Source organism: Aethalodelphis obliquidens, unplaced genomic scaffold (genome assembly GCF_003676395.1).
Source record: "Aethalodelphis obliquidens isolate GAN/ISIS:26980383/991018 unplaced genomic scaffold, ASM367639v1 scaffold17, whole genome shotgun sequence".
Classification (NCBI taxonomy): domain Eukaryota; kingdom Metazoa; phylum Chordata; class Mammalia; order Artiodactyla; family Delphinidae; genus Aethalodelphis; species Aethalodelphis obliquidens.
In genome coordinates, this window is record NW_020837961.1 from 22,594,057 (window position 1) to 22,738,235 (window position 144,179).

The 144,179-nt window shown below is 38.2% G+C and overlaps 1 protein-coding gene and 1 pseudogene across 2 annotated transcripts; both read left to right on the forward strand.

Moving 5' to 3' along the window:
- The first annotated feature begins 43,775 nt into the window (after positions 1-43,775).
- Positions 43,776-45,879, forward strand: LOC113626033 (uncharacterized; annotated as a pseudogene).
- Positions 45,880-55,009: 9,130 nt separating this feature from the next.
- USP38 (ubiquitin specific peptidase 38) lies at positions 55,010-88,859 on the forward strand. 2 transcript variants are annotated; one of them, XM_027117069.1, is made up of 10 exons: positions 55,010-56,217; positions 57,745-57,880; positions 63,754-63,883; positions 65,653-65,754; positions 69,808-69,966; positions 72,087-72,280; positions 74,842-74,935; positions 77,529-77,635; positions 78,818-80,177; positions 87,627-88,859. In XM_027117069.1, the coding sequence occupies exons 1-10, from the start codon at positions 55,536-55,538 to the stop codon at positions 87,786-87,788; spliced, it is 3,126 nt and encodes a 1,041-aa protein (XP_026972870.1). In that variant the 5' UTR covers positions 55,010-55,535; the 3' UTR covers positions 87,789-88,859. The 2 variants fall into 2 exon arrangements, with proteins under 2 accessions (XP_026972870.1, XP_026972871.1); XM_027117070.1 differs by lacking the exons at positions 55,010-56,217; positions 57,745-57,880 and adding an exon at positions 58,475-58,492.
- Positions 88,860-144,179: the final 55,320 nt, after the last annotated feature.

Below are 144,179 nucleotides of genomic sequence, written 5' to 3' on the forward strand. Positions count from 1 at the left end.
GCCCTCTATCTAAATTCTTTAGGCAACTAAGGAGGAAGTAAAAAGCAAGACTTCCCGAGTCTTCTGTTTCTTAAAAATAATCAGCCTAAATTTATCTTCATGCCAAAGAGACACATTTTGGAGTAGGAAAATTGTTTCCCTATGTCGCAAATGATAAGAATCTTCTGGTCACTTCAGTCCGAAGAATAGTCTAAGTGTCATACTTAAAAGAGTTGGCCCCATGTAATAGTCAAAACTCTGAAATTCATGAAAGGTTAAAACATATCCCCACTTCTCATTCAGGCCTGCTTCAGCAGGGGAATCTGCTGTGCAAAAGAGAGTTTTGGTCTATGCTGCTTTTCTGTTCCCCACCCTCTCACCCTTTCCTCACTGAAGATTATCCCCCTCAGCCCACTAGCAATGGCAGCCAGGAATTCTCAGTGTTCGGAACAGGAAGGTCTTTCTGTAACAGGATCTAAGGGTTCGGTGGAGGTCCAAAGCTACCCTTCTACTCATTATATTAGTTAGGACTCTCTAAAGACCCAAATTAAGGGACATTTTACAAAATAACTGGCCAGTACTCTTTAAGAATGCTGTGGTTATGAAGACAAAAGATTGTTCCTGATGAAAGGCGACTGAGTAGACATGACAACTAAACGCAATGTGTGATCCCAGATTTGGATGTTGGATGCAAAAAAGGATACAAGTTGGACAACTGACAAACTTTGGATAACGTTTGTCATTAGATAGTGCTGTATGAATGGTAATTCCCTGGTTTTCATAATTGTACTGTGGCCAGGTAAGATTTTAACATTTAGGAAACCTGGATGTATAACAGGATTTTTCAGTACTATTTTCGAACTTTCTTGTATGTCTGAAACTATTCTAAAATAAAACATGAAAAAAAAAAAGAGTATGAGCCTTTGATCTCATGTTTAAATCTCTAGTCCAGATCTCTCCTCTGGACTCCAGACTAGTTTATCTAGTTTGTTCACTTTCCTGTTTGATATCTCCACTGGGATGTACCACAAACATTTCAAGCTTAAAATTTCTCACATTGAACTCTTACCTTATCTTCAAAATCTCTTCCACCAAAAGTCTTTTTCCTGATCCCTAAATGCCACCACTACCTATCTAGCCTCTCAAAGCAGATTTCTTGCCATCATTCACCGTATTCAACCCATCACTAAAACCTGTTGATCCTATTTGCAAATATATATCTCAAATCCATGTGATTCTCTCCATTTCTATTGCCATGACTCTAGTCTAAGAGTCATGACCTTGACCTCCTGTGTAGTCTACTGTAATAGCTTCCTAACTAGTCTGTCTGCTTTGACTAGGGCCACCCTCCAAGCCATTCTCCAAACAGGTTCCATGTGATCCCTTTAAAATGTACATTAGATCATGACTCTCCCACTTTGAAAATACTTCAATAGTATCTCATTGTACCTAGAATAAAATTTAAAATTGTTAACCTGGTTTAAGGCAAACTGAGCCTGTACAATTTGTCTGCCCTCCCTAACTCTCCTCCAAACACACATACACTGTTACTACACTCTACATCACCCACCAGGCTCCAGAACACAGCATGCATGACAGTCCTCAAGAACTGCAATCGATTCGTTGCCTCAGGATCTATGCAATTGTTATTTCTTCTTCATTGGATGCTCCTCCTACTGCCTAGGATCCTCTTCCTAATAGTTTCCCCTTTACTAGTTCCTTTCCATCCATCACATTCAGAGCTCAGATTAAATGTCACCTTTTAGAAGTTTTTCTTTTATAGCACTTAGGGTAATTTTTAATTATAACTCTATTTGTCACTTACTTGGTTTCTATGTCTCCCACTGGACTTCAAGCTCATTGAGAGCTGGAATTAGATCTGTTTTGTCCACCTTTACGTACCAGTACCTAGCTTATGCCCTACAAGTACGTGATAATAACTACTTTCTGAGCAGCATGCTAATTTTGTTTTGTGATGATGGTCTCTGTAGGCTAGAGATGAAGAGTTATTTCCATACCTAAACAGGTGCAGAAGAGGTATCTTCTTCCATAATGTAGTTCAGCACCTCCAGTTGGCAGTCATTCTGTGATTTAACGTGAAGTGAGTAGCTTGGCCTCATATGCTGGCTGGACATTCCTCTCCCCACCAATTCTCTTCTGGAACTGTAGTCTGCAATGCATTGGGAAGTGCACAATGGGCCTCTCCTTGTATGTCAAAAACATGCACAAAAATGTAATGATTTCCAAGTCTCAGAAATATGCTGTTGAGAAGATCCAAATTATGAAGCAAAATTGGCACTTCTTGTATTTGGGTCAGAAAATTCTGGGTATGGAGTTGCAATGGAAATGTTCTTATATAACATTCTGAAGTTTGGAAAAATGAGATTCATGAAAGCTGGCTTTAGCATAACTGGCCTTTGAAGGTTTTGTTGGGAATGTATAAGTTCCAGAAGTAAAATAAGAAGAAATGAGAAGGAAGATTTCACTTAAAGGATTTTAATTTCACCGTGGAAACTTGATAATAGAAACAGAAAGTATTTAGATTTCAAGCTTTTCGTCTTACTGCCATTGTATTAATAGGATTACTGGCATCTGTACATAATCCTCTTTAATTAACTGAGTTGCATGATCCAAGAAGAACTGAAACAAGGGGTGAATGTTTTCAGAAAGTGTGACCTAAGAACTAACAAAATCAATATGATGTGGACTCATTTCAGAATCTCTTGTGATCATTTCTTGATCTTTTTTCTTCCCCCATGGGAGACATCCTTGACCTTAGATTTGGCTTTTAAACCCAATGGATCAACAAGATAAGTAGTTTGGACAGTAGAAGAGAACACAGGCAAAATATTCCGTGACATAAATTGTACCAATGTTTTCTTAGGTCAATCTCCCAAGGCAATAGAAATAAAAGCAAAAATAAACAAATGGGACCGAATCAAACTTATAAGCTTTTACATGGCAGAGGAAACTATAAACAAAACAAAAAGACAACCTATGGACTGGGAGAAAATATTTACAAATGATGCAACTGACAAGGACTTAATTTCCAAAATATACAAACAGCTCACACAACTCAATAACAAAAAAACAACCCAATTGAAAATTGGGCAGAAGACTTAAATAGACGTTTCTCCAAAGAGGACATACAGATGGCCAATAGGCACATGAATAGATGCACATCATTGCTGACTATTAGAGAAATGCAAATCAAAACTGCAATGACATACCACTTCACACTGGTCAGAATGGCCATCATTAAAAAGTCTACAAATAACAAATGTTGGGGAGGGTGTGGAGAAAAGGGAACCCTCCTACACTGTTGGCGGTAATGTAAGTTAGTGTAGCCACTATGGAAACAGTATGGAGGTTCCCCAAAACACTACAAATAGAGTTGCCATATGATTCAGCAATCCCACTCCTGGGCATATACCCAGACAAAGCTATAATTCGAAAAGGTACATGCACCTCTATGCTCATAGCAGCACTATTTACAATAGCCAAGACATGGAAGCAACCTAAATGTCCATTGACAGATAAATGGATAAAGAAGGTATGGTATATATATACAATGGAATATTACTCAGCCATAAAAAAGAATGAAATAATGCCATTTGCAGTGACATGGATGGACCTAAAGGTTATGAGTAAGTGAAGTAAGTCAGAAAGAGAAAGACAAATACCATATGATATCACATATAAATTCAGAATCCAAACTACGACACAAATGAACATATCTTCCAAACAGAAACAGACTCACAGACATAGAGAACAGAATTGTGATTGCCAAGGGGGAGTGGGGGTGGGGAGAGGGAAGGATTGAGAGTTTGGGATTAGCAGATGCAAACCAGTGTATGTAGGATGGATAAACAACAAGATCTCACTGTATAGCACAGGAAACTATATTCAGCATCCTGTGATAAACCATAATGGAAAGAATATGAAAAAGAATACATATATGTAAAACTGAGGCACTTTGCTGTACAGCAGAAATTAACACAACATTGTAAATCAACTATACCTTAAGAAAAAAAAAAGTAGGAGTTAGCAATGCCCACTCCCCAGAAAAAAACAAACAGTGAGGTCAGGGGACAAAGGCATTATGGGAGGGAAAATAACATATTTTAATTGGGACTCTTTTAGTTGTAAGAAACAAACTAGATTAAGCAAAAGGGAGATTTATTGGAAACAAACGTGGGTAACTCATAGAATCAAAGAGGAACCAAAGCAGCTTTGAAGACCTCAAAGAATAAAATCAAGGACTAACTTACCAGAATCATCTCTTTCTGTCCTCATCAGTCTATTGGTTTCTCCAAGGGGTGAAAGGCATAGAACCAGCAGCTCTGAATCATATACTTTTAGCTTTCTTGCAGCAAGGAAAGAAAGAGTAATGTCCCCCCATGGAGCCACTTTTAAAAAAAATCTCAAGGCAGTATTCTGATTGGCCCAGTTTGGGTTAAATGCCTGCTACTGAACCAATCACAATGTCCAGCTGGATAAGATAATCAAATTGGATAGGGGGGCCCTGAGGCAAAGAGGTAGAGGAGTACTATGATTGGAAACCCTACCAAAACATCAGGATTAGAGTGGACGAAAAGAACACTCACTTCCCCTACCAAAGGCTTGTGACAAGAGAAGAGAAGCTGAGTAGACAAAAGTACAGTATTCATCTCACTTTCTTTCCATAACTGTCCCCAAAAGAAGAAAACTGGAGGGGAGGGAAAGAAAGAGGTAAGAAGAGGAGAGGACAGGAGAGGAGAGTTTTAACTGAAAACAGCAGGATTTCTATACAGGGAATTTATAGGAGTTACATGTATATGTTTCCCAGTGCTTTTTTTTTTTTTTTTTTAAGAAAAGGGTGTGGTAGCAAAATAATGGCCCCGAAGATGTCTGCATCTTCATCCACAGAACCTCAGAATACGTTACCATACATGGCAAAAGGGACTTTGATAATGTGGTTATGGGTATGGCCTCTGAGAAGGGCAGATTTCCTGGATTATCTAGGCAGACCCCATCTAATCACATGAGCAGTTAAAAGCAGAGAAACTTTTCTAATTATGGTTAGAGAGGGACCAGATGATGAAAGAAAAGTCAGAGATATGTGAAGTGATTGGCCTTGGAGTTGGAGGAAAGGGACCAAGAGGTAGGCAGCGCAGGTAGCTTCTAGAAGCTGGAAAGGGCCAGGAAACATGCTCCTCTAGAGCCTCTAGAAAGGAACCTAGCCCTGCCGACACCTGGACTTTAGCCCAGTGAGACCCATTCCAGACTTCTGGCCTACAGAACCGTCTGATAATAACTGTATCTTGTTTTACACCACTAAGTTTGTAGTAATTTGCGATTGTAAATAGAAGTTTTCAAATAGAAAACTTATTATAAGGTGCTATAAAACCCAATATAAGGTGCTATGAAGCTTAAGAATGGCCATATACATAGTCTGTTATCTCATTTGCTTTCAATGACAAAGAAAAATTGTAAAGAACTGTGCTTGGTGGGGGAGGGGGAGCAGGTGGTGGTTTCAGGTTCTATCTAGAGGATTTTTCCTATGAATTAGTGGATGTGAGGGCAGAAATGACACCATGTTCACAAGTGATATTGCCCCTTGTGTCAAAAGGTCAGTGTGTGAATGTAGTTTGTTTTTTCTTTTCTGAATTTTTCTTCTATGTAGCCTAAATTATGGAAAAATTTCAGAAAAAGCTATTGAGTCTATAACAATTAGACTCCACTGGGTTTTAGATTTCAGTCATTGAGGGATAAGTTTCTGCATCTCCTATTATAGACTTAAGGGACACGAATCATGAAGAAATAACCTGACCTGATGGATGGAAGCTAGGTAGGGGGTAAGGGGGTACCATGTAAGTCTAGGTCTGCATTAGAGACCAGGATGGTACAAATAAGCCATTATAACTATCGGGTTTCTGATGTCAGCAGTAATGCTCTGAATCTTTGTAGGCAGGAATAATTGCATCACATCTATCCTCAGGAAAATTCCCACTGTTGAAGGAGCCCAACTGGGATTGGGACAGGAAAATGGATATCCTGACAATCAGTGCCATTTCCTTTTTTGTTCAACTACCCAATAAATGAAAGAGTTCTAAACTTAATCAAGCACTGGCTGGACTAAAGAGAATTGAAGTAAACCATGTGTGGTTACATAAGCCATGATGTCATCAAATACAAGCTCCTTGAGGGAAGGGACTTTTGTTCTGTTCACCGCATTATACTCTATGCCCAGCAGTAGATACTTAACGTATACATATTGACTACATGAAAAGCATTCCAATCCCATTGTGGCTTCAGCGGGTGCCAGGAGGTCCTGTTTGGCTTGGAGTCATCCTAATAGAATATAACCCTGACCTTCCTTAGCTAAAGAACAGTTAATTCCAGAGGAGTTCTTCCTTTTTCCTGGCAGTGAGTGCCAGTCCCTTAAAATAAGCAACAATCCCTTGGTTGTTGCAAAGATACACACCAGTGTCTGCTTATCTTCAAGGGAAGCCAGGACAGTAGATGTCTAACATCAACTGTGTCAAGGGCATAAGAGTGATACTGGACGAATCTTTTAGTGCCACACAGCTTGTCTTCTTTCCAGACTGAGATCAATCACCTCCCTAGCTCAGGCTTTGTACTGGCTGTTCTTTCTGTTCTTTTGGAAAACTTTTCCCCAGAATTACAAAAACCTGGCTCCTTCTTATCGTCCCTGGCTTAGCATCAATGTCACCCTCTCAAAGAGGCCATCCAACCTACAGGAGAACCTCAGTCACTCTATGGAATCACCATGCTTTGTCATGCAAGCTCCAATTCTCTTGTTTCTCTGATATTGCTTTTGCTTTTGTTTTTGTTTGATTTGTATCTGTCTTTCTTCTAAAATGTACCTCTAGTTATTAGCTGGGTGACTTTGGCCAGCCTCAGACTCTCAGAGCCTCAGTTTCCTCATCTAGTTCATAAGTATCAAATGAGATAAGGATGGAGACTGTCCTGGCATACCGTCAATGTTCTAATTTGTACTAATGTTCAAATTTGTACAATGTTCTAATTTGTTCTAATTTGTAAAAAAAGGGCTACTCAATTTAGTAAGCTTAATCTTTTGAATGAAAAAAGAAGTGAAAAACACCTTTTTGAATTCTAAGAAGAAATGTAATTTATTGTTCCATAAATAGGAAGACATTTCAATTTTATAGAGAGGAATATATGGAAAGAGTGATAAAGATAAAACCTTTTTTTCAAACCCACAAGAGGGAATGATAATTAAATAACACTACAACTTCCCTTTAATAAAATTCTTTAGATGAATAAAGAAATGACTAAATGTTGCCAGGATTTGCCACTAAAAGCATTTTAATTCCTCTTTAAGATTCAAAAACATGTATGAAATCTTCCTAACTTTTTGCAGAAAATTGTTAATTTCATGATTCAGGAGTGTTTTACAAACTTCTACAGTGTAATGAGGCCATCTTGTGGCCTTTTATAATATTGCCACTTTTAAAGTGAAACATTTTTTAAATCATAGGTTTAAATGGTGTCGTTTATTCAACAAATAACTTTTGAGCACTCACTGTGTGCCAGGTGTTACGCTCACTGACTGCTGGAGAGGTAGTGATAGGAGATGTAAGAAAAACAAGGTCCTTGCTCGAATTCATACAGATCTAAAGGAGAGAGAGACTTTTAGTCAGAGATAATTACAGTAGGAAAGTTAAGTGCTATTATACAGAAGTATAAATTTACTATACCAGCGTTAAGGGAAGTGTCTGCAGAACTCAGAATGATAATGGTATAGCTCCATTTCCAGGAATTACTCTGATCACTAAAGAAATCATGTATCATTAGAGGTTGGGTTAAATATTAATTTCCAGTCTTCCATTCCACAAAGAAGTACTGCAGATTTTTTTAACCTAGTGAACCCACAGAAAGCTCAGTGTATCTGGCTCTAATCTAAACCACCCATTCTCAGAGTGCAGCAAGTATAATATTTTTAAAATATCTTCTTATGTATGTTGCCTATTGGTAAGCAGGTTTTCTATCTCCCTACACCCACTCACAATCACAGTTTTAAAGAAATGGAGACACAAAGATCTTTGGGGAAGTGAAGGATATGACACAAGAGTATTTTAATCAGCCAGGAAGAGAAGGGGAAAGTCTGTCCTTTCCAATATGATGGTTTGGGAGAGAAAATGTGAACAGAAGTAGGGGAGATAAGCAATTAGATGTGTGCCCAACCTCCCGGCTTCAAGGCTCTACAGGAGGTGATAGACCGGGAGGAGAATCCCATATTCAGGACTCTGGGAGAAGATCGTTATACAGAGTGGCCCTTGACCAACAAATGGCCACGCCCTGTGTGGGCGAGACAATGGATAGGCTGGTCAGCCAGAGACAGGATCAACCTCTGTTCCTATGTAACAGGGCTCCTGGGATGAGAATGCACAGGCCATAGTTGGTGTGGGGGGAGCTGAGCAACAGCCTCTGCTGCAGGGTGGACATCCTTGGATAAGGTCAGATGGAGAATACAGCAGAGACCCAACAGGCCTCTGCAGTACCAAGAGCTAAAGAGAGGCCATGTCAGCAGGAACGGGCAATCACAATCAGTACTGGACCAAGCTGAGAGAAAGTAAAGCACAAGTTTACCAGGGAGAGAAGTCGGCAGTGCACGCAGGCGGAACACAAGGATTAAAACAACAAACATTATAAAAGCCTCAACCCATACCCAGGAAGGAAGACTTTCAACCCAAAAGCCAGGATGTCATGTGGGCAACATCCATATACCCTGATGTCTGGGTTTCTCCAGCCCTCTGTTCAGAATACAGTCTTCACTTGCTTCTACATCTTACACCCACATATCATCTCATTTAGCAAAACAAAGGTTCTTCCTAAGAGTCCATCCTCCTTAAAAAGCATAAAAGACAGAATTGGAAAAAGCTAATTATTTTAATATATATTCTTTCCTAATACTTACATGATCGTAAGATTGGACATGGGGTTTCATGGCAAAAGCACATTAAAAATTAATATTGAAGGGAATAGGGAATAGAAGATGTTAAGCTTGATAGCGCTTCTCTGGAAAGATCTCTGACAGAAGTGTGCAAGGGAGCTGAAATTTTCTTTCCCTTCTTTCCTCTTTGGTCATTCAGTTTCTTCAACAAATATTTTTGAGCACCCACTTTACACCAGATGCTATGCAGATAATTAGTACAAATATGATTTAAGAGAGGGGGGATTTTTTCCTTCCTCCAAAGTTTTCAGATATGGAGATGAGATGAATTCTTCAACAATCCATTCAACAAATTTTTTTTAAGTATTTTCTAAGCTGGCTCTAGACAGTAAAAGTTGTATTAGAAACTAAGAATATAAGAAATGAAACAGCTTGTAAAAGGATTAGATCAAGTAAGCTGTCACAGTTTATCAAGATGACTGACAGTCCATGGATTCTGGAGCCATGTGGATTTTCCAAGGATCTAAGGTTTTTATGGACTTTTTTTCAGATCACTTGCTTGTAGATTTGCTTTCCTGAAATTAAAGTAAGATTAATTTTCCAGTTAAGTGCTTTATGTCAAGTGTCAACATGACTGTTTCCTTCAAATATCCTTTTAAATAAATAAAAACTCAATTTCCTCCCTGTTCTCCCATTCTTCATTCATTCAATTTATTCAACAAATATTTATTATCTGCTTCCATGTGCCAGAAAACTGTATTAGATATTTGGGATACAATCATAAACAAGACTTTCTTTCAGTTCTATAACATGTTTTTCTCCACTGACCCTCTCTACCTAAAGGGATCTGAAATTCTAAACTAGTCTAGACTTTAGACTATTCCAGACCTCCTAGTCTACCGTTCTGGATCCCTTTAGGTAGGGAGGGTCAACCCTTCCCTGTATCAAGCCATTCACTGGGTCACCTGTATCAGCATTGCTATCAACCTGTGTGCCAGGTTGCTCCGGCGCCATGCTACACTCAGGGCCTCTTCTCTAAGAGGCTCTCACCTTCCCTGAGTCATGGAAAGGGAAGCAGGGCACAAGTGTTCCTCTGGATTTCTCAACCCCATCTTGGGGCTTCTGTTGCCCCCAAAAGACCTACACTCTAGGGGAAAGAGACAGGAAAGTGTGAAGTCTTCTCACTTGGAACTTATACTCCTTTCCCTCATTCCAGGCTTCTCTGCCCAGCCCCAAAAGAGCTTTTATCTTCCCCCTGTGTGACATATCCTGTAGCCTTTCTACTCTGGAGCTTATAGTAAAATTCTTCCTTAGCCCCCCAATCTTTTGTTCTTATTAAAGGATAGCTTTTGGAATTTGGGAAACACTTTTCTCTTTGGAGGTGACTAGTTTTTGCAGTTGAAAGTCTGGCCTTCAAAACTATTGTCTCCCTATGGACTATGAACTTCAAAACTGATCGTGACGTCATTCATCTAGCCTGACTTTGCCTTCTTCCTAAATCAATGAATGGGTGAAGATCCATAAGAAAACAAGAATAATTTCAGTAAAGACGGTCAGGGAACCTCAGTTTAAAAATGCAGCAGTAGGGCTTCCCTGGTGGCGCAGTGGTTGGGAGTCCGCCTGCCGATGCGGGGGACACGGGTTCGTGCCCCGGTCCGGGAGGATCCCACGTGGCACGGAGCGGCTGGGCCCGTGAGCCATGGCCGCTGAGCCTGCGCGTCCGGAGCCTGTGCTCCACAACGGGAGAGGCCACAGCAGTGAGAGGCCCGCGTACCGCAAAAAAAAAAAAAAAAATGCAGCAGTAGTAGTAGGATACTGCTACTTATATTTCAGTAATACATGATAAGTATCTGTTTCTCTCACTATGCTGCAGTGTCTGTACAACAGAGACTATGTCTGTTTTCCCCTCTAGTGCCTCCCCAGTTAATAAAGACATGGTTCTTACCCTCCGCATTACGGTGTTCACACAGACAATTAAACAAACAATTACAATGCAATGTGTTCTGCTCTATAACAAGAAACTGTAAAGTGCCTTAGGAGAACATTTGAGGATGACTTACACCAGACTTGGGTACCAGAGAAGGATCCCAGAGGAAGTGATAGATAAGCTGGGGCTTGGAGGGTAAAGAGAAGTTCGTCAAATAAAGGCCACTTGTGAAGGACTCAAAAATTATGCTTTTGTGTTTGGATTTATTTCTAAAAGCAATAGAATACCAATTGAATGGTATAAACAGGGACGGATGCCTTTTAAAAGGTCATTGTGTAGGACAGAGATTGAATATAAAAGAATGTCTGGGGGTGGGAGAGGCTGTTAGGAGATGCTTGCCTACTCCAGGCAAGTTTGCAGAATTCCAGGTGGCCTGGCCCAGGGTGACAGTATGAATGGAGAGAAGGACTGAGTTGGTGATGAAGCAGAGAAGGAATGAAGAGGACACTGGCTAGATTTCTGCCTTGAGTAACTGGGAGGTGCTGATATAAAAAACAGGAGTATAAATGGTTTTGTGAGCAATCTACAAAGCCATTTGGAATGTTTGTGCATAAACATCCCCATACTCATTTGTTCTTAATAGATATTTTAATTGCCAGAGGTTCATTTTTACAAATTTTTCCTCACTAGCAATAATCATGTTACCTTTCTAAGATTTAGGGAAAGTTAGAGACCTTCTTCTCTAGGTCTGTCATACATCTCACATAAGCAGGAGTAACAAACTTTTTCTGTAAAGAGCCAGATAACTACTTAACTATGCTATTGTAGAAAGAAAAAAAAAGCCATTAGAAAACAAGTAAATGGATAGGTTTGACTGTCTTCCAATAGAACTTTACTCACAAAAATAGGCAGTGGGCAGAATTTGGTTCATTGGTTGAACTTTGCCAAACCCCCAATCTAGAGCTGTGTTTCCCAACATACTCCAGCAATGTGTAATCTTTAAACACTTCTGGACATACTACCACTTAGAGATTTTTAAAAAATCACTTCATTTTTAGGAAGTATCTTAGCTTGGGCTGATATAACAAATTACCATAGACTGGGTGGCTCAAACAATAGACATTTATTTCTCACAGTTCTGGAGGCTGGGAAGCCCAAGATCAAAGTGCCAGCATATTCATTTTTTGGTGAGGGTTCTCTGTCTGGTTTGCAGACAGCTGTCTTCTTGTACCTCACATGGCAGAGAGCAGAGAGAAAGGAAGCAAGCTCTCTTGTGTCTTTTCTTATAAGGGCACTAATCCCATCATGAGGGCTCCACCCTCATGACCTAATAACCTCCCAAAAGTCCCATCTCCAAATACCATCACACTGGGGATTAGGGTTTCAACATATGAGTTTTGGGGGGACACAACCATTCAGTCCATAACAGGTAGTATATGGCAAAGAAGTAATTTTAGATCATCATATTGTTAAAGAACATTATGTTAACTTTATAACCACAGCATCATTATTTAAAATATTCATAATGTATGAAACTAGATATTTACTTTCTCCCCATGAACAAGTAACATATATTTTATTTTTTATCCTTTGGGCCAAGCATTATTTTCTAAATGACAAGATAATAGAAAAAGCTTCAATTTCCTACTTGCAAGTTGGATAATACTTATTGCTACTAAATAAAAATGTAATTTGGATAGAACCATCACTATATATTTTTCCTTTTCAAATACCTAGGTATTTAAAATACTATAGATCGCTTAACATATAATATGACAAAGTTAAACAATGCAACATTCTTATCTGTTGAAAATCAAATTGAGATAAAATTGGAAAATTATTGTCATCTCCCACTTATCAGCTCAAAACTCCCCACCCCCCAACTAGATCACATTCTCTTGCTACATATTCTCATGATCATCTAAACTTTTTATTTGGGAGGATGACATAGGAGCTGACAGCTGAAATCAGGTCTGAGCTGAGATTTTGCATAAGTCAGATCACGCCAATCCTCTGCTCACAACCCTCCATGGCTTGCCATCTCAGTTGAAGCAAAAAATCAAAGTCCTTCCACTGGCTTGCTTACAAGTCCCTGACCTCCATTTACACCTTCCTCCCCCTTGTTCATTCCATTTCAGCTTCCTTGCTGTTCTCAAACATGCCAATCCCTTTTCTATTTCAAGGCCTTTGTCCTTAACCTGCCCTCTGTCTGGAGCACATTTCCCCCAGATTGGTATATGGCTTATCTTCTTATCTGTTTCTTTCAGGTCTCTGCAGAAATGTTACCTCCTCAGTGATGTTGACTCTGAAGGGCATCCCATGTAAAATACTACCAACTCCATCCTGTTCCCTTTCTCTCTTTTTATTTGCCTCCATAATTCTTATCATCTTATTTATTATATGTATTTGTTTATTTACTCTCTGATATTGTATGAGGGCAGGAACTTTGTTTATTTCATTGCTCTATACCCACCTCTTAGAGCAATAACTGGCAGGATATATGTGCTCAGTAACTATTTGTTAAATATGAATGAATAGCATGTACTTCAGCTTGTACTTGTGTGATAATTTGATTGATCTTTGTATTACTGTAAACTCCATTAAGACAAAGTCTTTATCTGCTTCACTCATTCTATTTATTCAGCATATTTGTTGAGTGCCTACCTTATGTCAGCAATGTTCTAAGTACTGGACGATGTTTTGTTTTCATAGAGCCTACATTCTAAAAGTCACCAATTTATCACCTATACATAAGCCAGTGACTGCTAGTTAGTACAATGTGGAAGATTATATTTTCCAAAGAAGATACATTTGTCATCTGTCACAGGTTGAATTGTGTCCCCAGAAAGATATGTTGAAGTCCCAATTACCAGTACCTCAGAATATGCCCTTATTTGGAAATTGGGTTGTTGTAGATGTAATTAGTTAAAACAAGACCATACTAGAGTAGGGTGGGCCCCTAATTCAATATGACTGGTGTTCTTATAAGAAAAGGAGAGAGACAGACAGACAGGGAGGGAATGATCACATGTGATGACAGAGGCAGAGATTGGAGTTATGCATCTGCAAGCCAAGGAACGCCAAGGATTAACAGCCATACCAGAAGCTGAGAGAGTGGCATGGAAGAGTTTCTCCCATAGAGCCTCTGAGAGGACATGACCCTGGCGAAAACTTGCTTTAGGATTTCCAGCCTCCAGAACCATGACTTCTACAGAATTTTTATTCTTTCAAGCCACCCAGTGCATGGTACTTTGTTACAGAAGCCTTGATACAACATAGATACCCCCTCCCCTTGAACCTGAGTGAGCCTTTATGGCTACCTCAGCCAATATAGAGGAAATGACACCATGTGACTTCAGAAGCTAGTTCATAAAAATGTCATAATTTCTGCCTTTTCTCTTGGGATCTCGCTCTTGAAATCCACCCACTATGCCTTGTGGAAGCCCAAGCAGTCCATGGAGGAGCCATGTGGAGAGGTACCAAAGTCCCTGGCACAGAGGCTGGCTGAGCTCCCAGGTATGTGGGTGAGCATCTTGAAAGCGGATTCTCCAGCTCCCAACAAAGCCACCCCAGATAGAAACATGTGGAACAAAGATGAGCTATCCTTACTGAGCCCTGATTCATGAGCCATGTAAGTCACTGTTTTTGTTTTAAGCCACTAAATTTGGAAGTGGTTTGTTACACAGCAATAGAAAATTGATACACACATGCTTATTAAATATTTATTGTGTGAATAAATAAATGCACTGATACTTCATACTGCTACTGTGGCCTAGTGACTAGGTTGATCCTTCAACATGGTCTAGTTTAAATCTGGAAGGTATTTCTTTTTTATTGTCTGAACAGTCAGATACCATACCAAAAGTACACACTAGTATAAACAACAGACTGAGGTTCTGGAAGAAGTGTGAAGGGATGGAATCCAGTGAAAATGTAAAGGCTTACTCTGGAGAAACTGAGACAATTCCTTTTCTGAGATGGAGTGATGAAGGTAAGAATTTTCCCACAGACTAGTTTCTGGCCCCAAACATTTTAATCTTTGCTTCTCATCCACTAACCACTTACTTTTGCTCCTGGCCCCACAGGACACATTCATATCACAATAAGACTTTTAGTCCCATACCTTCATACCATAACAATAGGTTAATTGACACAACAAGTGGTAGTGAGGCAGAAGATAGATGGGCCCCAGGCTGAGCAGCTGGAGTTTGTCCCCTGTGGACAGATACTCCAAGATGGAGAATATGGCAGGAGCGAAGAGGAGCTTAGCCCTGTCCAGATAAAAAGATAAAGAGACCACATATTTCTCATTCTTGAGGTCAAGGAGACCTTCCCAACTATGCATGCTCAGAATGGTTCCTGGGGAGCCAAAAAGAGAGGGGATGCCACCCCATAGTAGGTGATGTCAACCTACCCATAGGCCTCTTCACTAGAATCCATCTTGGCTAAGAGATGCGTGCGCACACAGGGGAGGACCCTGACATAAACCAAATATGGACTCAGAGCCAGGCAAAGTAAGACGATTGGCCAGAGGAAACCCAGAAGGAATGCCGCATATAAGTGATTCAAACTACCACGAGGGTGCGACTCTTTCTCTGAGTCTGCCAGTGTGAGTCACACACTCTTCCTCCTAATAAACACTTCACTTGTTTCACTACTTTCCATCTCTTTGTGGAAATTCATTTCCACAAAGCCTTTGGGCCAGGGCCTTGTCACCGGCACTGGCCTTTGTGGTCTAGTGGCTAGGATACAGTGCTCTCACTGCCACGGCCTGACTTCAGTCTCTGGCCAGGGAACCAAAATGCTGCTTCAAGTTACTGCAGGCCGAGGCCACCCTAGATTAGTAGGCATATTCTTAGAATCCATTCCTACAATGTGATAGCTAGTAGTATAGAAATGACTACAAACCATGCAAATACTATGCACTAAAAGCCAAACTAATTATATTTCCTATTCTACTCTCAATTAGCTTCATGTCATATCATCTGGAGACCAGAGGAGGCCAACGATGGCACTTGAAGATGCCAGCACTTCCCCACCTTGATAAGGATGTTTTAGCCCCACCCATCCTCCTCCCCATCATCATCCCTTTCCCCATAGACACTGACACTGTCTTAGGAAGAAGGCAGGGAAGAGGAGAAAGTTGTATGAAAGGCTCCACATTTTTATCCAAGAGGTAATAAACACTGCTTAAATAGCCAGTTTTAAATTATTGAGCCGGATAAGCTTTACATTGGATATTAAGTTGGTTTTTCTCCCTTCCAGTTAGTTGATGGAGGTTATATGGAAAGGCCGAATTAGTTGTAGACTACATTCAGTAACTATAATTTTTCTGCACACCCAAGTTATAATGTAGGTTGAATTTTTTTACCTCACTAAATGAATATCTATCGAATTGCAACAATGTGTCTGATATTGTGTCCCTCCTCCCTACAACGAAACTTAGAGATAGAATCATGGGATTTTGAAATATTAGCATCTGAATAGAAATGCAGAAGAAATCTAGTCCTTCCCAAAACGGTAAATGACCTGTCCAAAGTTATTAATGGGTCAGTGGCAGAGCCAGGACTTAACCTTGGCTTCCTACCTCTGGGCCTGTGCCATTTTCCCTAGAACAACTAAGAAGGGGGGAAATAGAATTTAAAGACTCTAGTAGGCAGAATTCTAAGCTGGCCCTTAAAATTTCCATCCCCTGATGCAGAAGTACAGCCTTGTATAAGCCCCTCCTCTTGAGCGTGGACAGGATCTGTGGATATGATGGGATTTCACTCCCATGACTAGGTAACATTAGATGACAAAAGCAAAAACGAGAAGGGTTGTTATCCAGGTGAGTTTAAGTTAATCAAGTGAAAGCCTTTAAAAGAGGGAATGGGCCCTTCCTAAAGAGAGAATCTTTCCCCTCCTGGCTTTGAGACAGGAGGGAAGGGGAAAGGGCATAACCATTAAAAGAATGATACAGCTGTTGAGGATACAACAAAAACTGGTTAGAACCAATTAGGCCCAAGATGGTGGAAGATTTGACTTCCAGCAGACCTTGAGCCTCATTATATGCTCATTGTAACACATTAGCATATGCTAAACGACACACCCACAGGTGCCATGACAGTTCCAAGGCCCACCATAAAAGGCCAAAAATTGGTTAGTGGCCCCATTCCTGGAAATCCCCACCCCTTCCCCAAAATAGTTGGAATAATCCTCCCACTCATTAGCATATGAAATTACCCAGTCCATAAAAACTAACTACCCCATATTCCAGAGCCATTACCCTAACTTGGAGTAGCTTTGAGGAGTCATCCTACCTTTAGAAGTCTCTGTAGGGAGAGGGGAGTCTTCCGTTAAGACTGCATCACAGCTTGAGTTCTCCCCTGGCCCAGTCCTACCCTTATCTTCCCTTTAACAAGTATTGATCCAAAGAATACTACCCAGTTAACCTCCTGCACACTAATATCCATCAAGGAGTGCATTTCCTAAGAAAGTCAACTTAATGGCAGACAGGACAAAATCTGAGAATGCTACTGGGCTGCAAACACCAGTCATTTATTATGGACAGTATTCCACTTCAACTAACTGCATGTACTTCAATACAATACAGGCACAAACCATCCCAAGTTAGCGCAGACCCCACAAGTTAAGGGCTCAGTCCTCTACTAGATTGCCCTGACCTCAGATGCCAGCTGCAAGTTCAAGGGGTCCCCAGGACACCCACAATTCTGACCAACTGGTTGCAAATCCAACAGTTCTCATGACCCCCTCAGGTTCTATAACTCACTAGCATGACTCACAGAACTCAGGAAAGCATTATACTTACAATTATAGTTTTATAATGAAGGATACAACTCTGACTCCTCCCAAACTTGTAAAATAGAGAGTCAAAACCACGTATCACTCATCATTTTATATTCTAAAATGTCATTGTGCTTCCTAATATTCTGTTACATTGCGTTTCCCTTTCAGTTCCAGAAAATAATTTGGCAAGTATAGACTTCTTAGAAATTAATTTCAACTTTCATAATAAAATCTAAAGGTCATGTTTCCATTTGTTTATACACTCCCAGACTAAATAAGTTGTCCTTCCCAGTCTCACATTAGGCATGATCATATCTTTTTGAAACATTAAAATTTTTTGATGTTAGATTCTACATCTGTCTTTCAAAGTTATTGACATCAATGGAAATGAGTATAAAAACTTCTCAACCTTTCCTGATTTGTGTTTTTAAATATTCTTGGTGAGGTCACCTATGATACTTCCTTCAGGAAGTATCCTTCACATTCATTTATGCCTTCAATGACATTTTCAATTATTCATTTAACATGCACTTATTGGACATACATAATATATACTAAGTATTTGATGGGCACTGTGAATGAAGAGATCTTAAATTTTCTCTACTTTGGAAAACCTACAATTATAAAGTTCTAAGAGCCCCACGATGACTTCTTGCATTTAAAGAAATAAAGGTTTAGCATTATATACAACTTATTCATTCTAACTATTAAATTTCAAACCAATGCCTTTTTCCTTTTCATTACCTAGGGTAATGTCCCCCTAACATTATAATAACAATTTCCATCTAACAAGCTGAGCTTCTTTTGGTATCAGTTAGGATTGTGTTTACCCCTAAATAACTAAAAATTTGACTAACAGTTATTTAAAACATGGGAATTTATATCATGCAACAAGAAGTCTAAGTGTTGGCAGTTGAAAGCCTCAGTAATGTTATCAAGCAAACAGACTCCTTCCGTCTCCTGTGCCAGCAGCCTTGGCAGGGAGTCCATGTGTGCAAGATGGTGCTGCACCTGCAGGAACCTGCTAGGAACCATCTCATCCAGAAAGAAAGGGGAAAAGAAACACTTCTGTTTCATTTAACACATCTCTATCACATGGCTCATCCTAGCTTCAAGAAAGTCCAAGGAACATGAATCTTTAAGATTTTCAGTGATTGTAGTAGAAGAACAGAAAGGGAGGGGATTACAAAAGAATCTGGGGCAGCCAATCTATAATATCAGCCACACTCTTCTGAAGCAGCTATTTTCAATATTTTTCATCCCTCCACAAGTCCTCTCACTCCAAAGCCAGAAGGGAGTGGCAGGACATATTTCAAGTGATGAAAGGGAAAAAACTACAACCAATATTACCCTACCCAGCAAGGATCTCATTCAGATTCGATGGAGAAATTAAAACCTTTACAGACAAGCAAAAGCTAACAGAATTCAGCACCACCAAACTAGCTTTACAACAAATGCTAAAGGAACTTCTCTAGGCAGGAAACACAAGAGTAGGAAAAGACCTACAATAACAAACCCAAAACAATTAAGAAAATGGTAATGGGAACATACATATTGATAACTACCTTAAATGTAAATGGATTAAATGCTTCAACCAAAAGACATAGACTGGCAGAATGGATACAAAAACAAGACCCGTATATATGCTGTCTACAAGAAACCCACTTCAGACCTAGGCACACATACAGACTGAAAGTGAGGGAATGGAAAAAGATATTCCATGCAAATGGAAATCAAAAGAAAGCTGGAGTAGCAATTCTCATATCAGACAAAATAGATTTTAAAATAAAGAATATTACAAGAGACAAAGAAGGTCATACATAATGATCAAGGGATAAATCCAAGAAGAAGATATAACAATTGTAAATATTTATGCACCCAACATAGGAGCACCTCAATATATAAGGCAAATGCTAACAGCCATAAAGGGGGAAATCGACAGTAACACAATCATAGTGGGGGACTTTAACACCTCACTTTCACCAATGGACAGATCATCCACAATGAAAATAAATAAGGAAACACATTAGACAAGACACATTAGACAAGATGGACTTAATTGATATTTATGAGACATTCCATCCAAAAACAACAGAATACACTTTCTTCTCAAGTGCTCATGGAACATTCTTCATGATAGATCACACCTTGGGTCACAAATCAAGCCTTGGTAAATTTAAGAAAATTGAAATCATATCAAGCATCTTTTCCAACAACAACACTAGGAGACTAGATATCAATTACAGGGGAAAAAAACTGTAAAAAATACAAACACATGGAGGCTAAACAATACACTACTAAATGAGCAAGAGAGCATTAAAGAAATCAAAGAGGAAATCAAAAAATACCTAGAAACAAATGACAATGAAAACACAATGACCCAAAACCTATGGGATGCAGCAAAAAACAGTTATAAGAGGGAAATTTATAGCAATACAATCCTGCCTCAAAAAATAAGAAAAATCTCAAATGAACAACCTAACTTTACACCTAAAGCAATTAGAGAAATAAGAACAAAAATACCCCAAAGTTAGCAGAAGGAAAGAAATCATAAAGATCAGATCAGAAATAAATGAAAAAGAAATTAAGGAAACTATAGCAAAGATCAATGAAACTAAAAGCTTGTTCTTTGAGAAGATAAACAAAATTCATAAACCATTAGCCAGACTCATCAGGAAAAAAAGGGAGAAGACTCAAATCAATAGAATTGGAATGAAAAAGGAGAAGTAACAACTGACACTGAAGAAATACAAAGGATCATGAGAGATTACTACAAGCAACTCTATGCCAATAAAATGGACAACCTGGAAGAAATGGACAAACTCTAAGAAACGCACACTCTTGCAAGACTGAACCAGGAAGAAATAGAAAATATGAACAGACCAATTACAAGCACTGAAATTGAAACTGTGATTAAAAATCTTCCAGCAAACAAAAGCCCAGGACCACATGGCTTCACAGGTGAATTTTATCTAACATTTAGAGAAGAGCTAAACCCTATCCTTCTCAAACTCTTCCAAAATATAGCAGAGGGAGGACCACTCCCAAACTCATTCTATGAGGCCACCATCACCCTGATACCAAAACCAGACAAAGATGTCACAAAGAAAGAAAACTACAGGCCAATATCACTGATGAACATAGATGCAAAAATCCTCAAGAAAATACTAGCAAACAGAATCCAACAGCACATTAAAAGGATCATACACCATGATCAAGTGGGGTTCATCCCAGAAATGCAAGGATTCTTCAACATATGCAAATCAATCAATGTGATACACCATATTAACAAACTGAAGGATAAAAACCATATGATCATCTCAACAGATGCAGAAAAAGCTTTTGACAAAATTTAACACCTGTTTATGATAAAAAAAACTCTCCAGAAAGTGGTCATAGAGGGAACCTACCTCAACATAATAAAAGCCATATATGACAAACTCACAGCCGACATCATTTTCAATGGTGAAAAACTGAAACCATTTCCTCTAAGATCAGGAATAAGACGAAGTTGCCCACTCTCACCACTATTCTTCAACATAGTTTTGGAAGTTTTAGCCACAGCCATCAGAGAAGAAAAAGAAATAAAAGGAATCCAAATCAGAAAAGAAGAAGCAAAACTGTCACTGTTTGCAGATGACATGATACTATACATAGAGAATCCTAAAGATGCTACCACAAAACTATTAGAGCTAATCAATGAATTTGGTAAAGTAGAAGGATACAAAATTAATGCACAGAAATCTCTTGCATTCCTATACACTAATAATGAAAAATCTTAAAGAGAAATTAAGGAAACACTCCCATTTACCATTGCAACAAAAAGAATAAAATACCTAGGAATAAACCTTCCTAAGGAGACAAAAGACCTGTAAGCAGAAAACTATAAGAAACTGATGAAAGAAATTAAAGTTGATAAAAACAGATGCAGAGATATACCATGTTCTTGGATTGGAAGAATCAACATTGTGAAAATGACTATACTACCCAAAGCAATCTACAGATTCAGTGCAATCCCTATCAAACTACCAAAAGCATTTTTCACAGAACTAGAACAAAAAATTTCACAATTGGTATGGAAACACAAAAGACCCTGAATAGCCAAAGCCATCTTGAGAAAGAAAAATGGGGCCAGAGGAATCAGGCTCCCTGACTTCAGACTATACTACTAAGCTACAGTAATCAAAACAGTATGGTACTGGCACAAAAACAGAAATATAGATCAATGGAACAGGACAGAAAGCCCAGAGATAAACCCATGCACATATGGTCACCTTATCTTTGATAAAGGAGGTAAGAATATACAATGGAGAAAAGACAGCCTCTTCAATAAGTGGTGCTGGGAAAACTGGACAGCTACATGTGAACGAATGAAATTGGAACACTCCCTAACACCATACACAAAAATAAACTCAAAATGGATTAAAGACCTAAATGTAAGGGCAGACACTATAAAACTCTTAGAGGAAAACACAGGCAGAACACTCTATGACATAAATCACATCAAGATCCTTCTTGACCCACCTCTTAGAGAAATGGAAATAAAAACAAAAATAAACAAATGGGACCTAATGAAACTTCAAAGCTTTTGCACAGCAAAGGAAACCATAAACAAGATGAAAAGACAACCCTCAGAATGGGAGAAAATATTTGCAAATGAAGCAACTGACAAAGGTTTAATCTCCAAAATATACAAGCAGCTCATGCAGTTCAATATCAAAACAACAAACAACCCAATCCAAAAATGGGCAGAAGACCTACATAGACATTTCTCCAAAGAAGATATACAGATTGCCGACAAACACCTCAAAGGATGCTTAACATCACTAATCATTAGAGAAATGCAAATCGAAACTACAATGAGGTAGAATTGCCATCATCAGAAAATCTCCAAATAATAAATGCTGGAGAGGGTATGGAGAAAAGGGAATCCTCTTGAACTGTTGGTGGGAATGTAAGTTGGTGCAGCCACTGTGGAGAATATTATGAAGGTTCCTTAAGAAACTAAAAATAGAAGTACCATACGACCCAGCAATGCCACTAATGGGCATATATCCTGAGAAAACCATAATTCAAAAAGAGTCATGTACCACAATGTTCATTGCAGCTCTATTTACAATGCCAGGACATGGAAGCAACCTACGTGTCCATCGACAGATGAATGGATAAAGAAGATGTGGACATATATACAATGGAATATTACTCAGCCATAAAAGGAAATGAAATTAAGTTATTTGTAGTGAGGTGGATGGACCTAGAGACTGTCATACACAGTGCAGTAAGTCAGAAGGAGGAAAACAAATATCGTATGCTAACATATATATATATGGAACCTAAAAAAAAATGTTTCTGGTGAATCTAGAAGCAGGACAGGAATAAAGATGCAGACGTAGAGAATGGACTTGAGGACACAGGGAGGGGGAAGGGTAAGCTGGGACAAAGTGAGAGAGTAGCACTGACATATATACACTACCAAATGTAAAATAGCTAGCTAGTGGGAAGCAGCTGCATCACATGGGGACATCAGCTCGGTGCTTTGTGACCACCTAGAAGGGTGTGATGGGAGGGTGGGAGGGAGGCACAAGAGGGAGGCAATATGGGGATATATGTATATGCATAGCTAATTCACTTTGTTATACAGCAGAAACTAACACAGCATTGTAAAGCAATTATACTCCAATAAAGATGTTAAAAAAGTGAAGATATTTTATGACATGCAAGTTCTCAACAATTTTACTCCAATTCACCATTTCTTAGGCATCTACTGGAGAATGTGCTGCACTAAAATAAGGGGATAAACCAAGTAGGAGGAAGACATGGAAAGCAGGACACAGATGAAGGCAGAGGCAGAGAGGATTCCCAGCATGATGCTGAAGGGGTGTCACAACAAGTCTACAGAGCAGTTGACCCCAACTGCAGATCAACAAGCGCTCTGAGAGGGGTGTCAGCAGGGAAAATATAAATCTGACAAATTATCAATGTATTTGACTATTCTAAGAAGAATTTCACACTTCTATGGGAAATTTGGGGGCTAAATTAATAAAAGGAGTGCAGAAAACAAAGTAAAACTTTTTAAATAAAGCAAGTGATTCCATGAAAGATAAAAATTGTCCAAGAAAAGTAATATAAACATGGTTTAGTTATGAACAATATTGACATGTTTATAACTATGTATACAGTTACTGTTCATTTACACAAAAATTATGATATGGGTGTATGGGAAGGAGAGAGGGGGAATGTGTGTATCTGTGGCTGGGATTGCAGTGGGTAACAGAGGGGGACATCTGAGAGCTATATCCTCATCTCCCATAGTAGGAAGTCATATTACTCAATTTAGTTAAACAGGCCTTATTCATCAATGCATCTAAGTCTTTCCTTTGTATCATTCACCAACACTCATTCTTTAGCATAAACTTTGCTTTTCTTCACATTCTGTGCAATAGGTGCTTGAGAACAAACATCCAATTATCAACACCATCATTATTGTCTCTACCTTACAATATCCTACAAGGGCAGTGTGGTGTAGTGGAAATTACATGAAGTTTGAAATAAGGCAGATCTTGGTTAGAATCCCAAGATCACTTACTAGACGTATGTCCTTGGGAAATTTTCTCACCCTGAATCTGTTTCATCATCTGGAAAATAGGAAGAATAATACTTCATTTGCAAAGTTGTAAAAATTAAATGTAGTATATATACAAAGTACCCCTCCCCACCAAATGATAGATATGAAGGCTTACATTAAAGCAATAAGTTCTCATTCTCTCTATCTTTCTGAAGAGCAAGGTCATACTTTGTATTACTATTTTAATAATGATGACAAGGCCTCCATGAATTACTTAATTTCACTCCCTGCAGTCCATAGTTATCACTGATCCATTTCCCACCCCTGCTGCTTTCATTCCTACCCAGGTGACCCTACAAGAACTGGAGTCAGCTCCAGAATTTCTATATAGAAGGAACTAGGGGCAAAAATCTGGTAAGAAAGAGACATTAGAAAAATTGTCTTGAAGCTGAATTTGCACAGCAAGGACACTGTTTTGGTTCCAGTAAATAGAGGGATTTTTGCATTGATGCTGTGCATACAAAGCAAGCACCCTGTTTTTACATATGCTGCATGTTTGGGGAGTTTTCAGGAGGCCGATGGAGATACAAAAGACCTTAAAAATCCGCCTTCTCCTATTGTGTCCAGCCATCGCTTAGCCCATCGTCAAACATTACCCTCCATGACACGTTTCAAAATTCTTAGATCACATTAGTAACTACACCTGAAATACTCTTCCTTTCTTATAACCGATTCATTGCTCCATACCTATCCTAAGAAATATTCAAAGTTACAAACTGCTCATTGCTCATCACCTAACTTTGACCACAATTTCAGTCAGGAAAACTGCAATATACGGCTAGTGCTGGAGCCAGACTGCCTATGTTCGAGCAGGTGTGTGACACTGGGCAAGTTTCTTATCCTCTCTGTGTGTCAGCTTCCTCATCTACAAGATGAGGATAACAGTAGTAATCTATCCCATGAATTGTGGCAAGGAAGAAATGAGTTAATCACTGTAAAGTTTGCTGTGAAGTTAGTGATATATAAAGGTTAGCTATTACTATTGCTAAGTTAAAACGGTACCATCTTATATATACAGCATTCCTATAGGCACTTATCTAAAAGTGACTGCCTCTGAAAAAGAGTGGATATATGTATTTGTATAACAGATTCACTTTGCTGTACATGTGAAACTAACACAACATTGTAAATCAATTATACCCTAATACAAATTTTAAAAAATAAAAAAATAAAAGCAACTGCCTCATAATCAGTTCATCTAGATATTTGGTAATAAAGCCCCACTGAGTAATGCCCAAAATCCTTTTTTTTTTGGTTAGAGAACAAAAAGGAAAATAGTATTTTAAATTCCACTTTGATCTATAGCAATGTGTTATTTTGTAATTTATTGTACCTATATTTATTGAGTACTTACTATGTGCCAGACACTGTGCCAGGAGCTAAGAATAAAGCGGTGAATGAAAACAGGTATAGCCCCTCCCCTGGTGATGCTTACATACAGTGGGGGAAAGCACCACCAATCCAATAATCATAAAACAAATGGAAAACATTAAGTATGAAAAATGTTGTAAGGTGAGGTACATGATGCTGTAAGAAGGCCAATTTGCCAAAAATCAATTTGCAGAAAGCCAATTTGCCAAAAGTCAATTTTCCAAATGACTGATTCACTGAATTCCCTAACAGACAAATCACTGAAAGCTAGTTCACCAAAAACCAATTTCTAGAAAATCAATTTGATGAAAAGTAGTCTGCCAAATTATCATTTCATCAAATGACTAATTTACTGAATTATTAAGGATTTTTCAAAGACTTCATTTCACAGATATTGCAATGCAGTCCTTTCATGACAGCTCTTTAACTACAAATTTGACTGTCTGTCTGGGCTGGATATCAATTTCATGTTTTCACATTTTAGATGCCAAGTCCTTCTCTAAAGCCCAATGATCCAGTACTTCAATGTAAGCAAATGGTGGGCTTCTCCTTAAATGCAATTTACTGTCTTTAGACTTAAGCCTCTTCCAGAAAGATTGCTGCAGAGAACCACCCTAGACCAGGGTGATGAACTGGTCTCCTGTAAGTTGGCTTTTGCCAACTTTGTTTTTAGCCAATCTGTAATTCATGGAACTGACTCTAAGTTAACTGTTTTTCATTGAAATTACCTAAAGTACATGCTTTAGAACTGGGGAGTTTGGCCTTGTCAAACAGGTGAGAGAAGGCTTCACTGAGGAAAAAAATAACTGAACTAAGGTCAGTAGGACAAACTTTAAGAACCACCAAGCAAAAGGGGGGGGGGGAGGAACAAAGGGAAAAGCATATGCAAAAACTATTTGAAAGGATGAAGCACTGAAATTAGAAGAGTTTGCAAAATGGCCACTGTGGGTGGAATACAAAGAACGTGGGGAAGCATAGTGTGAACAGAGGCTAGAAATATGGTTGAGAGCTAGACCTGTTGTGCCCCATAGACCATAATAAAAACTTCTGTTCTTACTTTAAGAATGGGGAGCTTTAATACATTTAAGTAGAGGAATGACATAATCAGATTTGCATGTTCAAAGATTAGTTTGCAAGTGGTGTGGAGACAATATTTTAAGAGTGTGCTGGTATAGGCTATTTTCTTACCTGGAAATTTATTATTGTGGTAGTTCAGAAGTCAGAAGATAGTACTTAGACTAGGGGAGGCAGAAAAAAGTGGAGCAAAGTAAATTACTTATAGACCTATTTAGGAGGTCAAAACAATAGAACTTGTTATGGGTTATTGGATATGAAGGTGAAGAAGAGGAAAGGGGGAAAGTGTCTTGGACAACTCCTATATTTCTGGTTTGCATAGCTGGATGGTGGTGTCATTCCTGAGAAAGGGAAAACTAGAAGACCAGGTTTGTATAATATTCCTTCAGTGTATTACTGTATATTTGTATATTTTATGTACCTATCAGAATATATTCTTTCAAAATTTAAGTTATTTAGAAATGAAATGTGAGTTTGATTGAGTTTGGTTAAATGTGAGTCTGGTTGTATACAATTTAGTGCCTCGTGTGTGGGGGGGTATTCCATAGGCCATAATCCTTTTCATCCAGCCTCCATTATTACTAGCTTGAAGCAACTAACTAAGCCTCTCTGTGTCCCAATTTCTTCAGCCTTAAAATGGAAATACTAGCGCCTGCTTGGGAAGAAACTAGCTAGCATATTTCTACAATCCATTCTCTCCCTTGACTGAAAGGAGGCCCCTAGAAAAGAAGGAAGTTGACCTAGTTAAATTTCCTTATGAACATGCTAATGACAAACCTCCTGGCAAACTTGAAGCAAAGTTAATTGTGCCAAATCATCATTGCACCCAATGATGCCAGTGAGATCTCTGATTCCTGTCTGACTTGATAATGCAATCTTTTGTGTTAAGATTAACACAGAGGACACTGGTGAGGATTAAATGAGTCAATGCTTGTGAAAATGCAGTGCCAAGCTTGTAGCAAGCACTCATTAAGTTGGCTATTATTAATAATATATTATTATAATGCCAAGAAAGAGTAAGAGCTATCATTTATAGAGTGAATATTATGTGAAAGGCACTTAAGTGTCTTCTACGGATTAACTCCTTTAATCATCAAGAAAGTCTATGTTGTATGTTTATTACCATTATATAAGAAGCCTAAAGCCTGGAGATTAGTTTTCCCAAAGTCATAGAGCTAGTAAATTGTGGCACTAGGTTTTACACCCAGGCAGTCTAACTCTCCAGTTGAGCTCTCATTCCTAATTCCAAATAATAGTGCCTTGTTACACCCTGTCTCTGAAAGCCCACTGGAATGTCCATCCAGGTGCTATTTTAGTATGATGAAAGCATAATTTATTAACGAGCATCAAAATGGCCTTAAAATGTTAATGCACTTTCTAAATATATGTGACTCCTACTGAGGGAGTTACTAACCTCAGGAGAAGTAAAAACAGAAAAAACTATTATTTTTACTCCATTTCTCAAAATGTAATGACCCTTTGATATTCCACCGAGCACAACCCCCCTGTGCTGCCCCCAAAAGAGGCATAGGGATGGTCAGTTATGAAACAACAAAATAAAACTGGAGTTTTAGGAAAATTAGCAAGAGATTTGGTGAGTTTCTCTCTGTGCTCATACTATACAAGCTATTTTATCTCCTTATTGCCGTCTTATAAACAACAATTGGGATAAGCAAAGCAAAAGAAGAGATATAAGTTAACTCTATCAACTTTGCTAATAGCAATAATTAACATATATGGCTAAAATATTATTTTGGAGGGTAAAAGAGTATTGATTTGATTTGATTTGAAATTATATTTAGAAATGGCATTGGTACTCCACAGCCTTTATTACATAAATGATAGTTATAAACTATGGGCACTCAATTTAGTCTTATTTTATTCATTAAGGACATTCTTTTTTTATAAGAACACCGTAGATTGGATATGAAATCATATTTCCATGGATTTTTACAATCCACACAATACTGAGAATAAAATAATTAAACAACAGTGTCCCCGGCACTGACACAGGAAGGTGGAAGATTATCTAATGTTACCCAAGAAGCATTATGGTAGCCATGTTCCTGCCCATTGTGGTTGTTTTCAGTCTAGGTATCAAACAGGAAGCAATTTTTCCTGCTAAAGCAAGCAGACCCTAGCCTTGAAGAAAACAGGGCATGGCAAGAACAAGGTACACAGCAGCCAAATGAGGAAAAGGCCATATTTAACGTAAGCTCTAGGAACTTCAGATGCATAGGTAAAGAAATTTCTGCAAATAGTTATAAAGGCTTTGATACAAAAAATGTCACCATTCTACAGCAGATTTGAATGGAGCCCTCCAAAGTAAGATCAGCAGAACTTGAAAGAAAATCGGTGCTTTGTGACCAGCTAGAGGGGTGGGATAGGGAGGATGGGAGGGAGGGAGATGCAAGAGGGAAGAGATATGGGGATATATGTATACATATAGCTGATTCACTTTGTTATAAAGCAGAAACTAACACACTATTGTAAAGCAATTATACTCCAATAAAGATGTTAAAAAAAAAAAGAAATCTAGATTGGAACAGAACAGAGAAGAATGCTTATGAAGAAGGAAATGGAAATTGACATCAGTATCCCATTTGTGAAGAATTCATATTTAATTTTATACACATATGCAAGTCAACTGTACATAAAAATGCATGTTGTTTTTAGAAACCCCAATACGAATAATTTCTTTCCTTACGTATTGTTGGAGATACCAGAACTGAAAGGACCTGTTGGGAGAGACAATCTGCCATGGGCAGTTATCATACTGCACATTTTTGCAGGGTGTGCCATGAAAGCAAAGCCCTGACCACTCTCTGCCCAGGCCATTTCTGAAATTTGTGCTTGCAGAGAGCAATCTTGAGAGATAAGGTAATGCAACCATCACAAATAAAGAGCAGGCTTGCTTAGTGCTTGCTATAAAAACAGTGGATTCCCAAATTCAGTTAGAATATAACTGACTGCATGTGCAGGCTCCCAACTAGGCCCTCTGTGTACCCACATGTAAATGAGGGGCAAGGGGAACCAATGCAAACATACTGATGCTCATGAATTGATGAAACAGTAACAGGCTAATTTATTAGCTTGCAAGCATGGTAAAATCAAATCCTGGAACTGAAAAACCCTGCTTGACCCTATAATAAAGATTCCAGATTCCAGAATAGATGAATACTATCTTTCATAATGCATTTGGGTTTCAAAAATAGGGTTTATTTTTTAGAGCAGTTTAAGGCTTAGAGAAGAATTCCCCAGAAAGTTTAAAGGATTTTCATATTCCTCCACCCCCAATTTTACCCTATTATTAATAACTTAGAGTGGTACCTTTGTTACAGTTGATGAAACAATATTGATACATTAGGGTTTACTCTGTGTCCTACATTCTGTGGGTTTAATAAATGCATAATGTCATGTGTCTATTATTATAGTATCATATACAGTAGTTTCACCACCATAAAAATTCCCTGTGCTCTACTTATTCATCCCCTCTTCCCCCAAACCCCTGGAAAACACTGATTTTTTTTTTTTTTTACTCTCCTTAGTTTTGCCTTTTCCAGAATGTCATATAGTGGAGATCATAAAATATAAAACATGTAGCCTTTTGAGACTCGATTCTTTCACTTAGCAATATGCATTTTTCTCCATGTCTTTCCATGGCTTGATGGCTCATTTTTTTTTTACTTTTAATTTATTTTTTTATACAGCAGGTTCTTATTAGTCATCCATTTTATACCCATCAGTGTATACATGTAAATCCCAATCTCCCAATTCATCACACCACCACACACACACCCCCGCCACGGCTTTCCCCCCTTGGTATCCATACATTTGTTCTCTACATCTGTCTCTATTTCTGCCCTGCAAACTGGTTCATCTGTACCATTTTCTATGTTCCACATATATACGTTAATATGCGATATTTGTTTTTCTCTTTCTGACTTACTTCACTCTGTATGACAGTCTCTAGATCCAGCCACGTCTCTACAAATGACCCAATTTCGTTCCTTTTTATGGCAGAGTAATATTCCATTGTATATATGTAACACATCTTCTTTATCCATTTGTCTGTCGATGGGCATTTAGGTTGCTTCCATGACCTGGCTATTGTAAATAGTGCTGCAAGGAACATTGGAGTGCATGTGTCTTTTTGAATTATGGTTTTCTCTGGGTATATGCCCAGTAGTGGGATTGCTGGGTCAAGTGAAGTGTTAAAGTCCCCCACTATTATTGTGTCACTGTCGATTTCCTCTTTTATAGCTATTAGCAGTTGCCTTATGTATTGAGGTGCTCCTATGTTGGGTGCATATATATTTATAACTGTTACATCTTCTTCTTGGATTGGTCCCTTGATCATTATGTAGTGTCCTTCCTTGTCTCCTGTAACATTCTTTATTTTAAAGTCTATTTTATCTGATATGAGTATTGCTACTCCAGTTTTCTTTTGATTTCCATTTGCATGGAATATCTTTTTCCATTCCCTCACTTTCAGTCTGTATGTGTCCCTAGGTCTGAAGTGGGTCTCTTGTAGACAGCATATATGTGGGTCTTGTTTTTTTTCAGCAAGCTTGTGTCTTTTGGTTGGAGCATTTAATCCATTCACGTTTAAGGTAATTATCGATATGTATGTTCCTATGACCATTTTCTTAATTGTTTTGGGTTTGTTTTTGTAGGTCCTTTTCTTCTCTTGTGTTTCCCACTTAAAGAAGTTCCTTTAGCATTTGTTATAGAGCTGGTTTGGTGGTGCTGAATTCTCTTAGTTTTTGATTGTCTGTAAAGCTTTTGATTTCTCCATGGAATCTGAATGAGATCCTTGCTGGGTAGAGTAATCTTGGTTGTAGGTTCTTCCCTTTCATCACTTTAAGTATATCATGCCACTCCCTTCTGGCTTGTAGAGTTTCTGCTGAGAAATCAGCTGTTAACCTTATGGGTTGTATGTTACTTGTCGTTTTTCCCTTGCTGCTTTCAATAATTTTTCTGTCTTTAATTTTTGCCACTTTGATTACTATGTGTCTCAACGTGTTTCTCCTTGGGTTTATCCTGTATGGGACTCTCTGCACTTCCTGGACTTTGTTAGCTATTTCCTTTCCCATGTTAGGGAAGTTTTCGACTATAATCTCTTCAAATATTTTCTCGGGTTCTTTCTCTCTCTCTTCTCCTTCTGGGACCCCTATAATGCGAATGTTGTTACGTTTAATGTTGTCCCAGAGGTCTCTTAGGCTGTCTTCATTACTTTTCATTCTTTTTTCTTTATTCTGTTCCGCAGCAGTGAATTCCACCGTTCTGTCATCCAGGTGACTTATCCGTTCTTCTGCCTCAGTTATTCTGCTATTGATTCCATCTAGTGTATTTTTCATTTCAGTTATTGTATTGTTCATCTCTGTTTGTTTCTTCTTTAATTCTTCTAGGTCTTTGTTAAACATTTCTTGCATCTTCTCGATCTTTGCCTCTGTTCTTTCTCTGAGGTCCTTGATCATGTTCGCTCTCATTATTCTGAATTCTTTTTCTGGAAGGTTGCCTATCTCCACTTTGTTTGGTTGTTTTCTGGGGTTTTATCTTGTTCCTTCATCTGGTACATATACATAGCCCTCTGCCTTTTCATCTTGTCTCTCTTTCTGTGAATGTGGTTTTTGTTCCACAGGCTGCAGGATTGTAGTTCTTCTTGCTTTTGCTGTCTTCCCTCTCGTGGATGAGGCTATCTAAGAGGCTTGAGCAAGTTTCCTGATGGGAGGGACTGGTGGTGGGTAGAGCTGGCTGTTGCTCTGGTGGGCAGAGCTCAGTAAAACTTTAATCCATTTGTCTGCTGATGGGTGGGGCTGTGTTCCCTCCCTGTTGGTTGTTTGGCCTGAGGCCACCCAACACTGGAGCCTACCCAGGCTCTTAGGTGGGGCTAATGGTGGACTCTGGGAGGGCTCACGCCAAGGAGTACTTCCCAGAATTTCTGCCACCAGTGCCCTTCTCCTCACGATGAGACACAGCCACCCCCCGCGTCTGCAGGAGACCCTCCAACACTAGCAGGTAGGTCTGGTTCAGTCTCCCCTGGGGTCACTGCTCCTTCCCCTGTGTCCCAATGTGCACACTACTTTGTGTGTGCCCTCCAAGAGTGGAGTCTCTGTTTCCCCCAGTCCTGTCAAAGTCCTACAATCAAATCCCACTAGTCTTCAAAGTCTGATTCTCTAGGAATTCCTCCTCCCATTGCCGGACCCCCAGGTTGGAAAGCCTGACGTGGGGCTCAGGACCTTCACTCCAGTGGGTGGACTTCTGTGGTATAAGTGTTCTCCAGTTTGTGAGTCACCCACCCAGCAGTTATGGGATTTGATTTTATTGTGATTGCGCCCCTCCTACCATCTTATTGTAGCTTCTCCTTTGTCTTTGGATGTGGGGTATCTTTTTTGGTGAGTTCCAGTGTCTTCCTGTCGATGATTATTCAGCAGTTAGTTGTGATTCCAGTGTCCTCAAAAGAGGGAGTGAGAGCACGTCCTTCTACTCTGCCACCTTGAACCCAATCTCTCATTTCTTTTTAATTTTAGTCCTTTGTGATCAGAGAAGATACTTGTATGATATCTGTTTGAAACTACTGAGACATAATGTGTTGTCTAACATACAGTCTATCCTAGAAAATGTCCCATGTGACCTTGAGTAAAATGTGTGTGCTATTGTTGTTGGGTACAGTGTTCTGTATGTATGTATGTGTGTGTGTATATATATATATATATATATATATATATATATATATATATATATATTTGATCTAGTTAGTGTACTGTGTTGTCTTCTATTTCCTTACCTCTGTCTGTTCTATCCATTATTTTATTTCTTTATTTACTTACTTACTTACTTATGGCTGCATTGGGTCTTCGTTGCTACGCATGGGCTTTCTCTAGTTTCGGAGAGCAGGGGTACTCTTCAGTGTGGTATGAGGGGTTCCCATTATGGCAGCTTCTCTTGTTCCAGAGCACGGGCTCTACGCGTGAAGGCTTCAGTAGTTGTGCCAAACGGGCTCAATAGTTGCGGCTCGCAGGCTCTAGAGCACAGGCTCAGTAGTTGTGGTGCAGGGGCTTAGTTGCTCCATGGCATGTGGGACCTTACTGGACCAGGGCTTGAACCCATGTCCCCTGCATTGGCAGGTAGATTCTTTACCACTGTGCCACAAGGGAAGTCCCTGTTCTATCCATTATTGAGACTGTATTGAGGTCCTTCAATGATTATTATAGAACTGTTTCTCCCTTTATTTTTTTCTGGTTTTATAATTGACATATAACATTGTATTAGTTTAAGGTGTAAAACATAATGACATATGTATTGCTAAATGATTATGATAGTATGTGTAGTTAATATCCATCACTTCATATAGTTACAATTTTTTCCTTATGATGAAAACTTAGCAACTTTCAAATATACAATATGGTATTGTTAACTGTATACACCATGCTGTACATTACATCCCTAGAACTTACCTTATACTGGAAGTTTGTACCTCTAAACTCCCTTCACCCATTTTCTCTACCCCTCACCCCCTGTCTCTGGCAACTACCAATCTGTTCTGTTTCTATAAGTCTGTTTTTTAGATTCCACATATAAATGAAACCATACAGTTTTTTCTTTCTCTTATTCCATTTAGCATTATGTATAGCTCACTTTAGTTCTGTCTGTTTTTGCTTCATATATTCTGATGATGTCATTAGGTGCATAAATGTTTGTTATATCTCCTTGATGTATTTAAACTTTTATAAATGTTCTTCTTTGTCTCTTGTAACCTTTTTTTTGGATTTAATGTCTATTTTGTCTGATAGAAGAATAACAACCCTTGCTGTCTTTTGGTTACTATTTTCATGGAATATCTATCCCCATTCCTTCACTTTCAATCTATTTGCATCTTTGGATCTAAAGTGAACCTCTTATAGATGGATCATATGTTTTTAATCCATTCCTCTAACCTGTCTCTTGTTTGTCATTCACATATAAGTACTAATAAGGAGGGACTTCTGTCACTTTTTTCCAGCTTTACTGAAATATAATTGACATAACATTGTGTAGGTTTAAAGTGTACAATGTGATCGTTTGATACACATGTATATTGTGAAATATTAACTGAAATAAGATTAAAACATTCCTTAACTCACATAATTAACTTTGTTGTTGTTAGTGTGAGAATGCTAAAACCCTACTCTCATAGCAACTTCCTAGTGTACAATACAATAATGTTAACTAGAGTCACCATGCAGTACCTTAGATCCCCAGAAGTTGTTCATCTTCTAACTGTAAGCTTGTACTGTTTGACCAAAATCTCCCCATTTTCCCCATCCCTCAGCCCCTGGCAACCACCATACTACTTTTTGTTTCTATGGGTTTGATATTTTTAGATTCCACACGTGAGTTCATAAAGCATTTGTCTTTCTCTGGTTTATTTCATTTAGCAAAATGCCTTCAAGGTCCATCCATGTTGTCACAAATGGCAAGATTTCCTTTTTTATATGGATAAATAATATTCCATTCTGTTTTCTTGATTGCTGTAGGTTGTCTCTATGCCAAGAATGAGTCTGAGGTGTAAACTTAAGGTCTTCCCAGGTCTTTTCTGAGCCTGCCCCTGAGCATGCATAGTCATTTTCTAACTTTCCCCGTATATACAGTTGTTTTTGAATGTCCTAGTTTTTAATGTCTGGCTTCCAAAAGGGTAAAAAGAGAGAAATGGATGGGAGAGAAAAAGGGTCAGTCCTTTAAATCTTCCGGAAGTCACTTGAAGGGGAGGGGCTTACAACAATGGGAGGTGTAACAACAATGACCACCCACCTCTTTTTCTGCATTTCTGCAATCAGATCTCAACATTTTGAGGACAGAGTCTTTTTGTTAATCCACTTTGGCTCCCACAAGCTGTGTGCAAGGTTCTCCAGGAGCATGTGCACATCTGCCTGCCATGCGGCTGGGGGTGGGGAATAGGTATTTGCTCCTGTGCTAAGAGCTGAAATTGACCAAATTAACTGCATTTACCATCCAATATTACCCCTGGAAACTGCAAGACTTCAATAGACTCCAGAGTTCCAAAACAGTTACATCAGACAGATTCTGCCAGTGCAACTGTTGTCTAGATGGAGAGACAGGTTCCTGGCACTTCCTATTCCACCATCTTCCCAGAATTCTTTATAATGTGTTTTCAACATTTAGTAACTTTATAGATTTTTTTCCCACAAAATGCCTCAAACAATAATATAAATTGTATTACAAATCTAACATGAATGTTAGATTTCACGTATATCATTTGAATTTTATTACTATGTATCTTTTGTACATTTATTTCTCTAACTCTTGAAAGTACACATTTAGGTACAAATATATTTACTATCTGGTTCTATATAATGATGCTGTTCCTATACATCAACAAATGGCCTTTGGTAATAATGCTTTGCTGATTGTATTAGTGATGTATTTTAATCATAACAGTTCTATTAAACAAACATAATCTCATGAGACAGATATTTCTGCCATGTAATGAAAAGATAGTCATTTGGCTATTTCATTATGGCACCATGGTATTTAAAAGTGATGTGAGCAATTTGAGGGTTTTTTTAAAAACTGTTTTTCAAAAGGTTATATTGCTATTCTTTCTAGATTTGGTAGGGTAGGGTTGGCCTTTATTAGTTCCTGGGATAGCAAAGTATTTCAGTAGATGTATAACTGAAAAATAGTCACTGAAATAATGAGAGTGATTTTTCAGGGTAGAATATTATAAACCCATAAAGATACAAAAGTACCCAAGAGGAGGTAGTTCTCCCAGCAAGAATAATGATATCCAATTTTTCCTGAACAATATCATCTTTTTAAAATCTGATTAAAATGTGATTATAGGAAAATAATTTTGATGTTCAATTACTAAAATTAGATCATACTTTTGATCATATAAGTAGTTAATAAAACCTTTTTATGACAAGTTAAAAGCATATATGCCAAAGTGAACCACATAGTTAAGGCTAGCTTAGCTAGTAATTCTCACTGACGCTAACTAAGGCAGGACTCCTGAGTTACGAGAGTCAAATGAACATTCTTTTCCATACAGTTTAAATAGTGTAAGGCATCTATTTTATGAAGCGTTATTAAAATATTGTGAGTTACTAAAGGGCAAATAGATAAGATGATAAGATTGAGGAAAGGAACATGTCTGCCTTTTGAGGTAAAGCAATTGATTGATAATATAAGGATGTAATAGATGAAGCAAAATATCACAAAAGGTGAGAAAGGATGAAAGGTATGAGCATAAAAATTAAAAAGGAGAAAGACATTTTCTTCTCTGAGAATAGAAGGAAGATGGGAAATGTGTGTTAATATACAAAAACTTTTTTTTTTCCAGTGAAGAGAGAAATTAAGAGAGTTGATGTGATAGTCCTCAATCTTCCTAGTGGAGTTAGAATGAACAATGTTACCAAGGAGAGGCAGGGATAGGATGCTTGGGTTCTGGGGGGATATGAAATATTTAGAGATGAATATGAAACTTGTTTAACAACAGTAATGGCACCACTGATGTGGATAACATGAATTAGCAGTAAAATCAATTAGTCTGGTTTCCTGACTTACTCTTAATAATATTTCAGCAATTGGGGAACTGGAGTAAGAGAAGTGAATTATAGGGCTGACCCAGCACTAGAATCCAACTATAAAAATTTAACTGAATTAGGTAATGCCTGTGGCCAATGACTACTGATTAGTTGAAACTCTTTCCTTTCTGTAAGGAAGATCTTTTTATTAATCTTACAAAAATTTACAGAGTTCAAGCTATTATGGTATATATCGTTGGTAAGAATCAAGAAACCTTAGAGTAGAACAAATGAATCATTTAAATAACTAGAATTTGCATCCGCTATAAGCTAAACTAGATAGATTGGTAATTTATCTTGGTGATCCATCACTCCCAGATGATTTGACCAGAATCATAATATGGGACCTAATTATGAGATACATTAAGACAGAAAAATCTGGAGTTAGACAAATACAGTAGCACTGACTTTACTCTATAAATGCCATTAAAAGGGAACAGGCTTTCTTTAGCTTTGGGACAAGACTTGTGGATTGCATTCAGTTACCATTAAAAGCTTAGGAAAAAATACCTTGTTATCCTTTCACTTCAAACAAGCCAATAAACACCCAAAAAACAATTTCTAGCTTTCCTACCAATACCACACTTCTCTTTTCATGGGCCCCTTTGTAATACAGAAACTCTGTAAATAGTACTTACATCTATATTATGAAGTCAAGAATAATAAATATATTTAATAATCCTTCACCTGCTTTCTTCAACGCTTTTATTAGACATTTTCTTCCCAATAAACTTACACAACTCCCCAGTTTTCTGAGTTTTCTAACCCAATCCAAGATCCAGACATAGAGAGTTGAGAAAGTATATACCCTCCATTCTCCTCATCCCCTAAAGAACTTTATCATAATTACAAATGACAATCCAAACTACAACCTTTTCCTTTTCTATTAAAAAAAAAAAAAAGGAAAGAAGAAAAACAGGAAGGGAGGGAAGGAGGGGGCTGGTTTGAAGTGTCAGAGGATATGTTAAAAGATAAAAGTTTTTAGGCTGTTTTTTCTCAGCCTAAAAACTGTTAAAAAACAAAACTTCAACCAAATAAATTTGAAGATCTAATTGGCTTTATTAGGTAAGTCATGAATCAGGTAGCATCCCATCTAGCAACTAGAAGGGCCCTTCAAGGGGTTGTATAAAATGGAAGGTTTTTACAGGAAGAAGGGTGGGGCAAAGGAGCTATTAGCAAAAGAAAGGAGGGGATTATTTTAGGCTGGAGGACATCTTTTGGGGGAAAGGGAACTACAAGGGTTTTATCATGCAGATTGCCTCTCTTCCTCTGGGGGACGGAGAAGGCCCACAGTGGCAGATCACCTCTGGTCAAATTGGTGCTGACCAGAAAGTTCCAGACTGGTTGACTAAGATTAAGGGCAAAACTGTAATGAGGTTAGATATTAAATCTAGGCTTGGTATCATAAATGTTAGCACAAGTGACACCATTTCGGGCCTGTGATTTTTCTCTTTAACACCGGCAATGAGGGGAAAGAAGTATTTGTTGTGTGCCATTATTTGCAAGACATCTGATATACACTAGATTATTTAATCCATAGAACATCCCTGGCAATAAAGTGATATTATCATTTTGCAGATGGGAAAGCTGAGGTCCAAGTATTTACCTCACCCAAGGCCACAACATAAAAGAGGGAGGTACAGTCAATCTACTTAGGTCTGTTTTGAAAAACAGTTAATATTTCTTCTTCACTAATCTGCAACTGAAAATAAAAAGCATACAACATATTAAAAACCAGAAAGATTATTTGGCCTGCTTTGTTACCAATTCTCTGGTTCTTTGTTTGCTACCACAACAGTCTACTTATTAGAGCTAAAAGGGCCACTTCAAATAAACATTCTAGATTGCTCTTCATGTGAAAATGCTTTATAACTAAAGCTGACTTAAGCACTATCTTCCTAAAATGCAAATAATTTCTTCTACATTGAAGCCTATAAAAGACTCACATCTTATTTCATCTAAGAAATAAAATTCCCTGGTGATACATCTTTGAGAAAGAGTATGTACAAAGCCTCAGAAGTAAGGCAATAAAACATTACTTGAAACATTTAATAACCTACATGTTGGCAATGTCCACATCACCTTAAGAAAACTCTTCAACATATATATAATAATATATATAACATTTTATATTTTTTCCAGTTACAGTAGAGGAAGCTAACATGCATAATCCCTAAAGATTTATGATAACACTAAAGAACTTATCTCCTGTCAAATTTCTCTTTAAAAATACTGATACATGCCAAATGAGCACATCCCCAAAAGGATTTTTACTAAAACCAAGATTCACTAATAATTATTAATAATTTATTAATAATTATTGAGTGCTGAGTACTGGGAGACACTGTGCTGGGTGCTGGGCAAGGAACAGGAAGAAAGATAGACATGATGCCTAGCCTCAAAGAACTTAATTCATCAGGTAGAAGACAGACGTTCAAAAATTACAGAAAAAATAATTATAATTGTGATAGGTGTTAGAGAGTAATAGGATACTCTGAGGATATTTTATAGAATACTTGATCTATTTTGTGAAGTTAGGTAAAATTTCCCCTGAAGATAGGACATTTAAATTGAGATCTGAAAGAATGAGTTAGTGACACTTGAGGAAAGGGACCACAGCAGGGAAGATCTACTATGATTAAACACACACACACATACATATGCGTATAGCTAACACAAGGTTAAAGAGCTTATCTAAATAACTACAGAGGTTTTTTGCAACCAGAAGTTGTTATTTTATTTCTGTAAAACATTCGAAAATTAATGAGATAATTTCCAGAAAACTTTTAAGAAAGGAGATGCAACTTAAGCCAAGCACTGGGCTCTGTACCTTGCATATTTCATTTAATTTACTCTTTCAAGAAAATTATGAGGTAGCTATTTGTGGGCCCTGGTTTTATTCCTTCTACAATTTGCCAAGCCAAAGTGTGTCTTGCACACTGACCGTCACAGCAGAAACTTTAAAAAGAACCTAAACAGTAAATGATAAAGTTCTCTGTCCTGCCTTCCATCTAAATCTTAAACCTGTACACAAACACTGCATAAGTATCCATTCCAGCCCTCTCCCCTTCTTAGCAAACTTGAGTTTTCAGACTCCATAGTAAACACCCCAATCACATAACAAATAAAACTACAGCTATGCCATAGCCATCTACTTTCTTGCTCTCCACCTCATTCCTACTTACATCACCCTGTGATTACATGGCCCTCTCGGAGCCAGTCAAAGCCTTGGTTGTCCCTGACCAGAAAATTTTTCACCTCTCAACGTTCAAAAGTAGCAATGATAGTTGTGAATTCTTGTTATAAATAAGTGAAGAAGAGACACACACATCTAGTCTTAGGGAGAAGATAAGTGAGTTGACCAAAATAAGAATTAGATAAAAATTAATAATCCCACACAGTGTTTCTTCCTGTAGCACATGTTGATTATTTTAGGCAGAATAGGAAAAACTGTTACCGTTTTTAATGTGCCTATAAATATTTATGTCCATTTTCTAGGTTTGGAATCTTCCCACCATTTCTTTATTTTGAATTCATGTTCAGCCAGTTATGCCTGTTTTGATCTTTTGGGATTTTTAAAACATCAAATTTCAAGTTTCAAATTTTGTTTGAATGTAACAACAGGTAAAATGTCTATAAATCAACAAGATGATACTGATATTCCAACTCCCCTCAGGCAAGAGGGCAGAAACTTACTGCCTAGATTTTGAGAAAGGTCCTCTTATGATGATGAAAGTCTTTGAGATAGCAGCAATAATTGCTGTATGGTGTAAATTGAAGGTAATGAATAGTAAACCTGCTTATCTCCAAGGTCTTCAGATTCCTTCCTAACCCCAAAGACCACCCTGCACCCTTTACAAGGCAGACAGTTGGCCAACAGGCATTTCACTCATGACTATTCCAAGCCCAAGATTGTCCTTGAATAGGCACTGAGGTTGCACATTTGTTTAATTATAGTTTCCTTTCTGAACTTAAAGCTTTTTTCAAAGACTTTCATCAAGATGAATCTCACTGTGCACCTCATGCCTGTTGATTTTAGTTGCCACAAAAAGCCAAAGTTAACTCTCATCATCAGGACTCTAATTCCTATAAGACTCTGAACATCTCCTTTTCTGACCCATTTCTTATCCCTGTCGGACACCTGAAAACTTTCCACTGGGCCCTCTGAGACTCAGTCATCAGCAAAATCACCTTCTCTAAACATTTCCTTCACTTTTTTGCTTTAAAATCTGATCAGCCCTCTCCTCTGCAGCCCAAACTCCCAAACTCCACCACTACGAAGCCTGGAGGTGGAGAGGATGACATTCCTGCTCCCTGCAGCTCCTTCCAGACCACTCTTCTTCCCTCCTCCAAAAGCTGCCCATTTAAATTTTATGACATCAAACAACCGCAGGAACTCCCTCTCCCTGCTGCGGTTCTCAAACAATCCCCAGGCGAGTCTCCCTCCACCCCATTCCTTGGAGATTTTAGTTCTTAACTCCCTGACACTGTCTTAAACCGCATTCCTGTCATAATTCTCAGCGGGCTTCAGTGTCCACATAGACGATCTACCGAATACATTGTCACTCAGTGCCTTGACCTCCTCTCCTCCACTGATTTTTTATTCTCCACCTTACCTCAGCTACTTTTTGGCATGGCCATACCTCAATCCTCCTCTTTCCCAATAACTACCGTCAGCCCTCCATATCTGTGGGGTTCCACATCCTCTAATTCAACCAGTCGTGGATTAAAAATATTCAGGAAAAAAAAAAATCCAGAAAGTTTCAAAAGGCAAAACTTGAATTTGCTGCGCACTGGCAACTATCTACACGGCATTTACATTGTATTTATATAGCATTTACAGTTGACTCTTGAACAACATGGACAGTGCAGGTCCTTACACGTGGGTTTTTTTCACTAAATACTACAGTACTGCATCATCCACGGTTGGATGAATCTGTGAATGTGGAACCGAGGATACAGAGGGCCGACTGTAAAGTTAAACATGGCTTTTTCCACTGCACAAAGGGTCAGCGCCCCTAACTCCCACACTGCTCAAGGGTCAGCTGTACATTGTATTAGATATTATAAGCAATCTAGAGATGACTTAAAGTATATGGGAGGATGCGCATAGGATATATGCAAATCCAATGCCATTTTATATAAGGGATTGAGCATCCATGGATTTTGGTATCCATGAGGGCACCGGGAAACAACCTCCTCAGATACCAAAGGACGACTGTATTGCCTCTTGATCATCTCAGTTTGAGGTTATCTCATTTTGACTATCATCTCCTATTTTTCCAGCTCACCACCTCTACTTAGAATCTGGAAAATTCCAACAGTCCTCTGACCCCACCAGAACCTATAGTTCATTGATTCTAACGTCTTTTTCTTGTCTCCCACCCCTCATATCTTAACTTTTGTCCTTGTCCAGCTTAAATTGCATGGTCAATAATAATCACTCCTTTGCATACACTCTTCACTCTCCTGCCCTTTTCTTGTCTCCCTGTACATGGCTAAACCACAACCCTGGTAATGTCCAACTCTCTGCCTATTCCATGGTTGTACTTGTGCATGTACACATGGCTGGAGGAAACAAATAAACAAACTGACTGGTTTCACTTATATTCACTCTAACTTCAATGGGCCCCTAATGCTGCCTGGAATCATACTGTATTTCCATTCTCCTCAACACTAAACAACTATTACATGGCTTTACCTCTCTCCTAAAACCTCCAACTCTTCTTTCAGTCTCACTCTCAACTGACGACCTTGCTTTCTATTTTACTGATAAAATAGAAATAATCAGATGAGAATTTCTGTGAACTCCCACAACGACATTCACCCACCTACCTGCAGCTGCCGTCTCTCCCGTTACTGAGTGAACTCGTTCATGCTCCTAGCAAAGGGAAACCCTTCCATCTGTGCACTAGATCCTTTCCCATCTACTCAAAGTCATTGTCTCAGCAATTCTTCCTTCTCTCTCCAGTATCAAAAATCTCCTTTCCTAGATTTTTTTGCCATTAATGAACAAACATGCTTTTTCTCTTTTCTTAAAATTTTGCTTTATCCTGCTCTGCGTTATAGCTACCACCCCATTTTTTCCCTTCTTGTTAGCAAACCTCCTTGAAAGAGTTGTTTATTCTTGCTGTCATCAATTTCTTTCCCATTTTCTCTTCAGTCTCCTACAGGCTTTAACACTCACCGCACCACTCCATCCAACTGCTTATCTTTACATTGTTAATTCCAGCAGCAATCCTCATCTTATTATAATATTTAGCAATATATAATGTAGCTAATTGTTTTCTCATGCAGGATACCAGGATACTTGGTTTTCTTTCCACCACGCTAGTAGCTTCTTCATAGCCCCTTCTGTTGCTTCTTCATAGCCTTCCAAATATCTTAATATTATAGAGCCCAACTTAGAGCTATTTCTCTTCTCCCATCTACACTAATTCCCTTAGTGATCTCAATCAACCACCAGTGGGCAAATGAGAAATGCTAGACCTGCCTCGGTTTAACATGGAGGAAGGGATTCAAAGGCTTAAGGAGATTGGAATGTTAGAGTGGATTTGTCATTTAAGACCTATGTATCCATATCGGAAGGGTACAGAAAACATATCTTTCACCACTACCGTGAGAAATAAACTTGTGAGAGGAGCCCCAACATCTCTGAAGAACTCTGTGATCACTCTTCTTTGTAGGCCAGGCCTTATAGCAGGGACTGCAGTCACTGAATTGGAAAACCTAAATGCAATGGGAGTGATTGAATCTCAGAGAGCAGGGATCAAGTGGCACTGCCAAAGGCAAGGTGCTCTGGTTACCATAATGGACAGCAGAGACGTAGCAACCAGAAAAGTCTGACTTGCATAGACCTAAGGCACTGGCTAGTGGATCATGGTGTTCCTAGAAATGAAATAGATAGGAAGCCTACTAAATTCTTACTTGATCTGTATAAGCAGGAAAGTTCTAGGCCAAATGAAGACAAGTCTAACCTGAGTCATGAAAAGAAAGAGTCATGGTCCTTCATTTAGTTCCCAGACTTGAGCCAGTTTGTAGACCCAGAACGCCTTGGATGAACTGCCAAAAATTTATACTGTTAATCTTTCTCCCAGCCTTCCCCAAAGTAACCTACAGCTTTTTGCCAGGGTAACTGTGATTGGGCAAAAGGAAATACTCAGAGATTTGGGGGACTACTGGACTCTGACTCAGAACTGACACTAATTCTGGGAGATCAAAAACATCATTATGATCTACCAGTTAGAGTAGGAACGTATGGAGGTCAAGTGATCAATGGAATTTTAGCTCAAGTCTGTCTCACAGTGAGTGAGCCCAGTGGGTCCCCTAACCCATTCTGTGGTTATTTCCCCAATACCAGAATTAATTATTGGAACAGATATACTCAGCAACTAGCAGAATCCCCACAAAGGTTCCTTGACCCGTGTAGTGAGGGCTATTCAAGTGGAAAAGGCCAAGTGGAATCCATTAGAACTGCCTCTACCTAGAAAAATAGTAAACCAAAAGCACTACCATATTCCTGGAAAGACTGCAGAGATTAGTGTCACAATCAAGGACTTGAAAGATGCAGGAGTGGTGATTCCCACCACGTCCCCATTCAACTCTCCTGTTTAACCTGTTCAGAAGACAGATGGATCTCGGAGAATGACCGTGGACTATCGTAAGCTTAATCAGGTGGAGACTCCAACTACAGTTACTCTACCAGATGTGGTTTCATTGCTTGAGCAAATTAACACATTCCTTGGTATCTGGTATGCAGCTACTGATCTGACAAATGTTTTTTCTCTATACCTATTGGTAGGATCACCAGAAGCAGTTTGTTTCCAGCTAGCAAGGCCAGCAGCAATACACCTTCACTTTCCTGTCTCAGGGGACTACACTCTCCAGTCCTAACTTAGGGGATCATAATTTAATTCACAAGTATCTTGATTGCCTTTCTCTTCCACAAGACATCACACTGCTCCATTACATTGATGACAGTATACGGATTGGACCTGGTGAGCAAAAGATGGACCTGGAATAGGAACTACTCTAGGCTTAATGGTAAGACATTTGCATGCCACAGTGAGAAATAAATCTGCATCTGTGGCCTCATGGGGAGTTCCCTAAATCAATTGACAGAGGAAGAGAAGACTCTGGCCTGGTTTACAGATGATTTTGGACAATATGCAAGCACCACCCAAAAGTGGATGGCTATAGCACTACATCCCCTTGTTCTGGGACATCCCTGAAGGACAGTAGTGAAGGAACTCCTCCAAGCAGGTGAACTTCAAGCAGTGAACCTGGCTGTTCACTTTCAATGGAAGGAGAAATGGCCAGACATATGATTACATACTGAATCACTTTTTCCCCAGCCACCCCTGTATTCACCCAATATTCTCATGGACAAAGTGGTCATGGTGACAGGGATGGAGGTTATGCACGGGCTCAGCAACATGGACTTCCACTTACCAAGGCCTGGCTATGGCCACTGCTGAGTGCCCAACCTGTCAACGGCAGAGACCAACACCATGGCACGAGTTCCTTGGGTGGTAGCCAGCTATCTGGTGGCAGGTTGATTACACTGGACTCCTTCCATCATGGAAGGGGGAATATTTTGTTCTTACTGGAATAAACATTTACTCTGGATATAAATTTGTCTCCCCTGCACACAATGCTTTTGCCAAAACCACCATCCATGAACTTACAGAATACTTTATCCACCATCATAGTATTCTACATAGCATTGCTTCTGATCAAGGAACTCACTTCACAGCAAATGAAGTGAGGTAATGGACCCAAACTCATGAAATTCACTGATCTTACCATGTATCCCACCATCCTGAAGCAGATGGCTTGACAGAATGGTGGAATAGCCTTTTGAAGACTCAGTTACGGTGCCACTAGGTGACTAGAACTTGCAGGACTGTAGCAAAGTTCTCCAGAATGCTGTATATGCTCTGAATCAGCATCCAATACATGGTGCTATTTCTCTCATAGCCAGGATTCACAGGTCCAGAAACCAAGGGATAGAAATGGGAGGGGTAACACTCACTATTTCTCCTAGTGACATTTTTTGCAAAATGTTTGCTCCCTGTTCCTGTGACCTTACGCTCTGCTGCTGTAGAAGTCTTAGTTTCAAAGAGAAGAATGCTGCCACCAGGAAACGCAACAATGATTCCATTCCACTCATAAAAAAAAAAAAAATGAGACGGCAAAAAAATGTCACAGATGAAGGAGCAAGGTAAAAACCTACAAGACCAAATAAATGAAGAGGAAATAGGCAATCTACCCAAAAAGGAATTCAGATAATGACAGTAAATATGATCCAGAATCTTGGAAATAGAATGGAGGTATGGATTGAGAAAATACAAGAAATGTTTAACAAAGATCTAGAAGAACTAAAGAACAAACAGAGATGAACAACACAATAACTGAAATGAAACATACACTAGAAGGAATCAATAATAGGATAATTGAGGCAGAAGGACGAATAAGTGAGCTGGAAGACAAAATGGTGGAAATAACTGCTGATGAGTAGAATAAAGAAAAAGGAATGAAAAGAATTGAAGACCACCTCAGAGACCTCTGGAACAACACTAAACGCACCAACAATCAAACTATAGGGGTTCCAGAAGAAAGAAAGAGTCTGAGAAAATATCTGAAGAGATTATAGTTGAAAACTTCCCTAACATGGGAAAGGAATTAGTCACCCAAGTCCAGGAAGCACAGAGAGTCCCAAACAGGATAAACCCTAGGAAAAACACACCAAGACACATATTAATCAAACTAACAAAAAAATAATTCAAAGAAAAAATATTAAAAGCAGCAAGGGAAAAACAAAAAGTAGCATACAAAGAAATCCCCATAAGGTTATCAGCTGATTTTTCAACGGAAACTCTGAAGGCCAGAAGGGAGTGGCAGGATACACTTAAAGTGATAAAAGAGAAAAACCTACAACCAAGATTATTCTACCCAGCAAGGATCTCATTCAGATTCAGTGGAGAAGTTAAAAGCTTTTCAAACAAGCAAAAGCTAAGAGAATTCAGCAGCACCAAACCAGCTTCACAACAAATGCTAAAGAAACTTCTCTAAGCAGGAAACACAAAAGAAAAAAAAGATTCACAAAAACAAACCAAAAACAATTAAGAAAATGGTAATAAGAACATACATATTGAATTTAATAACCTTGAATGTAAATGGATTAAATGCCCAAACCAAAAGACACAGACTTGCTGAATGGATACAAAAACAAGACCCATATATATGCTGTTTACAAGAGACCCACTTCAGACCTAGGGACACATAAGGACTGAAAGTGAAGGGATGGAAAAGATATTCCATGCAAATGGAAATCAAAAGAAAGTTGGAGTAGCAATACTTATATCACATAAAATAGACTTTAAAATAAAGACTGTTACAAGAGATAAGGAGGGACACTACATAGTGATCAAAGGATCAATCCAAGAAGATATAACAATTATAAATGTTTATGCACCCAACACAGGAGCACCTCAATACGTATGGCAAATGCTAACAACCATGAAAGGAGAAATTGACAGTAACACAATAATAGTAGGGGACTTTAACACCCCACTTACACCAATGGACAGATCATCCAAACAGAAAATTAATAAGGAAACACAAGCTTTAAATGACACAATAGACCAGGTAGATCTAATTGACATTTATAAAACTTCCACCCAAAAGTAGCAGAATACACTTTCTTCTCAAGTGCACGCGGAAGATTCTCCAGGATAGATCACATCTTGGGTCACAAATCAAGCCTAAGTAAATTTAAGAAAATTGAAGTCATATCAAGCACCTTTCCTGACCACAAATGCTATGAGATTGGAAATCAATTACAGGAAAAATACAGTAAAAATCACAAATACATGGAGGCTAAACAGTGCACTACTAAATAACTAAGAGATTACTGAAGAAATCAAAGAAGAAATAAAAAATACATTGAAACAAATGACAACAAAAACACGACGACCCAAAACCTATGGGACACAGCAGTTCTAAGATGGAAGTTCATAGCAATTCAATCTCACCTCAAGAAACAAGAAAAATCTCAAATAAATAATCTAACCCTACATTTAAAACAACTAGAGAAAGAAGAACAAAGAAAACCCAAAGTCAGTAGAAGGAAAGAAAGCATAAAGATCAGAGCAGAAATAAATAAAATAGAAATGAAGAAAACAATAGCAAAGATCAATAAAACTAAAAGCTGGTTCTTTGAAAAGATAAACAAAATTGATAAACCCTTAGCGAGACTCATCAAGAAAAAAAAGGAGAGGACACAAATCAATAAAATTAGAAATGAAAAAGGGGAAATCACAACTGACACTGCAGAAATACAAAGGATTATAAGAGATTACTACAAACAACTATATGCCAATAAAATGGACAACCATGAAGAAATGGACAAATTCTTGGAAGGTACAACTTTCCAAGACTGAACCAGGAAGAATTAGAAAATACAAACAGACCTATCACACGTAATGAAATTGAAACTGTAATTAGAAATCTTCCAACAAACAAAACTCCAGGACCAGATGGCTTCACTGCTGAATTCTATCAAACATTTAGAGAAGAGCTAACACTGATCCTTCTCAAACTCTTCCAGAAAATTGCAGAGGGAGAAACACTCCCAAATTCATTCTACAAAGCCACCATCAGCCTGATAACAAAAACAGAAAACGATATCACAAAAAAAGAAAATTATAGGCCAATATCACTGACGAACATAGATACAAAAATCCTGAAGAAAATGGTAGCAAACAGAATCCAACAGCACATTAAAAGGATCATACACCATGATCAAGTGGGATTTATCCCAGGGATGCAAGCGTTCTTCAATATACACAAATCAATCAATGTGATACATCACATTAACAAATTAAGGAATAAAAACCATATGATACTCTCAGTAGATGCAGAAAAAGCTTTTGACAAAATTCAACACTGATTTATGATAAAAACTCTCCAGAAAATGGGCATAGAGGGAACCCACCTCAACATAATAAAGGCCATATATGACAAACCCACAGCAAGCATCATACTCAATGGTGAAAACCTGAAAGCATTTCCACAAATATCAGGAACAAAACAAGGATATCCACTCTCACCACTCTTATTCAACATACTTTTGGAAGTCCTAGCCACAGCAATCAGAGAAGAAAAAGAAATTAAAGGAATAAATATTGGAAAAGAAGAAGTAAAACTGTCACCTTCTGCCAACGACATGATAATATACATAGAAAATCCTAAAGATGCCACCAGAAAACTACTAGAACTAATCATTGAATTTGGTAAGGTTGCAGGATACAAAATTAATGCACAGAAATCTCTGGCATTCATATACACCAACAACGAAAAATCAGAAAGAGAAATTAAGGAAATACTCTCATTAACCATTGCAACAAAAAGAATAAAATACCTAGGAATAAACCTGCCTAAGGAGGTGAAAGACCTGTACTCAGAAAACTATAAAATACTGATGAAAGTAATCAACGATGACATAAACAGATAGAGAAATATATCATGTTCTTGGATTGGAAGAATCAATATTGTGAAAATGACTATATTACCCAAAGCAATCTACAGATTCAATGCAATCCCTATCAAACTACCAATGGCATTCTTCATAGAATTAGAACAAAAAATTTTACAATTCGTATGGAAACACAAAAGACCCCGAATAGCCAAAGCAATCTTCAAAAAGAAAAACAGAGTTGGAGGAATCAGGCTCCCTGACTTCAAACTATACACAAAGCTACAGTAATCAAGACAGTATGGTACTGAAACAAAACCAGAAATATAGATCAATGGTACAAGACAGAATGCCCAGAGATAAACCCACACACATATGGGCACTTAATTTATGACAAAGGAGGCAAGAACATACAATGGAGAAAAGACAGCCTCTTCAACAAGTGGTGCTGGGAAAACTGGACCGCTACATGTAACAGAATGAAATTAGGACACTACCTAACACCATACACAAAAATAAACTCCAAATCATTAAAGACTTAAATGTAAGACCAGACACTATTAAACTCTTAGAGGAAAACATAGGACAAACACTCTTTGACATAAACCACAGCAAGATCTTTTTTGACCCACCTCCTAGAGTAATGGAAATAGAAATAAAACTAAACAAATGGGACCTAATGAAACTTAAAAGCTTTTGCACAACAAAGGAAACCATAAATAAGACAAAAAGACAACCCTCAGAATGGGAAAAATATTTGCAAATGAAACAACAGACAAAGGATTAATCTCCAAAATATACAAACAGCTCATGGAGCTCAATATCAAAAAAACAAACAATCCAGTTAAAAAATGGGTGGAAGCACACATATGGACACCTTATCTTTGATAAAGGTGGCAGGAATGTACAGTGGAGAAAGAACAGCCTCTTCAATAAGTGGTGCAGGGAAAACTGGACAGGTACATGTAAAAGTATGAGATTAGATCACTCCCTAACACCATACACAAAAATAAACTCAAAATGGATTAAAGACCTAAATGTAAGGACAGAAACTATCAAACTCTCAGAGGAAAACATAGGCAGAACGCTCTATGACATAAATCACAGCAAGATCCTTTCTGACCCACCTCCTAGAGAAATGGAAATAAAAACAAAAATAAACAAATGGGACCTAATGAAACTCCAAAGCTTTTGCACAGCAAAGGAAACCATAAACAAGACCAAAAGACAACCCTCAGAATGGGAGAAAATATTTGCAAATGAAGCAACTGACAAAGGATTAATCTCCAAAATTTACAAGCAGCTCATTCAGCTCAACATCAAAAAACAAACAACCCAATCCAAAAATGGGCAGAAGACCTAAATAGACATTTCTCCAAAGAAGATATACAGACTGCCAACAAACACATGAAAGAATGCTCAACATCATTAATCATTAGAGAAATGCAAATCAAAACTACAATCAGATATCATCTCACACCAGTCAGAATGGCCATCATCAAAAAATCTACAAACAATAAATGCTGGAGAGGGTGTGGAGAAAAGGGAACACTCTTGCACTGCTGGTGGCAATGTGAATTGGTTCAGCCACTATGGAGAACAGTATGGAGGTTCCTTAAAAAACTACAAATAGAACTACCATATGACCCAGCAATCTCACTACTGAGCATATACCCTGAGAAAACCAAAATTCAAAAAGAGTCATGTACCAAAATGTTCATTGCAGCTCTATTTACAATAGCCCGGAGATGGAAACAACCTAAGTGCCCATCATCGGATGAATGGATAAAGAAGATGTGGCACATATATACAATGGAATATTACTCAGCCATAAAAAGAAACGAAATTGAGCTATTTGTAATGAGGTGGATAGACCTAGAGTCTGTCATACAGAGTGAAGTAAGTCAGAAAGAAAAAGACAAATACCATATGCTAACACATATATATGGAATTTAAGAGAAAAAATGTCATGAAGAACCTAGGGGTAAGACAGGAATAAAGACACAGACCTACTGGAGAACGGACTTGAGGATATGGGGAGGGGGAAGGGTGAGCTGTGACAGGGCGAGAGAGAGGCATGGACATATATACACTACCAAACGTAAGGTAGATAGCTAGTGGGAAGCAGCCACATAGCACAGGGAGATCAGCTCGGTGCTTTGTGACCACCTAGAGGGGTGGGATAGGGAGGGTGGGAGGGAGCGAGACGCAAGAGGGAAGAGATATGGGAACATATGTATATGTATAACTGATTCACTTTGTTATAAAGCAGAAACTAACACACCATTGTAAAGCAATTATACCGCAATAAAGATGTTTAAAAAAAAAAAAAAGGGTGGAAGACCTAAATAGACATTTCACCAAGGAAGACATACAGATGGTCAAGAGGCACATGAAAAGATGCTCAATATCACTAATCATTAGAGAAATGCAACTCAAAACTACAATGAGGTATCACCTCAGGCTCATCAGAATGGCCATCATCAAAAAATCTACAAACAATAGCTGGAGAGGGTGTGGAGAAAAGGGAACCCTCTTGCACTGCTGGTGGGAATGTAAATTGATACAGCCACTATGGAGAACAGTATGGAGGTTCCTTAAAAAACTAAAAATAGAACTACCATAGTTCACTCCTGGGCATATACTCTGAGAAAACCATAATTCAAAAAGTGACATGTACCACAATGTTCATTGCAGCACTATTTACAATAGCCAGGACATGGAACCAACCTAAATGTCCATCAACAGATGAATGGATAAAGATGTGGCACATATATACAATGGAATATTACTCAGCCATAAAGAGAAACGAAATTGAGTTATTTGTAGTGAGTTGAATGGACCTAGAGTCTGTCATACAGAATGAAGTAAGTCAAAAAGAGAAAAATACTGTATGCTAACACATATATATATGGAATCTAAAAAAAAAAAAAAAAAACGGTACTGATGAACCTAGTTGTAGGGCAGGAATAAAGAGGTAAACATAGAAAATGAACTTGAGGACATGGGGTGGGAGGGTGAAGCTGGGGCAAAGTGAGTGTAGCATCAACATATATACACTACAGAATGAGAAGCAGCAGCATAGCACAGGGAAATCGGCTTGGTGCTTCGCGATGACTTAGAGGGGTGGGATAGGGAGGATGGGAGGGAGGCTCAAGAGGGAGGGGATATGGAGACATGTGTATGCATATGGCTGATTTGCTTTGCTGTGCAACAGAAACTAACACAGTATTGTGAAGCAATTATACTCCAATAAAGATCTATTTTTTAAAAAAACATGCAAAGAAGGGAATTAGTGTGCTGGCTGGGGTGATTAATCCTCACTATCAAGAGGAAATTGGACAGCAACTCTACTATTAATACAATGGAGATAAGGAATGCATTGTCTGGAATACAAGAGATCCCTTAGGGCATCTCTTAGTATTACTATGCTCTGTGATTAAAATCAATGGAAATCTACAACAATCCAATCCAGGTAGGACTAGTAATGGCCCAGATTGTTCAGGAATGAAGGTTTGGGTCACCCCACCAAGCAAAGAACTACAACCAGCTGAGGTACTTGCTGAAGGCAAAGGAAATACGAAATAGTAGTGGGAAAAGGCTGTTATAAATACCAACTATAACAAGACCATTTACAGACTTATAAGTATTTCCTCCTTTTTTTGTTGTGAATGTGTAATATATTTGCTTAGTATATATAACAAAAATATTTGCTTAGACTATATATTAATATATATAACAAATATAACAAATATTGTTTTCTTTCCTCTGTTATTCCCTTGTCACATAACATAGGATGTAACAGATAGTTATTAAGTATTGTTAATTTTACATCTCAGCATTTAAGTTACAGGATATCAGCAAATCCACAATCCTACCACTCAGTCCTCTTAATGCTTTACTTTCTACCTTATTTTTGTCTTCCAACGTGGCACCATTCCCAGTAAAGGCAAACTTTTCTCTGTAGTTTTACTTCCATCTATTGGAAAAGGAAAAGTTCCAAAGCTATTCCTGTGTTCTAGCATGACTGTCTTAGATCCATCAATTACTTCATATCTCTTTTATCTTCAATCTCTTCCTGCAAACTAACTCGGTCTCAAGTTTCCTCTACCCAGCTCCTACCTTGTCTAAACAGCCATTCTTTTCACGATTATCCTTACTGATGTGTTAAATATATTGGTGTAATCATTTTGTAAATTGGTAAAAACCAAAACACTATAAAGCAAGGTAAACAACTTACAATTTTGTTCCTTTTTCTACTGGACATTTCAACTAAACCGTTTTAAACCTTCGTCTGTATTACAGGCCGTTAACGTCTAATTTCACAATCATATTAGTCAAGTCTTAACGGAGCTATAATTAGGCAATATTTTCCAATTTAAAGGTCTCCAATTAAAGCCTAAATTCTTATGGTGAATCCTTGGAATTTAACTTGAAAGAGTACAAGCGTGATGACTCCATCTATTCTTCTTTATTGTAAGCCATCTTCAGTGTCAGCCTACACGTAAATACTGTGAAAATTTCACCTTTTTTATTTTCAAAGTACTCTTTCATTCTTTCTCACCTGTCATTTTCCTTACTCTCCCCCCATTTTTCGGACAACATAAATTTTCGACATGCCACAAAAGCTCATGAAAAAGATATTTGCTAAAGATAACGGATCGTCTCTAAACGCATACGGCCACCAGTACAGCCCTTACTTTAATAACCACACGCAAGAGAAAGGCAATCTCATTTAGGAACCCTAGCTCATTTCTTGATGAATGAGCCACGACCTCAAACGATTTCCCTTCAATCCGGATTTTGAGTTCTTTTCCTTACTTTCTCCCCAAATGCTCTTCTACTCGTGTTTCCAAAACTTTCCCATTCACAAGATTTTACCTAAATAAAACTTTCTCGGCCTTTCACAAGTAACCTGACTCGGACAGAACGGATAGAGATAGGAAGGTGGAACTCGTAGAGTCGTAGTCACCTCCAACGCGTCCGCTCCCGGCCGCTTCTCCCGGGAAGCCTCCTGTGACTTACACACGATCCCCAGTGACACTACAGTAGCCGCCCCACTCAGCCAGAGGCAGCCGCGCCAGCGCAGCAGCTGAGCTGCGGGTCAGCGAGGGGGTACCAGCGCGGCCCATGAGGTAGGAGGCGATTGTGGGCGGAGGACGGTGAGAGGGGAGGGAGGAAAGGAGTGGGGCGGGGCGGAGGGGCGGAGGGGCGGGCCTTTCCGGAGGTTCCAACGTCCTCCACTTCCTGTTTGCCGGACCTTCTGAATCCGGGTCAAGGGTGTCCACCCCCTCTTCTCCCCGGCTGATCCGGCACCGTCCGTGACAGCGGCTCCTGACTCAACCCGGGGCGGTTTTCATCCCACGACCTGCCGGAGCCCGGACGCCCACAACTGCCGCAGAACGCGGAGGCGTGCTTCCTCATCCACTGGCTCGCAGCCCCGGCCCCTGAGCACCCGTAGCCGCCAGGGGACCCCGCTGGCCCCTCAGAGCTGATGCTGAGGCCCCGCGGGCCCGGGGCGGCGGCGGAGTGCGGGCCTCTGGCTTCTTAGGCCCATCGCGGGCGGTGCCGGTTCTTACGCGCCCCAGGCTTGCCAACTCCCGCCCGGGCTTGGATGGGCCCCCCTGCCCGATAAATGTGGCTACTGAGGCAGCGGTGGCGGTGGTCGGTCCCGCTGCTGCTGCTGCGCTCCAAGTTCACCTCCGCCCCGGGGCTCTCCTGGCCCACCCTGGGGCCGTGGCCGCCCGCTCCTTCCTCACTGGGCCGGGCCTTGAAGCGTGGCGACAATGGACAAGATCCTGGAGGGCCTGGTGAGTTCTTCGCACCCGCTGCCCCTCAAGCGGGTGATCGTGCGGAAGGTGGTGGAGTCGGCGGAGCATTGGCTGGACGAGGCGCAATGCGAGGCCATGTTTGACCTGACGACGCGACTCATCCTGGAGGGCCAGGACCCCTTTCAGCGGCAGGTGGGCCATCAAGTGCTGGAGGCCTACGCGCGCTACCACCGGCCAGAGTTCGAGTCCTTCTTCAATAAGACGTTCGTGCTGGGCCTCCTCCAACAGGGCTACCACTCTCTGGACAGGAAGGACGTAGCCATCCTGGACTACATTCACAACGGCTTGAAGCTGATCATGAGCTGCCCGTCGGTGCTGGACCTCTTCAGCCTGCTGCAGGTGGAGGTGCTGCGGATGGTGTGTGAGAGGCCGGAGCCGCAGCTTTGCGCCCGACTGAGCGACCTCCTGACCGACTTCGTGCAGTGCATCCCCAAGGGGAAATTGTCCATCACCTTCTGCCAACAGCTGGTTCGAACGATAGGCCACTTCCAGTGCGTGTCCACCCAGGAGAAAGAGCTGCGGGAATATGTCTCACAGGTGACAAAAGTGAGTAACTTGCTCCAGAACATCTGGAAGGCCGAGCCCTCCACCTTGCTGCCTTCCCTGCAAGAAGTTTTTGCAAGCATTTCTTCCACAGGTAAGGGTCATTACATTCCGAGAAAATCTCTCTTGGAAATTTAGTGTGTGTCTCTTACGTACACACCGTGTTTGTTTCCCTGCTCTGAAAACATGTTAATGGGAGAGGACATCTTAACACCTTCATCCAAATTCTTATCCACTGCCCTATTCAGGCTGTCACTTTGGACATTAAAAAACGGGCAGTGTTTCCAGTTTAGAGGCTGAGAACGTCGAGGTCTAAGACCTTTGGCAGCAAACAAGTTGCTTAACTACCCAGCTTCTGCTCAAGTTATGGAATGCTTTGAAGATGACAGCTACTATGTAAAAGCTTCTATTCATTAGTGACTAATGGCCGCATAATAATGTTTACTGTATCATTATTGTACTGTGATTCTGTCATCTTGCCGTCATGAGTTTTTCCTTAGTTTCTGAATTTTTCCATTTTTTAATTCATGGACTGTGTGCCATTTATTATTAGATTATCCTAGTTAACTGTGTCGTTGTTGAATATTGACATTTTATGTTTGCAGTAGTTTGTGAGAGTAGATACAGGTGGACGAGTGAAGGGAAAGAGTATGAAGACTTAAATAGGTGTTTTTGCGCTCCAGGTGTCAATAGCCCACGGATCGTGTCCTTAGAAATCCGGGAGGGATCAGGTGATACTTAGCAGGAAAATGCTTTCTCACTCGGGAATTTTACCTGTATGTTTGCATTCCTTGTTCGGACATGGAGCTTCCAGCTCTGTAAGTTGTGAAACAATAGATCCAAAACTGTGTTCACTCCCGCTCTGCTTGGTACAATCGTTCTCTGGCTGTTCGAAATTGAACTTGTGAAGGAGGTATCCTCCTTTTATGTTGAGAATAAGAAATAAGAGTAGAGTTTTAACAGGCTCCATGCTTTCCTGATGAAATAAGTACATTTATGAAAGAATTACCAACTATATATTTGCATTATCTGAGTTTTGGTTTATTTTTTAATTGTAATTTTTCATGTATTGCCTGTGTTGCTATAACAGTTCGATTTCCCCAGAACTTTTTCAACTGTAGTAGTAAAGCTGCTCATCTTGGATTTGCTTAATTTTCATGTAGTTTAAGCAAAGTCCCCCCCAAATTTATCTTAGTTTCTACTTCTTTAAGTGATTTTAAAAATTTTCCTTAGAACAATGTGATGACTACTATAATTAATAGGGGTAAGTTACTTTGGAGGATCTAAAATGGGAATTATGATACCATGCATGTCTTTTCTGACTACTGCTTTACAAATGAATATTTTAACACGACAATAACAATATTAAAGAATGCAAGAAAATAAAGTAATTACGGACTAAATATGGCCATAGTGAAGAATAGTTTTTATGTTGCAGTACTGTCGAACTACTACTCTTAATCTCTCGTTTCTGCAGTTTAACATTCCTTGTATGTTAGAGTCTACCCATGAGATGGAGTGTAACAACTGCTTGGTGGAGGGGTGGTAAATTGTTGTTCTCTCTGAATACTTCCCTTGAACCTTCTTGCCACGTTCCTTTTTCTTTTCAATTAAAAAATAGATGCATCGTTTGAACCTTCTGTGGCATTGGCAAGCCTTGTGCAGCACATTCCTCTTCAGATGATAACAGTTCTCATCAGGAGCCTTACTACAGATCCAAATGTAAAAGATGCAAGTATGACCCAAGCTCTTTGCAGGTACTTCTTCATAACACCATAGATAGTAATTGTAGATTTGGGAGGAGGAGATATTTTGCTGTATTTTGTGGGTAATGAAAAACTTAGGAAAATGTTTAAAACTGATATTGTGGAATCAAATATATAAAGACTCCAAATTAATTGAAATGAATTGTTTACCTTACTATAGGCTTGACAGGCATCCAGTAACTCACATATCTGTTTTCTATTCAGCTTTTTTAAATTCCAAAAATATAGCACACATATACACTTACTGTTCAGCCAGGAGTTGGTTGGATTATCAATATATTTTACTAATTTCTTTGCTCAGTATTGTTGCCTGCAACCTATTTCCTCCCTCTGGGATCTTTTTTTTTCTGGCTAAGTATATACTTTTACTTAGTACATACTTTTACTTTCTCTTTCAACCAGGACCTCTGGGTAATACTTTCTTAGCCTTTGTTTGAAATGGGGTTTTTTTCTTGCTTATTCCCAAGTAGATGATTTGGCAAGATACAGAATTCTAATTTGATAGTTATTTTCTCTTAGCATTTTGAAAATAATACTGCATTGTCTTCTGGCATCTATTGTTGCTGATGTGGAGTCTGCAGTCAATTTGATTATCGTTCCTTTGTGAGTAGTTAGGGTCTTCTGGTAATGTTTATGCTTTTCTCTTTATCCTTGATGTTTTGCAGTTTTATTCTTATATTTCTAGGTGTAAACTTAATGTTATTTTTGCTTCTCAGAACTCTTGTGCTTTTATTAATTCAATCAGTCATTCTTTCAACTATTAAAATCACATTTATTGGGCACTTACTATGAGTGCCAAGCAGTGTTTAAAAACCTCATTGAACAAATGGGTAGAAATATCCTAATGGGCTTCTAGCTGGAGAGGCAGGCAGGCAATATCAGTAACATATTTGAAGAGATACATCCTGATCTCAGAGATGCTAAAATGTGGAAAGGTACAGTCATTGGTGTTCTAGTTTAGATTACAGGACTTTTCTTGCCTTAGTGGTACATAAACTAAGTTTTACATCCTAAAACTGATTTTGTTTTAGATTTCATTAAGTATGGTAAGTAAAATAATTTTGTATGTTGGATAGTGATGAGCGTTTTTGGAAAAAAGTAGATAGGAAAGCAAGAAAGCATGGGGAATGGTTTGCAATTTTAAATATGATAGATGAGGAAGGCCTCACTGAGAAGGTGACCATGAAATAAAGATATGAAGGAAATGAGGGTGCAGACCTTGTGGTGATCTAAGGGGAAGAGCATCAATACTGTCTTATAATATACTAGTTTTTCCTTCAAAGGTACCCATTTATAGAGATTATTCCAGTTATTTAGTGTCTTTATTTCAATGACTATATTTTTCTAATTGAGCTTTTCCTGTCTTCCTGTTCTTGTTTCATATCTGTCTGGTTTTGTTTTATAATTTTTTTCTATTTATTTCCTGTGTGCACATGTATGTGTGTATGCATAGCACATTTAAATAAAATGTAAGGATTTATTTATTTATTTTTGGCTGTGTCAGGTCTTAGTTGTGGTGCGTGGGCTTCTCTCTAGTTGTGGTACGTGGGCTTCTCTCTAGTTGTGGTGTGTGGGGTTCCTCTTCTCTAGTTGTGGCACGTGGGCTCTGTAGTTGTGGCACATGGGCTCTCTAGTTGTGGCACATGGGCTCTCTAGTTGAGGCGCATGAGCTCAGTAGTTGTGATGTGTGGGCTTAGTTTCCCTGCAGCATGTGGGATCTTAGTTCAAGAAGAAGACAGGAACCTGCGCCCCTGCATTGTAAGGCAGGTTCTTTACCACTGGACCACCAGGGAAGTTCCCTAAAATGTAAGGATTTAGAACAGTGGTTTCTGTGTACCTGTTGTAAATTACAGTCATAAAGTAACCTGTAAACTTAAGTATTATTTTGGGTTCTCAGAAAGCTACATGTGTACAATTCTCGCCCTCTAGCATTTAGTCTTTTTTTTCTCTCTCTTTTTTTCTTATAGTTGATTTATAATGTTCTGTATGGCACTCTTAGTCTTAATTTTTTAACCTCTTCAAAACAACCATAGTGTCCAATTTACAAATTTATTTTTAAGATATATTTGTAAATTAATTTTTACCTATGTTTCTATGGAAAGTTGTGATCCAGTTTCCATTGCATTTCCAATTTATCTGACATGATCCTATTTAACTTATAATATACCTGGAGTAATTATCCTTGTATTGCAAATGTAATTGAAAAGAATAGTAATGTTTACTTTTATCACACTCCCACCTTCTACTCCCCCATACTCTACGCTTCCCCACACATAGCACTTGTCATGCTTTACTGTCATTTTCTGTAATCCAAAGAAATGCAAATGCAGGTATTGTACAAGAACCAGATAGTAACATTAAAGTATGAAATAGGCCGGGGTAACTGAAGTAATAGGGAATGGGGTATGCAAGCATTTTCTGAAAGAGAAAGCTGATCCTCAACTCCAGTTGTCTTGTTATCACAGGGAAATTTGAGTTCAGTGTTGCTAATCTGATTTTTCAAAAGGAGACTGAAATCCAGTTTTTATGTGGAGTTTTCTAATATTTAAAACATTGGAACAAATAAAACTGAAGGCTGGATCTAGCCCTTAAGCTGCTACCTACAATAAAGTGAAAATTGGCTTTATTCTCTACAAATTAAGATTAAATCTATTTTGTGGCTTTTCATAATATTGCCAATTTTAAGATTTTCAAGTTGCATGTACTTTTTTTGGCTATAGAGAGAAATGGTTTCATTTGTTCAACAAATTTGAGCTCCATTTTAATGCAGATCAAAGATTAAAGATTAAAAAACAAAACAACAAGATCGCTGTTCTTAAGCCCACAATCTAACAGAGGAAACAAGATTTATTACAACTACAGCTAACTGTTCTTTAAATAGTAAGAAATTAAATCAGCCTATCAGAGTTAAGTGTCCTTAAAATTCAAAGTGTAACCAATACATGGTGGATAAGATTACTGTAGTTAACCATAAAAATAACTGATTCTATAGTGCCTTTGTCTGAGAGGATTTGAGCATACGTAAGTCCAATCAAATTGAAGCAAGACTAGAATATAATTAAAGTGTAGCCAAAGGTGTTGCATTATACGCCAGCAGAGCTTAGTTCAGATACCAGTACTAGTACTTATTGTGTGACTGTTGAGAATTTCCTAACTTTCCTTATCAGTTTGAGGGCAGAAACCATATTTTACTATTATATTCTTAGCACTTAACACAGTGCCTATTATATAATAGATACTCAAATATTTTTTGAATGAGTGGCTTCTAATTTGTGTTACTTCTGACTTGAAGTATCTTTAGGGTGGTTAGGAGATTGGGTACACACGGGATAAGATAAAGACTAGAGGCTTATGAGATGGGAAGCTAGAAATGGAGAGGATGGAGGAAAAGGCTGATTGGGTGATTAGAGATAATGAAAAGCCATGGCCAAGTGGAATTTTCTACTCTGCCCCCTCACTCTTTACTAGTACCCCCCTTAGACCTGAGCTAAAGGGAGTTCTGGCCTTGGGCCCTGTGTGCTAGGGAGCCCAACCTGGTTCTACTCTGGGACTTTGCTCCCCATGGGGAGGAGTCCATACAGCCAAAGAGATGTGCGCACATATATTCCTTATCTAAACCACATGTTTTTTTGTGCACGTATTTACGCTAAAAAATATATATACAATATGTACTCATATGTTTTCTTTTAAACAAACAAAAAACAGTTTTAAAAAGATTTACCGGGCTTCCCTGGTGGCGCAGTGGTTGAGAGTCCGCCTGCCGATGCAGGGGACACGCGTTCGTGCCCCGGTCCAGGAGGATCCCACATGCCGCGGAGCGGCTGGGCCCATGAGCCATGGCCACTGGGCCTGTGCGTCCGGAGCCTGTGCTCCGCAATGAGAGAGGCCACAGCAGTGAGAGGCCCGCGTACCGCAAAAAAAAAAAAAATTTACTGGCATTTTTTTCTTTTTTAATTCAACAATATCTCAGATCTTTCTGTGTTAGATCCCTGTTGGTAGATTCATATTGATCTATCTCATCTTTTAAAACTCAACATAATGTTTCATAGTATCAATACCATAGTATATTTAGCCATTTCCTTATGATGGACATTTAGATAATTTGCATTTTTTCTGTATCATAAGCAGTGCTGCAGTGAATATACTCTTTGTACACAAATGCAAGTATCTCTACTTTCTACTTCATGTACTTAGAGTGGCCACAGACTTGTGAAAACCAGGCTAACAATAGTTGAGAGACGTGGAACAGCTGTTAGGGACTACTTTAATGACTTACAACCATCATTGTTGGCCAGAAAAACAAGAAGGGAGATAAAATGTGTGCAGGGAGCAGAGGGAACATACAAATAACTCGTAGTAAAATGAGTTTGAACTTTGGAGCCACTCTTAATGTCTGATGAAACATTTTAATCTTAAGAGCAAAAACCTTAATAAAGATAACACTCCAATGTTAATGTATTGATAGATAGTTTATAACATATCATATGAAAGTCAGTCCTTTTGACATGTTAGTTGCTCTTTTGGTCACGTGTTTATGTACTTAGTATTTATATTTTACATTTTGTACAATCAAAGTATTTATTTATTGCCACCTGTGTAAATATTTGGAAGAAAGACATTCACAGTATTTCCAGTGTATTAACTCATTTAACCTTCACATCGGTCCTGTAAAATTTATCCGTAATCTACAGATAAGGAACTGAGACACAAAGAAGTTAAATAACTTACATAAGTATTTAGGGTTCCCCAGCTAATAAATGGTGAATTGAGATTTTTAAACTGTATCATTCTGACTTTAAAATCCTGGTTTGTTTTACTATTTTTTTTATTATATAGTCCTCCCAATTGGATTACTGGATCAAATAATATGAACATTTGGCCCAGTTGCTTTCCAAAAGAGTCATAGCAGTCTTTTTCATTGTGGTTGATGTGTAACATTAAGGATAGTCTCCATCATACCCCATATTACTTTATCTTTATTTCCATTAAACGGGATTGGTACTCAAAAAGAAAAACACTCATTATTACAAAATGAGGCCACTTCAGTATTTACACATTTGGTGCCCTTTTTATCTATTTGAAATTTCTTCTTGTTGTCTTTGTATGGTAAGATTTTGAAAGGGATGAAGAGACCTGTTTCACAATTCAAAATATAGTCTTTTTTAACACTGCATTTCATATTTAGACTGTAATCACCAGAAAGTAGAAATTTTGGTTCGTATCCTTATGTCTCAGTTCAGATAGCCATATTTTTGGTTTTTTAATATTTATTTATTTATTTATTGGCTGCATCTGGTCTTAGTTGCGGCACGTGGGCTCTTCATTGCAGTGCACGGGCTTCTCTCTAGTTGTGGTGCAGGCTCAGTAGCTGTGGCGTGTGGGCTCAGTAGTTGCAGCACACGGGCTTAGTTGCCCCGTGGCATGTGGGATCTTAGTTCCCTAACCAGGGATTGAACCAGTGTCCCCTGCATTGAAAGATGGATTCTTAACCACTGTACCACCAGGAAAGTCCCAGATAGCCATATTTTAACTGTTCTTCTTAGAGTAAATTTGCCTAATAAATTATTGATACCACTCACTATATAGCATGTTTAAAACTTTGCATTTATGCAAAATGCTTGTTTATCAGAAATTATTTTTATGCAAATATGTTATATAAGAAACTGTCAGCTTACAAGATTGGAAACTCCTTGAGTTCTAGCACCCATTATAGTCATTTCTACATCTTGAATAGTACTTTTCACAAGCAAGCTCAGTTTGAGTCACAAAGTGAGTGATTATCTAGTATAACTCCTGTTATTCCTCAATGAGTAATGTTAAAGATATTTTCAATGCTGATAGTTTTGTTTTCCTTCAATTTTCAGAATGATTGACTGGCTCTCCTGGCCGTTGGCTCAGCATGTAGACACATGGGTGATTGCACTCCTGAAAGGACTGGCAGCTGTCCAGAAGTTTACTATTTTGATAGATGTTACTTTACTGAAGATAGAACTGGTAAGTGGGAGTGTATAAATCTATTGGAATATATGGACCCATATAATAAGTCTTTTTATCTTTGGGTTGTCCCCTTTAAAGTGTCTAATTTTGAATGTGGTCTTGTTTTTGGTTTTCTTTTGAATGGGCTTTAGAAATTTAAAATGCTACTTAAGATTAGGTAATTAAAATAATTTTGCTGTTTTCAAATATTTATTATGAAAACACATTCCTCCCGTTATCTCTTGAATCCCAGCTAATCAAACTTTTACCACCATTATTCTGCCAAAGCTATCTTTGACACCAGTGCTTTCCAGTGTTGCTTAACTCAGGAGTTATTTCTCAAGCCTTCTCTCGTTGACCTGTTAGTCATTTGACATAGTTGATCACTCCCTCTTGAAACACTTTCCTGCTAGTTTCCAGGACATTTTACTCTCCTGACTTTTGTCCTAGTTCACTGGCTTCTCAGTCTCCTGTAGTGGATCTTTCTAACTTTGGAGTGCCTTAGAATCACATCTCTGGTTCACTTTCTTCTCAGTCCATACTTATAGTGACCCATGGCTTTAAATAATGTCTCTAAGTTAACGACTGCCAGGTTTATATTTCAAGTCCATTATTCTCCCATGAACTCCATATTCACTTACCCAACTTAGACAGTTGGATCTCAAGTTCAACTTATCCACAATCTAACCCCTGATTTTTCCCTCCCACCCCTTGATATATATAGATAGATAGATAGATAGATTTTTTTTTTTTTTTTTTTTTTTTTTTTGCGGTACGCGGGCCTCTCACTGTTGTGGTCTCTCCCGTTGCGGAGCACAGGCTCCGGACACGCAGGCTCAGCGGCCATGACTCACGGGCCCAGCCGCTCCGCGGCACGTGGGATCTTCCCGGACCGGGGCACGAACCCACGTCCCCTGCATCGGCAAGCGGACTCTCAACCACTGCGCCACCAGGGAAGCCCACCCCTTGCTATATTGATTGCAGTAGCCTTGCAGCTCCTGCCCTTGGTCCTCTTCAGGTGTCACACAAGGTCCTACCTGATCTGGCCCACTGCTACTTCTCTCATCCCGTCTCCCACTATTATTGCCTCAGTCTCTGTGCTTTACTTACACTGCCCTAGTTGTTATATCTCTAGTCCACCAGGGTGGAGGCCTCAGGGCCTTTGCTCTGCTTCCTACGCTCTTCTCCAAGTTATCTGTCAGACTTACTCTCATTCCTTTCAGTTTTTTTAAGTCAGGTATCACCTTTATCACGATGCATTTTTTAAATTCCGTATATAAAATCGCAGATCTTTTTGCCACTCAGCACTCCCTCTTCAACATACCCTGCTTTCATAGCATTTCTCTCCCATGTTACTTTGTATTGTCTCTACTCACCCTCTAGACAGTAAGCCCTGTAAGATCAGAGATTTCTTTTTTTTTTAATCTACCATTGTATCTCCAGTACTTAGAATAGTGCCAAGCGGCAGTAGGTGGTCAATAAGTATTTGCTGAATGTATTGAATGAATAAAGGACCAGGGAGATATCACCTTGTAAACATGGTTTGACAGATTTTTATTTGATCAGGGAGTTTTCAGAGTTGGTTAGGTCCTTTTATTCTCTTGATCTCTGTCATATTATTTCCCAACTTTCTCCCTTTCCCAGAATTTAATAACATATGTTATGACAGAACTTCTCAGGAAAGGGGATATTTACACAAATAATTTTTGGCCCTAGGAAGATAATCACTGATTGGATTAGTTATTTCCCTACCAACTCTTAAAGTGGATGTCTTGTCTTTTCTGCAGGTTTTTAATCGGCTTTGGTTTCCTCTTGTGAGACCCGGTGCTCTCACAGTTCTTTCTCACATGCTGCTTAGTTTTCAGCATTCTCCAGAGGCATTCCATTTGGTAAGTTATGACACAAGCTTTCTACACTGAAAAGACTTGTTTTAAAATTTCAATTTAATATTGAGTCACATTTGTATTTGTGAAAACCTTGTAGGTTGGTCCTAAATCTAACTATTTTCATGTAGCTTTATGATTCCTTTTAAAATTGAGATTGTGAGATTTCCTTCCAAAGAATATGTTTTTAGAATGTTTTGGGTCTCACCAAAATTGCTCCACTTGCAATCACAACCAGCAATTGAAAGTTAAAAGTTACTCTTGTACATGAGAGATGTCACATGTCAGTGTCACTGTTGGTTGTGTGTTGCACAGGTGAACAGTGTAGGAGACAAATGGTTTAAAACCACTGACTAGGGCTTCCCTGGTGGCGCAGTGGTTGAGAGTCCGCCTGCAGGGGACACATTCGTGCCCCGGTCCGGGAAGATCCCACATGCCACGGAGCAGCTGGGTCCGTGAGCCATGGCCGCTGAGCCTGTGCGTCTGGAGCCTTGCTCTGCAACGGGAGAGGCCACAATAGTGAGACGCCTGCGTACCACAAAAAAAAAAAAAAAAAAACCACTGACTGCTTTAGAATTTCAGAAGCATGAAACCATAAGTCTTTGTTTTGTTGCCCCAGAATTAGGGCTTTTCATTCTCTTTCAGGCCATATCCTACAAATTCTGTTGATTCCACCTTTAAAATATATCCAGAATCCTTCCACTTTTAACCAGCTACATCACTGCTTTTGATTTGATTTGATTTTGATTATTTGATTATCAGTTATTGCAGGTGAAAAATGACAAAATGTTATTTTAGGAACCTGTCCATTTTTCTATCTAGGGGATCACAGGAAAGCAGTGGTGTATGTGGTTACGTGCTTCCTCCAAGGTCTGATCCTCAGTTTTACAGGACTAGAAACTCATTATCAACACACCCACAATGTTAAAATCTTAGGAATACTGACCCACCACAAACAAATTCAAAGGAGACTGATAAAGTGCAGAATTTCAGTTGTTGATTGTCAGCTAGAAATGTAACTAGCCTCAGAGAATTATATACTCACATAGGCTACTTGGTGCCTCATTTCCAAAATCTTCAGGCTTAATAGAAGTAAACCTTACTAACAAGTAATTACATTATACATTATCTCTTAGGGTGAGTGATTTCTGCAGTTCATTGCCCTAATTGGTGAGCTTGATCATCAGTTAATAACCTTATATCCATTACACAAACAAAACTCACACTTGAGCTAATACAGCAGCTATACTAGCAAAATCTTCCAAGGGAAAAAAAACAACCATTTTTCCCTGTCTTCAGGCATGATCATGTATAGGCCATTTGAGAAAAGGTTTATTTTCAGAATTTCTGGGAAGGAAATCATCCATTCTAATATTTATTGCTCTCCATACATTCCTTAATCTCTCTGAAAAGTCACTTTTGCTGTACTCTAAACCTATTTCTTTGCTCAATTTTTTTAAAGATAGAGGATATCTCCTTACCTTGTATTGCTTTTTTTCCCCCTGAAAATAGTAATTGAAATGGCAAATGGTAGACTTTGAAATATTTGGCTACTGAAATAAGTAAATATTAAATCATTTATTTAAAGAACAGTTAGATCTAAAGTAGAAAATTGTGATCTGGCCTAGTAAAGTCTAAAAACAAAGACCTACTAACTCTCTACATTCTGTGTGTATCCTGACCTGCTACTCAACTAAAATTAACTTGGGCATCTAGTAGTGGATCATGTGGTAGTTAAATCACCTATAACTCTAAATAACTCAGCGAAGGACTCAGGTTTAGGAGTTGCTAAGAATGAACAATAATCTGGAATCACCAGCATCATTATTCATTGTATTATACATTTAGAATATTTTAGAGCAAACTGAGATTGAAATTATAGTGTGTGTTATTATGGACCAAGTTGCTTTTCGTATGCTTTTTATAAGTGGAAAAAAAATTTTTAACAAAAGAGAAAATATCAAAGCTTCTAATTAAATAAGTTATACACATTTTCTCAAATAGTAACTTAAGTTTAATGAGTATCACAATAATGTCTGCAAATATTTAGATTTGCTCATTCAGAAAAAAAATCAACTTTCAGATATTTAGAAGGTAATAACCTGCTTGGATGTCTATCTATATGCTTGTGAAGAACTTAGTGTTATTTCCACGTCAGTGATCATTTTGATATAGGATGTAGTAGTAGACAATTATGTGTATTATCTGACTGCAGAGGTCCAATCTACACTAGGAAGATTGTACGCTAGCTTTTAGAAGATTTGGTATTTGTAAATTAAACAATCATTTTAAAAATTCTTTCCTCTTCCCTTCCATCTCTGTCTCTCCTGTCACCTCTGAAGAAACAATAATTTGGATTTCTGACTATTTTAGCAAGAGAGTATCTGATAGATATGGCTTTATGGAGCAAACTTATAATTCAGATTTGCTTTGAAATGTAGAGATGATAGCAGTAGAGTGAACCATTAGGAACTGGTAGTTTTATGGTCAGATTAATACCTTTTTTGGAGGTAAGATTAAAGAAAGTGGTGCAAAAGCTAAAGTGTGATTTCAGACCTCAAAGCACAAGAGTAAAACCAGAGACAGCAGAATGAGAATAGCAGTGTTAATTTAAGAATATGATTTTCTTTCTACAGGAAGGAAGGGAGTTGATTGGGATATAACTATAATTGTTGTCACTGCTGTTTGATGATAAGTCCATAGAGCTATAACTTCACTTTTATCACGAGTTAGACGAGTAAGATGCTTTTTACATGTGAACTGTAAATATGTAGTATCAGATTATAAGTAATAATTAGTTGAGACAAGTATAGCACCGTACTAATGGAATGAGCCATTACTGCATAATAGAATTTATTTTATTTTGTTAATAACCTCTTAAATATGTGATTGGCTCTGTATTGACTTTTTATTGTAATTTTATAATGAAAGGACATTGTTGTGCTTATTATCAGTATTAATAGTTTTCTACATATTTATGAGCAATGAGCATTTTAGATTTCGCCTTCATTTTTAACCCCAATTCCTTAAAAATAAGAGAAATTTCTAATTCACTTTAGTTTTAGAACTGTCTCTTCTTTTCGGAGGTGGGGCATAGGGATTGTTAGCAAGGATAACCATGCTTACATAAGACACCGACCGTAAAATAGAGGTAGTCCCTTATCTTAAAGAGAGGTACTGCTGTAGCCTGAGCTGTAATTTTATTTTTATTTATTTATTTATAATTTTATTTATTTGTTTATTTATGGCTGTGTTGGGTCTTTGCGCCTGGGCTTTCTCTAGTTGCGGCGAGTGGGGGCTACTCTTCGTTGTGGTGCACGGGCTTCTCATTGCGGTGGCTTCTCGTTGCAGAGCACGGGCTCTAGGCACGCGGGCTTCAGTAGTTGTGGCTCATGGGCTCTAGAGAGCAGGCTCAGTAGTTGTGGCACACGGGCTTAGTTGCTCCGCAGCATGTGGGATCTTCCTGGACCAGGGCTTGAACCTGTGTCCCCTGCATTGTCAGGAGGATTCTTATCCACTGCGCCACTGGGGAAGTCTGATCTGTAATTTTAGTTACATGCATAAATTATCTTGAAGGTTTTTTGAAGTAGACTTTAATGTTCACACTCCTGTATAATTCTTTCAAGTGAAAAATCTAAAATTCACACTAGATGGAGCTCTTAAGCTAATTCTGGGTTTATCTTTTAAAACTTTCTCCCTACTGAACAATCTGGTAAATATAATAGCCCTAACATTTTTCAACTTAAGCCATTTTTTAGAATGGTGGCAGTGACTAAGGCTCCTATTTTGTACCTTAATTTGTTTGTACCTTAGTTTTAGATGGAGTCTAAGAATGAGGAGAGGGGTCTTATATGGAATTACAATTATATGTGATTTAAACCTAGATTTACCTTGATATTCTAGAAATGTTTAGCTTCATAACTTTTTTAGAAAAAGACAGTGACTAAACATACAGAAAAGCATTTGCTGATCGTGTAACATTTGCATTCCATTTGTAGGCTAGAGGATTTGTTGACAATTTGTATAAATAGAGGAATGTTTGTCTTCTTTTCTGTTCAGATTGTTCCTCATGTAGTTAATTTGGTTCACTCCTTCAAAAGTGATGGTCTGCCTTCCAGTACAACCTTCCTAGTGCAATTAACAGAACTGATACACTGTATGATGTATCATTATTCTGGATTTCCAGATCTCTACGAACCTATCCTGGAAGCAATAAAGGTATGATAATAGTTGCACCAGTATTTGCGGAGCTGCAGCCCATGATGTGATAGATGAATGCGGTGAAACATTCCTATAAGCAGCTATTCATTTTACTATTTTATGGAACTATGCCTTTTATATGTAATAAAATATGTAATTGGAATCAAGTTTCATTAATTTTTAGGGAGTAATCTCTTATTTACTATAACTAATCTAAATTAATAACCATATTTCTTCAGTTCTACAATGCCAACAATGATAAGGTGTCCCTGTAAATTAGTAATACCTTTGGGGGAGATTTGGTTTAAAAAATGCTACATTAAGTTAATACATACATCAGAGTTGCATCCCAATATCAGAAACGTTAAAATATGTAAGATATGTCTTAGAATCAAGGAAAGACACTTTAATAAAATATTTGACTTACGTTTCTTCTGTTTTTTATTTCATTTTTGCTATGCATTGTTCATGAATGTCCATATTTCATAGAATCTTTACTTGAATTATTTGTGAACTTACTGGTTTTCAACTTTGTATAGATAACTGGATCTAAAAAGCGTTGATTCTGTTTGTCTTGAAAAATGGGTCACAATAAGCACACTTTCCTCTTAGTAGATTTATTGCGTGATCAGGGTAGAGCAAAAGAATTGAAGAACTTGCCTCAGCTAGGTGTATTCAGAAGTTATTACAAATCATTTCTATTAACAGTGTTCGTTTTTGAGATCTGAAATAAAATATAAGGTCTCATTATCTTTACTTCTTATGTATCTGAAGTGAATTCAGAGCATGCTCTTTTTACTTTAGAGTTAGCTAAATCAAACTGAGCCCAGAACACAAGACTGTTCAGCAATTATTGTGTACTAGTGGTATGACAGTTTGACACTTCAGAAGTAAATGTCTTTATGTATAAAAGGGTTTTTTTGGGGTTTTTTTGTTTTCTTTTTTTACTTTTTTTTTTGAACTTTAGAATTTTATTTTTTTACACAGCAGGTTCTTATTAGTTATCCATTTCATACATATTAGTGTATACATGCCAATCCCAGTCTCCCAGTTCATCCCACCACCACCACCCCCCGCCACTTTCCCCTCTTGGTGTCCATACGTTTGTTCTCTACATCTGTGTCTCTATTTCTGCCCTGCAAACTCGTTTTTGTCATGGATTTGATAGTAATGTTAATCTCTTTCTGCAGTGTCGCTGTGTCCATAGATGAAAGCTATTGCTGTTGTTAAATGTCATTCTTCACTGCTGAATGTTGAAAATTCTGATAACTGAAATAGGCTCGGAAGAATCAAGGATCTCCCTCTTAAACCAAGGGAAGCACTTTCCATTAGCTGTCAACAACAACAACAGCAAAATCAAATCCAAAGATTAAAATTCCTTCAGAAAATGTTTTCTGAGCTCTAAGTACCTTCGATGGTAATAGTCCAAAAAAGCCTGAATGATTTTACCAACTTTCCTTATTCTCCAGTGCTCTACTCATGCTTGAAACCACTTACACTTATATCTCATATGTCACAAAGCAGGGAAGAAACTGTATCCTGTAATAATATTTCTATATGGTTAAACATGAGATTGAGTTTTATTTCTTAAAGTCAGAGGTCATTGTGCTTAGATGCTTTCGTTTTTCATTCCCTGATTACTTTGAGCTTTTATTTCTAAGGGTCAGTACTGGGTAAATATTAGTATTGAATGAAAAGGAGATATTATTTTCACTACAAAATTTGAAAGCAAATTGTTTGTTAAGCTTATTCAATTCTGTACTAATTTAAGTCCTTATTCTACTGCCTTTGAATAGCACTGCAATATACTCTCTGATGTCAGAGGTTTATTTTGAAAACATTTTGCTGGCAAATAGGAAATATAAATAATTCAAATGTGACTTCAATTCCTGGTTCTTGAGTATTCCTCAGCTTGATAAACTCTACCTTAGGAGATACTTATTCATTTTAGGAGACAATTATTTTTGCCATGTAGTGTAATTTGATTTTTTGATGACTGCTCAAGTATTATCAGTGATTTCCAAACTAAGTGGGAGAAAACAAAGGTTAAGTGTCAGTGGAAGAATCTTGTTTATGGTGTTAACTTAATAAAAAAAAGTTTATATTTTTACACTACTTTTCCTCTTTATGATCTACAGGATTTTCCTAAGCCCAGTGAAGAGAAGATTAAACTGATTCTCAGTCAAAGTGCCTGGACTTCTCAATCCAATTCTTTGGCATCTTGCTTGTCTAGACTTTCTGGAAAATCTGAAACTGGGAAAACTGGTCTTATTAATCTAGGGAATACATGTTATATGAACAGTGTTATACAAGCATTGTTTATGGCCACAGAGTAAGTTTAAATTTGAGCTTTTTTGTTTGTTTGTTTTCATTTTAACTGTAGAAATTGTTGCATGTTGATGAAATGTAAATGGTGGGACTATCTTCACATTATTTCCTATATATGGCAGAAATATTCATATTTTCATATAATTACCTTATTCAGAAATGAATTGCTTTTACTGCTCAGGAACTTCTAAAATGTTAACTTATATAAATTCTACTTCATGTTTATATTATATATTGCATTTAGAGTCTTTTGAATTACTCCAAGTTGATATTTATTAATGTAACAGAGGTATTGATTGAGCTTATTTCAGAATTTAAGGGTCCTCAAGTACTAATTTGTTATTATCCTGTTTCTTTTAACCTGTGTATCTTTTAAGGTGGTCATTTTTTTCTGCTTATAGATATTTTGCTGTTTTATCAGATCAATAACTCCTTTGTTGCTGTTAAGGAAATTCAAGCTCTGCTTCCCACCCCAAGTTGATAGATACTGAACAACTGTATAAACAGACATGTTTCTTTGCCGTCTTACAGATTTACTTTCAAATTCATTTTCTTTTGCAGCCAAGCAAATAGGAAATCAGAGGTTGTTAGCTATGTGAATACAATCTGTAAAGGTACAAAATAATGATAAATTTTCCTGAAGGCAAAAGCATGGTTGAATTTTTCTCTTCTGTACCAATAGAGTATTCATGGGACTTGAGCAAAGATGTTTACAAATTGAGTTCTAAGCCCGTGTAAGTTTTTATGCCTACGTAGAGGAATCATAAACTGAAAGATAAAGAGTTTAGCTTTATTTTCTTTCCTGGCCTCAGAATATACTGTCAACACTAAGGTGTTTTTCATTTGGTCTAGTGTTTTCTTTTGTCTTTCGGTTTGTTTGTATTTGGGATTTTTTTTTTTTTAAGAAAATGTATACTCTTAGACACAAGTGATACTAGGCATAAAGCTAAAGTAATCCATGTCTCACCACCAGAGGTCATCTAATCCAGCCGTCTCATTTTACAGATGATAGAGAAAGCAGAGACCCAAAGCAGTTATAACTGGCAACCACAATTCAAAGAGCACATCTTATTGTACAGTGGCCAATACTATCTCAGAATAAGCAGACAGGATATTTTATTTCTTTGGTAATATGTAAATTCTTTGTGGTTTTAAAAAAATAAATCTAGAAGTACATAAAATAAAAATCAGACATTCCCATCCCCAAGGGTAATTTGTTAACAGTTTTGCTTGTATTGTTCCAAACCTATTTTTTGTACAGAGATAAGATTTATCTAGTACAAGAACAAATGAATTGTTTTTTTAAAAATGTGTTTATAAAGGATCCTATTTATATATTCTTCTCCAGCCACTTGTTTTTTTTCTTTTAATGATTTGTGTTGGAAAGAGTCCCACATTAGTACAAATGACAGAACTGTGTCATTCTGAGTAAATAGGTGTACCATGATTTATTTAATCATATTCCTCTGATGAATATTAGATTGTTTTGCTTATAATTAATATCTTTCTGCCCATATGCAGTTATAGAGGATATTCTTTGAATAGGGTATGCCAAATTGCTTCCAGAAAGGCTATAGCATTTGAACTTGCATATGAATACTTGATTGTACCTATGACCCCATGCCTTTAGCAGTACTTGATATAATCAGTCTTTAAAAATTTTTCCAATCTGGAGGAAAATGTGTATTGCTGACCATTACAGAGTTTTTCCTTCTCTAGTTTTCTTTGTTCATTTGTGTTTATTTTTTGAATAACCTATTTTTTCCATTGTGCACCTTTCTGTTGGGTCCTTTTCTTTTTCATACTGATTTATATATACTATGGGTGATAATCCTTTGTTTCATGCTTTCTTCCAGTCAGTATGATTCAAATTTGTGGAGTGTTTTGTTTGCAATTTTTTTATTTTATGTAGTCAAATCTATTTATCATTTATAGTGTCTGAATTTTAGGAAGCCTTCCCCTCTATACCCCTTCCCCACCTTTTTTTTTCTTTTAAATACTTCAGTACTTTTTTTTTTTTTCTTCAGTACTTTTGTATTTTACATTTAGCTCATTACTCCTCTGTGGCATCTGTAATGATGTGAAATCTTAATCTAATTCCATTTTTTTTCCAAATGGATACCCATTTGTTCCTATACTGTTTTTTGTATAGCTTCTTTTCCCATCTGGCACTAGTACCACACTCTTTAAATCACTCTAACTTCATAGTAGTTTTGATGACGGCATATTTTTTTATTTCATGCAGATGTGAAAGAATTCAAAAGTTGTTTACTTAAGTTATTAGTTAATAGCTTAATCTATTTCTATTTGCTAATCCAGAAGATAGGAATAATATGTGACTGCACGTGGCCATTGCCAGGCCATGTAGTAAGAGTTCAATTACCGTCATTCTCTTCCTTCTTCACTACATGGTAGGCAGTGAATTTGCCAGGTAAAGGGCCTTCAGGTAAGTGAAATTTTACTTTGAGGATAATAAGTTCTTGAACTAACTTCCTTTTAGCTTTTAAAAAAATGCATCGTGTGTATACGTGTATACAAAAATCATTATATTTTATTATCTTTCAGTTTCAGAAGACAAGTATTATCTTTAAATCTAAATGGGTGCAATTCATTAATGAAAAAATTACAGCATCTTTTTGCCTTTTTGGCTCATACACAGGTGAGTGTGTGTGTAGTGTGTATATGTTAATTGCATTGAAAATGTTCTTTAAACTTCACATTATACCAAACTTGGTGAACCTTTTTAACTGATGAAATAATATATATCCTCCCAGCACAACAAATCCACATAGAAATCTAAAAAGATACTGCCTAAAATCAGGATATGCTCTAAGTTTTTATTTCTCCCTTCTGCTTTACATTCTTGTAGATGAATATTTTACTGACTCATTATACTGATTATTATATATCTGATTTTCTATCCAAAAGTTAAGCTCCTTCATGAAGAAATCGTTAAAAATGAATCTTTAATATTAAGTTTATAGATACTAATCGGTAGATCTTCACAGTAATGAACAATTAAAATAATTTTGTGGCATCTTGGCTTCTTTTTTATCTCATTTCTAACATATGTACCCTTTAATTATGACTACTTCTAAGCTCTAGAACTAATGGATAAACTGTTTACCTATTCTAGAGCTTAAAATTTTGTGATAATCATTTATGTCCACAGATTAATCCAAGGAAATGAGTTTATGCTAATGGCAAGAACATCACATAGTAAACAGACATTTATTGAGAGACACAATATGCAGTCTGATAAGCATTCAAAAAGGAATCCTTATGCTTGAGGAACTTATACTTTAAGTTTGGAGTAATACATATGAATAATATATATCATTTATAAATAATACATATTATTTTCTGGTTATACTCTGATTGTCTTAGTTTCACAGAGGTCTAAAGGAGTAGGTAGTTACAGCCAGAAGAGAAGATAGATTCGGAATCGGTGGAATTGAGTTGATAGGAATGGTTTGTTTCCTGTCTACAAGCTGAGAAATATCTCAGGTATAACTTCTTAAATGGAAAGAATCAAGACAAGATTGACATATGAGATGATTAGTGATGGCCTATGAGATACTCAAAGGATCATTTATACTATTCTCTATCTGGGGGAAATATGTTCATATATTAAATTTAACATCTCAGGACCAAGGGAGATGAAATCTCCTCCCTGCAACTCCCCCCAAACATTGTTTTCTAGTAAATGGATTTATGCACTTGCTTTATCACTAGTCTGTATTTACTGTATACTGTATAGAGTCGGCCCTTGAACATCACAGGTCTGAACTGCAGGAGTCCACTTACACGCGGATTTTTTTCAATAAATATGTACTATAGTACTACATAATCCATGGTGGTTTGAATCAGCAGATGCGGAACCACAGATACATGAACAGATACACAGTATAACTTTTCAGTATACTGTAAAGTTTTTGACTAAGCAGAGGATAGGCACCCCAACCCCTATGTTGTTCAGTGGTCAGCTGTATAATATGTATGTGTGTATCTCTGCGTATACATGTAGATATTAATACATTATATATACTATATTAACTTATTAAGTCAGAGCTATTGGGAAAAAATTTTTAGGAGGCTTCCAAACTCCCAATAAAAGACAAAAGGAATTAACAGGAGAACCTAATTAAAGTTCTGTCATAGTTGAGACCCTATCTGATAGCAGCCTGACAAGGATTGTTTTAGGGAGATTTTCCCTATATAATTTAAAAGGCTTTTCTTCTTATAATTAATAAAACTAACATTTATTGAGCATTTAAATTTGTCTAGCTCCTGTGCTAAGTGGTTTACATATATTATCTCTTAATCCTCAAAATCAATCTATGAGGTAATAAGGTAGCATACCCATTTTACAGGTGAAGAAATGGGGCTTACATTACTTGCTTTCATGGTCATGCAAACAAACAGCAAGATTGGAATGTAAACCAAATGATTCTGGAACCCATGTTCAACCAGTCCACCAAATTCCTTTCCTTCAAAAAACCATAAACACTCCTATTTTGATAAAAAAATTTCCTTAACTGAGAACTCTGTCATATACCACAAATAAATTATAAATTTTCAAGTTATAATCACAACTCTTCAGATGCCTTTTTCAGTTCTTTTTTTTTTTGTCATGGCAAAATCTAGGATTTCAACCTAGCTTGCTCTGAAGTCCACTAGCAGCCACTTCACTAAACTGCCTCTGTACTAAAAAAAAGAAAGAAAGTCAGCAACCAGTGAAAAGTCCCTAGCCAGTGTGTTCATATTCTGTACATTTATGACATGTGTACCCAGTCAAGGAAATTTTCACCTAAAATAAGTACGCATGGCTCTGTAGAGTATGCCCCTTATTACTTTAGCAAGGATATATATTCACTAACATTTTTTTCAGATTTGATTTTTTTTTTTAATTGTGGACTCAAGCACATAGAGGGTAATACCAGGAGCATTATATTAATTTAAAGAGACTTGGGTTCTGATATAATCCCCTCTGCCATTAATTTAGCTATTTGACCTTGGGCAAGTCCCATAGTTTCTCTAGATCTTAATTCTCATCTGCAGAATAAGAAGTTATGACTGAAAGTTACCTAAATTTATTTCTAACTAATTTTATGTGCCCTCATGTTTGGCACTTTGTGGTAAAGGTTAAGCCAGTGTAATTTTAGTAATCTTTATTAAGCATTATATATTAAGATTTCAGTTATTTGGTTCATGGTGTGAGAATCACTCCCTTGTGTTTTCTCTGTCAAAAGAGAGAAGCGTATGCACCTCGGATATTCTTTGAGGCTTCCAGACCTCCATGGTTTACCCCCAGATCACAACAAGACTGTTCTGAATACCTCAGGTTTCTACTAGACAGGTAAGAAGTATTTCTAAAGCTATGATTTGAATTATGTTCTTTCATAACAGATTATTTCTACAAAACATCGTTTCCTTTAAAGACATATTTCAACTGTTAATCCCTAAAATACCTTGCATTTATTGTATTTTTTAAAGTGTTCTTTTGTTTTCAATTTGGTTTCTTTTTTAAATTTTCTTACTTTAGACCAGCTGTTCTCAAAGTGTGGTACAAGGACCCCTAGGGGTTCCCAGAACACTTTCAGGGCTCTTCCCTTTTCGAACTGCACATATGTTTATATGTAGTTGAGGCCAGATTTTCTTCATATACTTCATCCAGAACAACATATCACGATAGACTGAATGCAGGGCAGATATGAGGATCCAGCCTGTCTTCTATTAAGCCAGATACTTGAAGTATTGGCAAAATGTAAAACAGCGCCATTCTTCTAAGTTTTGGGGGGTTTAGAAAATATAACTATTTTTTTATTTTAAAAAATGTTATTTATATTAACATGTAATGAGTTTATTATTGTTTTTAAATGTAATATTACTTTTATTCTCAATTTTTGAATACAGTAAATATTAATAGGTATAACCACATAAATGAAAGCTCTTAGGTTCCTCAATTTTGTTTAAGAGTATAAAGGCATCCTGAGACAAAAAAAATTAATAACTGCTCTTTAAACCAGTTCATAATTCAGTGGGTTTGGTAAATTTTATTGTCTTCTTACCACTTAGTTAATAAAACCTATTATCTTCCTGTATTTCCCTGTCTTTGCCTCCCTTCTGTTATGTGAATGACTAGTAAAGTTAGTTGAACTCAACCTTCCTTCCATTCAGCAAGGATATGTTGAGTAGTTTCTTTGTGCCAGGCTTTCTGTGAAGTGTTAGGCAAACAAAGATATATAAGACAGTTAGTGGACATGTATAATTAACTATAATAAGTGCTGTAAAATAGCAGTATGACGAAAGTGTAATGAGAATATAGCGTAGGAACAGTTCCTAACTTCTCTTCTGATCTACCTTCTCAAACTGTTCAATATTCCTCTTGATTAAAGGAGGAGAAACTTGATTTTTTATTAGTTAAGCATTATATTTGATAAGAATAATTTGGCTATTTATATAGGCAACCAATATTTTAAAGTAGAAATGACATTTAAATTTAAGCAAAGTAGCTATATAATGATATACTCTTCTACAGGCTCCATGAAGAAGAAAAGATCTTGAAAGTTCAGTCCTCACACAAGCTTTCTGAAAGTCTGGGGTGCAGTGAAACTTCTTTACAAGAAGTAGCCAATAAGGCAGCTGTACTAACAGAGACCCCTTGCACAAGTGATAGTGAGAAGACATTAATCGAAAAAATGTTTGGAGGAAAACTACAAACTCACATATGTTGTTTGAACTGCAGGAGTACCTCACAAAAAGTGGAAGCCTTTACAGATCTTTCACTTGCCTTTTGTCCTTCCTCTTCTATGGAAAACTTGTCTTTTCAAGAACCGGCATCATCACCCAGTACACAAGATGGTGGTCTAATGCAGGCCAGTGTACCTGGTCCTTCAAAAGAACCAGGAGTCTGTAATCCATCAACAGCTGCCTTTGCCTGTTACTCAGCTGTGAATGAAAGAATGGTGGACAGTCCTGATGAGTTTCGCTGTAGTGAAGACACTTCTGTCCCTAATGACTCTAACAAGATGCTTGTTAATAAAGATGTACCTCAGAAAGCAGGAGGTGAAACCACATCTTCAGTAACTGACTTACTAAATTATTTTTTGGCTCCAGAGATTCTTACTGGTGACAACCAATATTATTGTGAAAACTGTGCCTCTCTGCAGAATGCCGAGAAAACTATGCAAATCACGGAGGAACCTGAATACCTTATTCTTACTCTCCTAAGATTTTCATATGATCAGAAGTATCATGTGAGAAGAAAAATCCTAGACAATGTGTCACTGCCACTGGTTTTGGAGTTGCCAGTTAAAAGAACTACTTCTTTCTCTTCGTTGTCAGAAAGTTGGTCTTTAGATGTTGACTTCACTGATATTAGTGAGAATCTAGCTAAAAAATTAAAGCCTTCTGGGACTGAAGAAGCTTGCTCCCCAAAATTGGTGCCCTATCTATTGAGTTCTGTTGTCGTTCACTCTGGTGTATCCTCTGAAAGCGGACATTACTATTCTTATGCCAGAAACATCACAGGTACAGAGTCCTCATACCAGATGTGCCACCAGCCCGAAACTCTGACATTAGCCTCCTCCCAGAGTCATTTATTAGGGAGAGATAGTCCCAGTGCAGTTATTGAACAGGATTTGGAAAATAAGGAAATGTCAAAAGAATGGTTTTTATTTAATGACAGCAGAGTGACGTTTACTTCATTTCAGTCAGTCCAGAAAATTACGAGTAGGTTTCCCAAGGACACAGCTTATGTGCTGTTGTATAAAAAACAGAACAGCACTAATGGTTTAAGTGGGAATAATTCAACCACTGGACTCTGGGTAAATGGAGACCCACCTCTACAGAAAGAACTAATGGATGCTATAACAAAAGACAATAAACTATATTTACAGGTAAGTTGGAAATATAAGCTTCATCATTTGTGGAAAATATTTAAACAATTGACAGGTGGTTAAATGAGTGCCTTAATTTTGAAATCCAACTTCTGCATTTTTAAGGAATTTACAATGAGGTGATTTGAAATTTGAATCTGGGTTTATATGAAATGGGTTCAACCTATATAGCTAAATTTTCTTTCTAATGTTACAAATTAGTAATGAAAAGTCACAAGTACATGCAGTATAGAAGCACTTGTTTGTTTTTTTTCTGTTTTTTTTTAACATCTTTATTGCAGTATAATTGCTTTACAATGGTGTGTTAGTTTCTGCTTTATAACAAAGTGAATCAGTTATACATATACATATGTTCCCATATCTCTTCCCTCTTGCGTCTCCCTCCCTCCCACCCTCCCTATCCCACCCCTCTAGGTGGTCACAAAGCACTGAGCTGATCTCCCTGTGCTATGCGGCTGCTTCCCACTAGCTATCTATTTTACGTTTGGTAGTGTATATATGTCCATGACACTCTCTCACTTTGTCACAGCTTACCCTTCCCCCTCCCCATATCCTCAAGTCCATTCTCTAGTAGGTCTGTGTCTTTATTCCCATCTTGCCCCTAGGTTCTTCATGACCTTTTTTTATTTTCTTAGATTCCAAATATATGTGTTAGCATACAGTATTTGTTTTTCTCTTTCTGACTTACTTCACTCTGTATGACAGACTCTAGGTCCATCCACCTCACTACTAATAACTCAGTTTCGTTTCTTTTTATGGCTGAGTAATATTCCATTGTATATATGTGCCACATCTTCTTTATCCATTCATTTGTTGATGGACACTTAGGTTGCTTCCATGTCCTGGCTATTGTAAATAGAGCTGCAATGAACATTTTGGTACATGACTCTTTTTGAATTATGGTTTTCTCAGGGTATATGCCCAATAGTGGGATTGCTGGATCGTATGGTAGTTCTATTTGTAGTTTTTTAAGGAACCTCCATACTGTTCTCCATAGTGGCTGTATCAATTTACATTCCCACCAACAGTGCAAGAGTGTTCCCCTTTCTCCACACCCTCTCCAGCATTTATTGTTTGTAGGTTTTTTGATGATGGCCCTTCTGACCCATGTGAGATGATATTTCATTCTAGTTTTGATTTGCATTTCTCTAATGATTAATGATGTTGAGCATTCTTTCATGTGTTTTTTGGCAGACTGTATATCTTCTTCGGAGAAATGTCTATTTAGGTCTTCTACCCATTTTTGGATTGGGTTGTTGTTTTTTTGATATTGAGCTGCATGAGCTGCTTGTATATTTTGGAGATTAATCCTTTGTCAGTTGCTTCATTTGCAAATATTTTCTCCCATTCTGAGAGTTGTCTTTTGGTCTTGTTTATGGTTTCCTTTGCTGTGCAAAAGCTTTGAAGTTTCATTAGGTCCCATTTGTTTATTTTTGTTTTTATTTCCATTTCTGTATGAGGTGGGTCAAAAAGGATCTTGCTGTGATTTATGTCATAGTGTTCTGCCTATGTTTTCCTCTAAGAGTTTGATAGTGTCTGACCTTACATTTAGGTCTTTAATCCATTTTGAGTTTATTTTTGTGTATGGTGTTAGGGAGTGTTCTAATTTCATACTTTTACATGTACCTGTCCAGTTTTCCCAGCACCACTTATTGAAGAGGCTGTCTCTTCTCCACTGTATATTCTCACCTCCTTTATCAAAGATAAGGTGACCATATGTGTGTGGGTTTATCTCTGGGCTTTCTTATCCTGTTCCATTGATCTATATTTCTGTTTTTGTGCCAGTACCATACTGTCTTGATTATGGTAGCTTTGTAGTATAGTCTGAAGTCAGGCAGCCTGATTCCTCCAGCTCCATTTTTCATTCTCAAGATTGCTTTGGCTATTCGGGGTCTTTTGTGTTTCCATACAAATTGTGAAATTTTTTGTTCTAGTTCTGTGAAAAATGCCATTGGTAATTTGATAGGGATTGCATTGAATCGGTAGATTGTTTGGGTAGTATAGTCGTTTTCGCAGTGTTGATTCTTCCAATCCAAGAACATGGTATATCTCTCCATCTGTTTGTGTCATCTTTAATTTCTTTTATCAGTGTCTTATAGTTTTCTGCATACAGGTCTTTTGTCTCCCTAGGTAGGTTTATTCCTAGGTATTTTATTCTTTTTGTTGCAATGGTAAATGGGAGTGTTTCCTTAATTTCTCTTTCAGATTTTTCATCATTAGTGTATCGGAATGCAAGAGGTTTCTGTGCATTATTTTTGTATCTTGCTACTTTACCAAATTCATTGATTAGCTTTAGTAGTTTTCTGGTGGCATCTTTAGGATTCTCTCTATATATTATCATGTCATCTGCAAACAGTGACAGTTTTAGTACTTCTTTTCCAATTTGGATTCCTTTTATTTCTTTTTCTTCTCTGATTGCTGTGGCTAAAACTTCCAAAACTATGTTGAGTAACCTTGTTTGTTTTTAATTAGAAAAGATGTGATCATTATAAAATCATGCCATACAGAAATTTAGGAAGCTTAATAAAATGGAAGTATTTTCCTCTTCCCTTCAGTCCCACCTGCCAGGGGAAACAACTGCTAAATTTGTATTTATTCCTTCTAGACCTTTGTATAAATATTTTAAGGACTATTTATTGACAGTCAGGTGGATGAAATAAAGGACACTAAAAGGTAGAATATGTAAAGAAAGGATATTTGTATTCTTTAAGGACTTGATCAGTAGAATCATGGCAGTAATAGAACAATTAGTAAATAAAAACTGTGGAGTAAAGGTTTCACATGAGCTGAATTTACTTATACTTTTCGCACAGAGTTAGCGCTTTTTCTTACTTTAAAGTTAATAAAGACCTTGCTGAAAGCATTTTTCTTTGAAACCTGCCACTTGCTATCAACATAAAGGACCAACAGTAAATTGTAGTTAAAATTGTAGGTGTATTAATTGGGTAGTCCAAATGATTGTATGAGTTTAAATAAGTAAGTTTCTAAAAGTTTTTTATTACAGACTCCTAAAGGATACAGAATAAGAGAAAAAATAGTACTGATTTTTAGAGGGAAGTTTACTCAAAAAGTTTTCAAATTTACTGTATTAAACAATACTCAGATAACGATACATGATACATTTTTAAAGGAGTGTGGCAATGTTCCAGAGTCACACAAAAACAGTACATTTTACAGAAAAAAAAATTAGAAACTCAGAATATTCATTATTCACTACCAAAGACTCTAACATCCAGTCAGAAGGCTTATGTTCAAGGTAATAGAGTATACTCAAACATGTCCTCCTCACTACATATTGAATAAGCACTTAGATAGGACTCATGATTCTTGAAGATCAGAGAGGTGGAGTGTGAGAAGGTTAGGTTAAAATAGAAATTTTCTACAGTATAAAATAAGGAAATAAGGCCCAGTGCAATCTTGACTTTTGGAAATATGCAGAAACTACTCTAATTTGTGTAATTGTAATGCCAAAAGCTCTTTTAACCATAACAACTATTTGTATTGCAACCTGGCTCTACATGATTTTCTCTATCTTGCCATTTACCCCATTACATCCTGATTTTACAATGTTGTATGTAATGAGCCATTCTTTTCATTATTATTTTAATACCCTTATGTCATTATAAAGGAAAACCATTATGTACTTTGTTAATTCAGTTTTTCAGTGTTGTGCAGTTGTTCTGAATTCCATTTTAAGTCTCAGGCCAGTTGTTGCAAAAAAGATATCACTAAATTTTACATTAAGGTATTTATTTATTTACCTGTATTAAGACTCTTAGGCTATTAAAGCTTCATTATCAAAGTGCTTTTTTAAAGCAAATTACAAAAACATACTCAACTCTTAATTAGAAACTTAAATATATTTAGACTTTACTTTAATTGATAAGGTTTGAATTGTGATGTTTCTCATACTGTGTAACTGAATCATCTGGCATCTTAAGTTTGTATTAGGAGACTATAGTGTTTCTTCTGTTCTACTGATGAACATGTTCTCATAATTGCCAGGCAGTGAGAATGTGTGATGTTGAGATTTTTGTATACAGCCGTTTTCAGCTATCATTTCTTAGTTTTGAACAAGTGGAACCTGTATGTGTATGTTTTTGCTCTTATTCTCAGTTTTGTTTTTACATTCATTCCTGGGGTATAGTTAAAAGTTTGTGCCCATTTCATAGTAATAATGCTGTGTAATAGATTGCTATGTCTAGGATACAACTTTGGCTTTAAGAAACAGCATTATACCTATTTATAAAACAGTTGTAAAAAACTTAATCAGATCTTAGTAAAAATAAGGGTGTGGAGTTGAGTAAAGTCACAACTAGATTTAGAAAGACTCTTGCTGTTTCTATAGTATTAGCAGGATTAGTGGTTGTGAAAAGCTAGGCAAAAAAATCCTGTCTGACAAACTATTTTCTACTCTGTATCATAGCCTGACACATAAGAGAGCAATGCGAATTGTGGATCTTAAAGTAAATTTTGGAAAAGGCTTATCTCTTCATATATATTTCTCTCCCCAACTTCCATTAGGAGTATCTCCATTATTTTAGTGTCTGGACTACCAAAATCATGCTTTCAGTTAGGATCCAATGAGAGAAAAGCTGTGTGAGTCGCACCACCTATCCTCATGTGTCCCACACCAGCTGCAGACAGTTCTCTCCTTTCGTGTTCGGTTTCTTCCCTTTGTTTCTTTGGAGAAGGTGGGACTTTGTCGTAATTTTTTTCTTCATCACACATACAGAAGAGTATACATTATATCTGTGTAAAGGAAAAAAAAAGATGGATTAATTTAATGTTTACAGATTTATTTAAATGAGAGATCTAAGTATACTGAAAGGTTTTTGTCCCAAAGCAACAGGAACTCCTTTTTGTCACTAGATGTACAGTCCACTGCTGAAATAAGAATTAATTTTAATACTTGATATAAATTTGGGATATAAATTACATATGCACTGAGATTCATAGTTTGTGACATTTACCTAATATTGTCATCTGTATTAAAAGAAATAAAATGAAAAGCAGTTTCCCCTACTTCTATCCATAGTTTAAGCTTATCTTCTGAAAACAGAATATCATACATTTTTCTCCCTCAGCCATGTATGTATGTATGTATGTATGTATGTATGTATTTAACATCTTTATTGGAGTATAATTGCTTTACAATGGTGTGTTAGTTTCTGCTTTATAACGAAGTGAATTGGCTATACATTTACATATATCCCCATATCTCCCCCCTCTTGCATCTCCCTCCCTCCCACCCTCCCTATCCCACCCCTCTAGGTGGTCACAAAGCACCGAGCTGATTTCCCTGGGCCATGCAGCTACATCCCACTAGCTATCTGTTTTACATTTGATAGTGTATATTTGTCCATGCCACTTTCTCACTTCGTCCCATCTTACCCTTCCCCCTCCCCCTCCCCGTGTCCTCAAGTCCATTCTCTAGGTCTGTATCTTTATTCCTATCCTGCCCCTAGGTTCTTCAGAACCTTTTTTTTCTTTTTTCTTTCTTCTTTTTTTTAGATTCAAGCCATGTATTTATATAAATAGCTAAGAAAGTAAAAATGGAATATTTCTTTCTTGGGAAGCTCTCTATCTTAAAATATAATATAGGTTTCAGGTGTCTCAGAAGCAGTGGAGTTACTAAGTTTTGTATTTTGTAGGTCCTTCAACACAGTTTCTGGTGAGAAGTCACTTTTTAACAAAGTCCAGGCAAAATTTGCCGTATCTTTTGGGAGCAGAACTTCTTGAACTCTGCCTTGCATATTTACTCAGTTTTATTTATTTCATTGGGGAAGATGATCTGTATCCTAAACCAGATATTGTTTCTTAGATCCAGAGTCATATTTTCATTGCTTGTTTAGATAGCTTAATAGATTATAGAGCCATAATAGAGGATTTTTGTTTCTTATTTTTGTGTCTATTTCTGATAGATCCATTGCAGCTTTTATTTTCTCTCTGTAAAATGTATGTAATTCTTACTTTAATTTTACAAATTGAAGAATAAATTACTATAGCTCCTGAAAAATATTGTGTGGTTGGACATGATACAGAGGAGCCAGCAGGTATAAATGTTGTAAATGATAGTTAATTAAATGTTTTTGAGAAATATCCTGCAAATTAAGTTTTAAAAGCCTTTCTAAGGCCTGTCAGAGACTGGTTAATTAGGCCATTCTGCTATAAGGATTTCTTAGGTCACATTCAGCCCTAAAAATATGTGGTTCTTGATAATTTTGTGTATTGGGAATCACACAGCAGTCGCTGTATGCTTACTGAGAAACAGGGTGTCCGTAATATGAGGGACAGATGTCAGGTTAAGCCTGGGATTTTTTTCTCCATAATAAAAATTGGGCATCTCATGAAGGGGGTAGAATAGTCAATCAAGAAAATTTAGCTAGAAATTGTAAAATAAAATTACCTTGCCAGGAGGAGCAAAGTAATTGGGCTTTTAGTTGAAAAATTGAAAGTAGTACAGTTTTTGTTATTAACGTTGACTGTACTATGAAAGTTCTTCAGGATGATTATACCTAACCATTTAAGGGTTGTGCTGTTGCTAGTGGCTTTTAGACCTTGTTGACACCGATGACCTCACTTGAAAGTTATAGACTCTTTCCCAGGAACATGGACATATATCAGAATATTTTCTTCCTAGGAGTTTGTGCCAGTTTTAGAATCCAGTTCTACACCTTGCCAAATGAATTTGCAGTTTCTTTATAAATAAATAAATAAATAAGTGCTTATTCACATTTGTTCCTTTCGTGGCCAAGTACCTAATAGTGTTCTAGTCTGAAATCATTAATATTTACTGAGCACTTAATATGTGTCAGGCACATAGATGAATATGGTTCCTTATAAAAGTTCTAATAATCTGGTAGGGGGAAGTTTTAAGTAATACTGTAAGGAGACAGGCTCCTTTTCCTTAGCAGTGTTTTTGAGCTGTTATTTACTGAGAAATATTCTGAGGAAAGGGTAGGAAAAAAATTCAGCCTTCTTTCATTATTTATACCTTTTACTGTAATCACCCACTTCCAAAATAGCTCCACTTGACAGAAAGTGTAACCTTTGAATCCTGTGTTCTGTGTATTAGAAAAGAAATCCATTCTTGTATACGGTGATGAGTGTTGCAACAACTGTGATATTTCTGTAGAGAAATTTTAAGACTGTGGAGCTTCAGTTTCATCTTCTGTAAAGGAGGGTACTGAAAGAGAATGGCCTTTAGGATCTGTCATTCTGTAGAGTTATACTAGGATTTTGCTCTCTACCTTGTTCGCTTCATCTGTGATTAGGTACTCGACTTTAGTAAGATTTGGTAAAGACTAGTGTAATCAGTATTTTTAAAGTTACTGAGATTTGAAGGATGCTTATTAAGGATTAAGGCAATTTAAAAATATTTGTGTAGGTGATACCCATCCACTGTATTTAGAATTTTAATTTCATAAAAACAATTTTTAATTTTAGGAACAAGAGCTGAATGCTCGAGCCCGGGCCCTACAAGCTGCATCTGCATCCTGTTCATTTCGGCCCAATGGATTTGACGACAATGATCCACCAGGAAGCTGTGGACCAACTGGTGGTGGGGGTGGAGGAGGGTTTAATACAGTTGGCAGACTCGTATTTTGATGCTGAGAGAGTCCAAAATGCACTGGTCACAAAACATCCAATACTATGACTGTTTAAATGTCAGACTGTAACAAATATCATATCTATCTTTTATTTTTCTTTTCATTAGACCGTTATACAAGAAAACATAGTGCTTGTTTTCATTTTGTTGACAAAACGTTTATTAACAAAATGCATCATTGGGAAAAAATCTACCTCTTAAAATTCCATTTTCTTTTATGGTTAGACATGCTTGACCAAAAATTTTCAGAGGCAAATATGTACCTGGTCCCTAATTAAGCTGCATTAAATTTAGTAGAGGCAATTAAATGGTCCTGTCCTCAGTTCTACTGAACAAAAGATAGATTTCATTTAGCATCCTTTATAAAAGAATTGGTGTTAGAGGTGAAGGAAATATTGTTAGTAAGGAAAGAAAGAAAATCTTTTATTTCCTGTGTAGTTACCCCATTATTAAATTCAAGTCTTTGAGAATACTAGAGATGATATAGTCTCTCATGAAGGCAATAACATAAACTTTTATCGAGCTGTAGTACTTTTCAGGTTTGTTCAGTGCTGTCTTCAGCATCACTGTATCTACATTTCAAGTACAAATGTTTTAAAAAAGGATTATTTATACATATGTGCTGAATTGATTTTAAGAAAGGTGCATGATCCTGTAGGAGCCACATTTTTACCTAAAAATTGCTAACTTTGTAGTGTTTCTAATTGTTTGAGGATTTTAAAAATTCTATTTCAGGGAGTATATCTTCTGTGTGTTTTGAAGGAGGTGAGTTCTGTATGTGCCTTGCAGTACTGTAATTCAAAAATAGGAATCTTTGGCTGCGGAAAAGTTTTTTACAAATGAAATGTTAGGAAGTAATTTTTTGTGCTAATGTTAAAATTATAACCTTTTGAAAGGTATTAGATTTTCCTGAAGTAAAATCTGATGGTTCTAAATCAATAAGTGTAATAGTTTGTTTTTAACTCTTCGAAGAATTCAGAGGAAATCAACCTAGTCAAGTAAAAAAATTTTTTCGATTTTGTTACTTAATCCTCAGAATATTAAACATTGATCACATATTTTTAGAGTTATACATTTGTGGGGTTTTTTGTTTTTTCTCATTTGAGTCATGCGTTTTGCACAGTTGTTTCTGTTTCACAGTTTCAGATAAAATGTCGAAATGTCAGCCCCTGTGGTCCCACATTTTCTTTTGCCAGGAAACTGGAAACAAGTCACTTCTCCTGGGTCTTGATTATACAGTATTTAGAAGTTATCCCAATTGTCCCCATTCCTAAAAGTTTTAACTTATCCATGGTGTACATTGTTCTGAAGATTGGTCACATATTTATTTTGAAAACATTTTAAGGAAAGAATGTTCTTTGGTGATTTGGGGTTTATCTTTTTCCCAAGCTTTTAATGGCAGTGGTTAAAAACAGAACTCCTCATCTTCATTCTACTACTCCACTCCTAACCTGTTTCTAGTCACCAGGAAGATTAGGAAAACTGACTGGATTAGTTAAAAACTGGAAATTCTTTTGCAGAATTGAGACTTCTCTTGCCTATAAATCACTGAACCAGAAAGTTTTTTTTATCAACTGTCTTTCCTCTGGACTTCCTATTGTTCTAATAATGAATGTCTAAGCTATGCGTTCAGTTATCCACTGGCTAGATAATGATTTATAGTCAGACTATATCAGTCTTAGCATCTATTGAAATTGGTAAAGTCATGTAATACTTGGTGGGTTGATAGTGGGCTCAGCTGCTTCTACTAGAAACTTCCATAAAGACAATTAGACCTACACAAAGTTTTATCTATGAAAATAGCAAGTCATTCAAAGATTTTTATGTGTCAAGGTAATACATATTGAATTTTCAAAATGATAAGAGAAAGATGAAACTCTCGTTATATAATAATACTGAGCATATTTAGATAACTTCATACCACTACCAAAGACTGGAAATTAAAGATTTCCTTTTAAGATTAAAAATATAGTAACATTAATTATTTGCTGAACTTTTATTTATTTTAGAGAAAATTGTTAATTTTTTCCTTTTTTTTAAAACATTTTTATTGGAGTATAACTGCTTTACAATGGTGTGTTAGTTTCTGCTGTATAGCAGAGTGAATCAACTATACATATACATATATCCCCATATCTCCTCCTTCTTGGTCTCCCTCCCACCCCTCTAGGTGGACACAAAGCATGAAGCTGATCTCCCTGTGCTATGTGGCTGCTTCCCACTAGCTAACTATTTTACATTTGGTAGCGTATATACGTCCGTGCCACTCTCTCACTTTGTCCCAGCTTATCCTTCCCCTTCCCCATGTCCTCAAGTCCATTCTCTACGTCTGTGTCTTTATTCCTGTCCTGCCCCTAGGTTCAACAGAACCATTTTTTTTTTAGATTCCATATATATGTGTTAGCATATGGTATTAGTTTTTCTCTTACTTCACTCTGTATGTGAATTTTTTTAATTGAAGTATAGTTGATTTACAATGCTGTGCTAATTTCTGTTGTACAGCACAGTGATTCAATTATACATATATATACATTCTTTATTATATTCTTTTCCATTTTGGCTTAGCTCAGAATATTGAATACAGTTCCCTGTGCTATACAGTAGGACCTTGTCGTTTATCCCTTCTATATGTTATAGTTTGTACCTGCTAACCCCAAACTCCCAGTCCATCCCTCCCATGCCCCTCCTCCGCCTTTGCAACCACAAGTCTGTTCTCTATGTCTGTGTGTCTGTTTCTGTTTTGTAGATATGTTCCTTTGTGTCATATTTTAGATTCCATGTATAAGTGATATATTGTCTTTCTCTTTCTGACTTATTTCACTTAGTATGGTAATCTATAGTTCCATCCATGTTGCTGCAAATGGCATTATTTCATTCTTTTTTATGGCTGAGTAGTATTCCATTGTGTATATGTACCACATCTTCTTTATCCATTCATTTGTTGATGGACATTTACATTGTTTCCATGTCTTGGCTATTGTGAATAGTGCTGCTATGAACATAGGGGTGCATGTATCTTTTTGAATTATAGTTTTGTCTGGATATATGCCCAGGAGTGGGATTGCTAGATCATATGGTAATTCTGTTTTTAGCTTTTTGAGGAACCTTCATACTGTTTTCCATAGTGGCTGCACCAACTTACATTCCCACCAACAGTGTAGGAGAGTTCCCTTTTCTCCACAGTCTCTCCAGCATTTGTTATTTGTAGAGTTTTTAGTGATGGCCATTCTGACTGGTGTGAGTTGGTACCTCATTGTAGTTTTGATTTGCATTTGTCTAATAATTAGTGATGTTGAGCATCTTTTCATGTGCCTATTGGTTATCTGTGTGTCTTTGAAGAATGTCTATTTAGGTCTTCTGGCCATTTTTCTATTGAGTTGTTTCTTTGTTATTGAGTTGTATGAGCTGTTTGTATATTTTGGAAATTAAGCCCTTGTCGGTCACATAGTTTGCAAATATTTTCTTCCATTCCGTAGGTTGTCTTTTCATTTTGTTTATGGTTTCCTTTGTAAATTTCATTAGATCTCATTTGTTTATTTTCGTTTTTATTTCTATTGCCTTGGGAGACTGACCTAAGAAAACATTGGTACAATTTCTGTCAGAGAATGTTTTGCTTATTATCTCTTCTAGGAGTTTTATGGTGTCATGTCTTATGTTTAAGTCTTTAAGCCATTTGAGTCTATTTTTATGCATAGTGTCGGGGTGTGTTCTAACTTCACTGATTTACATGCGGCTGTCCAGCTTTCCCAGCACCCATTGCTGAAGAGACTGTCTTTTTTCCTATTGTATATTCTTGCCTCCTTTGTCTAAGATTAATTGTCCATAGGTGTGTGGGTTTATTTTGGGGCTCGCTATTCTGTCCCATGTATCTGTATGTCTGTTTTTGTGCCAGTACCATGCTGCTGTGATTACTGTAGCTTTGTAGTATTATCTGAGGTCTGGGAGGGTTATGCCTCCATCTTCGTTCTTTTTCCTCAGGATTGCTTTGGCAATTCTGAGTCTTTTATGGTTCCATGCAAATTTTAGGATTATTCTAGTTCTGTGAAAAATGTCATGGGTAATTTGTTAGGGATCTCATTAAATCTGTAGATTGTTTTGGGCAGTATGGCCATTTAACAATATTAATTCTTTCAATCCAAGAGCGTGGGATACCTTTCCATTTCTTTGAATCACCTTTAGTTTCCTTTATTAATGTTTCACAGTTCTCAGCATTTAAGTCTTTTGCCTTCTTAGCCAGGTTTATTCCTAAGTACTTTTTTTTTTTTTTGGTGCAATTATAAAAGGTAGTCTCTTTTTTACATTCCCTTTCTGATATTTCATTGTTAGTGTAAAGAAATGCAACTGATTTCTGTATGTTAATCTCGTATCCTGCTACCTTGCTGAATTTGTTTATCAGTTCTAGTAGTTTTTGTGTGGAATCTTGAGGGTTTTCTATATATAGTATCATGTCATCTGCATGTAATGACAGTTTTACCTCTTCCCTTCCAATTTGGATACCTTTTATTTATTTTTCTTGCCTGAGTGCTGTGGCTAGGACTTCAGTAGTATGTTGAATAAAAGTGGTGAGAGTGGGCATCTGTATCATGTTGTATTGATTTTAGTGGGAAGGCTTTCACCTTTTCACCGTTGAGTGTTATATTGGCTCTGGGTTTGTCATAAATAGCTTTTATTATGTTGAGATATGTTCCTTCTATATCTACTTTAATAGGAGTTTTTATCATGAATGGATGTAGAATTTTGTCAAATGTTTTTTCTGCATCTGTTGAGATGATTGTGTGGTTTTTGTCTTTTGTTGATGTGGTGTATCACATTGATTTGCATATGTTGAACCATACTTGTGAACATGGGATGAATACCACTGGTTGTATAAAATCCTCTTCCTGTATTGATACTTTTATCATGTTATAGTGTCCTTATCTTTCTTTATGGCCTTTGTTTTAAAGTCTATTTTGTCTAATATGAGCATTGCGACCCCTACTTTCTTGTCATTTATGTTTGCGTGAAATATCTTTCTCCATCCCCTTACTTTCAATCTATGTGTGTCCTTTGCCCTAAAGTGACTCTCTTGTAGGCAGCATATTATAGGCTCTTGTTTTTTTTATCCAATCTGCCACTCTTATGTCTTTTGATTGGATCATTTAGTCCATTGACATTTAAGGTAATTATTGATATGTATTTATTACTATTTTAAACCTTGTTTTCCTGTTGTTTTTATATTTCTTCCTTGTCCCTTTTTCTTTTTTGCTTTTCCTTTTGTGATTTGATTTTTTTTTTTTTTTTTTGGATTATACTTATGTTCTCTTCCCTTTGGTGTTTGTGACTTTATTGTATGTTTTTGATTTGTTTTGGTTACCCTGTTTTTCAAGTATGTTAACCCCTTCCTACATCTACTTTGCCTTAGACTGGTAGTCATATAGGCTCAAATGCATTCTTTAAAATAAAATTAAAACCAAAAAAAGAATCTAAATTTTCTTTCTCTCCTCCCCCACATTTTGTGATTTTGATGTCCTCTTTTACAGCTTCATGTTCATCCTTTTGCTGTTCCTTGTGGTTATCATCACTTTCACAAATAGATTTTTTTTTCTTTTTAATCTGTATACTGGCTCATTTAAGTGATTTACTTTCCTATTGTGATTTCCTCTTTCCTATAGCTTCTTGCCTCTTTTCTATTTAGAGAAATCCTTTCAATATTTCTTTTAGGATAGGTTTAGTATTGCTGTATTCTTTCAGTTTTTGCTTTTCTAAGAAATTCCTTATCTCTTTCTATTTTAAACGGTAATCTTGCTGGGTGGAGTATTCTCGGTTGCAGACTTTTCCCTTTCAAGACTTTGAATATATTTTGCCATTCTCTTCTGGCCTGTAACATTTCTGTAGAAAAATCAGCTGATAGCCCTATGGGGGTTCCCTTGTAATTAACCTTGTTTTTCTCTTGCTGCCTTTAGAATCCTTTCTTTAACATTTGCCATTTTAATTATAATATGTCTTGGTGTACGTCTGTTTGGGTTCATCTTCTTTGGAACCCTGTGCTTCCTGTACCTGGATATCTGTTTCCTTCTTTAAGTTTGAGAAGTTTTCAGCCATAATTTCTTCAAATACATTTTCAATCCCCTTTTCTCCTTCTTCTCCTTCTGGAATCCCTATTATGCATAGATTGGCAGGCTTTTAATTATCCTATAGGTCTCTCATACTGCTTTCATTTCTTTTCATTTGGCTTTCTGTCCGCTGTTCTGACTGGGTGATTTCCATTATTCTATCTTCCAGATCATTTACTCATTCTTCATTCTTACTTCATTCTTACTGCTGTTCATTGCCTTTAGTTCAGCTTTTGCCTCTGCAAATGAATTTTCTGATTTTCCTTGGCTCCTCCTCCTATTTTCTAGTTCCTTTTTAAAGTAATCTGCATTTCTGTCGACAGCCTTTCTAATTCCTTTAGTATTTTCATTATCTCCTCTTTAAACTTGGTGTCTATTAGACTGAAGAGGTCTCTTTCGTTGTTCTTTCAGGGGAATTCTCTTGGTCTTTTAAGTGGGAGTGGTTCCTCTGCTTCTTCATTTTACTTACATTTCTCTTACTCTGAGTTTAGGAGAAACAGTTATCTACTGTGGTCTTGGAAAGCTATTTATACGTGGGAGTGTCCCTGTGCACCTTGGGTAGGTTTATTATTTTGGGCGCAAGGGCTCTTTTTAGTATGGATGCCTGCCACCTTTTTCCTCAGCGTGTGCTGGCTGTTATCCCCTTGATAGGGGATACACAGATGTGGTGGTTCGTGCACCCTCCCAGAGCCCTCAACAGGGCAGTGGTGGCCAGTACGCACTCCCAGATCTCAACAGCAGAGGCTTGTGCATGCTCCTAGATCCCACAACAGTGGTGGCAACGGCTGGCACACACTCCCAGATCTCTCAGTGGTGGCAGCTCACACGTGCTCCAGAGCCTGCAACGGCAGAGGCAGCAGTTGGCACCTGCTCCCTGATATTTCAGCAGTGGTGTGCATTGGTGGCAGCAGCTCACACCCACCCCCAGGGCTCGTGACAGCAGTGTCCTGTCACCTGAGAGTGCGCACATGGGGAAAGAGTCTCCTATGGCAGGGCCGGGCCCTCCCCTCGCCCGCCCCCCAGCAATGGCGCCTCACCTCTACAGCAGGCCAAGGATTCGTCTACTTGCACGCTCGGTTACAGCCACATCACACTCCAGCCCTTTCAGGCTGTCTCCTCACAGCCGAGCCCAGTCCTCTCCCTGGGCCTGACCTCTGAAGCCTGAGCTTCAGCACCCAGCCCCCATCTGCACCAGCAGACATGCATCTCAGGCTGGGGATTGCAGGGCAGCAGCACTGACAATCTGTTCGTCTCTCTCCATTTTGCCTCCCAAAAACAGGTTGCTGCACTCTCCTCCGAGGCTCCAAAGCTTCTCCTCCATCCAGGCTGATCTCCCCACCAGTGAGAGGACTTCCCAGGGTGCAGGAACCTTTCCTCTTTCACAGCTCACTCCCAGGGCCACAGGTCCCATCCTGATTCCTTTTTTTTTTTTTTTCTTTGTCTTTTGTCCTACCTGGTTACATGGAGATTTTCTTGCCCTTTTGGAAGTCTGAGATCTGCTAGCATGCAGTAGATGTTCTGTGAGAATAGTCCCACATGTTGATATATTTTTGATTTATTTTTGGGAGGAGGTGACCTCCATGTCCTACTACTATGCCATCTTGATCGCTCTTCTTATTTGCTGAATTTAAAGTATTAATACCTATGGAAGATTTGGAACCAGAATAATGAGACACTTCATTCAAAAACTCATCTAACTGACCCTTTTCAATAAGCTAATACTAAGGATTGCTAAGGATCATTTTATTCCTCAGTAATTAGCATCTCCATTGCTTTCATGCAGCTTTATTTGATTGTCGTATTTGGTCTTTTCTTTCTCCCATATTCCTAACCCTTGTACTTTCCTCTGACTCTTGCATATAAGGTCTGACTGAAGGCTGACTAGAGAACTACTGTTTCTCTTTAGTTCAGCCTAAGGTAATCAGTTTAAATGAAGCTGCTCATTGCTGCTGAGAAGAGTACATTAGGCCTCACTAACAAAAATAAAAAACTAGAAATCTAAGTCTATTCTTTCAAGGATGTTTATTGACACATTGAGAAAAGTAGAATTTTTTTCCAGAGAGATATAGAGAGAAGAAAATACATGTGATGTTGTTGGATATGTAAGCCCTTGTAACCCATCCACTAAGAAAATGCCTGTGCACCTCTGACTCATGACATTTACATAGCTCATGTTGGAGAAAGGAATGTAGCTCATTCCCCAAGTATCTTCCCATCACTTCTCTTCCAGCTGAATAATCAGAGAAACAGGGCAGCATTGTGTTAGAGATCCCTGACTTTCGTTTCCTTACTTTAAGTTTCCAGAAGAATCCTTTGGATGTAGAAGTAAAGAGCTCTCATAATGTCTAGAGGTATTGTGGGACTTTGTGGCAGGTTCAGAAGGCCTATTATATTTTTAACTCACATTTGGAAAGAACAAAAGTATTTCGAAAGTAAGTCTTAACCTCAAATCCATAATGTTCTTTGTCATTTAGTTCCATTCTTTTTATGATAATGTTATTTACAAAAGCAGTTATATTTTCATAGACTACCTCTTCAAAAACTTTTTGCTACCTCTTTTAAAAGGGGATTGAATGCTTATTGCGTGCCCAGCACAGTTTAAGGAAGACATAATTGGCATAATCTGTCCAGTACACATATCTTAATATAAATCACCATTTTGATGTTGTATTCTTAGTTCCAGTTCTTAATTCCCAGTATATATTTTCCTATGATTATGCACTTCACATAATATGCACTATACAAAGAGAGCTTTTTAAACGAATATTTCAGAGAAAATAATATATATATGGCATCTTATCTCATAAGTGTTATACTTTGTATATATTTTTACCCTCTGTTTTTTCTAATAAGTTTAGATTTCTGAAACTAAATAGTCCTGAAGTAATGGATAAGTTCTTCACATCTTAGGAAAACTTATTAGGAAATGTTAACTATGATTAATAACTTAGTAACATAATCTACAGGAATAAGGTTAAACCTTGGATAATGTGATCTTGTAACTAACAGGTTAAAGTGAAAGCAAGGAAATTTGAATTGAAGTTAACCCAATGACTCTCTTCCACTGGAAGGGAACCAGAAAGCGTGTTGCCATTGTTGCTGCTCATGGTCTTCTTTCAGTAGTGAAGGATGTCACCTTGAAGACAAAGCCTACACACAAAGGAGGGCAAAGCAAAGCAAAGCAAAGCAAGAGAATTGTAGAGAAATAGTGCTGGAGTCCTGACTGTACTTCACTCAGTCCTCATGACCCGAGTTTCTTGCTATACCAGGGATGGAATAAGAACTAACTGAGAGGAGCTTGGGACAAGATGGCAGAGTAGAAGGATGTTGGGCTCACTTCCTCTCACGAGCACACCAAAATCACAACTGCTGAACAGCAATCAATAAAAAAGACTGGAACCTGCCAAAAAAGGTAGTCTTCATCCAAGGATATAAAGAAGAAGCCACAAGATGGTAGGAGAGGCGCACTTGTGATATAATCAAATCCCGTACTCCCTAGGTGGGCAATCCACAAACTGGAGAAAATTATATTGCAGAAATTCTCCCACAGGAGTGAGAGCTCTGAGCCCCACGTCAGGCTTCCCAGCCTGGGAGTCTGGCATTAGGAGGAGCCCACAGAGTATTTGGCTTTGAAGGCCAGTGGGGCTTGATTGCAGGAGCTCCACAGGACTGGGGGGAACAGAGACCCCACTTTTGGAGAGTGCACACAAGGTCTCACACATACCGGGACACAGGGCAAAAGCAGAGTTTTCATGGGAGCCTGGGCTGGACCTACCTGCTGGTCTTGGAGTGTCTCCTGGGGAGGCGGGGTGTGACTATGACTCTCCCTGGGGATGTGGACACTGGTGGTAGAGATTTCAGGGAAAGTTCAGCTATGTGGACTTGAGGAGGCAGACGTCTTGCTTGTGTCATCAGCGTGAAGACCTGGCCCCACCCAACAGCCTGTAGACTCCAGTGCTGGAAGCCTCAGGCCAAACAACCAACAGGGTGGGAACACAGCCCCACCTATCAGCACACAAGCCACCTAAAAACTTCCTGAGCCCACAGCTGCCTCTAGACACACCCCTTGACATGGACCTGCTCACCAGACTGCCAAGACCCAGCTCCACCTACCAGTGGATAGGCACCAACTTCTCCCACCAGGAAGCCTGCACAAGCCTGTAGACCAACCTCACCCACCAGGAGACAGACACCAGAAGCAAGAATACTACAATCCTGCATCCTGCAGAACTGAGTCTGCAAACACAGAAATTTAGATAAAATGAGATGGCAAAGGAATCTGTTCTAGATGAAGGAACAAGATAAAACCCCAGAAGAACAACTAAGTAAAGATAGGCAGTCTACCCAAGAAAGAGTTCAGAGTACTGAATGTAATGATGATCCAAGATCTCAAGAAAAGAATGAATGCACAGAGTGAGAAGTTACAAGAAATTATTAACAAAGAATTAGAAAATATAAAGAACAACCAAGCAGAGTTGAAGAATACAATAATTGAAATGAAAAATACACTAGAAGGAATCAACAGCAAAATAAATGAGGCAGAAGAGTGAATAACTGAGCTGGAAGACAGAATGGGGGAAATCACTGCCATGGAACAGAATAAAGAAAAAAGAATGAAAAGAAATGAGGACAGTTTAAGAGACTTCTGAGACAACAATAAATGCACCAATATTTGCATTATAGGGGTCCCAGAAGGACAAGAGAGAAAGAAAGGGCCTGAGGAAATATGTGAAGAGATAACAGATGAAAACTTGCCTAACATGGGAAAAGAAACAGTCATCCAAGTCCAGGAAGTGCAGAGAGTGCCAGGCAGGTTAACCCAAGGAGAAACCAAGACACATAATAATCAAACTGACAACAATTAAAGACAAAGAGAAAATATTAAAAGCAACAAGGGAGAAGCAACAAATAACATACAAGTTCATCCCCATAAGGATATCAGCTGATTTTTCAGCAGAAACTCTGCAGGCCAGAAGAGAGTGACATGATTTTTTAAAGTGATAAAAGCAAAAAACCTATAACCAAGAATACTCTACCCAGCAAGGCTCTCTTTCGGATTCGATGGAGAAATCAAAAGCTTTACATACAAGCAAAAGTTAAAAGAATTCAGCACCACCAAACCAGCTTTACAACAAATGCTAAAGGAACTTCTCTAGGTGGAAAAGAAAATGCCACAACTAGAAACAAGAAAAGTATGAAATGGGAAAGCTCACCAGTAAAGGTAAATATACAGTAAAGGTAGGAAATCATCCACACACAAATACATCAAAACCAGTAATCATGAGATCAGGAGAGTACAAATGCAGGATATTTTAAAATGCATTTGAAATTAAGAGATCAGCCACTTAGAATAATCATGTATATATAGACACTGCTATATCAAAACCTCATGGTAACCACAAACCAAAAATCTATAATAGATATACACACAAAAAAGAAAATGGAATCCAAACACAGCACTAAAAATAGTCATCAAATCACAAGGCAAGATAACAAAAGAGGAAAGGAAGGAAAAAGATCTACAAAAACAAATCCAAAACAATTAACAAAATGGCATTAAGAACGTGTATATCAATAATTACCTCAAATGTAAATGGATTAAGTGCTCCAACCAAAAGACAGACTGGCTGAATGGATAAAAACACAAGACCCATATATATGCTGTCTACAAGACACCCACTTCAGATCTAGAGACACATACAGACTGAAAGTAAGGTGATGGAAAAAATATTCCATGCAAATGGAAATCAAAGAAAGCTAGAGTAGTAATACTCATATCATACAAAATAGACTTTAAAATAAAGACTGTTACAGGAGAAAAAGAAGGACATTAAATAATGATCAAGGGATCAATTCAAGAAGAAGATATAAAAATTGTAAATATATATGCACCCAACATAGGAGCACCTCAGTATATAAGGTAAGTGCTAATAGCCATAAAAGGTGAAATTGACAGTAACACAATAATAGTGGGGGATTTTAACAACCCACTTACATCAATTGAAAGATCATCCAGACAGAAAACAAATAAAGGAAACACAGGCCTTAAATGACACATTAGACCAGGTGGACTTAAGTGATATTTATAGAGCATTCCACATGAAAGCAGCAGAATACACATTCTTTTCTAGTGTACATAGAATATTCTCCAGGTAGATCACATGCTGGGCCACAAAGCAAGCCTTGGTAAATTTAAGAAAACTGAAATCATATCAAGCATCTTTTCAGACCACAACACTATGAGTGAAAATCAACTACAAGAAAAAAACTGTAAAAAACACAAACACGTGGAGGCTAAACAATATGCTACTAAACAACCAATGGATCACTGAAGAAATCAAAGAGGAAATCAAAAAATACCTAGAGATAGGGCTTCCCTGGTGGCGCAGTGGTTGAGAGTCCGCCTGCCGATGCAGGGACACGGGTTCGTGTCCCGGTCCGGGAAGATCCCACATGCCACGGAGCGGCTAGGCCCGTGAGCCATGGCCGCTGAGCCTGCGTGTCCAGAGCCTGTGCTCCGCAATGGGAGAGGCCACAACACTGAGAGGCCCGCATACTGCAAAATATATATATATATAGAGAGAGAGAGAGAAAGAGAGAGAGAGAGAGAGAGAGAGGGAGATAAAAATGAAAACACAATGATCCAAAACCAATGGGACACAGCAAAAGCAGTTCTAAGAGGGAAGCGTATAGTGATACAAGCTTACCTCAAGAAACAAGAAAACTGGGCTTCCCTGGTGGCGCAGTGGTTGAAAGTCCGCCTGCCGATGCAGGGGACATGGGTTCGTGCCCCGGTCCGGGAAGATCCCACATGCCGCAGAGTGGCTGGGCCTGTGAGCCATGGCCGCTGAGCCTGCGTGTCCGGAGCCTGTGCTCCACAACGGGAGAGGCCACAACAGTGAGAGGCCTGCGTACCACAAAAAAAAAAAAAGAAAGAAAGAAAAAAGAAAACTGGTGAATAAATAACCTAACCTTACAGCTAAAGCAACTAGAGAAAGGAGAGCAAAAAAACCCCAAAGTTAGTAGAAGGAAAAATATCATAAAGATCAGAGCAGAAATAAATGAAATGGAAACAAAGAAAAAAATAGCAAAGATCAATGAAACTAAAAGCTGGTTCTTTGAAAAGATAAACAAAACTGATAACCCTTTAGCCAGACTCATCAAGAAAAAACAGGGACAGGCACTGAATGAACAAAATTAGAAATGAAAAAGGAGAAGTTAACAACAGACACCACAGAAGTACAAAGGACAATAAGAGACTACTACAAGCAACTGTATGCCAATAAAATGGACATAGAAGAAATGGACAAATTCTTAGAAAGGTACAATCTCCCAAGACTGAACCAGGAAGAAATAGAAAATATGAACAGACCAATTACAAGTACTGAAATTTAATCTGTGATTTTAAAACTCCCAACAAACAAAAACCCAGGACCATATGGCTTCACAGGCAAATTCTATCAAACATTTAGAGAAGAGTTAACATCTATCCTTCTGAACTATTACAAAAAAATTGCACAGGAAGGAACACTCCCAGGCTCATTCTATGAGGCCAGCATTACCCTGATACCAAAACCAGACAAAGATACCACAAAGAAAGAAAATTACACACCAATATCACTGATGAACTTAGATGCAAAAATCCTCAACAAAATACTATCAAACTGAATCCAACAAACATTAAAAGGATCATACACCATGATCAAGTGGAATTTATCACAGAGATACAAGGATTTTTCAACTTCCGCAAATCAAGCAGTTTGATACACCACATTAACAAACTGAAGAATAAAAACCATATGATCATCTCAATAGATGTAGGAGAAGCTTTTGATAAAATTCAACATCCATTTATGACAGTAAAAGTGTCACTCACTGTTTGCAGATGACAGATACATAGAAAATCCTAAATATGCTACCAGAAAACTACTAGAGCTTATCAGTGAATTCTGTAAAGTTGCAGGATACAAAATTAACACAGAGAAATCAGTTGCATTTCTATAAACTCACAATGAAAGATCAGAAAAAGAAATTAAGGAAACAAACCCATTTACCATTGCATCAAAAAGAATAAAATACTTAGGAATAAACCTCCCGAAGGAGGCAAAAGACCTGTACTGTGAAAACTATAAGATGCTGATGAAAGAAATCAAAGATGACACAGATTGAAAGATATACTGTGTTCTTGAATTGGAAGAATCAATATTGTTAAAATGACCATACTGCCCAAGGCAGTCTACAGATTCAATGCAATCCTTATCAAATTACCAATGGCATTTTTCATAGCTCTAGAGCAAAAACAAATCTTAAAATTTGTATGGAAACACAAAAGACCCCGAATCACCAAACAATCTTGAGAAATGGAGCTGGAGGAATCAGGCTCCCTGGCATCAGACTACACTACAAAGCTACAGTAATCAAAACAGTATGGTACCGGCACAAAAACAGACTTATAGATCAATGGAACAGGATAGAAAGCCCAGAAACAAACCCACACACCTACAACAAAGGAGGCAACACCATAAAATGGAGAAAAGACAGTCTCTTCAATAAGTGGTGCTGGGAAAACTGGACAGCTACATGTAAAGAATGAAATTAGAAAATCCTCTAACACCATAAACAAAAATAAACTGAAAATGGATTAAAGACCTAAATGTAAGGCCAGATACTATAAAACTCTTAGAGGATAACATAGGCAGAACACTCTTTGACACAAATCACAGCAATATCTTTTTGGATCCATCTCCTAGAGTAATGGAAATAAAAACAAAAATAAACAGATGTGACCTAATTAATCTTAAAAGTGTTTGCACAGCAAAGGAAACCATAAACAAAATGAAAAAGACAACCTACAGAATGCGAGAAAATATCTGCAAACAGTGTGACTGACAAGGGATTAATCTCCAAAATATATAGATAGCTCATACAACTCAATATCAAAAAAAAAAAACCAATCAAAAAATGGGCAGAATATCTAAATAGACATTTCTCCAAAGAAGACACACAGATGGTCAATCACATGAAAAGATGCTCAATACTGCTAATTATTAGAGAAATGCAAGTCAAAACCACAATGGGGTATCATCTCACACCAGTCAGAATGGCTATCATCAAAAAGTCTACAAATAATAAATGCTGGAGAGGGTGTGGAGAAAAGGGAACACTACACTGTTGGTGGGAATGTAAATTAGTAGAGCCACTATGGAAAATGGTGTGGAGGTTCCTTTAAAAACTAAACATGGAGCTACCATATGACCCTGCAATCCCACTCCTGAGCATATATCTGGAGAAAACCATAATTCGAAAATATGGATGCACCCCAATGTTCATAGAAGCACTATTTGCAATAGCCAAGACATGGAAACAACCTAAGTGTGCGTCGACAGATGAATGGATAAAGAAGACGTGGAATATATATATCAATACAATGGAATATCACTCCATCGTATAAAAAAAGCCATAAAAAAGAAGGAAATATTGCTATTTGCAACAACATGGATGGACCTAGAGTTTATCATACTAAGTGAAATAAGTCAGAGAAAGACAAATATCATGAATATCGCTTGTATGCAGAATCTAAAAAAATGATACAAATGAACTTGTTTACAAAACAGAAAGAGACTTGCAGACAAAGGAAACAAACTTATGGTAACCAAAGTGGAAAGGTGGAGGGAGGGATAAATTAGGAGTTTGGGAGTAACATATACACACTACTGTATATATATAAAATAGATAACCAACAAGGACCTATTGTATAGCATAAGGAACTATACTCAGTATTTTATAATAACATACATTGGAAAAGAATCTGAAAAACTGAATCACTTTGCTGTACACCTGAAACTAACACAACATTGTAAGTCAACTATACTTCAGTTTAAAAAATAAAGAAAATTTAAAAATAAAGAAAAAGATAAGCCAAAAAAATTTAACCCAATGAAGCTTAAAAAAGAACTCTAAAATATAAGTTCTTCCATATACATTCTTAAGCATTTACCAAACTGTCATATCATTATAATGTTAGCCTTATTTTTTGTTTTACTAAGTTAATTTTCTTACAGAGTCCTTTTTGGAAGTGAATGAACCTCAAAATGAATGAGGGATTTAAAAAAGCAAGGATTCAAAGTAAACAGTTCTTTAAAAAAAAATAGGGTTTCTCTGGTGGCACAGTGGTTGGGGGTCCGCCTGCTGGTGCAGGGGACGTGGGTTCGTGCCCTGGCCCAGGAGGGTCCCGCATGCCGCGGAGCGGCTGGGCCCGTGGGCCGTGGCCGCTGGGCCTGCGCGTCCGGAGCCTGTGCTCCGCGACGGGAGAGGCCGCGGCAGTCAGAGGCCCGTGTACCGCAAAAAGGAAGGAAAAATAATAAAAAGGAAAAAGTTAGCTTATAAAGAAACTGCAGGTTTCCTATATGAAAAGAAGTTTTGCTATAGAAATAATTTTAAAGAAATAAAGAGTTTTATTCAACAAATTAACTATCTGGGTTTTACAAAATCAAAGGGATTTGTTATGTAAAACCTTTAGCCACAGTGTTACATAACCAATGTGGATTTAAAATTAAAAATAGAATCTAAGAAGTCAGCCAAGTGTGTAGCCAGCTCTCTGTGTCAGTTATGGCCTGCAGTCGTTTTTCTCTTAATAAATCTCATGTTTTCAAGTTTTGCTTTGTATGCTAGACACACACACACACACATCTTGATTTCAGAGGGATAAAAAGGTTAGCCTTTCCTGGCTAGATCAGCAGTTTTCAACCTTGTATTATGTTAGTAACACTTGGAAAGCTTTTAAAAAATAATACCATGCCTGGCCCTGCCCCTGCCCCAGGCCTATTAAATTACATGGGGAGTGGGCACCAATATTTTCTGAAGTTCCTCACATGATTTAAATGTGCAACCTTGGTTGAGAACTTCTGGGTTAGAAAAGGAGTTGTTTTCTCTAGGGCTTTTATCTAAGGACACTAACATGTTGAGTGTCTATCATGTGCTGGATACTGATAGATATTTATATGTCTTGTTAACTTATATCAGCCCTGTAAGTGAGTTCATACCTTTACCATCCCTTACTCTTTTATGGATAAAGTGAAGACTCAGATTAAGGAACTTGCTCAAAATTTTGAAGCTAAAAAATCAGAAATTGAGATTTTTAAAAATCATAATTGAGATTTTAATCCAGGTCTTCAGAACTCCAAAGTCAATGCTCTGACAGAGGGACAGTAACAAGTAGGAGAAAAATGTGATCAAAAGACTTAAGCAAATTACATATTAATAAGGGTTTGCAATAAACTTAATGAAATAAAATTTCTATAATCTGTATCAATTATACTTTTGCACTCCAAACATTATTCATAAAAGGAAAAATGTGAGACCTGCTTTGTTAAAACTTATATGGTTGAGAAACACGGTTCTGAGCAAACTCATTTGCTACATCTGTTTAATCTCTGTTTACTAGCCTTATTTCTTCCATTCTTCCTTTTCTGTCCTCCCAAGTCATACTGGACCTTGTATAGTTCTTATTCAGACAACATTATATACTTGCCATCTCTAGGCTTTTGCACATGCAAGTCTCAGTATAGCACACCATTCCCCTCACCCCACTTTTCCCTCCCTGTTTTCATTTGACTAATTCCTGCTCACCTGTCAAAATGCTCAAGTCTTCTCATAAAAACGTCCCAAACTGACTAGTCTCCCCTTTTGTCCTGGGTTGTGTCTTGTGCTTCTCCTTGAAAAGACCATGGCTTAGTAATGGAGCTAAATTAGCCTTAAAGGCTGATCCTCTATAGCAACAAAGATTAAAAGCAGGTCTTAACACAAACAGGCTATTTTAGTTAGCATAAAATTCAAGTTAACTCATGTATAAGCCAGAATGACTTCCTTATATCTCAATATGTGAAATTTTCTTTTATCATTTCCCTGTTACAATGACAAGATGTTCTTTCCAATCTCCTTCTTCTACTCTTCCTGCGAAAGACCCTGCACCCCACTAAATCATGTTACACAAACATATAACTATAATCCAGGTACAAACATTTCCCCAAAGACCCTATTTTTCTATAAAACAATAGGTCGATGCTTATATTTAACTCTTAATAAACACTTAAATTTTGGGGGAGGAAAAAAAAGCTGACTTTCAAAGGCTCAAACTCATCTGTAAGTAATTTAACTGCATGCAGAACAAAATCCAACACTCTTTAAAGTAATATGACAAACCCAGTACTTAAGAAAATAAAATTCACAATATTCAGGATCTGATAAAAAAATTATTAGGCATTCAAAGGAGGAAAATATGACTCATACCAAGAAGAAAAACCAATCAATAGAAACAGACTCAGAAATTATGGAAAGGAAGGAATTGACAAACTAGGAGCTTAAAAGAATGTAAAGAAAAATATGAACAAAATGAACAAAAAATATGAATAAAGAAATGGGAAATCCAAGAAGCTCAACAAACCGTCAACAGAATAAACATAAAAGAAACTACACTGGGCTTCCCTGGTGGCTCAGTGGTTAGGAATCTGCCTGCCAATGCAGGGGACATTGGTTTGAGCCCTGGTCCGGGAAGATCCCACATGCCGTGGAGCAACTAAGCCCATGCGCCACAACTACTGAGCCTGCATGCCACAACTACTGAAGCCTGTGTGCCTAGAGCCCATGCTCCACAACAAGAGAAGCCACCACAATGAGAAGCCTGTGCACCACAACAAAGAGTAGCTCCCGATCGCTGCAACTAGAGAAGGCCCGTGCACAGCAACAAAGACCCAACTCAGCCAAGAAAAAGAATCATTAAAAAAAGAAAAAAAGAAGCTACACTAAGGCACACCATAATCAAATTTGTTAAAAACAGTGATAAAGAGAAATTCTTAAAAGCAACTGGAGAAAAAGAACACATTACATATGGAACAGAGGTTAGCACACTATATACAGCCCTCAAGCCAAATCTATCATGCCTCCTGTTTTTCATAAATAAAATTTTATTGGAACACTGACACAACTATTTATTTACCTATTGGCTACGGCAGTTTTTACACTACAATGGCAGAGTTGAGTAGTTGTGACAGAGACCATTTATCCTGGAAAGCCAAAAATAGTTATTAAAGTACTTTACAGAAGAAGTCTGTGATACCTGATATAGAAAAACAGCAGAAAGACAGCAGTCTTCTTACTAGAAAATATGCAAGCTGGAAAGCAATGGAATCATCTAAAAAGTGCAGAAAGAAAAACTGCCTAGTGAATATTTGCTATATTACACAAGTGAAAATGTCATTCAAAATGAAGGTAAAATAGACGTTTTTAGACAAAAGCTGAGAATTTTTTTTTTTTTTTAGTATTTGCACTACATGTACGTTAAAGAAAATTCTTGGCTTCCCTGGTGGCGCAGTAGTTGAGAATCTGCCTGCCAATGCAGGGGACACAGGTTCGATCCCTGGTCTGGGAAGATCCCACATGCCGTGGAGCAACTAAGCCCATGTGCCGCCAACTACTGAGCCTGTGCTCTAGAGCCCAAGAGCCACAACTACTGAACCCGCGTGCTGCAACTACTGAAGCCTGTGTGCCTAGAGCCCGTGCTGTGCAACGAGAAGCCACTGCAATGAGAAGCCCGTGCACCACAATGAAGAGTAACCCCTGCTCGCCGCGACTAGAGAAAGCCCACATAGCAACAAAGACCCAATGCAGCCAAAAAAATAAATAAATAAATTTATTTAAAAAAAAAAAAAAAGAAAGAAAATTCTTCAGGCTGAAGGAAAATGATACTAGATGGAAACTTGGATTTACACAAAGAAATAAAGAGTGCTGAAATAAATTTGGCACAATTGACTCAATATTCAGGAAAGGAGGGACAGCTTTGGAAAGCTCAAGACTCACCCTGTGCCCGTGAGCAGCAATTTGGACCTCCTGCTGCAACCACCATGCATCCAACATACCATACAGACAGACAAGACTCCCTTCCAGGAAAAGAAGTATAAACATGGACTAAAGCACAATTTGGCAAACTACAGCCTATGAGCCAGCCATCTGTTTATGTAGAAAATCCAAAATAATTAAGAATGTCTAACTTACATATAAAATTTTAAAATTAATAAGCAAGTTTAGCAAGTTACCTGAATATAAAGCCAATATACCAAATTCAAATGTATATTTATATATCAGGAATAATTATTAGAATATGAAATCAAATCATGATACAGCAATATAAAAAAATCAGTTTTTTAACACTTAACAGTAGATACACAAGACCTTCACACAGAATGCTAAAAAACATTACTTAGGAAATTAAAGAAGACCTAAACAATACATGGCTTTGGAAAACTCAATATTATAAATACCTAATTTTCCTCACACTGACCTACAGAATCAATGCACTCCCAATCTTGGAATTTTTACTTATATTAATTGAAAAGCTGATTCTAAAATAGAAATGAAAAAATTCTAAAAATAGCCAAGACTCTCTTGGAAATGAACAAGATAGGATGACTTTCTTTATAGGATAACAAGGTTTATTATAAAACTAATTAAGACAGAATGGGCTTATTATTCTGTTCAGAAAAGAGAATCCAGAAATAGACCCATACTTACGCACACATGATTTATGACAATAGTAAGATAACCATCCATCCTAGTTTGCCTGAGACTGAGGCTGTTCCCAGGATATAGAACTTTCAGAGCTAAAACAAGGAAAATTAGTATAAGTTGGTCTCCACAGACAAAGGTAGCACTTCAGAGCAGTGAGGAAAGGATGGCCTTTTCAATAAATTATAGTGGGGCAATTGGATAATCATATAAAATAAAAGACTTAACCCTTACCTCACACTATATACAAAAATATATTTCAGATGGATTATAAATCTAAACTGAAGGGCAAAATAACACTTCTTAAAGATTACTTGGTAGAATATCTTCAAAACCTTGGAATATGGAAAGATTTCTTTAAAAGGACCCAAAAAGCCCTGTCATGAAGAAAAACAATGATAAAATGCATAACATAAAATGAAAACCTTCTGATCCTCAAAGACACCATTCAGGATGAAAAAGCCGTGGAGTGGAAGATATTTGCAACTCATAAGTGAATATATAAAGAACTACAAATTTAAAAAAAAAAAGACAATCCACAGAAAAATGAGGAAAAGAGAAGCAGGAACTTCAAAAGACAACAAATTTCTAAGAAACATACAAAAAGATACTGATCTTCATTAATCATCAGAAAATGTAAGTAAAACCACAATGGTACACCATTAAATGCTCACAAAATGAATCAACTTAAAAAGATTGGCAATATCAAATATTGATGAGGATGTAGAATGTGAAGTCTCATACTTACGGGAGTATGGATTGATAAAACCATTTTGGAAAACCAGCAGTATCTTCAAAAACTGAACCTATGAGTACTCTATTACCCAGTAACTCACTGCTAGGAATAGAGTCTACAGAAATGTGTTCACAAAACACATTTTAAAAGGTTTAATGTAATATAGATCATAATGACCTAAAACTTGAACTAATCAAAGTGTTTATGAAGAGTAGAATAGATAAATAAATTGTGGTATATCGTATGTTAGATACCTATACAGCCCTGAAAATGAATGAACTCCAGATACACATTACAACATGGATGAATTCCACAAGCATAATTTAAGGAAAACAAACCACTAATATAAAGCAGGCAGTCTGTGGATGTAAGAAGTATAGATGTTACCTTTGGAGAAGGGGAGGGGGAAGTGATCACAAAGCATCATGAATGGGGACTTCTGTGGTATAATTCACGTTCTATGTCTTACCTAGTTGTTCATTTATCAGTTGTGTTCACTTTATGATAACATATCAAACTGCATACTTATAATTTTGTACTTTTCTGTATGTCTTTTTTACTTCAAGAAAACATTGAAAAATTTCATTATAACTGGCATTTTTTTGAGACTGGCCTAGCAGAGTGTAAAACTAAAGGCCAGAAAGCAGTTAAGAAGCTACTCTGAGAGCCCCAAGGATGGATGATGGACTTAAGAGAGTTGAAGAAAACTGGAGAGGATGAGAATGAACTGTTTGCATACATCTAAATTGAGTATCTATTTTAAATTTTAAATTAAATTAAAATGTCAGTTCCTCAGGTACACTAACCACATTTTACTGGTGGTAAACTACATCTTATAATTTTATGCTTCCTCCCCATCCTAACTAACCATCATCTGGATACCCTTATAAAAAATTAAATACATGTCTATTCTCTATGAAATAAATGAAAATGTTTAAGAAAAAACTTCTGGGTATCCATCTTCCTGGAAATTTCAGGCTCAGTTCTGACTTCTGAAAGGGGAACTTGTAACAATATTAAAGACTTCCCCATTATTAAGGCAACAGAGCAATAGACTTATTTTAATGCTCCTCCTGTTGACCACTTATTAACCAGTCTGTCCATGGCTATAAGAAAGGAAACAACTCATAATGTTTACTTGCCCTTTTAGAACATCTTGTCTTCTTTTTAAGTTTATTTTTACTCCTTGCGTTTTGGGTTATATTCTGTCCTCTACTTCCTAGCACTGACCCTAGTTTCTTTAAACAGACAATAATAGAAGGGAATATTTTTCAGGATGTCTGCCTTGTGGTATGTGACCTTGCTACCTCACAATATTCCAGTAGAGCGCACTGCTGCCATTCAGTTTCTCCAGGATCATCCATCCGTGGCTAATTCCCAGGCACATGTTTATAAATACTATTCATGCTGTAATTTTGACAGCTTATATTTCCTGAGAGCTTTTCAGGTGTGAAGGACAGGTTTGACCTTAATCTGGTTCTGCCTGGAGCAGTTTGTTCTTAAACATGGTCCAGAGTTAATGGGGAAAATATTAAAATCTAGGTTCAAAACATGGAAAAGTAATTTGCTGTTGTAATTGACGGTACACTCCTGTATGTCTCTGCTGCAGTTTCTTCCCTTGTATAACTTCTACCCTCTCAGCTTTCAGTAATAATAGAAGCAACCGCATACTCAAACCAGCCAATGGTCAGAGAAAAGTTTATTACTTTCTTCACCCATGGCTAAGATGAACACAAAAGAAAAGTAATAATAATGGTAATAACACAAAACTGGCCTCTCAATCTCTACTGCCCTCCCCTGAATCCCGACAAAATAGTATTAGGGGAAAATTCCAAGCTAAACTAAGAATCTTGCTTTGGGAACTGACTGCCCAGAATATTCTATTGTGTCTTCAGCCAGGACACTGGCTGCCTATATAAACAGGTCAGCAATTGTCTGGAACAGTTTTTGAATATTCCACTACCCCATGTTGGAACATCATGGGTAGACATTTATAAGTATGCAAAGGGCTGAGTTTGTGTTAAATACGAGACAAAATAATTGATTGGCTGCCATCTAGCAAATAAATTCTCTTCCCAGATCTACTATTGACTCAGAATAAGTGCCTTAAGCAATCCACATCTCTATTTTCTAGGCAACACAGTGTCAGTTAACAACACCTAGTACCCTGGAGGCGTGGTTTTGAAGGAGAACAGTCAGAGTAATAGTATTTTTAATAAAGAGGATCTTCATTTAAAAAACAATGTATGATTACAGTTGACAAGACTTCAGTGAGAACCCCAAGCCTCACATTATTCAATTATTTTACTCTCTCCATAGAAATTTAAGAGAGCTGCTAACAAGGAGCCACATGACTATTCTCCTCTGATACGCCATTTCTAAGTGGAGAGGTGGTTTTAATTTTCATACTTTAAATAAACTGATTGACGTAATTTTTTGCCATTTCAGTTTCCAGCAAAAAGGTATGTTTAACACAGTCTTTGTTAAAGTGTCGAGTACGTGAAGACAGCCTACTGTTAATTTTGTATATTTGGGGATATGACTGTCTGCAAATCGATTGAATTCCCGCTAAAAGAATGCCTTCACCTTTGCATCCCAATGTCTACTGTATCATCTGACATTTAGTAGGCACTAAATAGATGCACACGAAACTGAACACAAGGTCATGTTAGGCAGGATCATTTTCTGAGAGCTGAGAATTATGAATCTTGAAGAAGTTGATAGACCTAATTGGTCAAGAAGTGTCTGGATGGTATGTCAAGGAGAAAGCATGCATGAGGATAAGTGGATGGAAGTATTTCATGCTTTGGGGGATGTGCACCCAACCAAGACTCTGGGCATAACTGGGCCAAGAATTGACATCCCACCCAAGGTGAACAAATTAGATTTCCTTCCTAGAAATTTGGAATTAGGACTTATAGATAATAGTAATTCTATACTAATGTATATCTATTATATTGTATCCTATTAGAATTTATAAGGCTATATATAGCACTTCAAATGACAGAGTAAGATAATGTGTAAAAATTTCCATTTGGGTAGAGTAGGCACTAGATTTTTTAATAAATGGGGGAAAAGTATTTGGCTCAGTTGTGCCTTAATCTGTTTAATTACAAGGCAGAGTCAAAATCCATAGGGAAAGAGTAGTAATTTTTTAGCAATTTTAGTTATCTTTAAACTCGTGTGGCTTCTGTTTGGCATTTATTTGATTCTTGGACTCTCTGACTTTTAGAATCATGCATTGTTGTAGCCCCTATTTAATTTGCTTAGATGTTCTGCCCATGAATTTTCTGAGTAGGTACAACTACTTTCTTTAGTAAGTGTAACCTGGTCTTGCACATAGAAAGAGACAACGTGGAGTAGGCTGGGCCTGAGGCCAGTTTTAGATCTTCCCTGTGCTTGAGGATGGAATGACAATTTCTTAGGGACTAGCTGAACTGCTGAGAAGAAAGAAAAAGGGAGTGGGGAGAGGAAAAGGAAATAAGGAAGGAACAAGAGATTGGGGTGGCAGGCTTGAGAACTGCTGCTGGATTTTTATGATTTCACTTCATACCTTAAGGTGCAGTTTTATGCAAAATATTATTTAATAGTTTTAATGATAATTGAGAATTGATCTAATGATATACATAATTATTAGTTGATATAAATATCTTGTATTACGCATGTGGTAGGAACCTAAATCGACCAACTCGAAAACTTGAACCATTAGTCTTTCTTTAAGCAGCTGTCACTGCTGAGGGCACTGCTGCAGCTACGACCTCAAAGGGCTGTTGTGAGGCAGGGCGGTGGGCAGTATAGTCTTGTCTCCAAGGACAGATGTTAAGAAGAGAAGCTAGAATCCAGGATCCGAGAAGGATAGGCTTGCAAAGGGAGTGACGTCCTCCTTTGCCATTCTCTCTTTCCTACCTATTCCCCAATCTCTGGCCTTCCCCATCTTGCAGTGGTGGATCTAACACACTGTCACTTAAGTCAAGATACCTTTTATTAAAAATCCCCATGGTGTTGGTCTTCCTAAGAACTCACAATTCTGAAACTAGGGAGACAAGAGGCGAAAGCAGGATTGTCTAGTTTTATCACTGTTTTTAACTGTCAATTTTAGGACACTGCTAGAACCCAAAGCAAAGTGTTCATGGAAATCCATCAGTAGATTCAGGCATATGCTAGTTTTAATTCTCATTTACACTGGCCTGTGATTATTTAATCTGGAAAAGATGAAATGCTCCAGTTGTCAAGATCAAGAAAGAATTTTTCAAAACCAAAGAAAAAAATAAACGTGAGGCAAAGATCTTTTCAGAATTCTCTGTGCTGACTGTGTAAATGATAGTCCAGAAGTAAAAAGGAGCCCTGAAAAATCACAGATTAGGGAAAGTTAAGGATTACTCAATAACTATATTTAATTTACTACCATTTGTGATATATAATTAGGTTTTCTGCAAATATATTTACAATATCGCTGGAGGAATACATAATAAACTGTTAGCATTAATGTTTCCAGGAAGAGAACTGGGCAGGGGGGTGGGTAGAGATAGAAGGAAGACTTGTTTTTTACAGTATTTTTTTGAATTTTGTATCATGTAATTGTATTTTTTCAATTTTTTTCTAAAGAAATAACCATTTATCTAACCAGACAGTAAGTGTAAATACATTCTGATCACTGGTGTAAAGTGTTTTTAATCAATAGTGCCTCTCCATTCTATGACTTTTTGGTTAGACCTTTTAAAAACATCAATGTTTAGGGAGGTCTTAGGTGTGTTTACAATAGAGATAATTCTGTTCTATTAGCCTTATGCTAAGGGAAGAAGTAATAAGGTAGTTACTATAACAGCCTTGGCATGAATTGGCAAAACAATGGTATCAGGCTGAATTGGAACTGGCAACAGAAAAAAGGAAATAAATGAGGAAAATGAGTATTGAGGTCAGTTTTTAAATCAACTGGCCCTTAAAACTCTGAATTCTGACATCCTTAAAGGCATTGTCATTCTCTTGTGGCCTGAAAGGGTACATTATCTTTAGAGGTTTGAATCTCAGAGAGTCACAGATACTCTAAGAAAAAGCCCCAATTGTGTGAAGAATACCCTACTAATATAACTTGCTAATGAGAATTTTCTCTCTCCTGCTGCCCTGTACAAAACTTATTTTTTAGACTGGAAAATTTCAAAGATACAAAAAGAGTAGATGTATGATGAATCTCCATATACCTGTCACTCACTTTCCCTCCGCCTTGGGATTATTTTGAATAAATCCCAGGTATTGTTTCATCCTTAAATATATCCATTTGTACCACTAAATCCTAAGAATTCTTTTTAAAATAAACTTAACCAGAATAAAATGGTCACACCTAAAAAATTAACGATAGTTTCTTAACATCATGAAATTTCAGTCAGCATCCAGATTTCCGGAATTGTCTTAGAATGTTTTGCTTTTTACATTACTTAGAACAACTTCTGTTAGAATGTTTTAATCAGAATCCAAATATGGTCCATACATTTCAATTGACTTAGATGTGCCTCCTCAGACTTTTTAAGTCTATGGGTTTCCATCTCATCTCTTCCTCTTATTTTCCTTGCAAATTTTGTTGTTTTCATTGTTGAATAAACCAACCGCCTTGTTCTATACTTTCCCATAGAGAATATCCTTCTAGGGGCTACAATCAAATTACCATTTTAAAGGCACTTAGAATAGTTACTTACTGTAATGCCTCTAACTTCATACAGAGTTAAGTTCATGTGTCTTTTTTTTAATTTCTATTTTTAGGAATTGTTTTTAAATTTAATTTTTTATTTTATAATTATGTAAAGTATATACATGATTTCAAAATCAAAACTACAAAACAAGGTATACACAAAGATCAACTTCTATCCCTTTCCCCATCCTACTACTTCCCCCATTAGTAAGCATTTTGTTTAATTTCATAGTTTATCCTCCTGTTGTTGATTTTTAAAGCTGTATATATATGTGTATCCATTCCTTAGATAAATGATAGCACACTGTACCTGATTTTATTCACCTAATTTTTTAAAAAGTACCTATATCCTGGAGATCACTCTGTAGTGGTAGAGAGAACTGGTCCTTCCTCCCTTTTAGACCTAGAATCGTCCCATTTTGTGGATGGACAATGGCTCATTAGTCCTCAGTGGTGGACACTGAGTCGCTTGCCTGCTGCCCTGTTGTGACGTGTTAACCTGCTCATGGTCATGCGCACTGCGGAGGGTGTCGGGTTCCACTGTCTTTCCATGAAGACCAGAGGTGCTGGCTGGGCTTCTGACTCCTGTCATCCCTTCTCAGCTGCCCTCTATTTCTCAGCTTTCTCCTTCCTCTGTGGAAGGCTTTCTCTTCCTCTCTGTTCTCCTACCCTCTCTTGTTCTGTATCTCCTCACTTCACTCTGGGGGGTGGGGTGGGAACCATTCTCTGTGATATCTTCAAGGACCTCATGTCTCCTCCTTTCTTTCTTGGTAGAAGGTTGCAGGAGCTCTTTATGTTCCTTCAGAAACATTATTATTTTGATAAAATGAGTGGGCATTCAGGCAGTGTCACCGTGGAGAAAACCTCCTCACAAAATAAAACCCTTGGTTCCAGCACTTCCTGGTTTCTGAGAACATAAATCACTAAGCATTCTCATTTCAAACTTTTCTAGCCACAGCCCTCCAACAAGTACCAAAGGCACCACCACGCCTCAAAGGTGCCACTATGGAAAGGACGGGAGGCATTTGCGTCTTGTGGGTCCTCGTCTGAAATTCACTTACAACCAGGAGGCTTTCTACAACAATCCACTAACAATTAAATGTGATTGTGTTTACAGAGAGATTGGCCTTGCTGAGAGCTAGAGCAGGACTCTGGCATTGAAGGGCAGGGTTAAGAAAACAAATGAAGAACTAAGAACCAGGAAAGGGTTAGGGTGGGAGGGAGGCTACACAAGACAAGTCATGACTACTTCAGAGTCTCTCCCTATTGAGCTTGACCTCCCTGATCCCCCAAACACACATTCTAGGCAGATCTGGACCTGCCCCCTCATTCATTCATTCATTCATGCATCCCCTCCTTCTTTACACGAGTATTAGCACACCCTGCACATTGTTGTATCATTGGTTTTTTAACTCAGATTTTTTTAATATTAAAATGAAAAATGCTTTCTTATTTTTTATAGCTGCCTAGTATTCTATTGTAAGCATATATCATAATTTATTTAACTAGACCTCTATTCATTAACATTTAGGTTATTTTCAATAGTCTGCTAGCACAAACAATGACGATACCTTGAACAGGCACCATTTTGCCTGTCAAAAGTGTACCTGCCATCTAAATTCCTAAAGTTGGAACTACAGGCTCAAAGGACATATGCATTTGTCATTGTGATAGGTACTAGTCAACGGCCCTCTATGAAAGGTAGAAAATTTGCCCTCCCAACCACTGTATGGCAGGGCCTGTTTCCCCCAGGCTTGCCAGCATCATGTGGTATCTAACTTGTTTATTCTCTCCTATCTGATAGCTTGTAAAATGGTGTCTTGGTGTAATTTCCATTTTCATTTCTCTTATTGTGAGTAAGGTTAAGCATCTGTTCATGTGCTTGGTGTCTTATGTATTATGGAATGTTTTGTTCACATTTTTTGCCCATTTTTCTATTGGCTTCTTTATAAACTGGTTAGAACTCTTCTATTAGGGACACAGTCCTTTGTGATTTGAGTTGTAATCATTTTTCCCACATTAATCTTTTCATCCATATTTTTATCTTACTCATGGTGTTTTTGTCATGCACATGTTGATTTTTTTAAATGCAGCAAAATGTAACAATATTTTTCTATGGCTTGTAGATTTTGTGTCTCGGTTAAGAAGAGCTGGTGAAGAAGAAAATTGACTGTGCCTTGAAAACGTTCAGTAAGTCTTGAGGAAAAGAAATATTTAAAAGACTAGGAAACACTGGCAGATTATGGGGAGTTCAGAAAGCCCCACCTTCAAAGGGTTGCCATAATAAAAGTCTAGGGGAAGGGCCACGCCTGTTCTTGTGCCAGTTTTGGGCAGGGATAGAAACTGTCAAGGAACTGAAGACTAGGGTTTTTTCCAGTTGATCTATAACACACGTAGAGTAAATTGGATAAAGTGCACCAGCCTTAAGTATACAGTTCAATAAATCCTCACACACATATATTTCCTGTGTAACTACCACCCAGATCAAGATACCATGAATGCCAAGTTCTCGATCACCTGGCTAATGGAGGAAGAAGAGATGCTTAGTTCTGAGGGTTAGAGAAATGTGTCCTTAGCGCAGCAGAGTGGGAGGAGGAAACAGAATGAAGGTCGATGGACAAGAGTCAAACAAGTATACATGGGAGTAGCCCACCTCAGTCTGATCTCAGGGCCTAAGGGTCCTCCCTGAATTCTCATCGTGTTAGAATTTATTCACGTGGAAGAAAAGAAAAGGCTATTGTGCATCCCAAAAGCAGGAGAGGGTGACTGAGATGTCATCTCAGGCCCACGTCTTAGTGAACAAAATAAAGGTAACTCAACAGAAGTAGATTGAAATGTGGCTTCCACGTTAGAGAGGATGAGGGTTGATGATAAACATTCAGGAGAACTGACCTACGGTACTGAGCCAGCATTTGCTCCTTTCTTCTTTAACTTTGTCATCCTCGACTCTGCTCAGGTGGTCCAACCAAAATCTCCAGGGGGATGAAGGAAGGGCAAGGTAGCAACGAAAATAGGCCAAAGTGAAGGCAAGGCACAGACCAAACCCTCATTCACCTTCCACCTTCGACTGCTATTCTTCCCATACAATGACAAGCAAAATTCTTCTCCAGTCCACCCTAGGCTCAATACACATTCAACTCCCTAGAGGCAACTGTTAAGGGGGAAACTCCCTCATCCTGAAGTTTCCCTCCACATGTGCCAGTCCTGGCCTCTCTCCATTCTACCGTGGAATTCATTTAAAGAATGGCTTAATCTGAGTGGGAAATTTGAGAAAGATAAACTGTGCATGCCTGGCTCAGCTCCTTCCTTTCTTTCTCCTGGGGTTGGAGCTTCAGTGGGAAAGGCATTCCCCTGCTGCTTTTCCAGGTGCGGACTCTTCCTGCAATGTGGGAAGGGCTTCCCTGGTCCAGAACTTTTATAATTGATGGAAAAAGTTCCTCCTCCTGGCGTGCATTAAACAAGCCTTTCAGCTCTCAGAGCAAGCCGTCTACTCCAAGTTGGCCTTTACTACTAATAAGTAACCTTTGAATCTCCCACCAGCCTTACTCCTTGCCTTATTCCCCGATTCATTCAGAAACTGGATGGGCAAGAGGAGTTCCTACACTTCTGTTTCCTGATGTGTCAGTTTTCCGAGTAGCTGTTGATCTTATTTCATAAATAATGAGGGATCTAGCTCATAACTTAGCTCCTTTCCCTCCAAGAACTTGTTAACCGTTTTTTATGTTAACTCTACTACTGGTGATTTTTGTAACTTTAAAGAACTGTCTTCTGTTCCTTAATCCATCTACTTCAGATCGTACTGCTCAACTCTCTAATTTATAAAATGAGGAATTAACTCCCTCCATTTTGTTCCAACTCTCCTCCTCTACCACCTTCCAGCTTACCAGCTCTACCTTTAATTTTTACACTTTAAAATGTTATAATATTTTTATTTTATGTAATTTATTTATAATACATGCAATTATTATAATTAAATGTACTAAGATTTGTCTAAACGCTGAATCTTGAAAACTGAAAAATGGAAAACTTGAATATATAAAATATTATCATAAAGGAAATGCTGTTCTCAGCAGAACAAAGGGGGTCTTTGGACCCACAACAAGTGAAAAATAATCCTATGTCGATAAGCTGTGCTGCTTGAAGGACCTTTTCCAATGTCAAGGTCAAATGGCTATTCTTTTCTTATGTTCCATCAGTTGCTCAATATCATGCCACATTTTTTGTTGGCTTTATTTTTAGACAGTGAGTTTTATACAGATGATTGCTTTATCCCATTGTATTAGTCTGTTTGGGCTTCCATGACAAAACACCACAGACTGGGTGGCTTAAACAATAGACACTGATTTTCTCACGGTTCTGGAGGCTGGAAATCCAAGATCAAGGTGTCATCAGGGTTGACTTCTGGTAAGATCTTTCTTCCTGGCTTGTAGACAGCCACCTTCTCACTGTGTCCTCACATGGCCTTTCCTCTGTGCATGGGTGGAGAGAGAAAGACCGCTGGTGAGACCTTGCTCTTCTTAGGAGGACACCAGTCCTATAGGACTAGGGCCCCACCTTTAGGACCTCATTTAACCTTAATTACCTTCTTAAAGACTCCATTTCCAAATACAATCACATTGGGGGTTAGGGTTTCAACATATGAATTTTGGAAGGACACAAATTCAGCTCCCGACACCCATGTTAATTCAAAATCTATTTAGTAGATACTATAATAAGTACTCCCCTACGTCTATAAACAGAGAAAAGTATCCTTTACCAAGTGTCTAGACACACCTGAGGATGCTCTAAAACTCAAACATGGGCTTATCTGCTCTAGAAAATATGCATAAAATTATAAAATGCCAAATTATGCTTGTCCTCAGAGAAAGCCCAAATTCTTATCTAAGGTCTAGAGCTGCCCAGTAGACGATCTAGGATGAGATAATTGTTCCTAAAGACACTGGGGACTATGCTCTTGCCCCAGCTTCCTCCCTCCATCACTCCCATGTCCTAGCAAAAGTGAGTAATAGGCCTTCCCTGGTGGCGCAGTGGTTGGGAGTCCGCCTGCTGATGCGGGGGACGCGAGTTCGTGCCCCGGTCTGGGAGGATCCCACATGCCACGGAGCGGCTGAACCCGTGAGCCATGGCCGCTGAGCCTGCGCGTCCGGAGCCTGTGCTCCGCAGCGGGAGAGGCCACAACAGTGAGAGGCCCGCGTACCGCAAAAAAAAAAAAAAGTGAGTGATAGATACTCTGACCTACATCAAGGAATGAAGAGGTGACGGCTCAGGTGAGCACCACAGAGTGAAAGGCATCTTCAATACCCGTTTGTCCAGAGTTCCTCATTTCACAGTTGAGAAAACTAAAACCCAGGAAATTTGGATGATGTTGTAAGTCCAAATTATACAGCAAGGTATACTTTAGAGCCCAAGACTTCCGGCATTTCATTCTGCGTCCTGTCCATGAAACCATGATGCTTTTCAATTCCCCTCAAGGGGCTGACTGACTCTGGAATTCAAGGGAGATGCCTGATTGTTCTGGGTAAATATCCATTCAACCCTGAGTAAGAACTCTAAATTGTGTCTCTATTCCCAAATTTGATATCTAATTACTGTCAGGAGCTGAACTGGAGAAAGCTGAGCTGCCAGGTGTTAAGGCGGTCAATTAAGACAACAAGCCAAACAGAGAGTAACAATTAAGCCTTTATTCACTTACCGCAATAGTATAATCAAAAGGCAAAACAGGAAAAAGCACTGGCTCCCAGTGTTCCATTTTCCCTCCCAAGAGCAGCTCCAGGCAAGGGTCAGATGTATTAGCACAGATTGGGGGATTGTCTCCCTGCCAGGGAAGCCCTGGGATGGGGATGGGGGTGGGGACAGGGCAAGGAGTGGAAAAGTACTGTGTCAGAGTGTAGAAAAGCGGCTGGAAGGCCCCTTGAGAAGGCGGCCTCTGAACGGAGGTATTTGGACTAGGAATGCAGTTGCATGTGAGCCTGGCCGCCCTGTGGGGAAGTGAGTCTGACTATAACTACCCCCAGGCTGTGCACCAAGTGTGGTGAGTGCAGCTTTCTCACAAAAGCCTGCCAGTTAAAGCCTTTACAATTGCCTATGGTCGGGCTTGAGAGATCACACATGGGATCTTGGCCGGCAGCCAGACTCCTCAATTACATATGGTAACAGCACCTGTGCATATCCCTAGACGTGTTTACAAATAGTCTATAACTCTCTAGACATGACTTCTGCTTAAGGCATATTTCGATTATTCCAGTTAACCGTAGTCAGAATAACGCTGATCATCACCAAATTCTCTCCAGGGTGAAAACGCCAAAGATGCTATCATTGGACATTATGATGCATTATTATGAGTGGTTTTCTGTGTTCAAATCCAGAGCTGGGCAAATTGCAAGAACTCACTCCATAAATATAGGCTTATTTTTCTTCTTTTGTTTTGGTTATGTAAAGATTCAAATATAAATTAAAGGTCCATTATGGGGTGGGTTTTTTTTGGCCTGCATATATGACTTTTAAATTGACTTCCTAATCTTGTTACCCTGTTCGTTGTATATGGTTTTAATTGTAATCTCCTCAAACCTTTCTTGGTAGAAGTAATTTTGGTAGAAATAATCTTGGTAGAAATAAAGAAGATAATTTTGTTAAAGATACTAAAGCTATGTCAACAGGTATGTATTGAGTAAAAAGTTGTGGCTGGGGCTTCCCTGGTGGCGCAGTGGTTGAGAGTCCGCCTGTCGATGCAGGGGACACAGGTTCGTGCCCCGGTCCGGGAAGATCCCACATGCCGCGGAGCGGCTGGGCCCGTGAGCCATGGCCGCTGAGCCTGTGCGTCCGGAGCCTGTGCTCTGCAACAGGAGAGGCCACAGCAGTGAGAGGCCCGCATACCGAAAAAAAAAAAAAAAAAAGTTGTGGCTGCTCCCTGATGAGATTTCATCCTAAAAAAAAAGATATTCCTGATAGTATATATGGACCCCCTTTCCTCCTCCTGGCACCAGACCCCACCTGCTTCCCTGACCCTACACATTCCCTAAACTAGGACAGGAGGACCTGGAGAGAAAGAAAGGGAAAAGAGAAGAAATTCACAGCCTGTCTCCAATCATTTGGTAGAACTTTTCAAAGCATGCTAAAACCAATTTAGCTCTGGAAATGTGTCTTTTAAAAGGTTGGATATTGAACATGGAAGGGAAATTGAACTGCAGAGCAAGATTGAAGCGTTGTGTGAAATTTCAGTAATTGTGCCCATTAACTGAAAAAATATTTGCTTAGGCTGTCTTTGCAGGACAGCCCCTGGGTTAGCCAACAGAGCTGGAATGTGCTGGCCAAGGCGCTCCACGGCCATTTCCCCTACCACATTTGCAAAGCTGGAACATCTCCAGCTTTGCCCTCCTATATTTAGTGTATTTACATACTGTCTTCCATTTAAATAAATAACATGCAAGATGTTAACAGGCTGGATTAAAGTAGAAGTACACTGCAAGGGAGAGAACAACCATTAAGCATCATTTTTCTGCTTCTCCCCAGCTGTGCCTCAGGCTTGGAACAATTTTTTTCCCTAGGTTTTAAAAAGAAATTATTATTTTTATTTGACATACAGTAAAATTAACTTTCTTCTTGGGGTACTGCCCCATGAGCTTTGTTTGTTGGTTTGGGTTTTTAGGAACACTTTAAATAGGTTTGGGTGGAAAAGATATTAAAATGAGTTCTTAATTTCCTAGTTTTTTTGTTGATTTAAGAAAACTCATAGGCATTATTTAAAAGTAGGGATCCAGTATTTCCTTTTCTCGTATTTTTTTGATAACTAATCTGAAAGTCTTCCCCACTCGTTTTTTTCTCATTTTTTCTCCGTCCACTCCCTGCGCAATTTTTTCTTTCTTCAATCCAGCTCAGTCTGCTTCTGTTCGCAGGCAGCCAACAAGATACACACTGTAGAATCCATTTGGCCTGACTTGCTGTTTTCTATCTTCATGTTTGGACATAGAGAATAAAAATCTGGAAGCACAGGTTTTCCATCTTCTGAAAAAAATAATCCATGCTGTACTGATTGTCCTAAATCTTAAAAATGTGAGTTCCACTGGCCTATGCTATGAGGTTAATCACAGGTTCTTTGTGTGTGTGTGTGTGTGTATGTGTGTGTGTATGTGTGTGTGAGTAGGTATATTCCCAATTTTATTCATAATTAAAGAAATGGACATTAAAACAATAAAATCCCATTTTCACTTAGTGGTGAATACTGGGCGTGGGCCAAGCTGAATCACAGGTTCCTTTGATTAGAGCCAAATCCCAGCTGCCCAAATGCCTTTTAGGCTGGAAATAGGCAGTGCTGTTGCCTGGATCCTTTTGGATCCTCCTGGATTACTTTCCTGGCCCCCAGTCAGGAGATCTGACCACGCCCACTCCCAACCCTGCCCTTCTCAGCACTGGTCAGAGTACCACCCTTTCAGTGTAAGGCAGGATATAGAGCTTGAATGAAGTTAAAAGTCATGTCTCAAGGGCCTGAGACTCTCCATCAACCAGAACCACTAGTGGTCCCTGGTTTCCTTCTGGCCACTCTTTGGGACCACCATGAATACAGTGAAGGCTTCTGCCTCCTTTATTTGCGAATAGAAGTAAGATTACCCTCAGTGATATCTGGGTGAATTCTCTCTCCCCATTTACTAAGAAGGACAAAATATATACATGAAGTCATACATTTCCATCATTTACCCACAAGTATATTACTTAATATTTCAGAATATTTATATAATGTATTAGAATAAACTGTAGAATTATCCTTTTTAAAGGAAATTGCTACCAAACTTAGTCATAAGCAATGAGTCAGTCTCATCCCAGAAATCATTCAGAGGTAGAATAAGAGCAAAAATAATGTGGACTTCTTCGTGGAAATATGCCAAAAACAACATAGAGAATAAGAAACCTCTCCAGACTATTTTATGTCTAAATCTAAACAATAAGAGAAATATGATAAACCATTGGCAAGAAGGGACTTGAATGAGAGTGCTACTAAATGTTATCAATCCCAGTAAAACAACAACTTGCCAAGGCTGGAAGAGAAACTGTGCTGAACTTCTACTGCTACTCATAACGAGGGGGAAGTTTGGTTTTTCACACAGGAAGAAAGTGTATCCACATATGCATGTGACACCAATTAGCAAGGAAGCCAGAGAGTGTCATCCCTATATTAAGGGTCCCAGGAAGATGAAGTTCCCAGACAGGGCCTTGGACTCTATGCTCTTTCCTAATATGGAGAATCAGGTTTCTGTTTGGATCTGCCATCAGGACACTTATTATCCCACCAGGAATAATTGCCTTAGGCACAATGAGACACTTAACACAAAGAAACAAAGGAAAGAGCATCCAGTCTCAGATTTCAAGATCAAATCAAAGCAGTGGGATGAATAGGGCAGAGATTTCTGCTTGTTTTGTTTCCCGATGTGTCCCAGTGCTTATAATGATTCTTGACACGTAGTACGTGATCAATAAATATTTACTGAGTAAATGACTCTATGCAAGAATGTATAGGCAATGATTCAACATTACTCACACTGAGGGATAAACTGTTCCTTGGTGTATGTAATCATTAGACATTTTGCAGAATGTTTTAGAAGTATAGTAGCCTCCTTTATTTGCCATTTAGCTACAAATTATTGTATCTAAGATGAACGTAAAGCAAGGCCATAAGTATAGTTCATTTTGTTTTTAATTCAACAAATAAATATTGTAGACCTACTGTGTGCAGGCTGTTGTAACATATAAGAGTAAGAGCTCTTTCATGGAAAGCAAATCACAATACGAGACGAAACAGGAATGAAACACACAAAAGAGGATGAGCAGTGTTTGGACAGCATGAGAAAAAAAAATGACTCCTGTTTTAATCATCTGAGCCTTGATGAACAGTAACTAAAATCTCATATCAAAGATCCACCTTTTAGCTTTTTTTTTTTTTTTTTTTTTTGTGCGCAGGCCTCTCACTGTTGTGGCCTCTCCCGTTGTGGAGCACAGGCTCCGGACGCACAGGCTCAGCGGCCATGGCTCACGGGCCCACAGCATGTGGGATCTTCCCAGACCAGGGCACGAACCCGTGTCCCCTGCATCAGCAGGCAGACTCTCAACCACTGCGCCACCAGGGAAGCCCCACCCTTTAGCTTTTGTAATAGATTATATAGATTGTATCAGGCAGAGTCTGGTCAAGAAAACAGAAACCACTATGGGTATTTCAAGCAGGAAGGGATTTAATACAGAGAATGAGAGCCCTTATACAAAACCACTGTAGGGGGGAGGAGAATAAAGGTCTGGGCAGCTCCTCATAGTATTCAGAAAATCAGGAAGTTCGAGGATCAGAACAAACCTGAGCCAGTGATCTCAGCTTCCTATGGCACCAAAGTGGGTGATTTTCAAAAGAATACTGTACCTAGAAACTTCTGGCAAAACCTCATGTCTGTGCTTTGCCAAAGCTTACATGCTTGTCCACAACTGCTGAGTCAATAATAGCTTCTCTTTTTATTCTGTTCTAAATCTCAAGGGGGGCTCCCATTCCTGGAACCTAAACTAGACACCCGATGACAAAGCAGTTTGGAAAATGTAGTTTCCAGGCTTCCAGACCCTATAATAGCTGGGGGGGGGGAATAGATGGGAATTGGATGGGTGCTACAATCCCAACAGAAAAGCCAGCACAAAGATTTAGTCAAAGGTAAATGGTTTTCATGTAGACTGAGTTCTTCTTTCGAAGAGCTGTTGCTGTTGTCATTGTCATCTTCCTAAACATCTCAAGTTCAAGAATCCCTCTAGATACCGTCACAGAAAGATATGTGGATGAGATAGACCTTACTGCCTATTTGTTCTGTCACAGAAGGGACAAAGCCTGGTGAGCAGCTTGCCTGTGGACTGCTTAGAGAATGATGTTTTAATAAAGCTTCATTTCCACCAGGTTGTATTACTTGATGCAGTGAGAGGACATAAAAGCTAGGGAGGAAAGGGCGGATGCTTTCAGGGAAGGCTTTGCCCAGGAGGGTTGAAAATTTAGTGGCATTTCTCTCAACAGCAGAGAAAGCAGTGGGCATTCAAGGCAACAGAAACAGCTTGTGATAAGCCTCTACTAGAATTTAACAGAAGGGGGAAAATGTGACTTTCCTGACTGCGTTGCATGTTTTCTTGTATCCACTCAAGAGACTTTCATTACAAACCCTTTTTAAGTGAGTGACATCTGTTGAGAAAAATGGCATACTCAAGAAGTAGGGCTAAAGTGAAGATAAGAGTGGAATAATATAATCATATTCCTCTTATTTAAAACAACACAAAACAGAAAATTGTTTCCATCAGCCCTCCCAACTGGAGCCCCCAACTGAGGCCTCCTGGGTGGCATAAGGAAGAATGATCCCAAATTGCTCACCTGCCCTCATGCTCTGGCCACTCCCTTGCTCTCACTGCGTCTCTCCAGGAGGAAGCTTCCCTGGCCACCCAGGCTGTGAGCAATGTTCTGCTCTGGAAGGAACGCCTCTGGGACCAGGATTATGGCCTCCTAGGTGGAGAGAAACACCCTGCCCTCCCTCTTCTGAACGTTTTCCTTGGGTTAGGGAGTGCTGAAAAATAAGACCAAGTATCAGGTTCCCATTTTGATCTGGAAACTAAGAAAAACACTCTTTTATCTTTTTCCCTCCAGTCCCTAGAGAGTTTTTCTTCTATAAGTGCAGTGGGAGTTCAGGCGCCAAAAAGCCACCTAGGAAGATGACCCACGGCCAACCCAAGATCCATGCCCCTTCTCTCCTGTAACTTAGCAGTAACTGTCCCGGGACCTCAGCTAAAATCAACGTGCACAAGTTGTTCAAGGAGAGAAGAGAAGGGGTGAGAAAGCATATTAAGATTTTAAAGTTACTTCTTCTTCACTGGGTTCCATTACTCAAGATGGGTAAAGATAAAGCTCAGAGAACAAAAGTACATTGAGAACCAGCCAAAGCACTAGAATCCTTTTCACAAGGGAGGGAGAGGGAAGTGGGTGTGGGGGGGATTTTCATTTTTCTTTAAGGGAAACTAAAATCTCTAATGTGAGAAAGATGAGATTTAGGGTTGCAAACACTTTCAAATACGTTAGTAGCATATAGAAAAGACCGAAAATAAATTGATAGCATTTCTCTTTTCAGTGTGTTCACTTGTCCTCAGCTTGACGGGCGGTGGGCTTCAATTTACGCTTTTCCCCATTATATAGAATGCAATTAAGGAAGGATCACTACTAGACTAATCCTTTCCTTATATTAATCCTTTATAATAATGAATAACCAGTCATAGGGAAACGGATATTAAAATTAAAAGACTTAGTTAAACCCTAAAACTACAGGTTAACCAAACATAACTGCAGTTGTGTGACTGCAGGAAGACCTTTGCATGAAGCTTATAGATGAATGTGTTCCAGAGACTTCCTATGCTCAATCAGCTCATCATGTGATAGTTTTAATTAAAAGTCTATCATGGGGCTTCCATGGCACAGTGGTTGCAGTGGTTGAGAGTCCGCAGTGGTTGAGAGTCCGCCTGCCGATGCAGGGGACATGGGTTCGTGCCCCGGTCCGGGAAGATCCCACATGCCGCGGAGCGGCTGGGTCCGTGAGCCATGGCCGCTGAGCCTGCGCATCCGGAGCCTGTGCACCTCAACGGGAGAGGCCACAGCGGTGAGAGGCCCGCGTACCGCAAAAAAAAAAAAAAAGAAAGAAAGAAAAAAGTCTATCATGCTGCATGGCTAAACATATTGGCACAAACTGAACTATCCCCAGATTAGAAAAAATATATATGAGGCCAAAAAACTATTGGATTATTTTCATTAAGAGTTAGGCTCAAAATGAAAGATGTAAGTAAAAATATTTTTTCTTTATCTCATTGACGAATATTCTCTGTCATCAGATTTTCCATCTCAGAAGCCTAGATGAAATTATAAAACCTAGAAAAATGATAAAGGTTGGTAAAAATTCCAACAGGTATATTTTCAAAACCTGATTTTTAAGCTTCTCTCTCAAATAAATCTCTCAATGTCACCACCTTCATAAAGCATCTAACTGGAGAATTCCAAAGCAGCTGGTTTTTCCTGGGACAATGATGTATAAGGATATCCAATAAAGCCTTTCCTAATATACTAGATGCATTCCTGAGTCATTGAATCATTACCATCAAAACAAAACTCAACACTCAGAGAAATATGCTTTTCTTCTATAGTCCCCCTACTCTTTCCATTTTTGATGATAACTTCACGATTCTTCCCAGCTTTAAATTTCTAGTGTTTTCCTACAGAAGCATTATTGAAATTTTATGGAGGACGATTCTTCAGTGTTCAAGACAGTCTACAACACTGTAGGAGATTGGTATTCCTCGCCTTTGCTCACTAAATTGAGTAATATCTCCCAGTTATTCTGACATCACAAATTCTCCCTCACATTTCCAAACACCAAGAACCACTATACCTCAGACATATGTTTCTATATGGACACTGCTCTGTCTCACAGCCCCCAAAGGCAATTTACTTTCTTGTGGCTGGGACGCCAGACTTCTTCCTCATAAGACCAAGGTTTCTCTCCAGGGTTGTATTCATCTCTGCTGAAGGTATGGTTCCTTCTAACAGGGGTCCATTCTTATCACTGAACATGGCCGTTGTTATGGAGTGTTTTCTTATCTTATTTAGAGACACAAATAAATACGGAAGTAGAATTTAATGTGTTCACTCCCAGGTCATCTCAGCCCAGCCGTGCCCTGCCCACACTCATTATATGTCAGTACTTCCTATCAGAAAGGACAAATGAAACTATTTTCTAGGTGTTGCTATTATACCAATTACATTCTTTTCAAGAAAAGGCCTATTAAATTCTGGTAGGAAGAACGACTTAAATTCTAGTAGGAGGAACTATTTTATTGAGATCTTTTCCAGGTAATATATGTGGTATGCCCTTGAAAAAGACCTCAGCCACGTGAATGAACTTCAGAAGGCCTAGGAGAGAACTTCTTAGGCTCAGGAAACTTGCCAAGGATAAGAGATCAATAGCCACCCAGTAGACCACAGGGAGAAATTATGGATCAGGAAGAATGTAGGCCACTCTGATACCCCTTAGACCAGATAGCATCAATCCTGCTAAGGCCTTGGAGAACTTTTTCTGAACATTCATGTCCCTTCTGATGGTGGTCCTATCAGTTCTCAGCTAAAGACTCCTCAAGAGTTTTCCATCGCTCAGATTATTCAGCATAAGAATATAAAACAAGCAAAATTTTTAAGTCCACATGAGGTTTGGAGTGAAGGAAAACTCTTTTTCTATGTACAGGTGATAATCTTGGCATGACACAATGCTTGGCATGAAGGATAAAACACATTGGAATAACACTGAAAAAAAAATAAAAGAATAAAACACATTGGAATAACATTGAAAAAATGAAAGAAATTACTCTCAATTCCACCTAACTCCAAAAACTATTTTTTAATCTTTTTCATATACATTCCAGATCTTAGCTATAATTGCAATCATAGTTTACATATCACTAGGTATTGTGCTTTAAAAAAAAATGACAAACATTTTCTATATTCTTACCTTGCTTACATCATTATTATATCTGATGGTTGGATTGTAGGCCCTCTAGTTGATATATTGTAATTAACGACATTATCTTCTTATTGTTGAATATTTAATGTTTTTCTTTTTCAGTGTTTTTTTTTTCATATTACAGATAGAAACATCTGTCCTACATCTGTCAAAATATTTCCTTAGGAAAAATTCTCTAGTGTAGAATTACTTGGTCAAAGGACATGAATATCTTTGCAGCTTTCACTAAATGTTATCTCATCTCTTTAAAAAGGAGACATGCCAATTTGAAATGCTCTTCACTACATATTTTTATATAAACTTTACTCTCACCTCAGGTGACATAAAATGCTAAGTTCGAATTCCATTCCCTAGGTTACCAGCAAGAGCATCTACCTTTGATTAAGCCATGCTCGAACTCTCATCTCTCTTTTGCAATTCTCTCTCAAAGCTAAGAGTATAATAGCAACAGTAGCTTTTGAGTTGATTGCTGCTTTCATCCAGAGTTAAGTCAAAATGCCGAGGAAAATACTCAAGGAAGCAGAGGAAACAAATACTCTCTACATTTGGACGATCATTTTTCCTGATTTCCTCCTATGATATAAAAAAAAAAAAAAAAACCTCAAATATTTTGTGAAAAGCCTACGTAATAAGTTAATAAGCCGACATAAGAAGTTAATGCTTCTTTGGTTGCACAAAATAGAAATTTACTCTGGTTACCCAAAGGGGGAAAAGAATCTATAGGAAGTATACTAGTGAATCTAATGAAATTCAAGGAAGATCTGGGTCAGATGGTCTAATCTTAGGATACATTTTATTGCAAATAACCAAAATCTGACTGAGTGGCTTTAGAAAAAAAAGACATTTAATTCTCTGACAAAATAACATTCCAGATATTCCAGGGCTGGTTCTGCCACTTAACAATGTCATCAAGGAGCCAGATCCTTTCCATCCTTTCATTTTACCAGCCTCCGTGGGCCAGTCATTCTTGTACTTGGTTGCCTCATGGTCACAAGATAGCTGCCTTAACACCAGGCTCTTGGTTTAAAGGCAGGAAGCAGGGGGTGAGGATGGTGGCAAAGGCAGAGAGAAACTTATTATTCTTTCTCTTTTTCTCAAGTAGCAATAAGTATTTTATAGAAGACCCTCAGCAGACTTCCTACTATGTCTCACCAGACAGAACTGAGTTTATGATTATCACTGGATAGAACAGCATTAATAGGTTTATGATCATCGCTAGACTGGAATCTCATTTTTCATGAGCTCGAGGAATTGTCAGCTGACACCGGAGGGAAATTGTGATGTTTGATGGTGGATAAGAATGGAAACTATGCCTCTTGATGAACGGCCGGAGTGTGTGCCTCATACAGGGACCAGGGAGTTTGTGGACCTTGCTTTCTTCTGATAATGCGTTTCCATTGGCAGGAAACTCTAATGTCTTTTTCCTCCTTCTCTCAAATGCCAAAGGTCTAAGAAAAAGACTCATTGGCTCTGCTTGGCCTATCAGGGAGAATCTCAAAGTGAAGGCATGGCTCTGGTGCCACCTCTGATGATTCCCAGGTGCAAAAGAGGAGAACATCAGTCCTCAAAAAAAATGGGAATCGTCTTGACCTGGAGATAAACACGATGGACCTCCCTTACATCTACGTTAAATGAAATACCATCAAAAGGTATTTACTGGCCTCCTAACTTGTAGAAGGAATTGTACAGGACCCTGCAGGGATACAATCTATAAGCTTTGGTCCTCGCCCCTGAAGAGACTATAATCTATTTGAGGAGAAGCCCGTGCAAATAGCACGATGGGGGGAAGATGAGAGCTAATTGTGAGGTAGAGGCAATAAATGTTTTGACCCCAATAAGCTTTGCTGAAGATAATGGGATATAAACTACTTCACATAGAGGAAGGAAAGGCCTGGAAATGTTTAATTCATCCAACCAAACTTCATGTAGTCAGCTCTGCCACAGCTCTTTCCTGGCCACCCCTGACCCCAGGGTCACAGCCTCTTCCGATGTTTATATCCCACCATTCTGGTGGCAAGGGCCAATCGTGTGGCCTTAGAGATTGCATCCAGAAATCCTGCTTTCCTCAGACAGCCTTCAACGCCAACTTCTCCACCTTCTCCTGCCTTCCTCAAGGTGTTCATTTTTTTTTCCTTTTTTTTTTTTTGGTTTGTGCCACAAGGCATGTGGGCTTAGTTTCGAACCCGTGCCCCCTGCATTTGAAGCACAGACTCTCAACCACTGGACTGCCAGGGACGTCCTCAGATGTTCATTTTTAACTCCTTCATTCCTAGTCCCACACCCTCATTTTCTGAGCCGTTAGTGAACACCTAACTATTATTAGGGGCAAAGGTCTTTTTTCTAGCCACAAAATAAGCACATCATATAAGATACAGTCAGCGACTCTGCTCCTGGTCTGCTGTGTGATAAACAGCAAGTCACCTAACCTTTCTGTGTTGAAGAAATCATTTAAAGAAAAGCAATATGATTTGCCTCTTTCCCACCTTTTCAATCAAGTTCCTGGTGAAAAATCAGTGAGGCAGCCTCAAAACATTTGGCGATATTTTAGCAAAATATTTTATGAAAATGTGCAGGCTTTTTATAAGAAAATAACAGAGTTGAATTGGATTTGTTATATATTCTCTCTTCTTGAGAGAGTTAATAGCCCTTCCGTTAGAAAATCCAATTACCAAAGTTTATACAATTTCTCTTGGTCATTGGAGAAGTCAGTAATGCTATGAATCCAATTAAGAAAAAAAAAATGTTCACACCCTTAAATGAATTACAGTCAGCACGACTGAGACCTAATTAGAAGGCTATTGCCATCTGAGATTACTTATGAGCCAAAACCAAACTGCTAAACCAAAACAACGTGACTCCCAACGGCCCTGGAATAGTATTTGAGTTGAAAATTTGGTTAATATTTTCCCTCCAGACTTAGCACCCAGATCTGGATCTACTATTATCCCACAGAGGTTCTTTTTAAATCCTTGAATGCTATCCAGGACTTTCCGCAGGAAGTAGACCCTTAGTAACAGGAAGACTTTGTGAAATTTTCTCCTTTGAGGAAAAAGAAGTCAGGAAAAGGGGGATGCACTCTGGAGAAGGAATTTACATCTACCAGACTGCATTATTTCCAGATGAGCTGAAAACCGCTTCCTGTGTAAAGCCTTCCTTGATCCCATAAATTAGTAATTAACTTCCCTGTGACGGTGACTACCAGGGCTGATCATTTTAATCTCTTCCTAGCATTTATTTGAATGACTTATACCACCGTTAGTTATTTCCCCATGAATCTTCCTCACCAAAGTTCTAAGTTCTTGGGGAAACAACCAGTTCTTCCACATTTTGGACTCCTTCTCACCCCTACCAGTGTCTGGAATAGTTAATTATTATTATGTTTTTACTTTTCTATTATTTATTTACTTTTTTAAATTGAAGTATAGTTGATGTATAATACTATATGTTATAGGTGTACAATATAGTGATTCACAATTTTTAAAGGTTATGCTCCATCTAAGGGTCTTATAAAATATTTGCTATATTCCCCGTGCTGTACAATACATCATCGTAGCTTATTTTATACATACTAATTTGTTTGTTTATGGCCTATCTTTCCCACTAGAAAGTAAGCTTCATAAGAGAAGGAACTTGGTTTACTCACTATTAGAAGAGTACACCGTAGAGAACCCACAGTGGAATAGTTAATTATTAAATAAGAACACCCGCTGTGTGTCAGGCATTGTGTTAGCTACTGGAGAGAAAACGGATAGCAAAATTAGCACAGTTCTCTTCACCCATTGCTTAGAGTCTAGATGGATATGACGTATGATTGAATAAGCAATAACAGCAAAATGCCGTGCATCCTGTGATTGGACGTGAGGTGTCCAGAGAGGGTTCATTTCGATGCCTGCATCATGAATGCCCCACGGGTGGTATTCCACAGGTAAAATGAAGTGTGGTTTGTTCAGTAGCATTCCATTGGAGGTTGAATATGAATTCTTGGGAAGCTGAGTAAGTTCAGATGTCAGTTCCTAGTCATTGAGAAGAATCATGTGAGCCTCGCATCCAGACCATACATGTACTAAACCGAAGGGGCCTCGGAAGACATCTCAAGGCTCTGGGGTGAGGAGGAGGGAACTCTAGCTCCCCAACTCCCCACCTTTGCTGATTGTTCCTTTTTTTTTTTTTTTTGCGGTATGCGGGCCTCTCACTGTTACGGCCTCTCCCGTTCCGGAGCACAGGCTCTGGACGCGCAGGACCAGCGGCCATGGCTCACGGGTGCAGCCGCTCCGCGGCATGTGGGATCTTCCCGGACCGGGGCATGAACCCGTGTCCCCTGCATCGGCAAGCGGACTCTCAACCACTGCGCCACCAGGGAAGCCCTGATTGTTCCTTTTAATGAATGTCTTTCTACATATTCCTAAAGTCAATTGTTTGCTTATGTGAACACGAGTATAAGCTCCAACATTCATGAGGAGCTCGATGAACCGGACCAGAAGATATCTCTTGCATGAAGGGAAGTGCAGGAAACTATGGAAACACACAACCAGAGCATTCAACCTACTTTCAAGACACATTCAATCAAATTATGAATAAATGATTATCTTAAGAAAAATGGGGATTCAGATGAGAATCTAAGAAAATAAAAATGTAAATTGAAATTATGAATCATTCATTCAGCTGATAGTTACTGGATGACCTATTACATGTATATTATCTTATAACTATGAGATCTGTAGTTACTTCAGAGTTTGGGGACAGTTAAATCTGGTAAGTACTGAGGTTGCTGTTGCTTCCTAGAAACTTTGTCTGCAGCTTGGATAAAGGTAAAGTCGGACAAGGCGGAAAGGCAAATTCTCACTGCTCAGCACATCCTGTAGTTTTCTAGGATATTGTGAGCAGAAAGAGTATGCTGCCAGTTGTACAAACCTAGGCAAGGACAAAAACAAGGCTGCTTGGAGAAAATAATGTTTTGAGGCAAATGAAGGGACAATCTTCAGGAAATAAATTTATAAGGATTATTAAATTCTAAGCCAATGAGAAGTAACTCTTCCCTTACTTTAATTAATGTGTGTTTGCTGCATCAAACAGCTTTCTTCCCTCCATACCCCAGCCTAGCATCTTGAAGGAAGACAACAGAAGTCATAAAACACACATACACGGACCTCCAGTCTGGACCCAATGGCATAGAGTCATTTATTTCCTGGTCAACTATACACTCTGGAAACGGCATGCAAGGCATCCAGAGGAGAACTCTGAGAAGTGGTGAGAAGAAGGCGAGCTGGTCTGGGACCCCAGGAGGAGAGGAATGGCACAGTGGTAGGGCATCTTGCACCAGCCATCTACCCAACAGAAGGTCACCAGACATGTTATTTCCCAGCTCCCCACCTAGGAAAGGAAGGCAGCACAGGTGGGCTCACTCTTCTCCCATATTGAACAGGAGACCCTCTGACAGCATCAGGCAAACCCATCTCCACAGGCAAGGGGGATGAATTGGGAGCCCTGAGCTAGGGGACGCACTTTCCTTCCTGCAGGGCCTGAGACATCTTTTCTGCCAAGAGAAACTGAGGTGAGTGGACAGAAATAGGAGAAAAGACCCGGCGACAGCAAGCTGCCTGGTCCAAGAAGCCTCTTTGTTCCCATGGGCCCAAAACTCTCCTTTGCCCAGAAGTAGCCAGGGGACATTGACAGGGGCATCCTACCGCACCCCTCCTCACCAAGTCTCGCCCAAGCACCCAGGCCTGGGGACCAGCCTCCACCCGCTTAGCCAGCACCAGCAGGGAGCACAGGGAGCCCCAGGCACTGATAAACCAAACCCACTAACATAACACCACAAAGGTTCTAGGAATTAAACTGCCATTGGAATCACAGCCACAAAAGTAGGTCAGGAGCTGCATGCCAAACCTGAAGAGGGTGAACGCCTGCTAAAATAAAAGCTTTAAATGGGACCCAGAGTATTGCCAACATAATTGGCAAAGTGTCCAGAATACAGTTGAGAATCACCATCATACCAAGAACGAGGGAAGTTACAACTCGAATAAGAAAAGCCAATCAGCTGATGCCAACACCAAGACAAAGCAAAGGTAGGAATTATCTGACAAGGATTTTAAAACAGAATCATAAAAGTGCTTCATCAATAACAAATTCTCTTGAAATAAATGAAAAAAAATAGAAAACCTCAGCAAAGAAACAGAAGTTATTTAAAAAAAAACAAATAGAAATTATAGAACTGAAAAATACAAATTTAAAAACCCACTGTATGTGCTCAATAGTAGAATAAAGATGATAAAGGACAGAAGCAGTGAACTTGAGACAACTGCCTGTGGGACAATAACAAAAAAATCAACATTCTTACTATTGTAGTTGCATAGGGACCAGAGAAAGATTGTAGAGCTGAAAGAGCATTTGAAGAAATAACGGCTGAAAAAGTCCCAAATTTGGTGAAAAATGCAAGTCTGCACAGAGGAAAATCTTCAGGATGTAGGGCTAAGCCAGCAGTTCTTAGACTTGACACCTAAAGCACAATCCAATATAGAAAAAACTGGTAAGCTGGACCTCATGGAAAGTTTTTTTAACATCGTTATTGGAATATAACTGCTTTACAATGTTGTGTTAATTTCTGCTGTATAACAAAGTGAATCAGCTGTATGTATACATATATCCCCATATCCCTTCCCTCTTGCGTCTCCCTCCCATACTCCCTATCCCACCCCTCTAGGTGGTCACAAAGCACCGAGCTGATCTGCGCTAGGCAGCTGCTTCCCACTAGCTATCAATTTTACATTCGGTAGTGTATATATGTCAATGCTACTCTCTCACTTCGTCCCATCTTACCCTTCCCCCTCCCCGTGTCCTCAGGTCCATTCTCTACGTCTGCATCTTTATTCCTGTCCTGCTCTAGGTTCATCAGAACCCTTTTTTTTTTTTTTTTTAGATTCCATATATATATGTGTTAGCAAACAGTATTTGTTTTTCTCTTTCTGACTTACTTCGCTCTGTATGATAGACTCTAGGTCCATTCACCTCATTACAAATAGCTCAATTTCATTTCTTTTATGGTTGAGTAATATTCCATTGTATATATGTGCCACATCTTCTTTACCCATTCATCTGTCGATGGACAATTAGGTTGCTTCCATGTCCTGGCTATTGTAAATAGTGCTGCAGTGAATATTGTGGTACTTGACTCTTCTTGAATTATGGTTTTCTCAGGGTATATGCCCAGTAGTGGGATTGCTGGGTCGTATGGTAGTTCTATTTTTAGTTTTTTAAGGAACCTCCATACTGTTCTCCATAGTGGCTGTATCAATTTGCATTCCCACCAACAGTGCAAGAGGGTTCCCTTTTCTCCACACCCTCTCCAGCATTTATTGTTTGTAGATTTTTTGATGATGGCCATTCTGACTGGTGTGAAGTGATACCTCATTGTAGTTTTTTTTTTTTTTTTTTGCGGTACACGGGCCTCTCACTGTTGTGGCCTCTCCCATTGCAGAGCACAGGCTCCGGACGCACAGGCTCAGCAGCCATGGCTCACGGGCCCAGCCACTCCGCGGCATGTGGGATCTTCCCGGACCGGGGCACGAACCCGTATCCCCTGCATCGGCAGGCGGACTCTCAACCACTGCGCCACCAGGGAAGCCCCTCATTGTAGTTTTGATTTGCATTTCTCTAATGATCAGTGATGTTGAGCATTCTTTCATGTGTTTGTTGGCCATCTGTATGTCTTCTTTGGAGAAATGTCTATTTAGGTCTTCTGCCCTTTTTTGGATTGGGTTGTTTGTTTTTGTGATATTGAGCTGCATGAGCTGCTTGTATATTTCGGAGATTAATCCTTTGTCAGTTGCTTCGTTTGCAAATATTTTCTCCCATTCTGAGCATTGTCTTTTCACCTTGTTTATGGTTTCCATTGCTGTGCAAAAGCTTTTAAGTTTCATTAGGTCCCATTTGTTTATTTTTGTTTTTATTTCCATTTCTCTATGAGGTGGGTCAAAAAGGATCTTGCTGTGATTTATGTCATAGAGTGTTCTACCTATGTTTTCCTCTAAGACTTTTATATTGTCTGGCCTTACATTTAAGTCTTTAATCCATTTTGAGTTTATTTTTGTATATGGTCTTAGGGAGTGTTCTAGATTCATTCTTTTACATGTAGCTGTCCAGTTTTCCCAGCACCACTTACTGAAGAGGCTGTCTTCTCGCCATTGTATATTTTTGCCTCCTTTATCAAAGATAAGGTGACCATATGTGCATGGGTTTACCTCTGGGCTTTCTATCCTGTTCCATTGACCTATATTTCTATTTTTGTGCCAGTACCATGCTGTCTCGATTACTGTAGCTTTGTAGTATAGTCTGAAGTCAGGGAGCCTGTTTCCTCCAGCTCCATTTTTCTCTCTCAAGATTGCTTTGGCTATTCGGGGTCTTTTGTGTTTCCATACAAATTGTGAAAGTTTTTGTTCTAGTCTGTGAAAAATGCCATTGGTAGTTTGAGAGGGATTGCATTGAATCTGTAGATTGCTTTGGGTAGTATAGTCATTTTCGCAGTGTTATTTCTTCCAATCCAAGAACATGGTATATCTCCCCATCTGTTTGTATCGTCTTTAATTTCTTTCATCAGCGTCTTATAGTTTTCTGCATACAGGTCTTTTGTCTCCTTAGGTAGGTTTATCCCTAGGTATTTTATTCTTTTTGTTGCAATGGTAAATGGGAGTGTTTCCTTAATTTCTCTTTCAGATGTTTCATCATTAGTGTATAGGAACGCAAGAGATTTCTGTGCATTAATTTTGTATCCTGCTACTTTACCAAATTCATTGATTAGCTCTAGTAGTTTTCTGTGTACCTCATGAAATTTAAAAATTTGTTCTGTGAAAACCCATTTGAAGAAGATGAACAGACAAGTTATAGAGTTGGAAAAATATTTGCAAAGTACATATCCAACAAAGGACTCATATCCAGGATACATAAGGAATTCTCAAAACTCAACAGGAAAAAAAACCACCCAACTAGGAAATGGACAAAAAACAAGAACAGACATTTCACTGAAGAGGATATATAGATGGCAAATACACACAGGAAAAGAGGCTCAACATCATTAGCTATTAGGGGAACATGAATTAAAACCACAATGAGCTATCACTACATAGCTACCAGAACAACTAAAATAAAAAATAGTGACAACATCAAATACTGACAAGGATATGGAGAAACTGGATCATGCATACATTATGTAAATTTAGGGAGTATTGTTAATATGCTGATTAGAGGCCTCAGCTACAGAAAAAAGTGCTGGTTTACAAGAAGAAGCAGGAATTACTCTTCTACCATTCCTGTCAGCCAGACCAGGAGGGAATAAAGCTAAAGAATGACATCTTTCTTTAACCAAGCTGCACTGCAGTACAAAAAGCTGCTCAAGTGTTCAGGAAAACAAAGACTGACTGAAAAAAAGGTGCAGAATACAACATGTGAATTTTGAACATAACCTAAGAGTTAGCACCATACTCTCAGGCAGAGGGGGCAGGGTGTACCGCTTTGGGACAGAATGCATAGTCTAGGTCAGAGGTCAGCTGGAGACTGAGTGGCCTAGAGAGCACAAGGGATTCCTACAGTTTGAACTGGACAGTCTGCTCAGCTGCAGCCAACCTTTGGGAAACTGCAACAAACTAACAGAGGGCAGACCTGGGGAAGGCTGGTCCAAACGTTAGAAAGTAAAAGAGGCAGTGATAAAACCGAGTCTACCTGTACAATCTCTATTTGTAAATGATTAGTACTCTGTAATTTCTTGAGACCTTTAGTAACTGTACACACACACACACACACACAGAACACACAGAGAACACATACAGTGGGAGCCAAGCAAGTTGCAGGCTGACTTAGACACACCAGGCTGTGCACATGGCAATCTTTGCCTAGAATTAACTCTGCTTCTTGTCCCTCCTGCAAATAGCAACCAGACTGGGCACAGCTCTACTGCCTGTTGATTCAGAGCCTCCCCTCACCACTCCATCTCCTGCTGCCTGATTGCAGGAAGAGTCCTGATTATGTGTGTACATGGGGCCCAGGAGAATCGGAAGAAATAGGATGGGAGGGTAATCTACACATCTTTTGACTGCTTTGCCCCAAATATAGGTGTGATCAGAACAGTTTGGGTGTTGGCTACTTCATTCAATCAGCCTGGTACAGTTTAAGAGGAAATTAGAAATCAGAGGGAATGTCTTTGGCCCACCCTAAGCCAGATCATCTGTAATAGGAATTATGGTTGGACTGTGATCTCATGGTTTTCAAGATGAGGCCATTTACAGTTGTGGTTACTGGGATGAAGATCTTAGTATATTCTTCCTCTCAATTATGTTTCTAAAAACCATCACCATAACAAAATAGAGCTCTTCATTTAGGAAAAAAAAAATCTAGGGATAAAGATGAACTGTTTTTTCCAAATGCCAAATTTATATTGAAAGCAAAATCATCATAACAGTTAAAGAATGCGGGCAACCAAGATCTTTTCTCAGTTTTCCTTCCTTGTTAATAACTGCTTGGCTGAAATCTAATTACCTTTTCCAGGTTTGTTTCTCCCTAACTGACCCTGAGTTTCCTTTCCACGTTAGGCCCTCTCAGGGCTTTTCAGTGTCAGGATGGTGGCAAAAGCCACAGCACTTTCCTCCCGACCATGGCCTCTTTCCTTTACCCTGTGATACAGGCTGGCAGGCCTGAGAAGGTGGCTGGTCTACCAGATGTTCCTTTTAACTGCTATTCTATTCATGTCTCCCTTGAGGCTTTTGCACATGGCCAGACTGAAAAAGGAAGAAACTACTTGGTAGCACAATAACCTGCATTCCAAATATTTCCTTCTGCCCTTCCCCCTAGCCCCAGTCTCCCTGACAGTGCCTCTTTTCTACACCTTTCCAGCTTTATGATGTTCTAATGGAAAACAATCTGCCAAGATCCTCCTTTCCTTCTTCTCGACTTTTTAAAACATTAGCAAAGATGTTCTTATGATACGAGTCATCAGCACTTTTTCATATTGTTTTTGAAATTCTTTTAAAAACTAACTATTGCTTAATTTGCATTAGAAAAACTTCTTAACCAAACGTTGAAAACTATATAAATAAGCAGAGTTTTTATTTAGAGGTGCTAGTGGTTTACACATGGAAGTATAAAATTTATAAAAAGTCTCTATTTTTTTTTTAAGATTGGATTTTTACATTTATCTCTAAATTCTCTGAAAATATTTTGACATATGATATAATTTATTTTGATATGATGAAAGTTTAAAACCTTTGTTATATTTTTCGTTATAAAAGCAATACACCCTCGTTGCAAAATATAACATATTAAGAAGTTTACAAAGTAAAAAGAGAAGAATTCTCCTTTTCCCATCTCTCAAAACCCACAGCTAAAACAACAAATTTTAAGTTTCTTAAAGAAAACTTAATCTGAAGTATACACAATTACTTTTACTATTACTTTTACCTTCAAGTCATTTTCCCATACATATACAAATGTATATAACATACATAAATGCATATCTATGTACCCATTAAACATGCAAAATATATATGCATATATAAAACATTTTAAACAAAACCACTGCGCCACCAGGGAAGCCCTATATATGTATATTTTAAATGTTGATAGATGCTTTCAAAATTGCCCTCCAAAAAGATGACTTCAATATATGCTACCTGCAACTATACATGAGAATACCTGAAAAATAAGGTTTTAAATGAGTCATGAAATAGGGGAAGAATACATTAGCATAAAACAACTAAAGGCTATTATAAAGCTACTTATGAGAATATAAAATAACAAAGTATAAACAAAGACAAATATGATTTAAAAGGTATAGTAAATATATATTTGAGTAAATATGAATTTCTTTAAAAAAGTAATGTAGGTACTGCAGATCTTTTTGCCAGAAAGATACAGTTTTGCACCATTATAAAAATAAATGTTATGAGTAATAAAGGATTTAGGGAGGGTACTGGTCTAAATTTTGAAAAACTGAAGACTAACCACCAATTTCAATTCATAAAACTTGTTGGATACTTTAAAAAACAGCTATAATGGGCTTCCCTGGTGGCGCAGTGGTTGAGAGTCCGCCTGCCGATGCAGGGGACGTGGGTTCGTGCCCCGGTCCGGGAGGATCCCACATGCCGCGGAGCGGCTGGGCCTGTGAGCCACGGCTGCTGGGCCTGCGCGTCCGGAGCCTGTGCTCCGCAACGGGAGAGGCCACAACAGTGAGAGGCCCGCGTACCGCAAAAAAAAAAAAAAAAAAAAAAGCCATTTGGGGTGGCAACTGAGGAAATTTGAAAATGAACTAGATATTAGATTATATTATGGAGCTACTGTTAATTGTCTTAGGCATGATAATGATATGATGGAAGAATGTCCATGGTTCTCAGGAGGTGCATGTTGAAGAATTGTGGTCATGATATCTGAAACTTACTTTCAAATGGCCCAGCGTGGCAAAATGTATCAACGTTTGAATCTAGAGACAGGGTAAATAAGTGTGTGCTGTCCTATTGTTTCAACTTTTCTATGGGATTGAAAATTCTTAAAATAGAAAATTGGAGAAGGGACTTCCCTGGTGGTGCAGTGGTTTAGAATCCACCTGCCAGTGCAGGGGACACAGGTTCGAGCCCTGGTCTGGGAAGATCCCACATGCCTTGGAGCAACTAGGCCCCTTCCCCACAACTACTGAGCCTGCCCTCTAGAGCCTGCGAGACACAACTACTGAAGCCCACATGCCACAACTACTGAGCCTGCCCACCTAGAGCCCGTGCTCCACAGCAGAAGCCACCGCAATGAGAAGCCCACGCACCACAACAAAAAGTAGCCCCCGCTCGCTGCAACTAGAGAAAGCCCATGCACAGCAACGAAGACCCAACACAGCCAAAAATAAATTTAAAAAATAAAACAAAATTAAAAAAGAAAGTCGGAGAAGAAGGAAAATAAAACGGTGAAGTTGCAGATCTGGTGTCGACAATTTTATTTCATTATGTTAGATTCTCTGAGGAGAAAGAGAGGTGCTTTGGGGGAACCCACATTTGATTTAGATCTCTAAGGTTATATTTTTAAATTACCATTTCTGTGTCCTCAGTATTAGGCCAGGTAGGTTTGCAAGGAACAAAGCATCTCCCTGACCACTAGCTATGCCTCCCAAATACACAGCATATATCCCAAGGGGGTCGACCTAGGAATATGAGGAACTGGGGAGAAACCTCTTCACTGCTAGAAAGACACCCAAGGCTCAGGCCTCCATGAGGGCAGACCACCAGGGCTGTCATCACATAGAGGCAGGACACTGTGACTTCTGACCACTCTAAACGTCGAGCCTAACACCAGGGAGTGGTCCAAGCAGAGGATGCTCTAGCTCATTAGCGCTCAGGCCAAAATTACTTAACTTGTCCAGACTATTTTAGATAGTGAATTTGATGGGTTGATGATGCTTGCATCCAGCCCTGGCTGAGTCAACCTTTCTGGCTTTTCAGACACTTAAGTAAATAGAGTAGGAATTGGCTCTTAAAATAATTCCCAAGAGCAATTTGCCACAAGATTAATAGCATTCTGTCATGAATACAGGATTTGGAGAAAACATATATATCCATATGTATTTATATATTTACATATGCATATAGTATACATATATATGCATATATACACACACATCTATATTATATTTTGCCTTTGCTAGCTTTAGTTGACAATTACTTTTACTGTTTTTAAATTTTTTTATTTTCAGGTAACTAGTTCTTTCTTAATTATCTCATTAGTAAGAAGAGTCAGAAATATTGACCCTGTAGAGTGATGACATTTTGCATAGTGGTCATTTTTTTTAATTCAGAAAGAATTTTAAATTTTAATTACTTCTTTTTCTTACTTATCACTGTAATTTGAGGAAGTAATAAAAGCTTTAAGCATTATTTCTAGACTTATCAATAGCTAAGAAACTGGAAGGCTATGAAAAAAAATGATATGCCAAATAAAATTCTAGGGGCAGCTACACATCCAAAACAAACTTAAAAACTCAGATATTTGTCCATATGATAGGAAATGACTGAATTTGGAGACAAAGACAAGAGTATCTGACTCCTATTTCATTAGCCGTCATATGTGTCCACTACCATATGAGTTCTAGGCTTCATTATACATTTTGTTTTTCATCTGAAAAATGCAGCATTCTTAATTCTATTTATTATTATTTTTTAATTTATTTATTTGGTTGCACGAGGTCTTAGTTGCAGCATGCGGGCTCCTTAGTTGTAGCATGTGAACTCTTAGTTTCGGCACGCATGTGGGATCTAGTTCCCTGACCAGGGATCGAACCTGGGCCCCCTGCATTGGGAGTGTGGAGTCTTAACCACTGGACCACCAGGGAAGTCCTTAATTCTATTTAGTATTGATTTGAATTAAACTATGCAGGAACAACTCATAGACTATTTTTCTTGGGACCTGTAGTGTGTTATTTCAGGGGAACTCTCTGCTATGAGCCTGTTTCACAGAAAATGGACGATGTTAAGTATAACTAAAACAGAGACATGTTTCTAAACATTTCAGAGGTATGAGTAGTATCATTAAGTAACACAGTCCTCTCTTCAAAACTGGTCTCACAAGCAGAAAGAGTAGCCTTTGAGTCTTGAGCACCACACAGCAAGGCCCCTTTCTATCACCGTATCTCCCATTCCATCTGTCTTTCAAAGCCCATGGCTGACAAGAGAGTAAGCTCTCATCAGGTACTTTCAGAGTGAGCTCTCATCTTGTTTATAGCGTCCAGACTCTTCATAAATATAATTAAC

What these genes read in the sequence shown, in the direction of transcription:
- USP38 (XM_027117069.1), top strand. Translation starts at nt 55,536, where the DNA reads ATGGACAAGATCCTGGAGGGCCTGGTGAGTTCTTCGCACCCGCTGCCC. An exon ending in CTCAGGTTTCTACTAGACAG is followed by an intron (nt 77,636 to 78,817) that starts GTAAGAAGTATT and finishes ACTCTTCTACAG; the next exon opens with GCTCCATGAAGAAGAAAAGA. An exon ending in ACAATAAACTATATTTACAG is followed by an intron (nt 80,178 to 87,626) that starts GTAAGTTGGAAA and finishes TTTTAATTTTAG; the next exon opens with GAACAAGAGCTGAATGCTCG.